Below are 139,860 nucleotides of genomic sequence, written 5' to 3'. Positions count from 1 at the left end.
TACTTAATTTTATTAGTCGGTTGAAGTGTGCTTCCTATAGTTTGTTATAAAATCAAACCGGAAATTTATTTATTTTATCTTCAATGCCAGACATTGAGTTTTAAATACGTTTTTGTGGCTGAGATTATTGCAAATCTAGTCTGTTTTAGAACTTATATTGAGAAAGCTAAATGCTTAGTTGGGGTCTTCTGGTGAATTATGCATTGTCATTTCAAATGGTAAGATTTTTCAAAATAAAATATATTGTTGTGCTGGCCCATCACATTGTTATTCCTTTCTATCTATATTCAAGATCAAGATAATTGAATAGTGAACAGAGAAGTTACAACGAAGTTTTTTCTCCCTTTAATCAGGTCTTTATTTTCATTTTGTTTTTTGATTTTTCCTAGATGTACTTCCTACAGCCCTACTGACCTTCATTTTTCTCCTCTCGTGGACTTATAATGACAGATTCATGATTCATTTTGACTCTCCATGTGTTAGTTCATAGTATCAGAATGCATTCTCGGAGTTGGATGATGTAATCAATAATTTTTTTTTTTTTTTTTAACGTTTGTAGGTGTGAACCCTTTTCTACATACCTCGAACATATGACTTGATACACGCTTCTGGTATATTCAGTATGTACGTGGACAAGTAAGTTTTGTATTACAACGAATTGTTTGAGCCTGTTTACAATTTCTATTGCTCACGATTGCGTCATGTTAATGCATGATTAAAACAATCGGTTAATCTGTTATAAAAAAAAAAACAATCGGTTAATCAATGTAGATCTTATTCTCTTGGTAAATTAATGAAGATATCCATGTAACTTTTTTCTTTAATCCTAAGTTGCTGGAAAGCCTGGATTTTGAAGATTGAGGTTGGTCTCTCACCGGTCTCTGCAATGGCCAGCATATTTCAAAGTAAATCGACCTTGAATGAAAAACGGGCTAGCATGTGAATTGATTTATACTGTTCAGGTCTTCAGAACCTACCCGTTGTTATAATTGTTGTTTGCTGGAGACAAGAATTCCGTGTGGACAAAAATATTACTCATCTTCATAATTTGGCCCCAAGGGGATGGAAGATCTGCTTCTGATACGTTCATTAATGTTTATGTCATTTCACAGGTGCGACATTACTTATATACTTCTTGAGATGCATCGCATTCTTCGTCCTGGAGGAACTGTTATCATCAGAGATCATGCGGACATAATTGCCAAAGTAAGAGAATAACAGATCACATGAAATGGAAAGGAAATGTATTGCAGAGTGAGAATGGGGCTTCTGATCCTGCAAGGGTGCTGCTTATTGACAATGCTGAGTAATTGGTTGTATTATCAGTCTTGTTGCAGGCACAAAATGCGACTCACAAGTGATAAATCATCCTCGTATAATGTCCAGAACAGAGGAAAGCTTCGTCAACGAGCAATTTCATTTGACCGTAACGATCAGTAGTATATACAGTTTTATATCATACAGATGTTAATTGTCTCAGCTGTTGCTGAGGTTCTTGGAGGATCTTTGGTCAATTCAAGTGGCTTAGATGCAAGAAAAGCTGAAACCTCAAGTTCTGGGTTGCAATGGCGCTCCCAAATCGAGTGGATGATCTCTCTCTCTCATTCCCAAACATGTGTAAATGACATTTCTAGCGTCAAGTAGTTATTAGTTGAATAATGATTATTACAGATTCATATTGTTTTATTCTTCTGACTTGGATGGAGGTTGATGCTTAGCAGGTTGTAAGCCTCTCTTTCAAGCCTTTAACAATATTTGATTTTTCACATCAATTAGTATCTTTCCTGTGTTTTTTTTTTCCTTGCACTTAAATTGGGTTAATAAGAGAGTAACATCTTGTTTTATCTGTTTATGATTCTGAGAAATACTTTGGAAACATTTTCTTGACTCTTAGAATACTTGGTGGTTTTGGATTGCAAAAGCCAAGAAACAGCCCAAAACCGAGTTTATGCTTCATCTGAATAAGAAGGAAAACAAGGGGGAAATATGGAGAAGAAAATATTAGGAAAAAAAAATCCCAAAAATATTAAAAAAATTGAGTTTTCTCTCCTAGCATTTTCTTATTCATATTTTGTTTTTGTCCAGATTAAGGGGTTAGATTTGTAAAATGATCAAGAGTAGTTTCTTTTTTTTGGGCATCAGGAAATGGACTTGTCATCATGTCCAAATCCCCCAAGCGTGACCGCGAGATATATTCCGTTTGTGCGGATTGACGTCACTTGTCAATATCAATTGAGAGAAGCACAATTGAACACCCTCTCCTTTCTCTAACACCCCCTTTTTCAAATATCTTTTTTTCCCCAAAAATAACACACAGAATAATTGCTTCTAAAATTGTTAAGAGTTTGGTTATCAGCAACAAGCGAGCGCAAATTGCATAAACATGCAATGAGGGAGTTTGAGAACACTTATTTTAATTACTTTTATGTTTTGATGTGATGCCTAATTGACTTCAGGGCAGTTTCGATGGCAGTATAAATTATAAACAAAAATGGGGTCATCAAGTGCAAGTGCCTGTAACTGAACTAATGTATTGTGCAAAGCTTGAAGCGAATTATATTATTTATGTACGAGAAGGTTTTCTACGTGCCTGGTATTATGTACTATGCTGATGATGGAGTATTGATACCAAACACGCAATCTAAAGTACTCTATTTTTTTTAATGTTAAAGTTATGTATTTAATCCAGTGCTAATCTCTGAAGGTAGAAACGCCAAACATATGAAATAAATTAACATACCGTACGACCAATGGCCCGAACATTACAGGTCAACATTGGATGGCTTAAATTTCCCAAACCCTTGAAACGGTCTTAACCTTTTCCCCTTCGTCGGCTTACAAAACATGTCAACCCAGAGAGAAATATAATTTATACGGTGTTTAGAATTTGGAAGACAAAATTAACACATACCGTAAAATTATTTTAAAATTAAAATTTACAATGAGATTTTTTATCAAAATGCTACATATAGTAAAATAAATTATCACGATGCTATACTATGAAAAGTATTTCTCCAAATGTTATACTTAGACTTGTTCACCACAAAAACGAATTTGAATTTTTAAAGAAGTTGTTCAGAAGGAAAACAATTTTCATGTTTGACATTTTCCTTTTTAATAAAATCGAAAACTTGTTCAAAACATGAACAAGTTTAGCCTATCAGAACAAATACCCATTCCGTCAACAACCGCAAAACATGAACAAAACGTATTGCCATTGTCCGCCTCCTCTTTTCCTCTTTCATTTCAGCGAAATTTACAAATAAATACCCATTCCGTCAACAACTTCTTCCTTTTCTTTAATCTTCGGAGAGAATTACAATTAATGACCCAACTCTTCATTCTATGCTTCCAACAAAACGAAACAATACTATTAGATTTTATATTTTACAAGATATAAAAAAAATATAAATGAATTTTGCTTTATGTCCTAATAATTAAATTTTAAAAAATATACAAACTTTGAATTCTTAACCATTATCAATTGAGCTAGCTTGCTTTAGGTGGCTTTGATAATTAGTGTTAGGGGTATTCAATTTGTTCCGTTCCAGTCGTTCCGTCCCGGTCTCGATGAGTTCGGGACGGGACAGGATAAAAAAATTTTTGGAACGGGACAAAAACGGGACGGGATGATCCCGTCCCGTCCCGGGATTTTTTTTTCTTTTAAAAATTATTTATTAATAATTATTTTTAAATTATTCAATTTACTTATTAATAATAACTCTTGTTTTTATGGTGATTTGTAGCTCTTAAGTTGTAGTATTATCTCAACAAAATCCCCTTCTTCAATAAAATAATTCATAAATTCATTATATAGTGTTTTTTTTACGGTATTTTTTTTACAGTATTTTTTTTACACCTTTTTTATGCTATATAATTAAGCTTTCTACATAATATTTTTTATAATGTTTTTATCTTTAAAAGCCCAATAAAAAATAAGTATTATAACATAAAAAAATTCATATAAAAAATTATAGTATCTTTTTTTTTTTAAAAAAAAGGGGAAGCGGGACGTCCCGGTTCCGTCCCGGTCCCGACGGGACCGGGACAGGACCGGGACGGGACGGGACACGGGACAAAATCCCTGTCCCGTCCCTGTTCACCGGGACGGGCCTGTCTCGGTCTCGTCCCGTCCCATGAACACCCCTAATTAGTGTGTACTGTGCAATAAGATAAGTTATTTTAATTTTAAAATATTTTTCAATAAAACTGAATGGAATATTTTATTTTGGATTGTATAAAAATGCTACTAGTAAATCATTTGTTACTTTTATTATTAATCACACTAAAGGATTAAGTAATTATGACGTCATTTTATTGTAATTAATCTTCAGCAGTGTTGTTAATATAAGTTGATGACATTATTGAGTATATTTTCAAGATTTGCAGGTTTTGGCTGGCTAACCTATAAAAATTTTAGAGAAAACTTAGAAATTGATACCAGCTAAAATTATATCTTGTAAACAAATATTTACAATATATACTTAGATGCCACATGTATCGGGACAGTCTTGTCATCATTTAATTATATTAATTCAAACACATTTAATTTTTAGCCAATGGACAGATCTAAAATTAGACTATGAATATTGTTAAAATTTACACCCCTACTTAATAATTACACATCTAAAAGTGATCTATTTTGATTTATTATATATCTAAACAAGTTGTAATATGCTAAATTAAACTAAATTTTTTCTTTAAAAAATCAAATATAAATTATATTTCAATAAAGAGGTTGTTAGGAACAAGTGGGTCCATTAATTGCAATTCTCTTAAAGGCTAAAGAAAAAGGTAAAAAGTGTTGACAGAACGAGTATTTGTTGGTAAATTTTGCTAAATGAAAGGGAAAAAGAGGAGGCGATAGTGCCAATACATGCTCTGATAAGCTAAACTCGTTCATGCTTTGAACGAGTTTTCGATTTTGTTAAAAAAAAAATGTTAGACATGAAACTCGTAAACAAATTATTTGAAAATTCAAACTCGTTTTTGTGGTGAACGAGTTTAAGCATGGCATTTAGAGAAATACATTTCGTAGCATAGTATCATGGTAATTTATTTTACTGTGTGTATAGTATTTTGATAAAACTGTCATTTTAAATTCTGATTTTAAAAATAATTTTACAGTATGTGTCGATTTTAAATACAAGACCTATTTAACTAATTTGGTTAGATTAAAAAAGTCCGATAAGTTAGTTAATTATAAGAAATATGATATATTTTTCTTAAAACATTATAATCATTTTCGTTAATATCGTTCCGTCCTCTTTTACTTAATTATGGTGGAGGAAGAATTTATAAGGGTAATTTAGAAAAAAACTGATAAATATAAAAAATAAGTCATATTTAGGACTAAAATAACTTAATAATTAGATTCTACATTAAGGATCGGAGGAGTATGATTTATAATTAGGATGTAATTCATATACTACCTCTTCAAATCTTAATTATAAGACCTTATTTATAGAATACAAACGAGATTTTATAATTTGTACGGGTAGTGGTAGTATTACTTCTTCTAATTTTAAATAAAAGATCTATTTTATAATGTAAATTATAATAAAAAATTAGTATTATATTTAAAATTGGAGGACTATTTTACAAGAATCTGAGTTTTAGAATTTTGAGTTTTGGACGCGAGACCAGGAAGAATCTGGATGAATAATTCCCCGTTTGATTCAGAAAGCCTCCAATTTTGCCAAGCGAGTAGCGGCGCACTTTTAACCGCTCTGGGAAAAAAACCGCCGGCCCTCGCTCAGCGTTGTCGTCTCCGAACGCTCTACTGAAAGATAACATTCTGGACTGAAACAGTGGGACACTTAACCCCAGTTGTGACTTGCCCATTCTTCTTCTAGGGTATTGATCTCTCTCCCTCGCCGGTTCGTCAATGGCGACTGTTTTCCGTGGACACGTTCCATCGTCGCCCATAGTCTCCTCCATTTCCTCTCTCAACTCCAACAATCACTCTTCCCACACTCTCCTTTACTTCCCTCAAATCTCAAACCCCACATTTCCTTCATCATCCGCCATTATAACCAACTCAAAGGTTTCTTTTCCTAAATCCACTATCATTGCCTGTTCTCAATCTCAGAACAACACCCCCTCTCGCCGTCGCCCTGAATACATTCCTAGTCATATCCCCGACCCCAACTATGTCCGGATCTTCGACACCACACTCCGCGACGGTGAGCAATCCCCCGGAGCTTCCATGACCTCTAAGGAGAAAATAGACATAGCGCGCCAGCTTGCCAAGCTTGGTGTGGATATTATTGAGGCGGGTTTCCCTGCTGCATCCAAGGATGACTTCGAGGCTGTCAAAATGATAGCCAAAGAGGTTGGAAATGCTGTTGACGATGATGGGTACGTGCCTGTCATTTGCGGTTTATCCAGGTGTAACGAGAAGGATATTAGTACTGCGTGGGAGGCTGTGAAGCATGCTAAAAGGCCAAGAATCCATACCTTTATTGCTACCAGCGCAATTCACATGGAGTATAAGTTGAAAAAGACCAAGGAGCAAGTGATTGAGATTGCCCGGAACATGGTTAAGTTTGCTCGGAGTTTAGGCTGCGACGACGTGGAGTTCAGTCCCGAAGATGCTGGGAGGTTTCTCCCGTCCTTTCTTCTCGTGATTCTTCCCCTCTTTTTTTTTTTTTTGGGTTAATTTGCGCGATTTTGTTCATGAGAATAAGCATAGAAAGTTCATTTACAGAAAAGCAACGCATGCAATGGGTTTTGAATTCATTTAGGATGAAGGAGTAATCTTATTACAACTCCTTCCATCTAATTTTTATTTTTTGAGATATATTCAATTTTGGTTAGCTAATGAGGTGTGTTGGAGACCACTACTACTTTTGTTGTCGACTTCCATCTGACTCTTATCTGGTATATTCCTCAGATCGGACAGGGAGTTTCTGTATCAAATATTAGGGGAAGTAATCAAGGCTGGTGCAACGACGTTGAACATACCTGACACGGTCGGTATAAATATGCCTAGCGAGTTTGGAAAATTGATTGCTGACATAAAAGCCAATACTCCAGGAATTGAAAATGTTATCATTTCAACCCACTGTCAAAATGATTTAGGACTTTCTACTGCCAACACCTTAGAGGTATACCCGGATCTCTACAGTTTTTGCAGACAAAAAATAGATTGCATCTCCCCACTAAACTCAGCTGCTTTCAGGGTGCACGTGCTGGTGCAAGGCAATTGGAAGTAACAATTAATGGGATAGGTGAGAGGGCTGGCAATGCATCATTAGAAGAGGTGAATTTCAATCTTGAATGGCCCAAACGGATGTAATTACTATTACTGAAGCATAGACACAACGCAACACAAAGTTTTAAGTTTTCATTATGTAATTTATCTGAAGGATTTATTGCTCTTCAGTCTTCGCTATGAGTAGAATTAATACTGCCAGGCAACATCACATAGTCCGCCACTAAATGAGACGATATTGTGTCCTAGGGCATCGTTAACATCAGAAGTAGCGTCCTTAGTAGTTAGGCACAAAGAGTTAGTGATCCAAAATAAAATATTTAGATATAATGAGATTTGAGTTTCAAGCAAGCAAGGTGATTTTGAAGTTCTGGAAATTTTGAAATTTCCCTTCTCTAAGAAAATGACTTTATTTTATTAAGAAACCTGAGTTTCCTTAAGGTGGAAACTATGAAAATGTGGATCCATACTCTTTCACGGCAAGAGCTTCATGCTAGGTTTTTTTGTCTATCCTTTGCAGTATTGTATCATATATTCATATGTGGAAATGGTTACTGCGCTGCACAGGCTATTTCTGTTCTCCTTGACTCTTGTTCATTGTTACTCTGCATCTTAGTTATGCCTTTGTGTACAAAAGAGATTGTGTTCATGCATCTCGCATGACTAAATTTCTTATCTTGAATTTCTCAATCATTCTGTAACTGCATAGATTTCGCAATGTCCACAAAGCCTCTTCACTTTTGTGAACATTTCACTCAATATGCTCATGTGGAACCCACTACTTGCAGCTATCATTGCAAAATTTTGTGTGTTCATTGCCCTTGTTTTAATATTTTTCTTAACAAATACATTTTTCAAAGATAGTAACAGCCTTGTCTTACTTTTTCTTTTAAGGTTGTGATGGCTCTAAAATGTGGGAAAGATCATGTCTATGGAGGTCTTTATACAGGAATTAATACACGTCACATCTATTTGACAAGCAAGATGGTTTTGTATCAAACTATTATTTTCCTTTACTTTTCTTTAATCTTTTGTTTTCAATTAATGACTTTTAATGTTGGTTTTTACCGTCTTTCTTAATAGGTTGAAGAGTACACTGGTTTGCAATTGCAGCCACACAAGGCTATTGTAGGCGCTAACGCTTTTGCTCATGAAAGTGGCATTCATCAGGTTAGCGTCAAATTGACTGATGCATATATGCCTATATAAGGTGGTTAAGACTCTGGCGCAATTACTGTATGCTTTCCTGTGCTTATATTTTGTACTTAAAACTATTTACAATTGAATATGAGGTTTCACCAGTAATTTTTTGAGGAGAAAGCTTTACTATATCATCCTAACAGCCCCTGTAAGACCTTAGAGATGCGTCAGGTTTTTCTCTGGGTGCATGTTAATGTTTAAGCAGGCTCATCCCTGAGAGAACCTTAAAATAGTATCTGTTTTGTAGGATGGAATGCTAAAACACAAAGGTACATATGAAATAATGGCTCCAGAGGATATTGGGTTTGAAAGATCCGATGAAGCTGGTATTGTTTTGGGGAAGCTTAGGTATGCTATTTACTCATTTCTGGTTTTTCGAACTTTTGTTTTTATCTTTGTGTCTTCTGGTCCGTGCTCATACCTGTGTAATGTTTAAATTGTTTGGAATTATTATCTCATAAACAGACCGTTGTATATCTTTTCAATATTTGCTATCTGGATGGTTTGGAATTACCTCTAGCTGCGAGACCCTGACTTTTTATGGGTCTTATATGTTCAACATGTCTTTACCATGGTATCAGTATTTTACCAATTCTAATGCAGTGCGGCAAGTTAATTGTGTGAAGTTTAAATTGTGTTTTATATGAGTTAAGATGTGAGATCCTTATCTCATGTTTTTAATTTACATTTTCCATTTTCAAAACATGGCACTGAATTCTTCCATATGTTAACAAACTGGCTTACTCATGTCTCATGGGTTTTATGCTTTGATTGAAACACGTGGGCATGGGTACAAGCCGTTAGGACCTGTGAAATTGTGATTTTCCCAAGAAATCAATTCTTCCATATGTTAACAGGGTGGAGCAGGAACTCTCTTTGTAGTTCCTTGTTGGCTAACTTGATGAAAATGGACCGTTATATTAGCTATAGCTAAATGAGAAATCCTGTTATCACTTAGTGTGACCAGGAAGATGTAGTGTTGCAGATAATGTGCATCTGATATTCTTTTTGCTTTGGATGTGAGAGTACCCTTGCCAATTTAGCTTTCCCAGCCTAATTAAGTCTCATAACCAAACTGTTAATATGGGATGCTTTATGTCAAGTTAGCTCGGCTTGATCATTTGAGAGGTGTATGAAGCTTTGAATTATTTTCAGTGGTGTCCGTATTGTTTGAAAACATTGGAAGGCCCTTTTCTGTATACTACAGAATTTATGGGAATTCTGTAGTTTTCTTTAAGATTTACTATTGTTAAATATCCATCACTGACTAATTGGCAATCTATGGCATCTAATATTTACTCTCAGAAACACATTTATTTCACTTTGAGGTTACAGACGTTTTGTGCTGTATCTATCAATATTTGAATCAAGATCTTTTTTTCTTCTGTTGTTTTTTTAATTTTGTTTATTGTAAACTCTTTTCTTGATGTCCTTGTATTCCCTGAGGTCTTATGCCATCAATATGTTAGCTTTTGTGTCTTCTCAACAAACATGACTGCTTCTTTTGATGCAGTGGGCGCCATGCCTTAAAAAGACGGCTTGAAGAGGTATTAAAATATTTGTGAGTTAAAGATTAATTCTATATCCTTCTTGCTTTTATGAATTGTTCTATTTTGTTTCAGCTTGGTTATGAACTTAAAGAAGACCAAGTTGAAAATATGTTTTGGCGTTTCAAAGCAGTCGCTGAACAAAAAAAGGTATATATGATAAGTCATAAAGTTTCCTTACCTTGCTTTCCAGGCTTACTGATTCTAAAGCCATTAGTTTAAACTAGTGTCTAGGTGTTTTGCTATTTGATGTTATATGTTGAGCATTTAATATTGATTGGCCTCTTCATTCTCTCTAGAACCAAGGCTAATGGCTGAGATTTTAAATTCTAGATCTTGGGGATGCATGCTGGTGTGAATAATTATTTTTTTTAACTGATTCTTACCATTAAGGTCTCATCTTAGTAATATTTCTAGTACATGCCGTGTAAACTTCTAAACATTAAAAGTGAGTTTCTGGTGCCTAAGCGGTCAGCTGTTTCTTAACATTTCTTAACAGTCTATGCTACATTTTCTTTTTTCTTGTGTTCGTTGCTGAAAATGAATTTGATTAGGGTTTAACTTGGATGTGATTTTTGTTGTCTTCAGAGAATCACTGATGCTGACCTACGAGCATTGGTATCAGATGAAATTTTTCAGGCCGAACCTATCTGGAAGTTTGAGGCTTTGCAGGTAAAGTGTAATTTGCATTGAAATTTGATGTTTAATGTTATAGCTAGGCATTGCTGGAACAAACCAAATTGATCATTGTCTATCCAGTGCAGGTGACATGCGGGACTCTTGGCCTGTCGACAGCAACTGTCAAACTTATTGATGCTGATGGTCAAGCTCATGTTGCTTGTTCTGTTGGTACTGGACCAGTGGATTCAGCTTACAAGGCTGTTGATCTCATTATAAAGGTTTGAAGTTTTATACTTTTATTCTGTTATTTACTCCCGCCGGTACTATATATAAGGCAGTTAAAAGGAGGGCTTTTGTGATTCTTTTTATAAGGTATCACATTAATTATTTATTACAATTTGTTCCTTTTACCCCTATTTAATGTTGACGTAGGAAAGTAGGAAATTTTTCTAAGGATGCATTTAATATGGGCAAAGTAGAAAAATCCTTTAATTTTTGGACAGAGTTAATGAGTTTTAAGGTTTTTTTTGGCTCTAACAAAAATTTATATGGTATTGGAGGGAGTAGTTAATTTGAAAACTTATCAGCGTCCTTCATGTGCAAGTCTCATTTTACGGGGAAGACTGTCAAAGTTGCTATGGACTTTTATTTTGTCCCCAACTTACTGTATATGAAGAATCAGAAGGATGAAAATATATATATATATATATATATATATAAAAGAGTTTTTATTGAGTCTACATCATCATGGGTGTTGTTTTGCTTCCACCATATTTCTGGCACGTGGAAATCATTGTGTGTTGCAAACTTTGATTTCCACATTTTTCTTGTATTTATATTTACTGGGATTATGCATAAATTGTTTAACTCAATGTGACGGAGGAATCTTCTACTTTCATTTGTGTGCAGGAACCAGTGGCACTTTTGGAGTACTCGCTGAATGCAGTTACAGAAGGCATAGACGCAATTGCCACAACCCGTGTTGTAATTCGAGGGAAAGCAAGACATCCATCGACCCACGCGTTAACAGGAGAAACAGTTTACAGAACATTTAGGTAATGTTGATTTCCGAGTGCATTGCTTTGTTGTATTTTGTTGTTGCCACAAATTGACAGATGCATTTTCTGCTCTTTGGTCAGTGGCACGGGGGCTAGCATGGACGTTGTTGTGTCAAGTGTCAAGGCTTATGTTTCTGCAGTAAACAAGATGTTGGATTTCAGCGAAAAGTCCATCTCAGCTGAAAGAACCAAAGTTGCTGTATGAAGCAGTTATGGTAAGAACAATTTTAAGTCGAACCTTTTCAGGTATCTGCAGTTAGGTTATTTAATATAATAACATGGGAAAAGAACTTTCTCAAAAGGCCTTGTTATATGATGGTGAGACGAAAAATATTTATCACATTTAAAAAAGAATCAATCCCAAATGCCTACAAAATGTATCCAATATTTACTCAACTTTATTCCTGATGCTGCTTGGATCACAGCGCTTAGTGATTTCCTGGTATCTGTGGAAAGAGGATCAAGTGCTCACTGGATAGTTTGAGCTAATTGGAGCTTCCGGATCTTTGTCTAGCATCTCCATGCTTGTGGATTGGGACTGTATTCTAGAACTTGCTAGTTATACAGCAGCAATGTTCGCTGTAAATGTTGGGATCTAAGATTGGGGGTGATATTTTTGCACGGATATAATTTTCTTTTTTGAGGATTTGGAAAGATATTTGCAGACATATTTGAGTGTTTTATGAAAAATTAGAAAGCAAGTGACATGAACAATTTGATTTCATGTTTCATATTCGCCTTCCTCTATCGTTGAAACTGCTTGGGTTAGATATGAAACCTCACAAATTTGATCACCGCAGCGCAAATCTTCAATTCCTCACCTGTGTTTCTTCAGTTTGCGAAATTGGGGTATGCAAAGGAAAAGCAAATCGCAGAAATTAGAAGCAAAGTGAGGATAAGTGGATCAAGATGGGGGGTGATAAAGCAGAGGGGCTAATGTGACCGTTTGACTGTTTTGACCTTCCGTTTTTTGTCTAAATAAGAAAAAAGAACAAATTACTTTGCGACACCTCAACGGATCCTGGGTCTTCCACGTATATGCATGAGCCTGCATCATGAGGTCAACACGCGTTTCGTACCCGATGTGTTTTATAGTTATTGGACTTTGATATGACTAAGGTCCTTTCCTCAATTTTTGTTTGCCAACAGGCCTTTTCCTCAATCTGAATGTGGGGGCTACATAATTTATAGAGATTATTCTAAAATATTTTGATTAATTATTTCTATTAAAAATATTTTTTAATGAAATTAATATATGCAATTTACATGAATGATTTGAAAAAAAAAAAGTAAATTTAGATGATAAAGTAAATTAAACCTTATATTAACAACTAAAAAAATTACTCTTCCGTTTTTAAATATAAAACTCATTTTATAATATAAAGGATCACAATAGTATGTTTTATACCTTTTACCTTCTTAAGTTTACTCAAGATATTATTTGATATTAAATATTCTCATTTTATTAGATTCAAGCCCGTTGGGATACGGGTCTAGGTTTTCTTCAAAAAAAAGGTTTTGCGCATGTCCGGCTTCATTGCACTTAGTAAACTTTTCTGTTATTTGAAATGGGCTCAAATTCTTCATTTTGTTAATAATAATAGGAAAAACTGTAATAAAGTCCCAAGAGTTGATTTAGTTAGTAAAGAGTCAATTCATAATCTATAAGGTCGTGAGTTAGAATCCCGTTATTGATGTGAGGACTTTGTTGATAGGCGATCTGTAAGTATTTCTATAAACACTCTCTGAGTCTGGAGATATACCCTGGCTCTGGTGAGTCCTCGGGGATCCAATTCACCTAAACTTTATTGTACAAAAAAAATTAAATACAAAAAAACTCTTAAAACCATCACATTAATCTGAAGTCTCAAAAGGTATCATTGTAAAAAAATTTATCTGTTTAATTACCAAATTGCTCTTTTTTAACGTATGAATTGATAGTTAAAAGTATAGTTATTAACAATTTAAAGTGTAATGATTAACACTTATTGTGGAAGATATTAATAATTCATGCATTTGCATTTTTGTAATGCGCTAAAAAATGTGTTACTAATACTTATCGCGATAGTTGTTAATCGTTACGCCTTAAGTTATTAATGACTGTTTTTTTAGTTATCAATGCATACTTAAAAAAAAGCAGTTTAATAATTGAACAAATAAAATCTTTTGTAATAAGATCTATTAGGACTTCAAAATAATTTGATAATTTGAAGGGATATTTTTATATTTAATTCTTTTAAATGGCACCTTAGTACAGTTTTCCCATAATAAAATGCCCTTTTGTTTTGTCTCTCATTAAACTATATTCGTGCCCAGGAATCTGCAGCTTACTTGTCGCCCTAAATTCTTTATTCTTTTGGTTATTCAGGTGAGAGAGAAATATTTAACCAAATGATCAAACTTCGAATATTTCTGAAGTGGGACACACGGCCTCCGCAACCCAACGAAGCCGTAAAACCAATCTGCAACAATCTGATGAGTCTTTTGTTTGGACGATAACACAGTTAATCCGCATACATTATTATGAAGAGAGAGAGAGAGAGACAGACAGACCCAGACAATTGATAAATTATTATTTGCCTATTTTTATTTTTTTGCCAGCTATTTATATTACATGTTAAGCCCATAGTTTTTTCGCCAACCAGCGATTGAAAACAAATTATTAATTGTTCAAAGGGCAATTATATTTTCAATTTTTTTTTTTGCACGAGAACGAGTCATGGTTCGATGTCTTAAAGCGAGTCATTTTTTTTTTTGGGGAAAATACATAAATTGACCATTAATTTTAAGCTTTTTTCACCGCGTTGTTTCTCAACTCTCACTGTAGAAAAATTACCACATAAATTTCTTCACTTTCACAAAATTTCATATTTATGATCATTTTACGTCCTTTCTCTTAGACATAATTCGCTAAATTTTATTAAACTACACGAAGGTTTTTAAAATTAAGTCTACCGAATTTTAAGTTCCTTATTGTCTTTTTTAAAAATAAACCTCATGATTGAAAAATTACAGCTAACGTCTTTTTTTAAGTTGTAAGAATATCAAAACTATGGCTGTTAAATCTTAAAAATTTTAATATAAACATATTTTTATTTGAAAAAAATTAAATCTGTTTAGGTCATATGATGCTAGCTTAGATAGAATGTGACGTCCGTGGACATGATATTAAGGATTCAGATTTTTCCGATGCATGGAAATTATTTTTTCTTTAAAAAAATAATAACTTGATATAATCGTTCATTCTAAATAAAATACTGTTAAGTTGGGTTCCTTGTGTGTGATTTTTCCCAGTTATCATTTCAAAGCAAAATAGTATAAAGCCGAGCTTCGCTTATGGGCTACAGGATCTTCTTCTTCCTTTCTTGAAACGCAACGAAAGAGGAGAGAGAGTGAGTGAGAGTGGTTATCTATTTGAACCTTTACACCGCGTTGCTTCTCTGTCTTTCGCTCGCACCCCAAAAGCTAAATACCAAATCAAACCCGTCAATCCATCTGTCTCTATCTCATTGTGGCTTCCGCTTCCCCCACCAACGCATACTCAAAGCGTCAATCCCATAAAAAGAGAAGCGTGAAACCGAAAGGTATCTCTTCTTTTCTCTCACCTTAACACCTGTAATTTCAAGTTCTGATCTGCGTCTAATTTTGGTTCGCCAATCTGTCATATCCTTATTTCTACTTGTTCGGTTTATTCCATTTCCCACTATTTTTGTTTAATCTTGTTTACCCGTTTGTATTTTCAGGACTTTGCTAGATTTTCCTATATTTGGCTGAATTGTTAGCTCATATTTGCGCACTTGGTTGTTAAATTGTTGTTTGCTTTTGTGGGTTTTGATTCTCTTAATCTTTTGGGTCCTTGGCTGTCGTGCGTTTGTCAAAATGGAATCGGATTGCTGATTTCATTTCTGGGTTGTGCTTCCCATTGATAATTGCATTTTAAAATTTCCGTGTTCCTTTTTGATGGACGAAAGAGACTTCCGTCGTCGTAATCCGATGGTAAGATATGTACATGGTATTATCTCCATTTATTTGGTTCTTTCAGGCGCAAATATCTGTTGAATTGTTCAAAGTCTTACCCGATGATTTTTTTTCCTCCCCCAACCTCTGGTTTATTTTTCAAGCTTTTCTGAACTGCTACTTATTCCCCTCAGCCGGTTCCTATGTGTTACATCTCAATCTGAAATTCGTTATATGTTGAATGTATCTGCTCAAATGTAGGATTTTGACTCAGCTCTGTTCAGAACAGAACACAATAATTTTCTGGACCCATTGGACAGTGAATTCTATTCTGTTGATGTATTTTCGTAATGATCCTTTAGAGGCACTAGAGCTTCTCTGCAATATTTCAAATATCTTATTCTAAAATTTCTTCGTTTATTTATGTTTGACATACACGTATTTAGGGATGGCATTGAGCGAAGATTTTATTTTTAATTTATGGTTGGTAAATTTTTTACTTCATGTTGATGGAAAATGTGTTGGGGGAGTTGGACGACGTTCCTGCATTAGGAACCAAAAATGTCAAGCATAATGTCTGGTCGTCCATTACAACCATTCTCACTTTAATTGGAAAACGCTTGCGCCAGATAGAGAACTTCTTGTCAACTTCTCCTTGACCATTACCAATTTATTATTATTTTTTTAATGACATCTTTTATCAGTGATTTTTTCTGTTGCTTCTATTAAGTAAATTGCTAAATAACTGCTGACAAACTCATAACATTTCAATATAATTGACAGTAGTAGATTATGTATTTGTTCAGGAAGTTCAGTTTTCAAGTGTTTCTGCATTGAACCTCTGTTCATCTATGTTGGGGTTATTAATGCTTTCTGTGGCATGGTGCAGGCACATGCTTCTCCTCCTAATTACTTTGTTCGCCTGGAGAATACAGCTTCCAAAGACGATTTATATTTGAGAAAGAGGACCGGGATGCGTCGGTGGCTTTGTTGTTCTTGTCATGTTGAAGAGCCTTACCCTTCTGAAAACGAGCACCTTAAAAGCCCAAGGAATTATGGAGATGGTAGGTCTTGATATGTCTCAGTCTGTAGTTGCAGTAAACTTCTTGATTGGAAAACTGTAAAGGGAGAGTTCTGCTTGTCAAACTGAAAAAAAGGATAGTTCTGCTTGTCAAACTGAAAAAAAGGATAGTTCTGCTAGTTTATGTCATTGAACAGACTTTATCCATTGGTTCAACTTCACATTTCTGCTGTCCTTAAATTGCATGGTTTCTTTCAGGTTAAAAGTCTATATGAATATGACAACAGGGGTCTAATGACTTGTGTGTTATGTATGACTCAGAATGATATTGGCATGTGTTTGTAATATAATATGTTTTCAATCATTGCTTAATTTCAGTTTGCTGCTTTATGTCCCTGTAAATGCTTCTCATATGCCATATTTTATGTATTTTCTAGGTAACCCAAAAGGTTCAAAGGCTTCAGCTCCTGTTAAAGCTGAAACACAAAAGGCTGCACCACCTATTGAAGTGCCAGCATTAGCTTTAGATGAACTGAAAGAAATGACTGACAACTTTGGATCGAAGGCATTGATTGGTGAAGGATCTTATGGGAGAGTATATTATGCAACTTTAAATAATGGAAAGGCTGTTGCTGTGAAGAAGCTTGATGTTTCTTCGGAACCTGAATCCAATGTTGAGTTTTTGACCCAGGCATGTCTTGAACTTTAAAACTTTTGTAAATTATTGCTTATTGTCTTGACGTTAATTTCTAATTTGATGTTCCTTGTTTTAGGTTTCTACCGTCTCAAGAATGAAGCACGAAAATTTTGTTGAGCTGCATGGTTATTGTGTTGAAGGAAATCTTCGTATACTCGCATATGAGTTTGCAACCATGGGCTCTCTTCATGACATATTGCATGGTATGTTGTGCCATTTCATTTGTGGACCTTTTCTTCCAAGAATTTCCCTGAAAAAATTTGGTCCTTTCTTGCTCTATAGGTAGGAAGGGAGTTCAAGGGGCACAGCCAGGACCAACCCTTGACTGGATGCAACGAGTTCGAATTGCAGTTGATGCAGCAAGGGGGTTGGAATATCTACATGAGAAAGTTCAGCCGCCTATCATACACAGAGATATCCGATCAAGCAATGTACTAATTTTTGATGATTACAAAGCAAAGATAGCTGATTTTAATCTTTCAAATCAGGCCCCTGACATGGCTGCGCGTCTTCATTCCACTCGAGTTTTGGGAACTTTTGGCTATCATGCTCCAGAGTAAATTTCCAAGACCTCCTTATTTTCCATTTTATATATTTATGTCGTTAATGTTTTGTTTTGGTGAGATGTTTTTAATTCTTTTTTAATCTGGCTTATCATTTTTGGACACCACTGCAAACTTATAACCTCTTAAGTGCTCTCAACTGTTTAATTTGGTGATTATTTTGTTAGATGTGTTTTAAGACATGGACATCTCTTGCAAGTTATAACCATGTTTCCCCCCGATTTTTTGATTTGATGCATGAATTTGTGCTTTAAAGTTTTGCCCCACTTTCTTTCCTTCAAGTATGGGTGTTGTTATTAATTTTTAAAAACATCATGTATTATATTGTACATCTGTTTGATTTATATGCTTTTGGAGATTGTTGCAATTTTGGGGGATGTGTGACATCTATGTCCTTTTTGTTATGATCGATGACGTTTTATTCCTTTACCCCCCTATAACCACATCAGCTCTTCGGTCTCTGTTTTTGTGACTTGAGTGTTGTATTGGTAATGAGCTCATTTTGTTGAACTTTACAGGTATGCAATGACTGGTCAGTTGACTCAAAAAAGTGATGTCTACAGTTTTGGTGTTGTTCTTCTTGAGCTCCTTACAGGGAGAAAACCTGTTGACCATACCATGCCTCGAGGACAGCAGAGTCTGGTTACATGGGTTAGTGCACCTGCTTAAACTTACCCCCCCTATATGTTATGATTCTTCTGCATTATATTTATAGTACCTACGTCTTCTCTCTCTCTTTATATATTCTTGTTGTAAACAAATTTGGATAGGCTACTCCGAGATTGAGTGAAGATAAAGTCAAACAATGCGTGGATCCAAAACTGAAGGGAGAATATCCTCCCAAAGGAGTCGCAAAGGTATCTAACTTCCCTCCCTCTTTTCCCCTTTCTCTTGGACAGTACTTTAGAACTTCTATTTCGGTTCTCGATTAAAAGCATATGGAGGGAAGTTTTTGGAAGTTTCTACTTCCAAGTTCCAATCATGCGTGTTGGGTTGTAATTGCAAGTATCATCCATTTGTCATGATGTTATTGAGATCCCCCATAGCAAATATTTAAAGAGCTGCATTCTGGTTTTGTACCTTTTTCTCTATAAAAATGGTGCTTGGTCCAATGGAAAAGCTTGATGCTGACTATGATTACCATTGTGACTTTGCAGCTGGCGGCTGTTGCAGCACTTTGTGTGCAGTACGAAGCCGAGTTTAGGCCAAACATGAGCATCGTGGTCAAGGCGCTGCAACCACTTCTGAAGGCTCCTCCTGCTCAAGCACCGGAAACTTGAAAACAAACTAAACCCACTCTTCTTCCAACTTCTTGGAATCTGAGTTGTCTGCACAGTTTGGTTCTACCATCTCCGGATTTCATCAAATACTTCATGCACACATTCGTATATAGACATATGTTTTTAAATTTTTTCGAAGATTGGATTGGGTGTGTAGGATTTGATTGGTCCTTATCATTTCATTTGTTTAGATTTTGCATTTCTGGAATTGTACTTTGGAGTGCCGAGTTTTAAAGAGACAGAGGAAACCATGGGGTTTGGGTTGTGACGCACTAATTGCTGACTTCTCTCCTATTTATGATTCCACGCTGATCTTCCCTTTTGTTCTTCAGATTATCATTGGGCTTTTCATATATTTGTATGTGTTCTCTTAATTTGCTGCCCCTGTTCAGTGCCTTGTTGCAATTTCACGGGTCTGAGCTATGCATGTGTGCACCAATGGGGCAAATACATGTTTTATTTTATGTGCAAGTTCTTTTAATGGGAAACGATACTTTCATTACAAACACAAAACTAACACAGTACCAACAGAAGGCATTAGTCTTGAGTTTACTCTTCCATGTCAAGCTGCTCACCAGAATACGTAATTTATTGTGCATATGCATGTATAAGTGAATCTGTGAGGATGTTGGGCGTTAAAGTAATTTGGAAGTTACGGGCGGGATCTTTTTTACACAAACAACGTACTATTATCGTTTTCTCGAAAAGCAAGCTCTCTTGGCTCTGCGAATCTTGGATGAGGACCGATGCCTTTTCTTTTTTTTTGCCTATTTATATTTTTATATAATTCTAAATTAATTATCATAATTTGAAATTTTATAGTCGATGTTTATTTAAGATTAATAATAAATAAAAAAATCCACATCATATAAAAATCATCTCATGATTTTCCAAAAAAGATTAATTGTTTGCCAATGAAGGTCCAGTTGCATGGAGATTTCAAATCAACCTCAGCCCTTACACGTGCTTCCTTTTTTTTTTTTTTTTTTTGAAAGACCGGTGATTGAAAGAAAATACTTGGCTTGTCTTTTCCGCGCCTGGGGGCGGCACGAGTGAAAATTGCTTGATTCCCAATCCAATGACGAAACTGAAATTGGCGATAAACAAGAAGCAGCAATTTGGGTTAGAGTCACAGAAGCAAGCAAATTTACATCTACATGTCCTCCTCTCCCTCTCCTTCTTCCCAACATGTCTTTCCTTCCTCTATTCCTCTCTGTAGTCTTCAATCCCCCGTTGTCTCTCGTTGGTTCCGTCCTCGCCCTCGTTCTCGCAGACGGCTCAAGAACCTCACCAACCTACCCACTCTCATCTCCACCAAAACCTCTTCCGATCCTAAGCTTCAAACTGTCATCGACATTAATTACCTGACTGCCCAAGCTTCCTCCTCTTTCCGTACTCTTTTCCCTTCTCTGGAGTCCTATCTCAGCGATTTCGTTTCTTCCGGTGTAGAGGCTTATAGGGATTTACAAACCTTAATCACCATTGATGAAAACCGTAGAGTTGTGCTTTCTTGTCGCCCTTCAACGCTGCATTTTATTGGCACTGCAGCGGTTTTGAGCTTCGTCTCGATTTCTATCTTGAGGGCTTTGATCAAGTTGGTTTCTCGGTTTCGGCTTTGGGGTCGAAATGCGTCTGCGGACGCTCCCTTGGTGCGGAGGGACCGGAGTCTTGGGGGGAAAGAGGTCATTGTTGGCTGGAACAATAACACCAACCCTCACTCGAGGGTCTCAGCGAATCCATTATCACCGTCTCAGATGTCTGTGCCGGGCATTCCGAAGAGAGCCGCTGAGAGTAGAGTACGGGTTGAAGTGAAGTTGCCCCAGTGGTGGCCGACTCGAGTAACGCGTGCCGTTTCGACAGAATACGAGCAGGAATATAGAAGGGATGCTTACAGAGTAGTTCGAGGTACGGCTTTTCTTTCTGAGATTTTCTTTTGTCCACTATGTGGTTTTTCGTTTTGCTCAGTCTCTTGGGATCTCCTGAAACTCTTATAAATGAAAGAAACGGGAGATAAGAAGTGGATGAAATTTCTGATTGTTTCGGTCTGACAAACTCATTTCTCGCTTTGTAGGATTGGTAATTTTCATAGTCCACATCATCTTACGCTAGCAATCTCTGGCATATATAACAATCTCGAAAATATCTAAATTTGGTCGAGGGCTGTGACGAGTCTGCATGAAGTCGTTTCATTTGACAGCTTGATTCATGGTTCCATGTATATGATTAGAACGTCATAAAAACACAAGCACTCCTCCTGATTTACATTCTGGATCTTATGTTTTGTATGTCCCATGGTCCGTTTCTCTCAATCTTTTTAGTTCAAGTCTGATGTGGTCACATAAGGAGCATATTGATGTAAATGTAATGCTTTGCTTTGTTTGGTGCAATCCTGTTTCCGTATGCACCATTTCTGTTCTTCAGTGTCCCTTTTATGACTATCTATCTGATGCGATCTTCTTGGGAAGCCTTTTCAAGCTATGCTTTATTTTGTGCAAAGCTCCTGAGCATTAGGTTGAGATGTGTTAGTTGATCCAAAGAGTCCAAACGCCCCCCCCCCCCCCCCCCAAAAAAAAAAAAGAAAAAGCCCCCCACACAAAAGAAGGCCGTGGGGCAGCACTTTTTTTGTCTACCATAACACACACACACACACGCCTTGTATCCCTGAGCAATTTGCTTTGCCCTTGTACTATGATTCTGATTCTTATTATTTTTAAAGGAATTTGTACGATGGCCAAATTAGAGTGAGCTTGTTATTTGATAAAATTTTTTTTGAAGATGATGTAAATAAAAGTTTTTGGAAGATGATGTAAATAATCCCTGATGTGGCTTCTGTCATCTCGATTGGAATAATAGCTCTGTCAAGTATTTTGTCTGTTGTATAACTTTCATTTTGCCATCTCTTGTTAAATATGATTTTATATATATACTTATCCTTTTTGTAGGTAAAAAACCATTCCTGATTTCCATACTTTACTATCCTTTAAATCAAAATTTCAACTTATTCACTTAATTTCCAGCAATCAAGGATAGTAGAATGGGCGGAAAGGACATCAAGGAGGACGAGATACTTCAAGTCAGTTTTTTGGTGATTTACTTGATTTTCAAATGATGTATGTAGCTGGGCATAGTATTTTTGTTTTTCTAGGTTAGGAATTATTTTATCTATATAAATGTTATGCTTCCATCAGGAAGCTTTTTGTTCCTTGATAAACTTTTCAACCTCTGCTTCATAAAGGTTACCATTGGCTCTCTTTCCTAACATTCTTTTGGAAATAGTTTGTTGCTTCTGGAAACTACTTTTGTTTTCCCTTTTTATTTAACAAAAATGCTGTGTATACAGCACATATTTGTAGTATTTGCACTATCTTAAATATTTGATTACTAAAACAATTCATATATTCGGGGGTTAGCTTAGATTGTAAGGGGGATTGTATTTTTGAGCTGTATATGATTGAAATGCGTTCATGCCTTATCCAACCATTTTATAACACATTGAAATCTTCTTTGCCACTACACATGAGCAGTTACGTCAAATTTGCAGAACTTCCGGAGTGCAAGTATCTGTTGACCCGCCAAACCTACGGGATTCCTTGTATCGAGCGTCTGTTGAATTTGTTTTGAATATTTGTGGCAGGTATGTTGTTATACCATTGCTCCTGCATTTATGACATCCTCTTTCCTTTTACTGTTAGTCATCTCCTTTTGTCTATGCTGATTAGTGCCGGTTCTGTAAATTATGTAATTACTGGTTATTTCATCTTTTCAGGGCACCAAGGTACTCTACTTCAATTGAGATTAATGGTGAGGATTCTCGAGAATTTCTTGCTGGGTTTGCTGAAAACATTGGGCTTGAAAATATTCGTGCTGCAACAATTGTGTCTGCCGCTGTTGCTGCACGTACACGCTCTTGTCTTCTTCAGGCCTGGGTACTTTACTGCCATAATTCTTGCGATATAATATTCTCGTTTCTATTTGAATCTTAATCAAATCTCATTTCCAAAATTAATTATAGGCAAAAGCAGTTAAAGTATTGGTTTTCTGTATTAACTTTTTGCGAATGTGCTAACCGTTTATTAACTGTTTGGAGCTGACCATAATATCTCATGTTTGCAATATTTTGAAAATTACAAAACCTTGTGATGAGGAAAATTTACCTGTAAAAAATCTATGATTTTTTTTTTCCTTGGTTACTAACCTTTTCCTTTACAAGTTAACACAAAGTGAACTATGTATCACTCCACTTTATTAACTTCTTCATTTATTGAAGTACTGTTAATGTATATGCTAGTGATTTTTTCTTTGTTGACTGAATAAGAAAGTCTTTCGTTGAATCTAATAATATTTAATTCTTAGTCTATATAAAGACAAATGTGATTTTGTGCCTTTTTTTCCCTGCCAAAAGTAGTGTAACTTTCATGTTTGAATCCTTGAACTTTCAAACCGTCCGTGTTTCTAGAAATTTTGTATGGATCATATTGATTTTTTTTCCCCCTTCATAGTCATGCTTATACTTGGTGTGCTTTCAATCACAGGCTCTGGAAATGCAAGGTAAACATGAAGAAACTAAGTTGGAACTGTCAAAAATATGCCGCCTTCTGCGTATATTTCCTCCTGAGGATTCCTCAGTAAGTGTCTTTAACACTGTTTTTTCCCCCCCGGAGGCAAAGTTTTCTGTTTTAGCACGGTTAGTCTTGTGGGTTTCCTCCAACGATTATTAAAATTTGAGGGGGTTGCTTATGAGATGGTTTTCTTCAATTTTATTTTTTAAAAGGCATTTATGTTTTGTGTACATCCTATCTAGTCATTTGTGTTACTGGGCCGGTGCCTCTTGATTTCGGAATTAAGGTTTGTTACTTTAATTTGTGTGATTTTAATTTAATTATCATTAACTATTTAACTTGTTTCTTGCTTCTCCTACGCTGCTGATGCAGCCAGGACTGGTTTTTGTATTTGGAATTTGTTTACTATCACGCTGGTGATGCTTGCGAATAAGTGGACATGGTTCACCCTTTCAGAATCTGCTATTAACATTTGTTGTGGGTGGTCTCTGCAGCCAGAAATGGAGATGGTGGCTCGGGGCTTGGAGAAGCACTTGAAACTAGAACAAAGGAAACACCTCATGGATATTTTTGCAGGAGTTTGTGGTGAGGCAAGTCACCAAATTGCAAGAGAAGCTCTTGGTTTGGTACGGATCTTTTTCCCTTCTTTTGAACTTGTCTCAATATGACAGATTTATAGTTGTGATCACAATAACTGAATAGTACAGTAAAAAGTTCTAGGAAGGAACTTCCCCTTGCTTCCGATGTTCTCGGCAGGCACTTTGATTGCTCATTTAAAATTTTCTTTCCTTATGGCGAGCATAGATTTTCGGGTTACTTTTATGGTGAACTTCACGCATACACTTTGAATTATATTCTGCCTCTATGAGTTGGTGATGGCTTGAGACATTATAGAACTTGCGGGTGCTAAGCTTGTTATTCAACCCTACTGTCATTTCATTTGTCATTGTCGTTCGCCTTTTACTTAGCGACATGTCAGAGAACTCTCCTTTCTTTGAAATGTAGAATAATGTTTATAATGCAAGCCATTTTTCTAGTTTATGTTTGATTTCTTTATTAATTTCAATCTGTGCTCTTCTTCTGTGCAGATACATCTGCCAAATTGCAGCGATCAATTTGAAGACAGAATTCTTTGAGTTTAAGTAAATCCCCATTTTTCAACTTGTATTCTTTTAAAAATTTGTAGTTCATTTGATCGCTTAGGTAGGTTATTTGTTATTTATATTATTTGATAGTAGTATCAATAAAGCCCGAGGGGTTCCCCTGGGAAGAAACGGCTATTAGAGAGGCAAATATTTAATTAAGGATGTTTTTAGAAAGATTAGACATTTTAAAGATATAAACTAATCTTCACGACAAAATATAGAAGTTTTGTTTAATCACATCATTCATTAGTTGTACGTTTAACTTCAAAACATAATTACTGCAAGATAAAGTAGTGTAACTATCAAGTTTTTCCGTTTCTTAAAGATCATTTTTTGGCCAATTCAAAATGAGATCGAGTTTGAGCATTACTTTACAAATTAGGTGGACATCTCTTATTGAAGAAATTGATATATTACTTTCATATAAGAACTTGAGACTTTTATTTTGATATTAAATATAAGATTCTAATAAGATTTTAATATATTTTATTTCTTATTTATCTTTTTTAAAAAAGAGAATTCTTGTAATGATGGTAGTTTTAAAATTTTTTTTAAAAAAATCTATTTATCACAAATAATTTAACTTACCAAACTTGGTTAGTATAATTAAATTAGTTAACTAATTTTTCTATTAAAATCCAGAAGTAGTATCATCCGTGATTTAGAGTAATATAACTTCATAATTTTACTTCTTTTTTCAAAGATTACACCCCATCAAGAATTACTCCGGCGACAATGGTTCCATTACTATCGCCGTCTTAAGAACTATAATTTTAAATACATGATTAGTACAAAACATGGATACATGAATATGAAAACTTAAGCTTTAAAAAAGTAACAGACAGTATGGCAAGCATATTGGCATGATTTTTCCCCCATGCAACAAAAAGCAGTAGCCACGTTCTACTTTTCAGCCGTTGTTTTCATATAACAAAGAAAGACCAAAATCATTATTCATTCGTAAATGGTTTAAAAGAATAACGCATTAAAGGGGTTGAGGTGAGCATTAAAAGAAATAAAAATATGTAAAATAGACAAAAATAAAATGAAAGGTCAGACAAAAAGAATAGAGCACATGCGCCAAAAGTACGAAGCTGTTTCCTATTTCTCTATCAAAAGTCCTGAACTGCTCATCAGCTTCTGTAGATTTTTGCAGTTCTCTATTAAGCAGGTAGAGAAACTCTTCTATTTTTGCTTTATTTTGACGTAAAAATGTGTGCACCAATGCTACCCTTCGATAAATATTACCAAAAAATTTCCTCGAGGAAGATTCCTGCAACAATATATAAAAGAACTCATTCATTCCCAGAGCGCACAACAGCTATGCTACGCAATGACACAACTGCATATACCCCTTACTAAGCACAAAACTGATTTATATGAAAACCAAACCATGCATCCATAAAATTAAACTTAAAAAAAAAAAACTAGGATTTGAGAAAAGCAAATAATATAAAAACAGGAAAAACATACTGTGGGTCAATCTATGTGGGAAGAAGCGGCTGTCTCTCATCATGCCCGACACGATGACTAGCCTGTACATTAGCAGCAATGAAACCTAAATCAATGAACACGATGTATTAAAAACCACAAACGAAAAGCAAAGTGAACAAAGATTTTCACCTCTTCATTTGCTCCAGCAGCCATATTGACAAAAGAGTCCTTAGTCCTGGAACAAAAATTAAATATTTGTAACCTCAAAGGAAGAGGGAGAGAGACATCTTCCAAAAATTTAATTGCATTAAAGCCCCTCTATAAAATCCAATGCACTAAAATTTTTCAGAAACTGAAAAAAGAAAACTCTTGCTGGAAAAACTACTCATGTCATTGCCTCATACAAAGCAACATGGCAATCACAGAGTAAGTAAAGAAATTCACAAGTACCTGTGTGAGTCATGAACATCACGCAGCTCCATCAAGCCATTTTGTTGATCATCTCGGACTTTTGAAAGGGGCGAAAAGAACTACAGACAAAATGTGAAAATGCGATACAAAAAATGTTGTTAGAACTGTTCGCTCTAAAAATGCTTATAGCTTGCAAACTTGCAAAATTCACCAAATTCAATTTACCTGGTGCATTGAGATGAAGACAATAGAAATCCCTAAAATAAAGTTCATTGTTAAAGTATGTCCGAATAATGCAGCAGAAGCTATGCCAGTGAAGATTGTAGCAACTGTTGAAGAGTACTTCTTCAAAATCGTATCTGAAGACATAAAGTGGGTTGTTCAGAAAAAAGAAGCAAATAAAGTGTTCATTCATACAGCACAAGGTAGATTTCAGATAAACAAGCAATTTGTTTTTAGGTTTTGGTGGAAAGCAATCTAATATAATAAAAAACATAACTATTGACCTGCATATTTAAAGAAAAAGGATGATAGAATCCCCTGGGCAGCATTGTTAGCTATCAAAAGCATGGTGGCTTTTGAATGACCTTGCAGAATATCAAAGCTACTTGGACCTGAAAAATGTAAAGCAACATCCAAAGAACCAGTTAACAGTTTTTTCACCATCAGATAAAAGCAATAAACCTGGCTCCATTTGAACTGTCCAAAATTTAAAGTGATATCAATATTTCATCTGTTAGCGTAAATTTTAAGTAACGTGTAATTAAAAAAAGGATTTTGAGACTAAAAAAAAGAGACATGCTTCCAGTTTTTTCTCTTAATTGAAGCCATTTGCTTGAAGCTCTCACAAGATCCAGAAGATAGAGATCCATGTCTCACCCTTCACAATGGCAGTGCCAACTATTCCAAGAAAGTTGAATATAGCTCCATACCCATATAAGAATAAGTTCTGCAAATCAAGAAACTCTAAATTAGTATAGGGAGAGTGTAATTGTAGAGTGCTATACTTGAAACTCTCCTCTTTTCAACTTGTTGATAATTTTGCAGTTAGGAAATTAAGCATTTTGTTAGTCTCTTTCTCAGTTTTGCTTTGGATTGTTCCCTTCTCTAGTGCATTAGAAAGTGCCAAAACTTCCAACCAAAACTCCTATATATCCCCAAACCCTCAGGCAACGTAACCATCGAAGTCAAACCCCAATGGCTTGGGATTTTTGACAATTACAATATATACTGTAGTGCACTTCACGTCTAATCAAGACATTCAATAATATTGAAAATATTCAAACAATCAAAACAGGAAAGTTGGTAAACTGTTGATCATGAAAAAAGAACAAAAAGCTAGTACAGTTTATTTCTAGACCATTCAGCTAGAGAATAGGATGAAAGTTTACACTCATGCGGTAAGACATTTTTCAACTCTCTGCAACACTGTCCAGTCTGAATCAGTATATAATATAATGATGGAAACGTTAGAGACTTCACCTGAAGATAAATGCTAGTATCATATTGGCTCTTCAAAGCATACTCGTTGTAAACAGAGGCCAAAGACGGAACAGTCACCTGCAAAATAATTCCTTGGTTCAAAAATCAACAAAATGAAGGTAATCTGAATATCTAAAACTGCAAACTGATCATATATACTTTGAAAAATATCCCGCACAACAATAAGATAAAGAACAGCCAAAGAACAAATAACCAACATACTTACAAATATACATGTATAAACATATGCACCCATTGTGATGGGAAGACCCAGAGCTGTAGTTCCTTCAGGAAAAGATTTCAGCTGATTGACACTTATGCCAATAAGCAACAGCGCAAGAGCCTCCCACTGCAGTCAGATAATGAATCATTTTTGTGGGTAAACGTGGTACTCAAGGATTAAGCTCAACTCGGATTCAAGCAAGAATTAAAAGTTAAAACTTGCCAGTAAAGATCGAGATAATAGCTACACAGACATTTCTTATTCATATTAACAAGACAATGGGCTCAAACACAAACCTGAATAATCGAAAAGCGGCGTCTCATAATCATCTTTAACAAAATTGCTATCACTAAAACCTGCACATGCAAAGTCAAACATGAGAAATTCAGTTAAAACGAACCATCAAGAACAAGAATTTTCCCACTTATTTTGAATAATTGTCACACAGACGAGTAATGCCCCATCTTGAATAAGGCATGCACTAGTAGTTCATTTAATATACCACAGCCCACAAAAATGAGATTACATAAAGGTATCAGTTCCTCAGCTTCTATGACAGTACATGCAAGAAGCATCTCCCTAAAGTCCCTCCACCACATAGTTGCTCAACTGCCTTAACACATCATGGAATCTTATATCCTCATAAACAAGAGGGGGCACATAAGAGATACAACAAAATACAATAGTTAGAAAATACCATTCTATAAACTTAAGCTTATGCAGCCATTGGTTATATCATGGTGCCCCTAAACATTGACGCTAACATAAGGCCAGGCTAAGAAACAAAAGAAAGAATAAAGGAGTAAAACGAGAGGATATAATAGAAGAGAAGTGGAAAAAATAACTTTTTAACTGGTAGTTTACAATTGGAATTATTGTACAGCGAAAATATGTTGAACAGATAGTAACTGTGCGCAGGCTGTAATCAGGCAGACCATAGTCATAATAAAGCTTTGACACCCTGTACCTTGAACTATAAATAGAGGATTTCATGTAGTTAGACTCAAAGACCTATTTCATTTAAAGGGTTTCCTCTTCCTCTCTACATGCAACACTTTAAATGAAATGTGGTCAATGAGTCAAACCTGCATGAAATCCCCCACTACGAGGCCAAGATTCAAGGCATTAAAGCTTCATTGTGACTATCTAGTCAGCATATTTACACAGTGCAATAATTTCAACACTGCAGTGGGAAGAATCAGAACCCCATCACTAAAGAAGCACAATGAGCAAACTCAGTAAACTATTACCAATAATGCAAATGTGCTGCCCGAAAGCACAGCAAATAACAAATTACCTTCAAATTGCTTAGCATCTTCACGGTGGCAGGATTAAAATAAAGCTGCATGAAATGTGATATCAACCTGTCAGACACTAAGAAATATGAAGTCCAACATACAAGAGCTGTTTTCAATGCATAAATTGTGACAATAGCAAGATAGACTGTAACATGGTTCAACACTTAGCTTTTCTTTTCTTTTCTAAGAAATAAAGGTAGTTGTAGGATTCCAAAAAAGTCAAATGACACAGGCACAGGCAAGAAACCAAGAAAGTCTCCCCAACCATTTGCATAAGACAGGTAGTTATGACGTCGTCAGTCAGATCACAATTCCATCAAGCTAAGGTTCTTTAATGTGGCATTAATTTCTAAACAATTTCATCTAATTAGGCTTAGAGGTCTTCAACACAAAAAGAATGTCAAGGCTTAATGATGGCGAGCAGTCTTCCAATATATCATATTTCGTTGGAACACAATGATGATGAAATATTTTCTAGGGGTCCCTATGCCCTTCAATTTAGCATGGGGTAGGGTTTGATTTGTCGCCTCCCTCTGGTGCCCTGCTCATGGCTTTTTGTAACAAGTTTTTGTCTGATACACATAGGGATTGGAGGACTTTAAAAGAGATTCAAGTGTTCATAATAACAGCAACTGAATTCATTGACGCATAACAGAGTAATAGTCAGTATTATACCAAGGACTAAGAGTACCTGCATAATAAACTTCAGATAGTTGTTTATAGCATACAGAAGCGCTGGAACAGCAAGAAGAACATTGTTGCGAGCTGCCTGAAAATAATAAGATCACAACATACAGGATAACTATTAAGAAAAATCTTCCTGTTTGTTAATTAAAAAAAGGTAATAAAAGATTAATGCCAATAAAGCAAAGATAAGAACGTCCTCTCTTTTCTAAAAGAGACTGAATGCATGCAGCACTGCTCACATTTTTAAGATGTCCTTTATTCGCATCAATGCTTCTACTTCATTAAACATCCGTTATCCAAAAAAATTGTCTAATATCATGAGTAGCAAAATATGACACAAATGTACTACAAGAATTATTTTATTACTTTATTTCAAAAAAGGCATGCCTAAGCAATCTGTTTTGCGCACCAAAAAGTAATCACGTGACAAAACATTGAAGAAAGTCGGACCAGCTGAATTAAGAGAAGGACTTCACAAACTCTTCTCACACAAAATTAGTAAATGCAAAATCTTCTATACCAATAGTACCTGCACAAACGTAGAAATTGAGAGAAGAGGCTTCTCCCCAACTTTTTTCTGCCTAGCCTGCAGAATTAAACACAATCATGCTGTCCAGTTTATTAAGAGACTCAGAGAAAGTAAATGTACAAAGATCAAAGAATCAAATTGTGCTAGTTCTGCTTTGATATTGGCATATATTATGATATTCTATGAACTTTGTTAAATCAGGAACATCTTGAATTTACATTTGGTAAGCTGCCAAGAAATGCTGCTTTGCTCAATTTAGCTGTCCCAGGATACATTAATAAACCTGCAACAGTTTATTGATAATTGCTATGTGTGTTTGGCTTCAGTTTGTTCTTTAAGATTTACTGCGTCAAGTGTTTTTCATTAGTATTAGCTACCACTTCGTGTTGCTATGATTTAGAGTATCATTCAGCCGAGTGGGCATTTCAGTATATAAGCAGTGCCAAATTTGATCCTGCAGTCCCTGATCATGGTCTTCATTTTCGTTTGAATTTCGAGTTTTCAAGTGTTACTTGATAAATGGTCCATCTAATTTACCTATAATACAAAGATTAAAGTATTAAGCACGTAGGATTACAACTCTATTCCTAACCCCTTCGCACAGGCCTCCAGCACACTGATCACTCATATGGTTTTTATCACCAGGATCAATTTTTCAAGGGATGTATTAATTGCTTGTGTTTAGCTTCCAAGATGTAAAGCCTAGACCAATTTTTCGATTCCATGACTTCTAAATTTGTTTCCATTCAAATCTTCAGCCTCCCACACTTGTTTCTTTCAACAAACATTACTACAAATAGGGAGAATAATAAATACTTAAATAAGGTACAGCTGCATTGCTACTCTGAAGGACTAAATAACTATGTATTCTCGTCATCCGGTTCAAATTTCAAACTAAAAAAACCACACTTCGTGGTTATTTGGTCCTTACTTCCTGAGATTAAGAATATTGAATGTTTGGTCCTTCCTTTTAATCCACCACTAAAATTCTTGCATAGATCCGCCCTAGAATCACCAAACTTAATATTCTAACTAGATATTGGGCCCCGTATGTTTCACTAAATCTAAGAATAATTTGCACTAACCACGGTTTATGCCCTCACACACCGAACACTCACTGTATGCCGTGCTCTGAAAATAAGCCACTACTCCCGGAAAAAAACCTCAAATAACTACTGATTTCTCCAAACAAATGTTGATCTTATTTCACACATGCTTCAAATAGGCAAATGCAAGTAACGCATAATACAAGATTAAGACGACAGGATACACCTGGATAAAAAAATAGGGAAATGTAAGATGTACCTGGATTAAAAGCATGACAATAGCAAAGACAACCTTTGTGACCTCTGTCAAAAAATTAACACTGATTGGGCTAAAATTGAATTTCCCATCCACCTTGGACATATAGACAAGAATAGGCTGCCGCACAAAGAAAATAAAACAAGTTAGTGGCTAGCAATAAGCAGGTTCTTTTTCTGCCCTACTATGATGAGATACTATAAACTGGGCACCATCCAATAAAATACACATTCAAACACTAAAACTAAAAGAGATGCCAACCAAGTATTAAAGTGCTTACTTTCCAGAAAAGAGAGAGAGAGTAAGATGTTGAATTACCCATCAGGCTAACTGCTAAGCATCCATAATGTTACTTATTAAGTAATATTCGATTCACTGACTATGTCTTGGCCCCCAAAAAAAAAAAGTCAATGACTATGCCATGGCCCCTAAAAAAAAAAAAAAAAGCAAATTCGATGTTTATACAAGAGCAGGCCCTGAAAAGTGTTAGTTATCCCTGCCATATGCATAGACAAAGAGCTTGACTAATTATACATAAACCTCAAGAATATCAGATTCAATTAGCCCTCAGCAACAAGACACGGGGGAATGGAAATTTTGTTTACACATCGAGATAAATTAATCACTAAACATATTATGCTTCACCTAACACTGTAAGGCGCCTTGAATATTGTTATGCTACAACTTATAACAATCCACAAGCAATTCAAGCGTGTTTGGTTACACGCCACCATGATTGGTGTGAAAACACGCAGTTAAAGGTTCAGTATACTCGCATGCAAATTTTCAGGATAGGATGGATTTTTTTCCTCCTGCGCCTCTCCAGCTTTTGGAAAAAAAAAAAAAATCAATTAAAAGGTAACAATCACCTGTAAGCCAACTAAGATGCAGTCACCGACAACCAAGAGGACATTAAGGGCACGCTGCTTGGATGATATCCTGCTTTTGTGTTTGTCATAAGCCCTTGATATAGTTCTGGGACTAGGAGAAACCAATTTTGAATGGCATACACTGCATTCTATCATCCCGTTCTTCATGTAATTGCGACTACTATCTGATATGAACAATAGGATCTGCAAGGAAAAAACTAAAAGTCAAGATAACAAGTTTACAACAACAACAATAATCATAATTCATATGTCGACGACTGAATAAATTATGTTTGACAATCGACGGCTATACTTGTTTTTCAAAACTATAAAATGTATAGCCATAAGATCAGCTAACCACGAATAATACACCAGGGAAAAAACGTATCCATTTTTCCTTCTCCACTTCGCAAGAAATTAATTCAGGGATTTAAGAAAATCCCTATGTGAAATCCATAAACGAATGAAAGCTAAAGTAAGAAATTCCACCAGATCTTGTTTCGGGAACTTCGAAAAAATCATTCAAACACAAAAGTAAAAACAAATCCATTAACACACTAAAGATCCCCTTTCAAAACGAAAAAAAAATTATGAATATGCAAAGCTCAGATCTTGCTCCAAGATGATGATGACACAAAAACCAAAAGAAAATTATGTATGATCAGGATCAACCTTCTAAGTTGACGAACCAGAAATCAACAATGACCCACCTAAATCGAGTCCAAACCGAGCGTTTAACCGAAAACTCGGTTTGATCTGCTGCGGCCGGCGCCGAAGTTCAACTAGCTGAATTTCCTTCGAGAGATGATAGTATGATTTCGGAGCCAAACAATGCCCGGACAAATCAGATTCGAATTCGAATGCGCTCTGTTTCAAACGAATCGGAGTTTAAATTCCGAGAGATATGCGAGGAATATGCATTGACACACGAGAGACAGGGGAATGTGCAATATAATTACGAGCTGCCGAGAGGGCTTGCTTTGAATTTACACAAACACGAATTTCGGGCGTTGTTTTCTGAAGGTGGTGAGGGGAAAAAAACTCAAAAAGTCACCAAAGGGGGACAATTAAAAAAAAAGGAGTCACCGATGCAACGTGACAGACCAACGAGGTGAGAGAAAATGCGAGGAAAGTAGTGGCGTGGAAGATGGCTCAAGAGTTGGGTGAGTCACTGGCCGCTTGGACTCATCACTACTCCATTAACCCACAAATGAAAATTGTAAAATTAGGGCATAAATTAGGAATTTCTGGTCGGCTGTTTCTTTCGCTTCAATTTTGTGATAAAAGCAAGTTTTGGGCATTCAGTAATTGCCAAGGATTGAAAGGGAACTTAAATACTCACTGTTACCGCATTCAATACCAACAATTGGCAGATTGTCCCTTTTTTTAAACAAAAATCTCTCCTTTTTAACGCTGAAATATGTTTTATGAATTTAGTATATTAAATAATATCCATTTTGAGGTAAAAAAAATGCTTAGTAGTACACATTTTGAATAATTGTATACTCTTAAATGCAATTATCTATGTCCATAAAAAATAAAATACATTGGTTTAATGCAATTATTCATGTTTATAACTTAGATGCACTTATTGAATAATTGTACATGCTTGATGCAACTATTCCCGTCCATAAACTCTTAAGTGCAATTATTCATTTCAAAATTATTCTGAATTTCTCACTGGTTTTAATGCAATTATTCATGTTTATAACTTATCCTTAAATATAATATAAAGGACATTAAAAACGTATCATTTTGAACTAACATGATTATTTATGTCCATAAAAAAGATAAAATAACTAAGAAATAAAATTAATGATTTGTTGAATACTAGTAATAGTAATATATTCACCCATATATCCGGGGGAAAAGAAAAAAAAGAACAGGTTACAGCACTTGCGAAGATATTAAGACTAAAAATCCCAGTACAGTGGAAGGAATAAGAATTTTGTACCGTCAAATATAGACCCCTTTCCTGTCTGGCTGTCTCCTCAGCCGAACCGCGAACTCCCTCCTTGCCTCTAGGTGGCGTTCATGGCTGCCTCTGCCTCCAAGCATCTCAACCTCTCTTCTTCTTCGAAGCCTCCCAAAATTCCCATCGACGAATCAAAACCCGCCATTTCCATTTCCATTTCCAATTCCGTTGTTTCTTCTGCTTTCACAATCTCTTACGATAACCTTTCCCTCTCCCGCGCCTCCCACCTCACTCGCCACGAGCTTATCAAGCGTCGTTTCCACTACCTCAGTCAGCTTTCCAAATGCTACAGAGACTTATACTGGGCCCTCATGGAGGAGCTCAAGGCCCAGTACAGAAAATACTGCTGGGAGTATGGGGTAAGCCCATTCAGGGAGGGAAACATGCAGGAAAGAGAGGGTGGCAATTTTGAAGGCAATGGTGAGAATAATGACTGTAATGGTTCAAATAGTCGAGCTGATTTGGATGTTGTGAACAATCACAGATGCGCTTTCGTGGGTTGTAAGTTGAAGGCCATGCCATTGACCAGCTTTTGCCATTTACACATTCTTTCGGATTCCAAGCAGAAGCTTTATAAGGCCTGCAATTATGTTATCAAGAGGTTTCTTTTTCTTAATGCTGCTTTCAATTTCCATTCATTCATTTGTCAAAAATATATTTATTGTTTGCCGGGATGCTTGTGAATTGGTGAATTGTGGTGTGCTGAAATGAATAACTCCATCGATGTGAGTGTTTGAATTATTGCTTAAATAGGTGGATTAATGTGTTTCTTCCTTTCAAATTCTGACAAATAGTCGTTGATGAGGGAATGACTTGGCAGCAAGCTTGCAGGTTTGAACCCTGAAGCTGGAGAAAATACATTAATAATACAGATAATGCCTTAGTTTCCATTGTTATTTTCTTTTCCTCAGGCTTTAGAACAGATCCCGTTCAAGTAAGGTCCTGATAAATGGGAGGATTCAACAGTGAAAGCTTGGGGAAATTAAGAGTTTTACTTAATTTACTTTTGGAAACCATGTAAATACTATACCTTGGTTTAATGAACATTTTCTGAACACTTAAGAGTCCATGTGTTATCTGGTACCATTTAAAAGTTTGTTGTTTGATATTGTTATAGAAGTTTTACCATATAGCTCAGTATTTGGAAACCCCTCCAACCGTGGGGGACAGAAATGCGACTGGTTCATGCAAAATGTTGTATTCAAGAACTTCGATGTTAACCATTGCTGATCTAGAGGTACGCTCAGTCTGTAAGTGATTCGGTTCTACCAATATTTTGATAAAAAGCGGTTGAATGGACTGTCGTCCATAAGTTTTTTATGGAAGCACAGCTGCTGGTGTGAATGCTTATCACTGAAGATGCAGTTATGTTATTTTGAACTTACTGAGTACTCTCTTGGTATAGAATGGTCAAGTTATGGATAGAACATAGGTTCTGATTTCTCTTAGATATTGCCATCGGATACTTCTGGGATTGTAAAAAACATTCTCCTATTCTCATTTATGAATCAAAAAGAAAGTGTACTAGATAAGGACACTGAAGTACAGAAAGACACAGTTTAGTACGCAGAGCAGATTTTTTTTCCTTCCTTCTTGAGTTACAATGGAAAATTGCACTTTTTTGTGCTTGTATTTGATTATGGACAAATATTCCAGTGATTTTTTTTATTTTTTTTTTTGGATCATATTGATGTTTCCGTTGGCAGCCCTTGGCCTTTTTATTCTTGTGGTGGGTGATGCCTAAACATGGTTGCTTACCGTCTTATAGAACTTACAACTTTCTTCTTTTGTGCCTGATTGCCTTTCGTCTCTTGTATTACCAACAGCAATGAGAAGACATGATCTTAGATTGAATTTTTTTTTTTTCCGGTTCTTGCGTTACAATGTTGTTTCTGAAATTATCATTATAAAATAGATTTTACTTAATTATTATTCGTTATTTCCATATGGATGGATTTCTAACAAATGTGATCAATTTTTTGCTAAAAGAATATTAATAATGGCTGCTTCTTGTGATGAATGAATTGGAGAGATTGAATTGTTGATGGGATATGCTTGTAATGGATTTTCTGTTTGTATTTCAGTGCCCAGGCTGGACCTATAACGTGCGGAAAACCTATATTGAGATCCACAACCCCTTCTCTCTGCAGCGTCCATTTCCAGAAGGCTCAGAAACATCTCACGAGGACCTTGAAGAGGGCAGGCCTAAACTACTCATCATGTAAACTGGCTCCTAAGTTTCATGTCATGGTCGCAGAATATGTTCGTCAAATTCAAATGAGAAGAAAACAACTAAAATCAAATAGAAGAATTATAGTGAAGGAAGAAAAGGATAACTGAGGCTGCAGATAGTGGTTGCAAACTCATCTCTAATACACAAGCGGCGGAAACCGGGAGGTGAGATGTAATTCTAACAATATAGAGTTCACCAACTTCTGTTGTAACTTCAATTTTTTCGTTTTTCTCTTTCCCTCTGCTCGTTCAAATATTTACCATGGTTCCCTTCATTTGATTTGGCAGCAAGCCACTTTCGGGACTTTGTAGAGTTGGTTCACAACAACCCCACTGATCCAATGTTTGACTTATACTTTTCTTTCTTCTTTTATTGATTGGGAACATTACAGACCACGCTTGGCACCTTTTGTACCGTACCGATAGTTTTAAGAATTTGCATCCTGTTTAGTGCTTGTTTGGTATGATTTACATAAACACTTATAAGTACATTTTATGTAAAATCGAGACAAAATTCTCTCTTATATTTCGTAAATAATGATTAAAAAACTATTTATGACATATGGAGTAAAATAAAGCATGAACATTAAAAAAGAAAGAGAACAAACTTCCCTTTCTGCCGCATTTGCAATGTGTGGGCAAATACGTCGCCTTAAAATTTAGCTATGGAGCGCTTGAAGGAACCTAAATTTTGAGTATTCAAATCATACTTTCCGGAACACAATTATATCAGGTCCAAAAAATTATTACAATAATGGATTAGGGATTAGGGATATATTTTATTTTTTATTGAGGGTTTTGATCTTGGAAACAAATCTCAATTTACAGCTCAAATCGAAATGGATTGACAGCCACAGTTCTCTCCGACAAGGTTAAAGCACCCCAACATGGGAGAGTATGGTCCACATTAGTTGCATGCAACTGTCAAATCTTCTCTCTAATTATTAATAACTCAATTGTTTTAGAATACTCCTTCGGTCCTTAATATAAGACTCATTTAACTAATTTGGTTAGATTAAGGAAGTTAGGTAAGCTAGTTAATTATAAGAAATATGACATATTTTTCTTAAAATACCATAATCATCTTTCTTAATACCTTCTCTCCCTCTTCTAATTGACTATGGTTGAGGAAGTATATATAAGGGTAATTTAGAAAAAATTGATAAATATGAGAAATGGTTCTTATATTTAGGACCAAAACCAACTCAACAATTGGGTCCTATATTAAAGACCGGAGAAGTATCTTGATATTAACCACTCAACTGTCAAATATTGACAATTCCTCTGTCGAATCCACGCCTAATCTCCTACACCCATTGCTTTGTGAATCTTTTATGAGAAGATTGGATGATGTGAACTGGTATATTTGTAAACTAGCGACTTGTATAGGCCTACCTAATGAATAAGTGCATTGTAAGAACATGCATTGGACCTACCAGAAGAGATTTTAACCGCCTAGGCACGACGTCGCAAATTATTAAATTCATATTAATAAAAAGGTGGTTTTAAAAAAAAAATTATTCTCAGTTAGATAACAATTCTTGAATTTGACTTGATTGAGTGAACAAGTGTATCCGATAATTTTATGTTTAGAATGATGAATTCAATTAATAAGCTTCATTGTTTGAATTCAATTTCCACGAGGGGTGTCTGCTGAAATTTGGTGAACTGATTATTTTGACAAAAAGCATTGACAAATTTGCTTGGATTGTGGCTCTGTGCGGTGACTCATTATTGCACTTACCTAAACATGTGCTTGGGACCAATGTCATGTTTAAAAATACTGAAGGGATAAATATATGTTGACAATTTCAATGATTCCATTTGATTTTACAGTGACACTTAGGGTGTGTTTGGATGAAACCAAACCGTGGTTTGAAAAAGTGATTCTGGAGAATAGATTTTGGAAAAAATAGATTTTGTGAAGAATAGATTTTGTGAAAAAGTGATTTTAAGAAGTGAGAGTGTTTGGATAGTTATTGCCAGAAGCACTTTTTATATATAGAAATTACCAAAAAGGGTATAAGTTAATATAATGATTATATAAGAGATATTTTTATAATATATTTTGATTTAAAGAAATAAAATTGTTAATAAAATAATTTTTTGATATATTCAATATCCTATAATATTTTTTATAGATACATCTAACATTTATAAATATTTTTAATAGATTAAAAAATATTTTAAAATATTAAATATATCACATTCGTTTCTCAAGCGCAACACTAGTTGCAAAAATTAATCAACCAATTGAATATCAATTAGGGCCCCAGCAGCTCAAATACATGATGGTTCTGAGGGACTCTTCGGCCTGCTTGAGTTTGTCAGAGTTGGAAGCCTTGAAGGCGAGAGAATCGAAGGCGTTAGAGAAGCGCCTGACTTGCTTGGAGGAAGAAGAAAAAGCAGAATCACGAAGAGATTTGATGGCGGAGTCGCCGCACTTGGAGCCCTGATCTTTCATTCCCTGCCAGGTGCGCATCCCTGTTTGGTACACTATCCTCCACACGTACCTCAAGCTCATGCCTAGCGATCTCTCTCTCTCTCTCTCTCTCTCTCTCTCAATCACACAGAATATGAACGAAGAAGCAACGAAGAGCTGTATGCTAATTGAAGATTGAACTGAATTAATGGCGCTTAAGGGAAACTTGCTATGTTCAAGAGCGAGAGGTTTTATTTCAGCGATCGAAATTCAGAGAGAACCACTCCAGAAGAGCGAAGCGGCGAGCAGAGAAAGAGGCGAGGTTCCTGAGTGAGTGAATCCGCGAGCAGAGTGAAGAGCGAAGAGTGAATGTGCGAGCAGAGCAAAGCGAACGTGTCGGCCAGCACGGCAGATGAAGGGTATTTTTGGGTCAATGCCGTTGCCTTCAATTATTTCAGCCAGAAGCAACAAATTCTTGCTTCTGATGAAACCATGGTTTCACCAGTGAAAACCATGCTTTCAACCTGGACCACGGTTTCACCAAAATACCTGTCTGTTTGGATGATTTTATGTGCAAACCATGGTTTGGCCTCCAAACCATGGTTTGCAATGTCATCCAAACAGGGCCTTAATATAAGGAACAATTTTTTTCCTATTATGTCGGCAATTTACAAAGACTATAAGTAAGAAGAATCAACGAAAATTCTGAACAACCTTAATTTTTTAAGAAGTCGATAAATGATTGCTTATTTTGTTCTTTAATAGCTTTTAAGAAGTCTATTTTCTTTTTTTAATAGATATACTCTATCTTTTATACTAAAGACAAAATTATTTTTGTTAAATTTTATTTTACAAATTTCAATGTTAAGTTTGGGGGGTGTTTGGGTTTTTTGCCAAACCATGGTTTGGCAAAAAATTTGCCAAACACCCTTAAAATTTTAAAAACCATGGTTTCCAGCAAAACCATGGTTTTGAGCTGGAAACCTTGGTTTCGGTTGAAGCTGCACGCCACCCGCTTCTGAGGAGTCTTCTGAGGAGTCAAAATAGTCGTTGGTAATTATTGGTCCCTCAGTAGCTTCCAACGGTGATATATATATATACATATTTTATTAATATATATTATTTATTAATATATATACATATTTAATTATTTTATTAAATTATTTTGGGAAAAAACATATTTATTTATTTTATTAATATATGTACGTATTAATTTTTTTTATTAATATTTTTTATTTATTTTAAATAAAGATATATTATGAAATATATCTTATATGTAATTATCATTTATACTTATGTCCTTTTTAGTAATTTCTACATATAAAAAAGTACTTCTGACAACAACTATCCAAACACTCTCACTTTATCAGAATCACTTTTTCAGAAAAGCTATTCTTTCAAAATCTATTCTCTCCAGAATCTATTCTCCAGAAGTTATTCTCCAAACCATGGTTTGAGGTTATCCAAACACCCCCTTGTAAGCATAAAATAAATATCAGGAAAGTAGAATTCATTAGTTAACCTTTTTTCCCATTTGTTTGTAATCAAACGGCCCTTAATCAGGATTAGTTACATGTTTCTGGGTCTGATATGAGACCATCCTTGAAGGGGGACGCACGCGTCAAATGCGACATGCAAAACGCACTTGAACACGATTTTTCGTAAACGGAATCCGTCGCTCGTTATATATAATCTGTTATACCGTAAGCGTGGTAATCCAATGTCATATCCCGTACCATTAGAACCCTGACAAAGTGTTTGGGTGGAAAGTGGAAACCATGGTTTTAAAATGCTTTTACGGTTACACTCATCCAAACACCAAGATTTCAACTGAGGCTTGATTTGCCATTTTCATTTTATCGGTCATAGTCCAAGATACGGTTTGGCGCTTCGAGCTATCCGCGGGGATGCAGCGTTGGGCATTCACGAATTGGGCGTCGCTTCTATGTCTGGGATTTGCCTTCTTTTTCTACTTCCACCCCTATTCATCTCCTCATTCTCCGATGGCTCAACAATCTATTTACGATTTCACTGTCAAGGTCTCTTTCCTCCGCTTTGTGTTTTCAATTTTTGTTGCGCCGTGCATATTCGTTGAAACTTGATGTGGTGAAAATTATTTGAACAACTTCCATTATTCTGCTTCATGAGTTTGGTTTCCTGATGGTAGGGGATTCTTAGAACATGAAATTAGAAATTAATAACTGACAAAATGGCAGAGTAAGATGGAAACTCAATATTCGATGTCCTCAGGTTTCATAACTATTTTAATTCGAAGATACAATCGATGAAGCCAGTTTTTGTGAATTTTATATGTTGTTAAGGTGCTATGTAAAGCGCCTTAACCTCCCTCCTATATTGGCTGGGAAAATAAGACTAGCTCCTTGGAGGTTCATCGCTTTCCTCCTTTGATTCCTATTTTTGACTAGATAAATATATTGTTTTATTTGACAAATGATAATATCTAAACATAAGTCGAGACTTACCACCTCACCGGAGGCTGAGTTTGCCATAGCAACGTCACTTTATGTTGTGTTAGCCAATTAGTGACTTTATATAATCACATCAACTTCTGCTGAGTCTGGTTTTCAGGATTCAGTTTTAATTTCCTTCTTATAGGATTGAGTTTGAAGTTCATTTGTTTTGTTGATTTTGTCTTCCCTGTTTTTATCATAATTTATATGTGCATTCTGATTTCTTCAGACCCGTGACATCTTTCCTTCCGTGTATTATTTGGTATGAACTATAATTGCAGGACATTCGAAAAAATGATGTTAGTCTCAGTACATACAGAGGGAAGGTTCTCCTGATAGTGAACGTTGCGTCACTTTGGTAATAATATTAGTTGTTTCATATCCTATTTTTCTTCTGCCACTTATGTGTATGTGCATCTCAACCCTCTCTAAGGTGTTCAACATAGTGATCTGTGTTGCTCTGCTTTCCATCGTCAATCACCTATCACGGCCAATGAGGCACTTTCTGAGACAGAAATTGAGGAAGTCCAGTTGTGTTAAGATGATGAAATTAGAAGTTTTCAAATTTTGCGTGTTATTTTCTCGTTCTGCCTTGTAACTGACTCATCAATTGCTTAAATACGGTTATTGTTTGAATAATCACTGTAATCAAAGGGTCACAATCAAGAGTTGCTTAAAACTGTATCTACTTGATTCTCAGTGTTCCGAGGCATAAAGAAGTACCATGTCCTTGACTTCATGTCTTTATTTCTTACATTTGTTGATGCCTATACAAATACTTGTATCGATCTTGATGCTATGAAAGAAGCTATTCCAGTGGAAAAGGTTAAAACAGAACATAAGAGAGAATCAGATAGATCTTTTAATTTAATGTCCAAAATTCGCTTTCATCTAGTGAAATAATTTAACTCAAAAAAATTTGTCTTCAATTCGGACCACAGATAAATGTTTATGATTAGAAAAGATGAAAGATGACTCGTGTCCCTGGTAGGATTGACTGATACACAGGTATCACATTGTTTGATTTAATACTTCCCTTGTTGCAATTTTGATGTTCAATCATGTCTCAGATATGCCAAGGGGAAGTGTTCTTGTGATACAATTAGAAACAAGAATTCTTGAAAGCTTTCTATGACAAGATTGATTTTACTCGGGGGCCTTTGTCTGATTGGTGAATATTCTCCATTTCAATCTATCAACATGGATCTTGATTCTAAAGCTTTAATGCGAGGAAAAATGGAAATTTTTTTTGTATGCCACAAGGCTTTTGCGGGTGTTTTTAAGGGGATTCAATCCCCAAGGACATTGAACTAAAAACATGGGGGATCTCTGTGTTGGCTGGTGCCAAATTCTGACAGTCATCAACTACAGCTTTAGTTCTTAGGAATCTTTGGACACTTGAACTCCTAACTACAAAATCTCTTTTGGTGACAAGGATGTTGTATATAATTTACAATGAGCTAATCATAGGAATATGATTCTTTTCTTTATTTTGTCTCATACTAATTATAATTGTTGCTGCAGTGGGTTGACAGAAACAAATTACAAAGAATTGAATGCATTGTACGAGAAGTACAAAGACCAAGGTCTGCCTTTTAAGTGAAGAGACTTCAGTTTCAATCATATTACTTGAGGTTATTAATTTGGTAATATTTGAGCTTACGTGTTATTCGTAGGATTCGAAATCTTGGCATTTCCATGCAACCAGTTTGGTAAACAAGAACCAGGAACCAATGAACAAATTGAAGAAGTTGCGTGCACAAAGTTCAAAGCAGAATTTCCCATCTTTGATAAGGTGATTTCTGATAATCTTATTGTGATTAATGAGATTAATTTAGTTTCTCTATTGAGAAATCCTGTTTTTGCCAATCATTTTCACTCATGCTGTTCGTTTCTGGCGTGTAACGTGAGTTCTTTGCAACGTTCTACCCTCGTCTATCTAATCAATTCATATTTGTTGTAGCCAGATCTTGTGTTTCAAAATTTTTCTGCAATGAAACCTTTGAAGGATATCGTTTGATGTTTATCTCAGAGAATACAAATGGAAATCATCCAAAATTGAATTTAATTATTCCAGATTGCAGTTAATGGGAAGGAAGCATCCCCACTTTACAAGTTCTTGAAACACCAGAAGAAAGGAATATTTGGAGACGGCATCAAATGGAACTTCACAAAGTTCTTAATAAACAAAGAAGGAAAAGTTGTGGATAGATATGCTCCTACCACAGCACCTATGAAAATTGAGGTTAGATATGATTTGTTAGTTTTATTTCAAGTAAGGGTATCTCTATACAAGGTTAGGCAATAAGCTTTTTATATGTTCCTTCTTGCAGAAAACCATCCAGAGTCTCTTGAACTCTTCTTAAGCTTCAAGGCTTGATCTCTACCGTGTATCCAATGCTTATTAGTTATCAGGTTAGTATTGTAATTATGCAGTTTTGGTTTCTCTTCTTGACAGAACACTGGAGCCCACAGTATATGTTGCAATTGCCAAAACTACGTTAGCTGGGGCTGGCCTTCTGTTATTCTGTACAGGGCGTAGACAAGGTTTCCTAAAGGCATGTTGCTGTATTCCTGGCACCTTGCCTTCAGAAGTTCTGGATATTGTTGTTTCAGAAGTAAATCCCCTACTCTCTTTTCATGGAGCAAGAGGGTGTCATTGTCTATATATCATGGTTTTGTACTGAACATTCACATCCGTTAAAACAATGAATACAGAAAATATAAAATTGCTTCGACGGGGAAATCTTGCAAGATAGAAGTTATTTATACAAATTATATATACCAAAATTAGTTAATTATTTGTCAAAAAAAATAAGTATTGATTTTTTATGAAATCTGATCTTTAATCATTTGAAATCAGAAATAATTATAAATTTAAGATACTAAATAAATTGAGGTTTTACATTTTTTTGTCAGTAAACTAAGGTTTTATATTTAAGCTCCAATTAGTTGTCATATTTAAAATGAGAGGTAGTATATGATTTTTTTTTTTTTTAAATATTGTATTGAATCCTGTTGAAGCATAAGTTCACAAGTGTTCCCACTATTTCCTGGGTTTATTCATTATTAAAGGAACAGGCACGTTCAGTGGTTTGTAATCGAGTACTAGAGCTTTTCCCTCAGGGCGTTCCTGATTAAAATGAGTTTTCAGATTTAGAATTTCTTATTGCTAATAGTTCTAGAAACTTCTACCAAGCTTGGTTTTCTTTCTTTTGAGAAGGGATGAATTCAGTTCGCAAATGATCGAAGATTGAGGGTGGATGGATGGGTGCGTTTCCCCATCAGGGACAGGTTGAGTAAAGTTAATTATTTGGCAGCCTATTACACCTCCGCATAAGCAGTATCGTATTCCGGTCATGCGCAGAATCAACAATTTTTGTGGGGCGCATCGAGAGGACTCCATCCGACGGTTAAAGACTAATGATTAATGATCAAGATTTTGATCCTATAACTTCAGTAAGATAAGCAGACTCAGCCCAATTTTATTTGAGCTCAGAGCTCATCAATTTCATTTTTAAAGTCAAAGGCATCACTTGGACGCAAAGATGTTGCTGTTGTTATGCTTCTTTTCTTTTCTTTTTTTTGGCCAGATTCTTTTGATTTGTATTTCCACCGTTAAGGCATAGTATAATTGGATTGGAAGGGACCATTGGCCTGACCATTTCACAACACATCACAGTTTTAAACCTCTTGTAGATAAACCGTTTTCACAGAGGCCTTCTTTGTCCTGGCCATAAACCTTGATCTCTCACGCGTCATGATTGGCTGGGACTGGAAATTTTTCTTTTTTCTTTTTTCCTTTTTTTCCTTCCCAGAAGTTTAGCATGTTTTGTTGCTGGCACATTTCAGTACCCACCACAATCACATTTGAAATGCAATTTAACCTGGTAATCACTGATCACCATGAATATAGTCGTAATTAGTTTGTTTCTCCCTCTTCTTTATGCTTTCAGCAGAAACTCAAATATCTGCTTCTCTTCCATAATAGATGAAACTGTGGCGGACCCGATATACTCGCAGTCTGCCATCATGCCAAGCTATACCAGTAGAAAAGAAAGGTCCTAGTTTTCCCAATGCTTAAACCCCCCACCAAATCAAAACCCAGATGAGAAATTAAGGAAACCATGTTGAAAATGAATTCATCCAAAATTTTTGTCATCCTTGCATCATCTCATGTATCCTGTTATGTCACAGACTTGATAACTTATGGCAGCGCCAACAAACAAAATCGAATCAACCAACTATTAATTAAAGCCTAAACTATCCAAGATAAGCCTTCCATACAGAACTAAGAAATAATTGGAGGGGAAATCTCTAACCAGAGGTAAAGTATCTTGACATTCTTTCCTTTTCTCCCTCCTCTAGGTGCCTCTGGAATACCAGTAGAATGAATTTACATCTACCCAGAAGTATGCATAAGCACAAGTTAGCACGCTTCTTACTGTTAGCATGATGGACGATAATTTGCAAATGCAAGTTAACGTTACAAAAAAAGAAAGGGGAAAATTCTGTAGTTAGGTTAGTTACCTCAGCATATGCAGAGGTGATGAAGTAGTTGGTGAAGCTCTTATTGGAGGCTCACCACTGCATAAAAACCAACAGCTGTGGTTGGAATGCATAGTGGATAAACATTGACAAGAAAATAATAGCAATGGAAAACTTTATTCTAATAATTCATTTTATTAGCAACGACCCGAATACAATGATCACAATATATATTTAGATATATCAGCCTCAGAAGGTCAGATCAGGCTCATTTGAGGGTATTAAGTTATTCCAAACCTGAAACCCTCGCCGATTCTTCTGCTCCCCAGCTAAGCTGACCCATCATTGATAGAATTCATGAGATCCATCTCCAGGTAAAAGAATAGCTAGAACGCTCATTCCTCCGCGAAATTTGATCTGCGGCAGATCAGATTGTTGCTTTTGTAACTCCGCAGATTTCAGGTAGCCCATTTTTCTCGTCAGCGAATCGAAAGATTTTGATGTTTTTTTAGTTGCAGAGTTTAACAGTGCAAGCTACAGCCTGTGCCCAAAACTTGAGCCGTGCTTTAACATCTTCAGGATGGTCACCTGCAGGAGAACATCAAATTTAAGCCACATGAGAATTTCATTTAAGCCCACACAGGGAAAGGCGGGTGTCAATATGCAGTTCAAAACATCAGTGATAAGCATTTGGTAACTCTACTAAGGAAAAATTAATCGATCCACGTTGTTCATCTGCATCTTAAAAAGTAAAAACACCCTGGGATATAAGATCTATTAAGCACAGGAAGTTTTCGTTTATAGGCCAAATCATCATGAATAAAACAACTAAATTAAATTCCACACACAAGACCATATCATTGCAAGATTTGGTGACCTCCACATGTCAATTTGACGGCAAAAGTAGAAATAGAAATTGATCTCAATAATTCCATTAAGCAAAAAGGGAAATCAGGGAATCAACGACTTCCCACTCACCAGGACTAGAGATTTTCCAGTTGGCCACGGAGTTGGACGAGGAAGAACAGGAATCCGCAGGTGACGGCGGTACCTCGGGCGAACTCTCGGGCGACTTCTGATGTTCATCCATGAACTTCTGGCTCATGGAATAGCACAACTCGAGAGCCGGCAAGGTGTTACAGAGCTCAGGAATCTCGTCGTAGCTGAAGCCAAAGCCAAGATCCAAGCATCCTTTGAGCTCATCCAGATCTTCATCGGTCAAGCTCTTGGTCCTGCTCAGATCCTCATCCGGCGTCTCCACATAACCTTCAAGCAAAACCTGATTCTTCTTCTTCTTCGTCTTCTTGCTGCTGGTGGACGTGCCGCCAAAACTGTGGCTCTTGATCCTGAATCGCTCCTGCTGGCTATCTCCCAGATCAAAGCCACACAAATCACTGGTCCGAATCTCAGGTTCTTCGTGGAAGGAGTTGGCACGACGAAGAACTGATTCGCAATAGACGCTTCCCATTTTTTTTTCCCTCGGAACTGTGCGGAGAGGTGTATTTCTCTCGGGTGTGAGAGAAGGGGGAGGGGAGGAAGGTGCTTATAAAGCCGTGTTTGTGTTGGTCTCTAAAAGCAGCCAAGAATGCGCCTTTGTGGTGGTGGCGATGATGCCTTCGCATCATACATGGAGTATGTATGGATGGATGGATGGAGATGGTGCGTACGGACAAGATGACAGCTGTGATGTGATGATTTGGTTGGAGAAACGGGACACGTGGAGAGGGTGAAGGTGGGAGTGGGTCCCGTCGGTTTTGTTTTGTAGTCTACATTTTGGTGACCCGCATGTGACTTCTGAGGTCTGAGAAACCGATGCATGCGGCCAAAAGCCTTAAAAGAGTTTTCCCTTTTCTTTCAAAAATTAATTTTATTATTATTATTTCTCTCCGAGTTTTTGCCTTTCTGGACAATAGTAGTGCGCTGCGCATTTCCTTTTTATCTTGTCTTTTTTTAATCTCAGGAGATAAGTCAGAGGCATTATCGAGCTGAAGTATGAATGATTTGTGTGTCTATCTATCTACTACTATAACGTAAAGAAATTAATTTAAAATATAAATTCATTTTCTAAATGATCAATGGGAATGCAATGGCCTCACACTATTTGTTCTGTATTCGTAGCCAATGAAATATTTTTTTTAATAATAAAATTTAACAGACGTTATGAAAACGACATTAATGGATTTTTTCCCCCAAAAAAATTGAACATTTACTTTATTCTGATCGCATTTTGCTATTAAGAAAAAACATTGATCCATATCCACAATTTATCTGAAGTTTATCCAATGGACGTTGTTTTCAATGAAATTAGATATTCTCGCATCCGATAATCAACATTATTTTCGGGGAGAAAATATTATATTGGAGGAACCAAAACAGAAAAAGAAAACGGATGGGAGAGGGTGACCCTTTAGAATGAGGTTCACAGAGGTGGCAATCATAATTTAAAGCAGACAAATGGCCGCAGTTAGAAAATATCTGCTTGATTAGTTGTACCAAATTAATACAATGTTCAGCTAAAATTTCCCCCCTAAATCATCAACCCACCAGTAGTTGTAAACCATATTATATTTAGCCTAATTGAGGTTGAGTTAGATCTTTTAAAACCAAACAATCCCCTCAACTAATTCTCACATATAGAATTACAAAAAGTAATAATATACTAATAATTAAATTGGTATAACTCCTATCATAAGCTGAGCACCATAATAGACTCCTGGATCTCATATGAGATGGAGCATTGAGAATGAGATGAAAGGATTGAAATTGGAATTAAGAAATCTAATAAAAAGCACTTAGTATGAAGAATTATTTGTTACTTGGACAGACCCAATTACGTAGAATTGAATAATAGCACTTTTAATCTCACGCACATGGATGTGCTCAATCCTAAGTAACAAGTAATCATTTATACTAAACACTTTTTTAAACGAGTTTTCTTAATCTCAATCCCGGTCTTTACATCTTATTTTCAGTATTTCATGTGAATACGAAACCAGGCCTTTGTGTAATAATTTGAGGGAGAGGAGGGACCACAGAGGAAGAAGAAGGTGTCGTTGTGGTGGTCATCCGCAGGCAAGGCAAAGCATTAAAGAAGAAGAAAACGGTGAAAGCAACAAGGCGGAAGCAATGTGTGTCATTAGGGACATGGAAGAAATGTAAGGGTTTTTAGGCCATAATGTTTGATTTGCCACAAGCAGGTGGGTCTCTCTAATAACTCAACAATGTCTCATTGTGTTCATGCACCCTTCTTAATTGATTTTGTTCTTTTGGCTTCGCAAGAAGACCATAACACACACACACATACACTCACGTATTATAATTGGACGGTGCACAACACTTTTACCCCAACAAAAATACCTAAAAAGCAATGAGGTCCCCTTTTTGTAACGTAATTCCTTGTCTTTGATTCGTAGCTTTTCAATTACTTTGCGTCATTTGTTGTATTCATGGTAATTAATGAACTTGTATTGTACTCTAATGGTACGATTGTTGTTTTATGAGTAGAAAATCATGAGTTTAAATTGATCAGATTTATAACTTCAAGCTATTAGTGTCTATCCCTTTAATAGGAAAATAATAATAAAATTGGCTAAGGTAATTATTAGTAAAATTCTTGCATTGCTATCTGTTCATCCATTTATATCGAATAGTAATTTGTTGGAAAAAGATCACTTTTAATAAGCCAGATTCAGTGTTTGAGAAGAAACATCAACTTAAGATGTTGGATCAACATATGCAAGAGCTTTCTTTTTTAAAAGGAAAAAAAAATTGGTTTACTTTCACATTACAATGATAGACATTCACGTCGCTTTGTTCCAAAGTCGTTGTTTCCATTGCTGGGGTTTGCTCTCTTTCGGTTCGGTCTGTCTTATTGCGGCTCAAACGACGCTATCTCAACTATTGTGATCTGTTCTTTGACTAACTTTAATTTATATATTATTAATTAACTAATTAATTTTATGGGGAAATACCACTATTGTACAGCACAGCAACGTCACTATTACTTAGGGCAGAAGTTAATTATTGTTTATTAGGTTTTGATTGGGTCGCATTTTCTTGATCGGATGGTCTTCAATGCGCTGACTCGTTCCATTTCTTCTCAGGTCTTTCCAATCAAGCAAATTAAATTATTTCTTTTAAAATTTTTAATTTCAAGTAGTTTTCAGTCCAAATTAAATTACAAATTATTTGTAGAGAATAAGAAAGTTAACTCGTGTTGACAGTGTCAAGTTCCAATAAATGTGTAACAGTTGGCTTGGACGGTTCAGTATTTAAATTTGTCTTGAATTTAAATTTCGTGTTTGAAGAAAAGTGTCATTATAAAAATCTGATATAATTTTAACTTACTTCTAGAAAAAGGAAAAATCTTCAATGAATTAAGCACAGCTGAACAACAATTTTTTTTATATAATCATCTAATTAAATCATATTCGATTACTGTTGAGCCTCATTGAGATAAGTCTCTCAAATATATTTTATACACTCACATGAAATCATATTCGAAATATTATATTTAAACCATCAAAGTCATTTTATTTTTACTAGAACCGCCGTGTGTCAGTAAAAGAATAGAAGTTTTTTTTTCTTCAAGCAATCAGAAATACATAAATATACATGGCGGGAGGAGATGATAAATAATAGGGGTTAATAATAATATGGATGATGTGAATATGTAAAATTTATTATTTATTAGTGGAATCATGTGCTGTTCTTAGAAGATGAGAGAGAATCCGAATAACAAAAAGAGAAACCAAAACAATTTTGTCGTATAATTAATCATGCCATGACAGATTGGATATCCAGAATCTGAGGGCATATAATATGCCAAGCAATTTACTTTATACTCATCCGATCTTTAATATAAGACCTAATTATTGAGTTAGTTTTGATCCTAAATATAAGACTTATTTATCATATTTATCAATTTTCTCTAAATTACCCCTATGGATATTCCTTTAACCATAATCAAGAGGATGAGGAAGATGGGTATTAAGAAAGATAATTATGGTATTTTAGGAAAAATGTGTCATATTTTTTGTAATTAACTAACTTACTTAACTTTCTTAATTTAATCAAATTAATTAAATGAGTTTTATATTAAGGACCAGAAGAATAACATAAGTATGTGAAGAGCAGTATGTTGAAGATGGAAAAGGAAATGCATAGTGGTGGTGGTGATGATGATGATTTGATGTTATGGAGTAAATAATACTATAATAATAAAAAAAAGGAGGGGAATGGGGAAGAATTCGGGGAGCTAGAAAATATGAAGGCGAGGGCGCCAATCACAGCTCAGCTTTGCGAGGCGTGAAGCACCCTTTTCATCGCAGGCAAAGATCTCTTTTTTATTATTTTATTTCAAAATAAATAAATAAGTCTTACCTGTCTTATTGTGCAAATAAAAGAGTAAGAAGCACTCCAATCCCAATTAGCTAGCCTGGTCCAGCTTTCTATTCCTATATTTCCCTTTCAGCTGCCTGCTCCCCCCATCATGTCGCATATTACGCTCCTCCTCTGCTTCTAATGTTGAATATTGGAGTTAATTAGGACATTTATTTTTATTTTAATTGTTAAAGTACGATTTGCTTTGTTTTTAAATATTATAATTTTTTTTCAAACTATCTCTATTTATTACTAAGAGGTTTCTATCAAGTTGATTATTTCTATTACAAATTATTAGCAAGAATATTTCAAGAAAGCTAAGAAATATTTGCCACTAATATTTATAAATTTGTTATTTAGTAATTATATTTAGAATTAGGCAAGTAACTTTTATTGAGAATAATTTTAGATTTTTTAAGAAATGACTTGTTACGTGCTTCGTGTTACTACCTCATGTCCTTAATATAAAGAACTCATTTTATTTTTATTTTGATCCTAAATATAAGATCTCAATCTATTTTGTCTCTCATATTTATTCTTTTTTTATTCAAAATAATCCTTGTAATAATAGTAGTTATAACCAATACATCTGATTAGCGATGATATTTGAATAAAGACAACAACTATTTATTACAAATGACTAACCTAATTAATTTTATTAATCTACTTAAATTAGTCAACTAACTCTTATATTAAAAATCGGAAAAAGTATTATATCTTCTCACCCTCATAAGTCGCAACTAATGGTGAAGAAATATTATGTGGAGACAAAGCATCCAGCACACCATCTCCCACTCCAGTATTCCTTGAATTTTATGGATGGCCAACTAACTTTGATGCATACACACACAAGTATTATATTTATCCACTCGATGTTTGGATAACCCTAACGTAACTGAGCCCGTCATCTTCTGCTGATCCCGACCCGCTCCTCCTTCATGTTTGGCATCGGGTGCTATATTCTTCCGTATCAAACTCCCACGCATATTTAGAAATTAATTTGAAATATTTATCCACAATTTTTAACAGGCAGGATTACTTTTATTTACTTTTTTTCTTTTTTGAAATGCGACCATCCACTGATAATGAAAGGAAAATTTCGTTTAAAGACTGCAATATAGAATTATTTTTAAAGAGCTTTCAAAACTTTTTAAAATTTCACTGCATGACCAAAAAGGTATTTTTATATTAATTCCACAAGAAAATGATGCTATTACCCATTATAATAAAAGTGGGAGAGCCCACTAGTAAGCAAAACTAGACAATTTGTAACATATATACATATATTTACAACGGGAATTAGTTCTTTTATCACCTGAAGAAGGTGTCTGTGAGTGAACAAGTGTGAAAAAATCCATTTGTAAGTAAGACTAGATAATTTGCAACGTACATAAATTTATTTACAATTTGAATTAGTCTATTTATATGTCACCTCCTTCACTTGAAGAAGGTGTACGTGAGTGAACAAGTGTGGAATAGCTTATTTGTAAGTGAGACTAGACAATTTGCAACATATATATCTTTATTTACAACTGGAATTAATCTGCTTATATGTCACCCCGCAATAAGTATTATGAGGGGTAATAAGGTCATTTTTTTGTGGAACTAATATCAGTTTGCCCTCTTGATCCTGCAGTGAAGTTTCAAAAAATTTTGAAAACTCTTTGAAATTAATTCTGTACTGCGGTCTTTAAACAAAATTTTTTCGATAATAAAAGGTAGTCTCTTTTAGGACAGGGAGGATTGGAAAAACATTTTTTTTTTGTAAGTCAATCCTATCGGTGATATTATTAGACATCAAATATAAGCACATCTCTCAGTAAAAACTAACCCATAAGAGCTGGGATTTAAAATCCAAAGCCCCATATAATACATAAAAAATGATTGTGAATGGTGATTGATATAAATACAAAATCAACTGGCCTCTAATTCAACGAACTGAATTAATGTTGCATGTCACTTCCAATTTTGGGCGGATTTATAATTTTTACAGTACGATTTGCTTTGTTTTTAAGTATTATAATTTTTTTTCAAACTATCTCTATTTATTACTAAGAGGTTTCTATCAAGTTGATTATTTATATTATAAATTATTAGAAAGAATATTTTAAGAAAGTGAAGAAATATTTGCCACTAATATTTATAAATTTGTTATTTAGTTATTATATTTAGAATTAGGCAAGTAACTTTTATTGAGAATAATTTTAGATTTGTTAAGAAATGACTTGTTACGTGCTTCGGTTAAGAGCTCATTTGATTTTTATTTTAATAATAAATATAAGATCTCAATCTATTTTGTCTCTCGTATTTATTCATTTTTTATCAAAATAATCATTATAATAATAGTAGTTAGGGTTAATTAATCCGCAAGTCCTTATATTTTCAATGAATTTTGAATTAGGTCCCTATAGTTTTTTTTCTTTTTATCAGGTCCTTATACTTTTACCTTTTTTTAATTAGGTCCTTGTATTTATTTTTCTTTTAATTAAGTCCTTATAATTTCACTAAATTTTTAACCAGGTCCATGTAGTTTTAATTTTATTTATTAATTAAATATAAGCTTAATTAAATAGAGTAATAATGAAATATAAAATATTAATAATTAAAATTAAATTAATAATTATGTAATAAAAAAGTAATAGAATTAATTATTCAGGAATTTTTTTAGAACAATTAATTTTTTGCTGAAAAAATTAAAATCATTATAATAATTCAATATCTTTAGAATATTATTGTTTATAAACTAATATTAAATAATATATACTATTTTATGTTTATATAATAGTACTATTAGAATTTATAAAATAAAGAATAAAAAATTTAGGGACTTAATTAAAAATAAGGTGAACTTATAAGGACTTGATAAAAAGAAAAATAAATACAAGGACCTAATTAAAAACAAGTGAAAGTATAAGGACCTGATAAAAAGAAAAAAAACTATAAGGACCTAATTCAAAATTAGTTGAAACTATAAGGAGCTGTGGATTAATTATCCCTAGTAGTTATAACCAATACATCTGATTAGTGATGATATTTGAAGAAAGACAACAACTATTTATTACAAATAACTAATCTAATTAATTTTATTAATCTACTCAAATTAGTCAACTAACTCTTATACTCCTCCGGTCCTAATTATAAGACCCAATTGACTTATTTGAGGAGATTAAGGAAGTAAGTTAAGTTGGTTATTTATAATAAATAAGTGTTGTCATTCCTAAAATATCCTTGCTAATTAAGTATATTGGCTAAAACTATCATTATTAGAAGGATTATCTTGGAAAAAAATGTATAAATATAAGAGACAAAATGGATTGGGTCTTATAATTAGGACCAAATAAAAATTCAAATTAGGTCTTATAATAAAGACCGGATGAGTATTAAAGATCGGGAAAAGTATTATATCTCCTCATCCTCATAAGTCGTAACTAATGGTGAAGAAATATTATGTGGAGACAAAGCATCCAGCACACCATCTCCCACTCCAGTATTCCTTGAATTTTATGGGTGGCCAACTAACTTTGATGCATACACGCACAAGAATTATATATATCCACTCGATGTTTGGATAACCCTAACGTAACTGAGCCTGTCATCTTCTGCTGATCCCGACCCGCTCTTCCTTCATGTTTGGCATCGGGTGCTATATTCTTCCGTATCAAACTCCCGCATATATTGAGACATTAATTTGAAATATTTATCCACAATTTTTAACAGGCAGGATTACTTTTATTTTTATTTTTGAAATGCGAGCATCCACTGATAATGAAAGGAAAATTTCGTTTAAGGATCGCAGTATAAAATTATTTTTAAAGAGTCCTCAAAACTTTTTAAAATTTCACTGCATGACCAAAAGGGCATTTTTATATTAATTCCACACAAAAAATGACGCTATTGCTCCTTATAATAAAAGTAGGAGAGTCCATTTGCAAGCGGGGCTAAACAATTTGTAACATACACATATATATATTTACAACTGGAATTAGTTCTTTTACCACCTGAAGAAGGTGTCTGTGAGTGAACAAGTATGGAAAAATCCATTTGTAAGTAGGACTAGACAATTTGCAACGTACATAAATTTATTTACAACTGGAATTAGTCCATTTATATATCACTTCCTTCACTTGAAGAGGGTGTACGCGAGTAAATAAGCGTGGAATAGCCTATTTGCAAGTGGGACTAGACAATTTGCAACATACATATCTTTATTTACAACTGGAATTAATCTATTTACATGTCACCCCGCAATAAGTATTATGATGGGTAATAAGGTCTTTTTTTGTGGAATTAATATCAGTTTGCCCTCTTGATCTTACAGTAAAATTTCAGAAAGTTTTGAGAGCTCTTTAAAATTAATTATATACTACGGTCCTTAAACAAAATTTTCCTGGTAATAAAAGCTGGTCTCAGGACAGGGAGGATTGGGAAAAACATACTTTTTTTTTAAGTCAATCCTATCGGTGATATTATTAGACATCAAATATAAGCACATCTCTCAATAAAAACTAACCCATAAGAGTTGGGATTTAAAATCTAAAGCCCCATATAATACATAAAAAGTTATTGTGAATGGTGATTGATATAAATACAAAATCAACTGGCCTCTAATTCAACGAACTGAATTAATGTTGCATGTCACTTCCAATTTTGGGCGGATTTATATCTGTCGATTTCGTTTATTATTCGACTTCATAATGCAATCTTCATGTTAGAATATTTTTAAAATAAAAGGATGTGTTTTTTGAAAAGTCATATGCAAATTTGTTAATTTAATAAATTTATGCAATGGGTTGTATTATGATATAAATTAATATATTTATACAAGGGATTGTGTTTTTATATAAATTAATTAATATACTCCTCCTATCCTTAATCTATAACTTAATTATTGAGTTGAGATTGATCATAATATAATACATATTTTCATATTTATTAATTTTTTCTAAATTTACTTCTATTGATACTTCCTAAACCATGATCAAGTAGGAGATGAAATAAGAATATTAAGGAAGATACTTATGGTGTTTTAGGAAGAACATGTCATATTTGTTATAATTAATTAACTTATCTAATGTTCTTAATCTAATCAAATTAGTTAATTAGATCTTATATTAATAACCTAACAGATATATTTATATAAAGGATTATGTACGAAATTACAACACAAAAAAATACCAAGATTGATGTGTGGTAACCACCGCATGGTGAAAGGATTGTGTTGTTTTCACAAGGCAATCTTACACATGGAAAGGTGTAACTCTTCATGAAAATGATATTGGATATCTTCTAGTTATTTAAATTATATTGATTTATGAAGCAACATATAATTGTGACTCTTAATCAAAGAGATATTACTTCTAAAGACATCTTTTCAAGGCATCACTCCATGATTTATATAAACTCCTCATACCATCACTCCATTTGAACAAGACAGGAGCATACAACATAGTGCAAATACAAATATACTAAGATCAAACTTATTACTTTTGTCCTTGAGTACTCATAGAAAAAGAGTTAAATTATCACTTTGTAAATATCGTTGTTATCTTAGCTTAAATCTTAGAAGTACAATTTATATTTAAAGATCTTGACTGTACCTTCAAAATTTTTTCTAATTAACCCAATTTATATCCTATAAGATAAAAGCAAGTGGGAACAAACTAAGCCTTAAAAAATTGCTGTCTATGTTTTGAATACACTGTGCACCGTTTTGAAAGAAGCATCCCCACCAACACGCCACAGAACTCCAACATGACAGTATGAAAGAAGCAATTGACGTGGCGTGTGAAACAGAAGAAATTTCTCACTGCCGTGCCAGGCCCGATAATTAATAATTAAAGATTAATTGATTTTGATGAATGCCTTGTAATTAATTACTACCTGATCTGACCACGTGCATGCTCGTGCTGAATATTCGCCGCCGTATTTCTCATCAGTTTTAATGTTTAGTGACAGCTTAGCGTGAAAGGTTTGGAAATTTTCACACGAAGCAGCCCAGGATTGGTGGGAGGGGCTTCCATTACAATACGTTCAAAAGCTGGCAGTACATGTATTCAAAAGCTGCGATTTGTTTGAACATTGAAGATTGCGATCGATTCAATTAAATGATTACTATTGGAACGAATGACACAAAGCAACCGGGAGGCGCATCAGAAATTGACCACTTTCCCAACCAATCTGGATACTTCTCGATCGTTATTTCGTTGGCGCTGTAATATGAAATTTTTTTCATAAATAGGATTACATTATTAATACTCCAATGGCCAAAAAAAAAAGTAACTAGTTAATACTCACTTCTACAATTAAAACAAATACACCCATTCTAGCTAATCAATCTAGCTATACAGACATGCCCAGAGTTTCATGAATAATTATGGTATCATTTATAGTTCTAAATATAGAAGTCAAATAAAATATTCATTTTTATTTTTAAATATAACATTTTAATAAATTCTGTTTTTTGAAACTCACGACTCCCTTCAAATTCTAAATATAACACGGGGTTTTTCACAGGTGAATTCACTGAATTGGAAATAATTAATTTACTTATCTTTTTTATATTTGAAAATTAATTAATGTATGCAGGGGAATGTGGAACAAAATAGTGTTTAAACTTTAAACTCAGACTGTGAATTAAGGAGGAAAATGGCAAGGGTTGAGACAAAGGGAGGAAAGTGCGAATAAATGATTGGGGTGAAGGTAAACAAAGGGAGGAAAAGGCGAAGGATGGGTCATGCACGTGGACGGATGGTGACGGACCGATGGTGACAGATGCGCGTGGTGGACCCCCACAACTACGACACCCACGTGGCCCCCGGAGCCCACACGGCACTCGCTGCCCCCCACCTTCATTTTCCCTTTTTTTTGTTTGCTTTTTTTTTTTTTTGGTTTTTAACTGGTAACCGCCTTGAGACCTCCTTATTACAAACGTGAACTTAAATTGGTCCAAGATTACCATTACTCCTACTATATCCTTTGTTTACTTTTTTGTGTGGTTTCCACATAAAATTAAAAAGATTATTAAATAAGGTGGATTATAATGGAAATAGTCTGGTTTTTAATACAAGTAAAATTAGTGATATTTTACTAAAATAACTTTGAACTGAATACTTTGTTAAATATTCTGTTTCGCATTGGAGGATATTAAAACAGCTGAAAGTATGGTTAATACTGTATTAAAATTATAAAGCGACATAGGAGTAAGATGATAACAGTATATTTTAAAAATTACCGTATTTAAGGAAAAAAACGCAAGGGGCAATTTTAGTGAAATTGGAGAGATGGCATCATGATCCTGGTACAGGAAGCCCTTATCAGAACCATTAATATTAGGCCCCCGAGACACGCGTTTTGCGTTTTGGAACTCCCTGCGTTGCGATTCATTCAATCCTCCACACTCATGGGGTTTGCGCTTTGGTCCCCCACGCTTTAATGCCACTGCACTACTTTGCAGCTACATTATTATGTTGAGAGGACAATTACCATTTGACTCGCTTTTCAGCCAACCACCCAAGCAGCAGACGCAATTCCATCTCCATTTGTTGTTGATGGAAACCAGCCACCTACCTATCCGATTTCCACAATTATTACTGCCTAATAAATAAATAACTGGTTAAGCTGAAAATGCCAATAACCCCACGTGAGAGTCATTCTGGTATGTTCTCGGGGACTCCTTGCACTATTTTTACACTTAAATCTCTTCTTCCCTTCTTCCGCTTCTCATAATGGAACGTTTCTTGGCAGTCACTTAGTTTCGGCACTTCATGTCCCTATGCTTTTGACGCATGAAGTATCCAATCAACATTACATTAAACATATTGCATATAAATTGAATTTAGAGAATGACCATACAACGTGTCACACTGCTAGGGTTGATTTCCATGCTGAAGAAGACTTTGTGTGATTTGATCCTTGCCCCAAGCTCTTTCCCTCCACATCTGCTCCACCTCATCAAATGTTAATCCTTTGGTTTCTGGGACGTACACAGCCACAAAGAGAAAGGCAAGCACGGCTATACCAGCAATAATCAAGAAGGTTGAGCCAGTCCCTAGGGCTGCAGCAATTGAAAGAAACGACTGAGCCACAATCAAGTTTGAAACCCAATTTACTGTAGCCGCCATTCCTCCACATATTCCACGATACTCTTCAGGATATATTTCGGAGTTTACTGTCCATGGTACAGGCCCCATCCCGGGCGAAAAGAAGGCAATATATAGGGCTAAACCCAAAATTGCAAGCCACCCATATAATCCATTTGTAGAGTCAGATGATTGGCTTGAAAATGACACAGACAAAAGGATCAGGGATGTGATAACTCCAGCTAAGCTATAAAGAGCCAATTTTCTCCTGCCTGCATGATCAATAAGGTAGATGCCAAGAACAGTGCCAGCAGCATTCATGGCAGCTACTATGAGGGATAGGAGGAGAGCAAGCTCATTGGAGCGGAAGCCAGCCATTTGGACAATCGTCGGGCTGTAGTACATAACCGTATTTATACCTGTAAACTGCTGAAAAGCCTGCATACAACTGGGATGTTATCAGAATATTTCTAATTTTCATGGAATGATATCATAGATGTTCAAGTGCAGAGCTAATCCCAATAAACTTCCAGAATAGGGGCACTTGAACCTAAAATGGCTTAATCAGAGATGCGTGCATTTGACAACAAAAAGGTCATGAAGCAGCAAAGCTGACATATCATTCACTCACCCACTTGAATCAGAGGTCAAAAGATGCACATATAGAACAGTATATTTTACCAAAACACCATATCCTCGTTGACTTGTTCATAGTTTATTACCTGCAGTCCTGCTCCAGCAAGGAATGCAAGTCTTATCTGTTTAAATTTAAAAACATCCCAGTATTTGATCTCCTTTGTTTTCTGATGGTCCTGCTCTGACTGAACTCTAAGAAATTCAACTTCATCCTCCAAGCGAGCAAAGTCATAGATCTTAGACAGCACATTAACAGCTTCATTTTGCCTATCCTGCTCATAGAGATAAAATTATAAGATGGCATTATGATTAATGTCGTTGGAAGGCAGCATCCTGAACTCCTTTTTCTTTTCTTTTTTAATAACGCGTGTCCGTACCTTCATGAAGAGCCATCTAGGGGATTCAGGCAGGAAAAGCATGAAGACAAATTGAATAACTGCCGGCAAACCTGAAACTCCCAGCATCCATCGCCATGTCCCTGGGACCTGACGGATGAAGAACGGGATAGGTTTTCAATGAAATAATAACAAGTTGGAAACAGAATATACGCTTAGACACTAGATCACTCTTTCTATCTCTTCTCATGCAATTTGTTTGAGGTTTGGAACAGTAAATCCTGAAACTCGTGAAAAACTAAAAAGCTCAAGAAATGTCAGCAAAATTTCAATTAATGGCCCGTGGCAAGTTTGTTAATAACGGCATGGTAATCCAACACAGGCACAGGCACGTCGCTACTCAGTCGCTTCATGACTGAACTGACAGCTAGAACCAAGTACTTCGACTTTCCAGCTTAGGCAGTTTGACATTTCACAGCAAAATTACAAATCATCAGTCACTGCTTAAGAAAATAATCTTGGATCCTTCAAACTGTCATGTTTCAGGAAAAGCATTTATAGAAGATTTTATGTTGCATTTATCATAAACTAGTATTTCTCCATAGAAATGAAGAGCACATAAACCGCAATGATGCTTGATCTTTGTATGGTACTTCTACAATGAGCTCAGCATCATATAAAATTTTAGAATTTCTACTACTTATAACCATCAATTGTATGCTAAGCTTGAATAACCTCTAATATTGTTGCAAGTTACACAAACCAAACCCAAAAGATGAAGCACGAAAACTAACCTGTGTAAAAGCAAGATTTATGAGGTAGGAAAGAAACTGCCCCCCGGTTATCATAAGCGTATTTGTGCTAACTAATCCTCCTCTTATTTCTGATGGCGATGCTTCTGCAATATACACAGGTGCAGTAACAGAAGCTATGCCTACACCCAGCCCAACCAAAAGGCGTCCCAGTATGAGAACATAAGGATCTGGTGCAGCAGCCATGACAACTGATCCCATAGTAAAAATAACATCAGCGATAAGTGTGGCTTTCTTTCTTCCATAAGCATCGTTAATCCAGCCACCTACTGCTGCTCCAATAATTGCACCAACAACAGCCATGCTGACAATTACTTCCTGGCAACACAGGTAAACATATCAATCCAATGAGAAAGCATATTAAGAATTTTTCTCGAGAAATTCTCAGAATTTTGGTGCGTCCTTTCACCTTTGAGCAGCTTGTCATGAAATGCTCAAAAGGTCTCAGCAAGAAGAACAATGATATATTGCTGTGGTTCCATCACAACTAGATTTCGGATCCTATGCATTGCATGCAGCTTGAGATCGGAAGCTAAATTGTTCACGACTCTATGTACAATGTGGCTTCCAATAGGCTGCATATGTTAATGTTGATGATTTGTGGTTTGAGTTCTTATGTATTTGATTGGAGAAAAAGGAACATATTTTCAACAACGTCTCTTGGTCCTCACGTTTGTTATGAGATACAATTGTGGATATGGCTCCTCTTAAGTGATGTGCTTGACCAAGTTTCCAGGGAATTTCAAACACTGATTTGAAAGAGGAAGGGCAAGTTCTTGTGTTTGCGAAACTTCTGTTTGCTGGTTTCTTTTCTTTTCTTTTTGTGTTTTTTCCCCCTTTTGTAACAAGATTTCTCCCCCCCGTAAACGCATCGTCTCACTTTTTTCCCAGTAATACATTTTTTTTTAAAAAAAAAGATTGATCTGTGCACAATGAAGTCTATTTCTGAGCTCCCAACATTGAAAGAGGGCATAGGATATTGTACCTGTAGAAAATTACTGTCTTTCACTTCCTGAAAATCATCTTTAATATACAGAAGGGCTCCTGATATAACGCCTATAATAAACAGCATTCCGACATGAGATTTTTTCCTTCTTTCTTTGTTTTTTGTTTAATCAGAGAAGTTATTCAGAATGAGCAACACTTTCAATAATACATTTAGTTTATATGGGATATTAGCTATAAGAGCGGTTCTCATGATGAAAGTATAGTGACAATAAGACATTGTGAAGAAAGTTAATTTTCACATTGCCTTTGTTACCTTTTGAGAAAACTTATATGAAGCCACATATTCATGCATACAAGTCAACCTGGTTTTAAAGAAAGAAATTTCTTTCAGCACAAGCCTCCCTTCTAAATGCTCCAATACTAGAAGCTAAAAGAAAATATGTATACAGAGCATATGTTAGTGATCAATAAATCATGTCTTTTCAATGGTCTGGAAATATTTATGCAAGGAATAGGTCAACAAACCCTTGATGCTATGCAATAGGGAGGTTAGTTACTTACTGAAGCAAGAATAAATTAAACTTTACCTAATGCACCAATCACAAGGATTTAAGTTGAATCAAATATGGTCAGATAAGCTTAATCAGTGGTTATCCTATTTCCACTCATCGACACTATAGTCGTCACCAATAATTGTGTACCTGTGTCGTAACCGAAGAGCAGTCCACCGATGCCGGCAACGGCAGTGAGTCCCAGAATATAAGGGTTCTTGAAAAGAGACATTTTCCTCTCAGGGTATAAATCTAAATACCCTGAGCTTCCTGGCGCGGACTGCATAATGATCGTCATCGTCGGGTACGAAACAAGAACACTCTATCTAAATGAGCGTACAATAAGCAAATCAACAGAGAAAAGACCCTAATTGCGCCACTTCACGTTGGAAATATTAACCCCCGAAATGGCCAGTGAACATAGGAAGATTCATAGGCTTGGAAATGAGAAATATAGTTAAGAGTGGGAAGCCATGAATAATTTCACAGAATCGAAAATGGGTTCACACTAGGGAGGAGTTACAATCAGAATTTGCAAAAACATGTTACACTGAGCTATGGGATTGGAAGAAAAGCTGGACGATTTCAGAGAAGAATTTGAGGCTTTAAATTCTGTTTGAGTAGTTTCCAGAAATAGAAATCAGCAGAGCAGCCACGCGCTACTGTGAGGACGAGGGAACTGAAACGTCAGCGCCAGCTGGAAGCTATCGCCGTTGTGCTAATCCGGTTAAAGGATGATGTGGCGCCTGAATTTTAAAATTATTTCTTACGGCAATATGTTTGGCGCTTTCATATAAAGTAATAAATTGGTTCTAGTAAATATTACTACTACTTCTAGTGTTTAGTATAAGATCTTATTTAATTTTTATTTTGGTTTTAAATATAAGACTGTAATTCATTTTATCTCTCATATTTATGTATTTTTTTAAAGATAGTCCTTCTAATAATGGTAGTTTTAATCAATACACTTTATTAGTAAAAATATTTTAGGAAAGACAACACATATTTATTACAAATAACTAATTTAATTTCTTTCTTTAATCTCTTCAAATTAATCAACTAGCTTTTATAATTAAGACTAGAGGTAGTACAATACTGGTACCAATATTTTTTTTGTGGCAACAAAATATTTCTATCCTATATACGTTTATAAAATATTTTTTTCGTATAAACTAAAAGTATAATTGTACTCTGAAGGTTATTACAAAGACGGTTCAAAGATAGAATGCGGTTAGAGCAAATGCTTCGGGCAAAAAAGAGTGGCTAGCTAGAGTAAATGCTTAGATTGAATTAAAAAAACTTTATGATCATTAAAGATTCTAGAAACAAAAATAATTGAAATGACAAAGAGCCTCTCCCCTCTCGGTGAGGCGGGTGGCATACGCACGCGGGAATGCCAAAGTGAGAGCTGCAGCACAGCGTTGCATGGCCGGGTCCCGGGTCCTGGTCCCACGGCGAGGCATGCACATTTTGTCCCATTCAACACAATTATTGCGTTTCTTTTCTTTCGCCAAAAAATAATAACAACATTCTGGTATTAAATATAAGATTTATTTTATATTATAAAATAAGTTATATTTTTAGAATTGGAAGAGTATAATTTTTTGTCCCTGAATTTTAATCCTATTTGAGTTTTGATCTCTTAAATTTTAAATCTGTGGTTTTAATTATTAAAATTTAATTTGTCTTAACACATTAGTCTCTAGAAATGTCGCAACATTAAAATTTACTTTAGTGTTATAAACCGTATTAAAATGATGATATCTAATGAATCCTGTGTATATATAAATAATAAAAATAAAAGATAAGCCCTTAAAATGCAATGCAAAAAATGATTATAGAGAAGAGAATGAGTTTTCAAAACATAAATTAACAATTCTTCAAACACAGTGATAGAACGGTAGGAAAAAAAAACGCTAAACAATTACTTTGAAAACCCCCCCCCCCTTTTTTTTTTGCTTTATTACCCATACAAGATCCATCTAAATGATATCCCGTAGGTCCGCATTACTACTTCATTACTGTTTGCAATATTTTTAACGCCGTTATATTTGAAAGAATTAACGTTTTAGAATGAATTAAATTTTAAAAACTAAAATAACAAATTCAAAATTTGAGATTTCGAAACTAAAACAGATCCAAATTTTAGGAATAAAAAATTATATTAACCTAACAAAAATTATTGCGTTTCATCATTGCTTGTTGTCACTCTCCAAACATGATCATTTTCTGGTTGTCAGGAAAATAATTATAAACAATAATTTGACTCTTCTTTTTGAAAAAAAAAACAACATAATTAAAAAAACACAAAATATGCCCTACTCAAATACAATTTACCCAATTTAAAGATATGATTCCTTCCTTATTGTAATCACAATAATACAGTAGGATCGTCACCCAAGTCTTGAAGGAAGAGGGGCAAATGAATTATTACTATACATAATTAACATCACCTCATTCTCAGAGCCAAAAATACCAAGTTTCATCCATCACTCCACCTGCCAAGAAGTAACAAGCAGATCCATCTCTGCTTGGAAGCAAAAAAAGAATGTGGGTGATTCTAAATCTCAGGCGAGTCTCAACGGTTCCAATCCTCTCTCTCAGCAGATGGAATATAACATCTTTGCAGGACAAACGTTATCTAAAATGCAAGTTAAGGTTATGGGATATCTTTCCCAAGTGGAACCAAAATTCGAAACTTATTGAAGCAGCAGCTGACAACCAACTTAACTACCTCCCGAATTCCTATTTCCATTCCCTTCTTACAAATGAAACTGATGTGGAATATAATAAATAGTTTCTCCATGAGGACGTGAGTTTGTAAAGAACCGTGACAAATTCAACTTTCCTGAGCAACCGTTCTCCATAACTTAAGCCCAACATGGAAGGCCCCGCTTCTAGTTTATCCTTCAGAATATATTTATTTAACGAGATTGGAGTTGCGAACTGGTTACATAATTGTAGTGAGGTTGGAATTGCTTGCTCGCCCGACCCGATTTATTCTTATGCAAAACAAATAGGAGTGCGACTTGGAGGAGCGATAAGCTTCCAAAAACATCTTCGAAAGCAGAAACATATGAGCAGACAACCCATAAAAGTACAAAATTAACCAGATTTCATTTCCCAGAACACGATTAAGTGCACAAATAATCGCTGATTATATTAATATTTATTTAAATCTAAAATATAATAATAATTTCTCCTGAGTTAAATAGTAATTCAAATGCTACTATTGTCACTCATAATCCATGAATAAGACGAAGAAGGAGAGATCAAGAGTACCTGTATCGTAGCCAAAGAGGAGAGGATCAGAAAACTTCAAATCCTGTGTTTATTCTAAAATGACATTGCTGTCGCCCATAAGCTAGTCACAAACGAATCAAACGCCGACGCTGCAGAAAGACGACAAATAGCAATTTCATAATTTTTCTTTCAACAATTTGGTCCGATCCGACAATTTTGTGCTTATCTGGAACGTGGCTTGGACACAAGCGAGATGACGTGGAAATGTGGAATAATGAAATAGTAGAAGAAGATGGATTAATTTCTTACATCAGCGTCGCCACATATAGAACATGATAATATTGGGCGAAGTTGATGATATCCACGAATTGAGGAGGCAATGGCGCGCGTCGGGCTGCGATACGGGCCTTGAAATTTGAGTCGCTTTCCCTCTATTTGGTACACGTGGCGCGCCTTGTGAGATCGCGATGGAAAATGTTGGTGGAAAGGTTCAGGAACCCAAAAAAGGGTGGGTATTAGAGCAGCGTGAAATTCAATGACTTTGAATTACTTTATTTTAAATGATTTCGTCATTTGCAAAATAAATATGCAAGAAATTTTATCTCCAACAAAATAAAATTTTATTCAGTGCTTACATGGATATTTTAAAGGAAAAATCACCCAAACAAAATAGTCAAAATTATGAAATCGCGAATCAAATATTTTGTCAAAGATTTGTTGTCAAAACTTATGCAAGTCTTGTAATGGATCTTAATTTGTAATTTATAATTTTTATAATATTTTTAAAGAAAACAATCCCAATAAGCGCGTCTATAAATTTTGTAATACTCTTTTGGTTTTATTTATAGGACAAAGAGAAAAGATATTTTTTAGTCCTATTTATAACGTATTGAGAGAAATTTTAGGTATTGATATACAACTTTACTCTTCATTTATTATTGTGTTAATTTTATTTATATGAAATATAATGTATATTAACTAAAGATAAAATTAGAAAATTATTGGATTTTAAATGAGAATTAATAAAATTTAAAATTTTTCTTAGTGTGTATAAAATACACTAAAAATAATTTATAAATAAGACTAAAGAAGTACTTTATATTCAAACCATTTTCTTTGCGGAGGTAAAAACATTTTGGAAGAATTATAATCAAATTTCACAAAAGAGAAATAATTATCAAAAAGTCTCAATAACAACCTGAACAGCCTATGACAACAAGTCTTATAATGAGAATGACAGTTTTTTAGACTTGTTTTTAATTATTTTTCTTACTTGGAACCCTAATTCTCCCAGACATTTTTCTCCGATTTGGTGAAATATTAGTTGGCGCATGATCCAACGTAAAGAGGACAGCACATGAAAGGGGAGCCCGTGAGTTGGGTCGGACGAGGCCTAACAGAAACAATTTTCACGGTATTTTCTTTTTCTTTTTTCCGATGCTAATTATAAAATTTTATTTGTAAATTGCAAATAATGTTTTTTAACCAGAGGTAGTATAAATTAACTGTGCCATTTTTATTTTCTGTGTTATATCTACATCGAATGAATATAAATTTTAAATCTTTACTCATATTTCATCCATTTATTTAAAATATTTTTCTCATTTATAATTTTTTTAAATGGAGAACTGCATAAGGAAAATAAGAGAAGGTGTGTAAAGGACGAATGGAGGATCCACTCTGGGTTTGTGGTTGATATTAGTTTATGTCGGTTAATTTTTTTTTTCCTACAATAACTATCTTAAATATGTTTCGCTGCCGAAATTGAGATTCTAAATATCATCTTAATGGTTTGGTTTTTTTTTCCAAAAGTAATCTGAAGAAAATAACCATTTAAAGACTCCTCCGTGATTATAGAAATATATCATTATCTTGAAATCTAAAATTCATGTTCCCTTAAAATATTATTATTATTTTAAAAAAAGCACACTATGATGTTTTAAGATTGTAAGTCATGCTTACTGAGTGATTCTATCACCAAATGTATTTTACGCTTGGTATTATTGGATCATATTTAAAAATTGTTAGATTTAAATGAGATTGTTCTCTCAATATAATTTGTTCTTTGTTTTTTTCACCGACTTGCAATATAATTTATTCGTCCGAGGATTATGAGCTTATAAATATTTTTTTTGGGTGATATGAGCTTATAAATTTTTGCACCAACTATTGTAGGTCATATTTGATTCCAGAAAACAGGCAGAGTTGGTTTAGGCTCCAAAATTATGAGGCCTGAGTTTAGAATTTTTCTTTTCAAATAAAAAACACACTTAAAAAGGTTGGCTTTATAGTTTAGATCTTTTTATATATTTTTTAAAATTCTTTATATAATAATATTAATAATATTTTAAATATTTAGTTATTATTATTTTAAAATTAAATTTTATGAAATGGTTTGATTTATTTGATTTTAAACAATAATTTGTTCATTTAAATTACAAAAAACAAGTCAAACCGGCCAGCTTGAATCGATCAACTTAAGAGTCAATCCCAATAAAATAAAACATTCCTGAAATTTTTGCCTCCACAAGGCCGGCCTATCCACTCCCGCGGTTGTATTCCCAGTAACGGTCATGTTTAATACTTGATCACATGAAATTGTGACGTCACTAATGCAGAAAAAATTGAATTGAAGAGCAAAATTCTCCGTCCAGTTCTGAGAGATTAGTTATCCAGTAATCTAATGATACAGTAATAGTAACAATTAACTACACGTTGTGGGTCTGGTCCATGCATATGGACATGCTACCCGTCCTAATTATAAGACTTTGTTTGTAGAATACAAACAAGATCTTATAATTAGAACTGTAGGTAGTAATTATAAAGTATTTATTGAAAAATGTTGCTTTTCCAATTCTAATTATTGAATATAAAATTTTACTATTAACTAATTAACTAGTAAATATAATAAAAAATAGATAATTTTGTTATTCATGATCAATATACATGAAACCTGACAAACAGGGTTTGGTTTAGAAAGAGTTAATCGCTCACAACGTGGTGAATCAATATTTGAATTTTTACTAAAAGAAATGTCCATGTTTAGTACTAAGTAATACATCAAATAGGAGTGTCTTCAATCGGAGGATACCTATTCTTAGCAAAATTTTGCATGAAATTTGCTATGCTTTTAAAAAAAACATCATATTTAATAATTAAAATTTAATATGCAGGGATAATAATGTCTCAATAAATTTGGATATTATGAGGAAAAATTAATATGAGAAATGAGAAAATGTGATTTTATACTTAAAAAGGCAGCATATGTTTAGTTGATTGACTAAGTTCGCCGAAAGGGTCATGGTGTGCGACCATGCGAGTTTAGTAATTGAGAGGGTTGGGCCCAATGGAGAAGCGAACACCATCAGAGGGACGCGTGAGCGCCTCGTATTCGTTCAAATAAAACTCTTGAATAATACTCCTCCGGTCCTAATTATAAGACCCAATTGACTTATTTGAGGAGATTAAGGAAGTAAGTTAAGTTGGTTATTTATAATAAATAAGTGTTGTCATTCCTAAAATATCCTTGCTAATTAAGTATATTGGCTAAAACTATCATTATTAGAAGGATTATCTTGGAAAAAAATGCATAAATATAAGAGACAAAATGGATTGGGTCTTATAATTAGAACCAAATAAAAAGTCAAACTGGGTCTTATAATAAGGACCGGAGGAGTATTATCAAAACAGTATGCTGCGTCATTCAGCTCATTTAATTAATTTAATTTTCAAATGAATTTATGAGGCCCCCCCCCTCTAGATTATTCTGGCATGTGGTAGTTCACTCGGGGCGTCTTGCTTGAGAGGTGACAATGACTCCATCTTCTACTCATCAAATGTAGCTTTCTATTTTTTTTTCTCTCCACGTATAAACTTTCCCTTAGGCAGAAGGCCTGTGGGATATATAAAAAATATAACATTTAACATTTTGATATTATTTTTCTAATATTCTGTATCTTAATATTATTTTCTGAGTGTATTTAGCATCTTGAATCTCTAATTTTATTTTTTTGATGAGTCCAACACTACAATATTCATCTTTTTATCAGCGTTCAGCACTCTAATATTATTGTAAGTTTAGAGTGTTTGATGCCACATAAAATTATTAGTGCTGGATGTACAGAAAATAAAATCAAAGTGACATATACTCGTAATAAGATTAGGATGGTTAATGCTAAGTAGAAAAAAGGAGACAGCGAGGGAATGTCATGCCTAAGTCGACCATGGAGACAAATGAAGCCTGACAACGTAGAAACAAGGAAGCAAAAAGAATACGAATTGAATACGGATTTGCTGGTTTTTTTCCTTTTTTTAAACCTGGCCACTGATATGATGCACCTTTTTAAGCATGTGCACTTCCAATCCTATTTTCAGGAGAATACCCCCGGGGGGAGGGGAGAGGTAGAGTCCAGCGACTCAGTACAGAGTTTATCCCCACCGGCTTGCTGGCTCCAATCCATGATTCAATAACCAATACTACCTCCGGTCTTAATCATAAGAACCAGTTAACTAATTTGAGGAGATTAAAAAAATAAGTTAGTTAGTTATCTGTAATAAATATGTGTTGTTTTTTCTAAAATATCTTTATTAATCAAGTGTGTTGGTTAGAACTACAATTATTAAAAGAACTGCCTTGGAAAAAAAATTTATAAATATAAGAGACAAAGTGAATTGAAGTCTTATATTTAGCAGCAAAGTAAAAGTCAAACAAGGTCTTATATTAAGTACCAAAGGTATTACTTTTTCTGAGGTCATTTGAATATCACGCAAGTTTAAAACTGTAGCCATTCTCTCACACTGTAAACAGAGACAGAGTACCAAGCAATCAATTATCTGAGGTCATTTTCCCCTGATTTTGCGGCCAAGAATGATTTTAGATGTTGCTTAGTCTAATTTCTTCTTTTAAAAAAAAAAGGAAAAAAAAAAAAAGAAATCTCCTTTGCCCTGAGCAAACCTTTAGGAAGCAAGGGGCATCCCAGGATAATTCCTGTATGTTCTATTCTCCACACGGCATGCCCCTGTTTCAGCAGACAAGTAGCATGTTCTTTTGCTTAGATGCTGTCCTCTGTTTCTCTTGTGACAAGTTAAAAAATAAAAAATACAACATCTTAATTCTTCTTCCATTTATTTTTACTTTCTTACTTTTCCATCCTCCTCCAAAATGCAAGGTAACATATTGCTTGGATAACTTGTTAGTTCCAAACTTGTACTTCACCGAATGCTAAGCTAGCATGTAATTTGTGTCCCTGGAGGATTTTAGCCTTTAAGCTAAAACCCAATTTGTTTAGGTACAATAATTGACCATATAAGAAAGAAAGTATATGAATGGCCCATTGAATTCAGATAACAACCTGCAGATGCTATTTATTTCCTTTCTCAAAGAAGGCTTTCTCTTTTGTAATCCCTTCCCCAGGCCCTTTCCTTCCATAGCTGCTCTACTTCATCCAGTGTGAGTTGTTTTGTCTCTGGGACAAACAAGGCGACAAACAGAATAGCAACTAGAGCTATACCAGCAAGGATCAAGAAGCTCCCACCAAGTCCTAAAGCATCAGAAACTGAAAGGAAGCTTTGGGACATTATCACGCTTGAAATCCAATTCACTGTGGCTGACATGCCTCCACATAAGCCACGGTATTCTTGAGGATATACCTCAGAGTTTACTGTCCATGGCACCGGTCCCATCCCTGGCGCAAAGAAAGCAATGTACAACGCTAGGCCTAAAACTGCAAGCCATCCATAGTTTCCATCATGAGAACCTGATGAATCTAGGAAGGATCCAGCAGAAAGGATCCCCAGAGAAACAACCACGCCAGATAAACTTGCAAGAGCCAGCTTCTTTCGCCCTGCGTGGTCGATAAGATAAATGCCAAGGATTGTTCCAGCAGCATTCAAGCTGGAGATAATGAGGGATAGGAGAAGAGCTAATTGTTTGGAATGAAAGCCAGCCCTCTCTATGATTGTTGGGCTGTAGTACATCACAATGCTGATGCCAGTGAACTGCTGAAAAGCCTGCAAAAAGTCATAGGACAGTCGTAAGAGAACCTTCTCTGGTTACATTTAATGGTTTTTCATTACCGTCAATTTAGAAGAATATCATACCAGATGACACTTATACCCAACTTCGTCAGCATATGCTACCGCGTTTTCTAAGACAAAACATTACTTGTTGAATCCTACGTATAAAATCCTCAACATGCCATAAAGAATTGAGAACTGGTAGCAAACTCTCAGAGATCGCATTGAAGTTTAATAATAGGTTGAAAACAACATATTGAGAAAAGGGGCAATGACTCAAAATTCATGGAAGAAGATGGCTGTATTTTTGCCTTTGGTTTGTTTTAAATGAGTTGGTGGATCGGTGGAAAATGAGGAACAAGGAGTCAGCACATAGTGGTCGGATATGGAGGTTTCCATTTAAGAAGCATTAGAAGAATATAATACAAGTAGTTAACAACAACTTACGTGAAAATGTTGAAAGATTAATCCATGTTCAATTGTGACCCCCATATGACCAAATGTATGCATATTTCTTTTTTCTACCGCAAGACATGTTGATCTTACCCTTCTCTCATGGAGGTAGGGCATTCTGAAGGATCATTCTAAACACCAGGATAATCCAAGTTCAAAAACAAGAAGAGTTTCAAGAAAAATCTTAAACCTGAAGTCCGGCCCCTGCAAGAAATGCGAGTCTAATTTCTTTAGTTTTGAACACATCCAAGTATCTAACTTTGCTTTGCTTCTCAAGTTCTTCCTCCAACTGGGCACAACAATATTCCACTTCATCCTCCAAGCGATTCGTATCATAGATCTTGGAAAGGACTGAAACTGCTTCATCTTTCCTATTCTGCAAACATTTGAAGACAAATAATAAAGCTTTTAGCAGAGGAAACATCTCAGAATAACACTCTCTAGTTTAATATTCATTTAATGAGAGGATCAATTTTACCTGCATAAGAAGCCACCGTGGTGACTCAGGTAGGCAGAGCATGAGACAAAACTGAATGACTGCCGGCATACCAGCAACACCTAGCATCCATCGCCATGTTCCAGGGACCTGCTTTGTCAAATATTGTGCAAGAAGGTTATCCAGGAAGAAACCTCTAGTTGACTGAAAAACCTGACAGAGAAGCTTCAAAAACATATAGCAAAAGAAATAACTGGTCAACTCTGTATAACAGTATTTCTATTTGCACTTCTCTTATGATAAAGCACATATAAAATCCATAGTAAACCTCTTTTCCAACTCTAGTTGTTGTCCTCTAGTTGAAGCCGATGTTTTGTTGACATCTATACATCTTAGCAACTTATAAAAATTTTCTGTTGCCAGAGAAATCAACAGCCATCAAAACGGAAAATGAGAAGTCAAATCCAAAGGAAAGGATTTCCAGTATAATCGATTGGAACTACATTGCCAGAAAATACCAAATACTAATTCTAGGATACTGTCCCCCTGACATATAATGTTTACAAATGTAATTTGTAAAGAAGGCAGAATAAAGCTAACCTGTGTGAAAGCAAGATTTATGAGGTAGGAGAGAAATTGTCCTCCAGTAATCATAAGCACATTTATGCTCACAAGTCCTCCTCTGATCTCTGAGGGCGCTGCTTCTGCAATATACACAGGTGCAGTTACAGAAGCTTTGCCCACGCCAATACCAACAAGAAGACGTCCAAATATGAGGACATATGGATCAGGAGCCAGTGCCATAACTATTGATCCCAAGGCAAAGACTACATCAGCAATAAGGGTGGCCTTTTTACGCCCAAATTCATCATTAATCCAACCACCTAATGCTGATCCAATAATTGCACCAACCAAAGCCATGCTTACTATTGTTTCCTGGCATTTTAAAACTGTTAGAATCTTTGAATGAGGGAGAAATCGTGCAGTAATTTTACTTTACTTCCAATTGGCTGAACTCGTGGCGCTTGGTAAGAGTACAACGAAAACTACTCATAGACCTTCATCTAACTAATTATTCTAAGTTGGAGTGATACTTGACATATTCCACCGCTTTTACAGATTAAACCATCTACATTCGTGTATGATGTATTTATTTTTGTGAACACAAAAGATCCAACGTGGAGTTCCAGTGTCTAAGTGGTAGGGTGTGCTGATGCTTTGTTTAGACACAAAAGGCTTGATATGTTGTCTGATGCGTGAAATATGAAACAAGGCATGATATGGGTATATTAAATTTTGGATTCTTTAGATTTAGAATCAAGAGGGAACAACACAAACTTGTATACCTGCAGGAAACTACTCTGATTCACCTCTTCAAAATCATCTTTAATATACAGGAGTGCTCCTGATATAACACCTGTAACATATAAAGGGCTTAAAAAGAAGCACGATCATATTCTTTCTTAAGTTGTCTTGAGTCCAATACAAATTTAACCAAGTTTGAAGAAAAACTTGATTTCTAATATCTAAATTGATTGAGTCGAAATTTAGATTGTAAATAATAGAAGTAAAGATAATATATGCTTAAGTGATTGTTAATCCACTCTTTTAAAACTTGAACTAATGCCCCTTTCGGTTATAAATGTAAAATTTGGCAGATGTGTTTGTTTTGTTTTTTAAGTACTATCTCTTGTCCTTAATATAAGATCCCATTTTACTTTTATTTTGGTCCTAAATATAAGACCTTAATCCAATTTATCTATCATATTTATACATTTTTTTTAAAATAGCCCTTCTAATAATAATAGTTCTAGTCAATACACTTGATTAGCAAGGATATTCTAGGAAAGATAACACCTATTTAGGACAAATAACTAACTCAACTTACTTTCTTAATCTTTTCAAATTAGTCAACTGGCTCTTATAATTAGGACTGGAAGTAGTATAAAATTTCAATATATTTTGTCCTTCAAAATTTATAATTTTTTTAAAATTCTCCTTTATTGAATATAAATAGTAACTAATTTTTCTGTTAGTTTTCAGATTAAAATAAAAAATTTATGAAAACTAAGGAACAAGTTTTACAGATAACTAACTATAATTTTTACCTAACTCACAGAAGTGATTTTCTTAATTTTTACAAATTACTTTTATTTCCGGACTGAAAGGAATATAATCAAATTAATTGAATAATTGTAACAGCAAGATTATTATGATCCTTTCATTAAAAAAAAAAAAAAAAAGACATATTGCATTTTCACCCTGAAAAATTCAAGTGAGTACTGTAACAGGGATGCCAGGTAAACATAAGAAATACTCCATCCACTTAAATCTAGGATCTAATTTGCCGAACGGAGTACCGTATTTGAACAAGAACCTCCATTACCTGTGTCGTAGCCGAAGAGGAGACCGCCTATCCCTGCGACGGCCGTGAGAGCCAGAATGTAAGGGTTCTTGAACAACGACATTTTCCTCTCTGGATACAATTCTATGTACCCCGAGCTTCCCGGCGTGAACTCCATCGAGATCGTCGTCTTATCACTCCCAAAATTGATTCAGAAAAATGATAATTCTTTCTGCGCTCTGTTCATATATGCAACGCAAGATTTTCTTGAGAAAATAATGCACATTCCGGGAAAACCGAGAGATGGCCCGGAATCATCCGAGTTCTGAAAGCGATCCACTGGGGACATCATTTAAAGAGAAGAAAGGGACCCTTGCGGAAAAAATATCAACAAATTATTGCTTCTCCAACATGCATCTTTCACTACTCGATCTATGGAATTAATCAGCTTCATCACTATTAAACTGATTTTTAACTGCCAAGAGAGTGCCAGTACCATCCATCACTGTGAGTGGAGAAAATATTGCAAGCTTTAAACGATTGCAACTGACATTTAGCATCACGCTGACACACCAGAAAGTTTCATGTTTAAGGTAATACTTTCGGTGTAACTTTTGAAAGCTGAATTGAAAAATATATATATGTTTCTGCATAGTCTATTCAATAGTCCATATGTGGAGCCCTTAGTTTAACCGGTCTCAATAAACGCTGAAAAACATGGTTGTTTTACTTTTAAGAAAACGAATAAAATAGCGTTGGCTTCAAGTGTAGGCCGAAGGATAAAGAAGATGATGACTGAAGAAGAACACTATTGAAGAAGAGGAAGAAAAGATGAAGGAAAAATAGAAGATGAAAGAAGCAAGAGAGAAAAAAGCTATGAAATCGAAAACCTACCCAGAAACAGAAACATAGCGTGTTATTGCAGATTGAAGAGAGATACAGGGATGAACGAGTGAACGATGCAGGGATACAAAGATGAGTGTGAACAAATGGTGCAGGGAGACATGGGAGCGGGAAGAGAAAGAAGATCTTAATTTTCTCTTCTAGAGAATCGAAAAACATTTTTTTTTCTTGAAAATTTTGAAAATAGATTTTAATTTAATTCTCATTATTTGAGATTACTTTTGAGAAAAGCTTGAGCGAATGTGACTCTTGGTTTCCGTACTGGCAAAAAACGTGGGAAGCAGAGGGAAATCAAAATGGTAAGAAAACAGAGAGGCAGAAGTGGCGAAGCAGACTCCATACCCATATAATGTCTCAGAGCAGCTCACATGATATTTGTCATCTGAATAGAATTAGGAGAAGAGATTGGGAGGGAGACGATACTTACTGAATATTAATGCCAAGGAAAGCACCTACTGAATATTGATACAGAATCAGAGTGAGCTCTAAGAGCATTCCAGATAAAATCTCATCCTTCTCTCAGCACTATGTATGGTTGGTACAAGGGAACTAGGGGAAGGAACGGAAAATTTTAATGAGTTTAATTTAAAATTTTAAAAAAGTTGGGTCATAAAATTTTAATAAAGAGAATATATAAGATAAAAGAATAAAATTAGTTAAAAATTTAATCTTTACTTTCCCAGAACGATATCCATCTTGAGGTAAAGATCCACTTTCTTGAGCCCACGGTAAACACGAAAGAGCATTGATTCCCTGCAAAAAAAAGAAAAAGTATCGATAATAAAGAAATAAAAAAGTATCAGAGTATAACAGAAAGGGACTAATCCCTCTTAATATTACCTCGACTAGGATTGCATCCAATCGGAGGATATTTATATTTTAGAAGGAAAAAAAAAAGTTAAAAAAGTGGCGGGGCTGAAGAAAGCGCACCAGAATCCATTCCCATATAGTGTCTATGGCTGCCTCACATGGGAAAAGAGGGGGTAACTTCTGAATCCGCACCTCAGCAAAACAATTCTTCAAACACAGTGATAGAACGGTAGGAAAAAAAAAAGCTAAACAATTACGTTTTGAAAACCTTTTTTTTTTTTTTTTTGCTTTATTACCCATACAAGATCCATCTAAATGATATCCCGTAGGTCCGCATCACTACTTCATTACTGTTTGCAATATTTTTAACACCGTTATATTTGAAAGAATTAACGTTTTAGAATGAATTAAATTTTAAAAACTAAAATAACAAATTCTAAATTTGAGATTTCGAAACTAAAATAGATCCAAATTTTAGGAATAAAAAATTATATTAACCTAACAAAAATTATTGCGTTTCATCATTGCTTGTTGTCACTCTCCAAACATGATCATTTTCTGGTTGTCAGGAAAATAATTATAAACAATAATTTGACTCTTCTTTTTGGAAAAAAAACAACATAATTAAAAAAACACAAAATATGCCCTACTCATACAATTTACCCAATTTAAAGATATGATTCCTTCCTTATTGTAATCACAATAATACAGTAGGATCGTCACCCAAGTCTTGAGATGCATCTCAAGGAAGAGGGGCAAATGAATTATTACTATACATAATTAACATCACCTCATTCTCAGAGCCAAAAATACCAAGTTTCATCCATCACTCCAGCTGCCAAGAAGTAACAAGCAGATCCATCTCTGCTTGGAAGGAAAAAAAGAATGTGGGTGATTCTAAATCTCAGGCGAGTCTCAACGGTTCCAATCCTCTCTCTCACTTAATCCACATACTGTGACAGTATTACAATGCTATCACTGGCGTCAAACCATGCAGACGCAGACACCTAAGTCCTGTTTTCTTGCCCAAGAAGGTTTTGTGTGTTCTGGTTCTTTCCATAAGCTCTTTCCTTCCATATCAACGACACCTCTTCGAATGTCAAGCCTTTTGTCTCGGGCACAAATATAGTCACAAAGAGTAGTGCAATCACAGCTATAATGCCGAGGATCACAAAACTCGAACCAAGCCCCACGGCATCGACGACTGACAGAAAGCTCTCGGACATTACCACGCTGAAAATCCAGTTCGTGGTGGCTGCCATGCCCCCACATACTCCTCTGAATTCTTCAGGATAGATTTCAGAGTTCACGGTCCAGGGCACAGGCCCCATCCCTGGCGAGAAGAAAAGAATATATAGGGCTAACCCTATAACTGCGATATACCCATAGATTCTATTTGAAGGGTCAGACGCCTCAAGGTAACACCCTGTTGAGAGAACAGCCAGAGATCCAATAACACCACATAAGCATGAGATGGCCAACTTTCTTCGTCCTGCATGGTCAATAAGATAAATGCCGAGAATTGTTCCGGCAGCATTCATCCCAGCAACAATGAGAGAGAGAAGAAGAGCTTGCTTATTGGAACCGAACCCAGCCATCTCAATGATTGTGGGGCTGTAGTACATAATTATGCTAATACCAGTGAGCTGCTGAAACATCTGCAGAGCAAGGAATCGAGTTTTTCAAACTAATTAATGAATTTAATCTCCAAAGATATACACAAGAACAGATCACTACCAAATCCCATAACAATACACATTTAGATGCAAGCAATTATGAAAGCACACATTTGATACATGCCAAGACTAATGACTCGCATAGATTCATCGTAGCTTATAATAACTTGGATGCTCATCGCATATGAAGGACAGTGAGAATGAAATTGATAGAAGCTTTCATTGGGATACTTTATATGCAATTTAACGTCAATTTGTTGTACAAGGAACCTCTTCAATTCAATAGAGTACAATATTAAAGTTAAAACAAGAGATTCTTTTCCATTTTAATATGGCTACTGGCTTGTCAACCTCAGGGATGGACGTCCATTTTGATTTCTTTGCACATATATGGTCCTTCATTAGAGGCGAAATGGCTTTACTTTTTTCATCGAATCCAAACCAAGAACTACAGCACTGACATTTGGACAAAAGGATATTTAGGTTAAACAGTATCAAACATGAGGACTTCAATCTAGACACAATGAAAAAGTTCGAGTAAAGTCTCTGAAACCTGAAGTCCAGCCCCAACAAAAAATGCAGCTCTGATTTCCTTCGATTTGAAAACATCCATGTATTTAACTTGGCTCCGTTTCTGACGTTCTTGCTCAGCCAGATCAGTAAGGTAATCAACTTCATCCTCTAAGCGTTCATAGGTATAGATCTTAGTGAGCACGACCACAGCTTCATCTCTCCTGTTCTGCACCCAAAGAGGAAAAAATAAGATCGAAAAGGAGGACAGACACCAAGAAGCCATTTCGTTGGCAGAGTGGAAAAAGTATGTAAATGGAAGCCCAAAATTAAATAAGTTTTGTATTTGGAAATATCCTTTGTGTCCCTCAATTTAAACAAATAATAATAATAGAAAGGACTACTATTATTAAATAATAAGAACAGGTGCACATTAGATATTAATCTCAACCGTAACTCATCAAGTCATATGAAATATGAATGCTTCTCACCTTGAGAAAAAGCCACCGTGGAGACTCTGGCAAGAAAATCATGAGGATAGCCTGGACAAAAGCTGGCACACCTGCAACTCCCAGCATCCATCGCCATGTCCCAGGTACCTGCTCGATTTAGATTTCAGGAAGAGATTAGTCAGAGGATTATCAGAACCTTAAGTACAAGTAATATAATACCATTGCATCAAAAAATGACGGGGAAAACAACCTGATCCTGCTCTCATTTCAGAAACTCTCCATTGAATACCATTAAATCCCCTTTTAGTTTTAGAAATTCAAATTTAATAAGGTCAGGACTGCACATGCTTGCAACTATTTGAGATGAGCTACTTGATTGACGCTGCAGCGTAACATCTGCAACTCCAAGTATCCGATTTTCCAACATATCATATATGTCACCAGTAATTTACTAGTTACTGTAAAATGCGGGGAACTGACTCACAAGTGAACCCTCTCGATAGTAATGTTTTCCATCTTCAGGCTATTGATGATGACTCAGGCAGCCAAATAAGAATATTTACTAGTGTCATTGACATAGGATTTATTGAAAAGATTTGGCATTTGAGAAACTCTTGAAAACTAATGATGAAAACGATGAAAAGATTTTCTAAGAAGATACTTGGTTATATCTTTCTTTCTCTTTAGGTTGGTAGATCATGCATAAAGAAAACTTCCAATAAAGCTTTAGAATGAATAACAAGGTAAGGTGAACTGGCTGAGGTGAACTGGCTGCACAATGCTATAAGAATTAAAGTGAAAGCCAGAAGCATGCAATGAAAGATTAAAAGAACTATGCATTATTAGAGTTAGGCAGGAAAGAACAGACGAAGTTCCTTCACTGATGCTACCCCAACTTCTATCTTGTTTCTTCCCTTCAGCTATTAATGAAGCAGTAACTGGTGATTTGAGTTTTGTCTCCACAACCCCAGTTACTTGATCAAATATATAGAGGGCACTGCTACGATTACTAAAGGCATGAGTTAAGAAGGAAGGAAACAGCAAATAATTTTCTTACAATAAAATGAAGTGACATGATGGAATCAAAAAAGATAATCAGTAAACAACAGCAACATATAGCCCCCATAATACACATCCACTCAAATTCCTGCAGTCTATTGCATAGGTTACTTCCGTACAACATTTATATGCTAAAGATGGGTGTCAGTGGCAACACAATTAGGAAGGTAGAGTGAATACCTCACCTCTGTAAAAGCAAGATTTACGCAGTAGGAAAGAAACTGTCCACCAGTTATCATAAACACATTTACGCTCACTAATGAGCCCCTTATTTCTGATGGTGAAGCCTCTGCAATATACACTGGAGCGGTGACAGAAGCTACACCCACACCAAGGCCAACCAGAAAGCGCCCCAGTATGAGAACCCCTGAATTTGGGGCAAGAGCCATGACAATTGCTCCAGTAACAAAGACAATATCAGCACTAAGAGTAGCCTTCTTACGTCCAAAGACATCATTAATCCAACCACCTCCTGCTGCTCCAACAATTGCACCAATTAATGCCATGGCAACAATTGTTTCCTGGAAACTTATAGTATTATTGATCCATCACAAATACAAATAAAATTGGAGAACAAAATAGGAAAGTATAAACAGACAAAAGAATGATATGCTGCAACTAGCATTAGATGTAAACCTAATTTTGCCAACAAAAATGCTGTAATTGCAATGAGGAACTGTAAATGAAATATACTCATATATCCACGGGTTCTTTTCCCCCCCTTTTCCAATAGCCAATATTGGCTCTGCATGAATACAATCATAGCTCTCGCAACATGTATAACCATCTGAGTAACCAAACAAACGAGATACTTCTGAAACCTACAAAATTCAATAGAGAGAAAGTTTGCACCTGAAGGAAACTACTATTTCTAACATCCTCAAAATCATCTTTAATATACAGAAGGGCTCCCCCGATAACACCTGCAATGAACAACATTTCCAAATGAGGCAAACTATCCGTCAGAAACAAGCAACCTATGAAATGGCAAAAAAAGACACACTCATGCACACACATACAGAGGCTGGATAAAGTTGAAAGCCAGAAAAATCCAGTATTAAACAAATCACTTTTTCAAAAAAGGTTTAACCCACAATCACAGATTATTAACTTGAAAATTCTCTGTATCCAACCTTCCAGTAGCATTTTACTGTTTCTTATTTCACTCTGCATTAATCATATACTATGATACAAGGTCACTTAAAACTGTGTCATTGTCTAACACATGTCGGACTTTTATTTAGACATGACGTAACACTATAAAGTTTTATCTTGACTCAGTCTCCGTGCTTGTGTTGGCTTCCAAGCTCATATGATGATAAAAAATTCCCAGCCTTTACTCGAAATACGCCAAGCATAGCATTAAAGGAGGACATCAATCTCAACGCCGCCCAATGTTGAAATAGACAGCAACATATACATTATTATGCTCTAGATGAGCAGTTCGGCAAATGGAATATAACATCCTTCCAGGACAAATGTTATCTAAAGTGCAAGCTAAGGTTACGGGATATCTTTCTCAAGTGGAACCAAAATTCGAAACTTATTGAAGCAGCAGCTGACAACCACCATAACTACCTCCCGAATTCCTATTTCCATTCCCTTCTTACAGATGAAACTGATGTCGCATATAATAAATAGTTTCTCCATGAGGACGTCAGTTTGTAAAGAACCGTGACAAATTCAACTTTCCTGAGCAACCGTTCTGGATAACTTAAGCCCAACATGTAAGGCCCCGCTTCTAGTTTGTCCTTCAGAATATATTTATTTAACGAAATTGGAGTTGCGAACTGGTTACATATTGTACTGAGGTTGGAATTGCTTGCTCACCCGACCCGATTTATTCTTATGCAAAACAAATAGGAGTGCGACTTGGAGGAGCGATAAGCTTCCAAAACATCTTCGAAAGCAGAAACATATGAGGAGACAATCCATAAAAGTACAAAATTAACCAAATTTCATTTCCCAAAACACGATTAAGTGCAAAAATAATCGCTGATTATATTAATATTTATTTAAGTCTAAAATGTAATAATACTTTCTCCTGAGTTAAATAGTCATTCAAATGATACTATCGGATATTCAGATTTGAAAATATTCTCAGCAGGAACAGTGAGGGTTACGGGTCTCACTGTCATCACTCATAATCCATGAATAAGATGAATGAGAGATCAAGAGGACCTGTATCGTAGCCAAAGAGGAATCCACCTATGCCAGCTGCTGCAGTGAGTAGGAGTATGTAAGGGTTCTTGAAAAACGACATTTTTCTCTCAGGATACAGTTCCAAGTACCCTGAGCTCCCAGGTGTGGCCTCCATCGTCATCACGTTGTTCGTCATCTTCTCAGACTCTCACACTTTCAGAAACAAAGACAGCAAGAAGAGCAAGGCGAAACCTCAGTCTAAACTTGAAGTAGGTGAAGAGGCTCAAAATGCATAACTAACTTCTTACAAACTTAATTATATCTGGTTTTCCCACCTTCTCCCCCGAAGAACAGTGTGATAATTCCTAATTGTCACGGAAACCGGAGGGGAGGGGATCAAAAAACTTAACTCGTGAAGACCAAATTAGAATTGTGATGTTTATTCTAAAATGACATCCCTGTCACCCATAATCTAGTCACAAACGAATCAAACGCCGACGCTGCAGAAAGACGACAAATAGCAATTTCATAATTTTTCTTTCAACAATTTGGTCCGATCCGACAATTTTGTGCTTATCTGGTACGTGGCTTGTCCACAAGCGAGAAGACGTGGAAGTGTGGAATAATGAAATGGCAGAAGAACATGGATTAATTTCTTACATCAGTGTCGCCACATATAGAATATGATAATACTCGCGGGCAAGGTTGATGATATCCCCGGATTGAGGGGGCGATAGCGCGCGTCAGGCTGCGGTAAGGGGATTGAAATGTGAGTCGCTTTCCCTCGATTTGGTACACGTGGCGCGCCATGTGAGATCGCAATGGAAAAATGTTGGTGGAAAAGTTCAGGAACCTAAAAACGGAAAGGGGGAAAAAAAAGGGGGAGGAACTATTAGACCAATACGAAATTCAGTGACGATGAATTACTTTACTTTACATGATTTCGTGATTTGCAAAATAAATACGCAAGAAATTTTATCTCCAACTACAATTGCTTACATGGATATTTTTAAACAATCACAAAAAAAAAAGATACTCAAAATTACAAATTACAAATCAAATATTTTATCAAAAATTTGTTATTATTTGTCATTCAATTATCATCAAAACTTATACAAATCTTATAACGGATCTTAATTTGTGATTTATAATTTTTATGATTTTCTTTTTTTTAAGTAAACAATCCCAATAAGTGTGCCCAAGGTTGTCACTTGTGAGTTTAAATAAATTTGTGCTAATGATATAAATTCATAAGAGTTTATTTTTATTAATAAATTACTATTAAAAATATATAGTCAAATAATTAATATATAAAAAGTGAGAATAATTTTATTTAAATATATTTTAAATTTAAATAATTGAAATTATATCCATCAATACTTATAATTTATTACATTTAACAAAAAATTTTTTATAAAATTTATATATAAAATCATTAAACATAATTAAATTCAAAAATTTAGTATGAGTTTGAAGTCAAGTTAATATAATTTCGTAAGTTAAAAATATAAAAATAGTAAATTTGGTAAATAAACTCATAAATTTCAACACGATTTTATTAGTTAAAAATCTAAAAATATTAAATTTAGAAAGTCAATTTACGAGTTTAATAACAGTAAATGTGCTCATAAATTTGTCGAGGGCGCTATTATGTGTTTATAAATTTTTTGAGCCAAATATCATGTCTTTATAGTACTCCTCCGGTCCTTATTATAAGATCCAATTTGACTTTTTATTTGGTCCTAATTATAAGACCCAATCCATTTTGTCTCTTATATTTATGCATTTTTTTCCAAGATAATCCTTCTAATAATGATAGTTTTAGCCAATATACTTAATTAGCAAGGATATTTTAGGAATGACAACACTTATTTATTATAAATAACTAACTTAACTTACTTCCTTAATTTTTTCAAATAAGTCAATTAGGTCTTATAATTAGGACCGGAGGAGTAGTACTTTATAGTCAAACCATTTTCTTTGCTGGGGGTAAACATTTTTCTCAGATTTGGTGAAATATTAGTTGGCGCATGATCCAACGCAAAGGGGACAGCGCATGGAAGTGGAGCCCCTGAGTTGGGTCGGACGACACAGGCGAACCACTAGAGCACCAAAAATCAATGGATCATATAAATTAATTGTGCCATTTTTTATTTTCTATGCCATTTTTCATCCATTTATTTAAAACTTTTTTCTCATTTATAATTTTTTTTTTAAATGGAGAACTGCATAAGGAAGATAAGAGAAGGTGTGTAAAGGAGGAACGGAGGATCCACTTTGGGTTTGTGGTTGATATTAATTTATGTCGGTTAATTTTTTTCTACAATAATTATCTTAAATATGTTTCGCTGCCGAAATTGAGATTCTAATATCAACTTACGCGTTTGATTTTTTTTTTTAAAGGCAATCTGAAGAAAATAAACATTTAAAGCCTCCTCGATGATTATAGAAATATATCATTATTTTGAAATCTAAAATTCATGTTCCCTTGAAATATTATTATTATTTAAAAAAAGCACGCTATGATGTTTTAAGATTATAAGTCATACTTACCAAGTGATTCTATCACCAAATGTATTTTACGCTTGGTATTATTGGATCATATTTAAAAATTGTTAGATTCAAATGAGATTGTTCTCTCGATATAATTTGTTCTTTGTTTTTTTTTTTTTACCGACTTTCAATATAATTTATTAATCTGAGTAGTATGAGCTTGTAAATTTTTGCACCAACTATTATAGGTAATATTTGATTCCAGAAATTAGGCAAAATTGGTTTAGGCTCCAAAATTATGAGATCTGAGTTTAGAATTTTTCTCTTTAAATAGAGAACACACTTAAAAAGATTAGTCTTATACTGCTATAGGCCAGCACGTTTAGATTTTTTTATAATTTTTGTTTTTTAAAATTTTTTATATAACAATATTGTTAATTATTTTATATTATTAGTAATATTTTAAATTTTTAGTTATTATTATTATTTTAAAATTATATTTCATAAAACAATTTGATTTATTTTATTTTAAACAATAATTTGTTCATCTAAGTTTCAAAGAACAAGTCAAAAACCTACGGGTCAGCTTGCACCTATCAGTTTAAGAGTCAGTTTTAATAAAATAAACTATTTCTGAAATTTTGACAAAGCTGCGGCAACAGTCGTATTTAATATGTGATCACATGAAATTGTGACGTCATTTGCAGAAAAAATTGAATTGAAAAGCAAAATTCGCCATCCAGTTTTGAGATATTAGTTATCTGCTAATCTTTTCCTTGGGATTAGCTTTCCAGTAGTTTAATGATAGAGTAATAGTAACAATTAACTACGCATCCTGGGTCCGGTCTGTGAGTACGGATATATTATTTCGGTTTTGATTATAAGATCTTATTTATAGATTATAAATAAGATTTTATAATTAGGACCGGAGTTAATAATTATGAAATATTTATTAAAAAATGTTACTTTTCCAATTCTAATTCTTGAATATAAAATATTACTATTAATTAACTAACTAATAAATATAATAAAAAATAGATAATTTTGTTATTCATGATCAATATATATGATAGAAAAAATTAATTTCTCATAACATGATGAATCAAAATTTAAATTTCTACTAAAAAATATGGTTCTATTTTGTATCCGATATCAAATAGGAATGTTTCTTATTAGAGCATACCTATCCTTAGCAAAAATATGAATGAAACTGGCCATGATGTGTGGCCACGTGAGTTTAATAATCGAGGGCGTTGGGCCACAATGGAGAAGTGAACATCATCAAAGGGACGCGTGAGCGGCTCAGATTCGCTCAAATAAAACTTTTGAATAATATTATCAAATTTTAGACACGCTCAAATATGCAGTATGCTGCGTCATTCCGCTCATTTAATTAATTTAATTTTCAATTTTATGAATTTTTTTTTTGGGGGGCGGGGGCGGGGGGTTGAACCGATCTAGACTACTCTGGCATGTGGTGGTTCACGCAGGGCGTCTTGCTTGAGAGTTGAGAATGACTCCATTCATGAATCATCAAACGTAGCTTTCTATTGTTTTTTCATCTTCACGTGTTTATCTAATTCAAGGCCCACATGTATAATCTTTCCCTTCGGACGAAAGCCTGTAGGAGATAAAAAATAGCATCTAACACTTTGTTATTATTTTTCTAATATTCTGTATCTTAATATTATTTTCTGAGTGTATTTATTTAACGAGATTGGAGTTGCGAACTGGTTACATAATTGTAGTGAGGTTGGAATTGCTTGCTCGCCCGACCCGATTTATTCTTATGCAAAACAAATAGGAGTGCGACTTGGAGGAGCGATAAGCTTCCAAAAACATATGAGCAGACAACCCATAAAAGTACAAAATTAACCAGATTTCATTTCCCAGAACACGATTAAGTGCACAAATAATCGCTGATTATATTAATATTTATTTAAATCTAAAATATAATAATAATTTCTCCTGAGTCAAATAGCCATTCAAATGATACTATCAGATATTCAGATTTGAAAATATTCTCAGCAGGAATAGTGAGGGTTACGGGTCTCACTGTTGTCACTCATAATCCATGAATAAGACGAAGAAGGAGAGATCAAGAGTACCCGTATCGTAGCCAAAGAGGAGTCCACCTATGCCAGCTGCCGCAGTGAGTAGGAGGATGTAAGGATTCTTGAAAAACGACATTTTTCTCTCAGGATACAGCTCCAAGTACCCTGAGCTCCCAGGTGTGGCCTCCATCGTCATCACGTTGTTCGTCATCTTCTCAGACTCTCACTTTCAGAAACAAAGACAGAAAGAAGAGCAGGGCGAAACCTCAGTCTAAACTTGAAGCAGGTGAAGAGGCTCAAAATGCATAACTAACTCCTTAGAAACTGAATTATATCTAGTTTTCCCACCTTCTCCCCCGAAGAACATGTGATAATTCATAATTGTTACGGAAGCCGGAGCGGAGAGGATCAGAAAACTTCAAATCCTGTGTTTATTCTAAAATGACATTGCTGTCACCCATAAGCTAGTCACAAACGAATCAAACGCCGACGCTGCAGAAAGACGACAAGTAGCAATTTCATCATTTTTCTTTGGATTAATGTGCATTCAACACCCTAATGTATTTTCTCGGATACACCTAATATCTTAAAGTATTTTTTGATACATCTAACATCTCAAAATATTTCTTCGGGAACATTCAAGATCCTAAAGTATTTTATTATATATCCAAAATCCTAAAATATTTTTTTTGGGTATGTCTAGTATCTAAAAAAATTTGTTGATGCATCTAGTACCAAGACAAAAAAATATTTCAGAATGTTAGGCGTTTCTAAAAAATATTTTGTGCTGCTGAATACATTACAAAATGTTTTAAAGTGTTAGATATATTTAAAAAAATATTTCGAGGGTATTGAATACACTTTAACCTTCTTTCTTTCAACAATTTGGTCCGATCCGACAATTTTGTGCTTATCTGGAACGTGGCTTGGACACAAGCGAAAAGACGTGGAAATGTGGAATAATGCAATAGTAGAAGAGGATGGACTAATTTCTTACATCAGCGTCGCCACATGCAGAATATGATAATACTAGATACTCGCGGGCAAAGTTGATGATATCCGCGAATTGCGGGGGCAATGGCTCGCGTCGGGCTGCGATAAGGGCCTTGAAATTTGAGTCGCTTTCCCCTCTAATTGGTACACGCGGCGCGCCTTGTGAGATCGCGATGGAAAATGCTGGCGGAGAGGTTCAGGAACCTTTGTTTTTTGGGGGGGCGGGGGGATTAGACCAACACGAAATTCGTCATTTGCAAAATAAATATGCAAGAAATTTTATCTCCAACAAAATAAAAACTTTAAGTGCTTACATGGATATTTTAAAGGAAAAATCACCCACAAAAAAAGTCAAAATTATGAAACCGCAAATCAAATATTTTTAGAAATTACCCATATTTATTGTCTCCAACTCACACTCTCTCTCCTTCCCACTTCTCTTTCTTTTAATAAATTACCATTGTTCTCTCTCATATTCTCTCTCCTTATTAATAAGGGCATTTTTAGAAAAAGAATTATACTTTTTTCATATTGATTGTTTTTAACTAATTTTAACTGTTTTTTTTATCAACATAATTCGGTTATTCGTCTTTTATAATAAGGAACGGAAGGGAGTACTTTATATTCAAACCATTTTGTTTGTGGGGGTAAAAACATTTTGGGAGAATTATAATCAAGTGTCACAGAAAAGAAATAATTACTCAAAAGTCTCAATAAAAATCTTAACAGTCTATAATAACAAGTTTTATAGTGAGAATGACAACCTGCAACTGCAAGACTTGATTTTTAATTATTTTTCTTGTTTGGGATTTCATTGTAATTCTCCCAAATATTTTTCTCAGATTTGGTGAAATATTACTTGGCGCATGATCCAACGTAAAGAGGACAGCACATGAAAGGGAAGCCCGTGAGGCTGAGCTGGCTCGGACGAGGCCTAACAGAAACAATTTTCACGGTATTTTCTTTATCTTTTGTCTGATGCTAATTATAAAATTTTATTTGTAAATTGCAAATAATATTTTTTAACCAAAGGTAGTATAAATTAACTGTGCCATTTTTTATTGTCTATGTTATACCTACATCGAATGAATATAAATTTTAAATCTTTACTCATATTTCGGCCCCTTTATTGCTGGTCAAAAAAAATATTTCATCCCTTTATTTAAAATATTTTTCTCATTTATAATTTTTTTAAATGGAGAACTGCGTAAGGAAGACAAGAGAAGGTGCGTAAAGGACGAATGGAGTATCCGCTTTAGGCTTGTGGTTGATATTAATTTATGTCGGTTAATCTTTTTCTACAATAACTATCTTAAATGTGTTTCGCTGCCGAAATTGAGATTCTAAATATCATCTTAAGGGTTTGATTTTTTTTTTCAAAAGTAATCTGAAGAAAATAACCATTTAAAGACTCCTCCATGATTATAGAAATATATCATTATCTTGAAATCTAAAATTCATGTTCCCTTAAAATATTATTATTATTTTAAAAAAAGCACACTATGATGTTTTAAGATTGTAAGTCATGCCCATTGAGTGATTCTATCACCAAATGTATTCTACGCTTGGTATTATTGGATCATATTTAGAAATTGTTAGATTTAAATGAGATTGTTCTCTCAATATAATTTGTTCTTCTTGTTTTTTTTTTCACTGACCTGCAGTATAATTTATTCGTCCGAGGATTATGTGCTTATAAATTTTTGCACCAGCTATTGTAGGTCATATTTGATTCCAGAAAACAGGCAGAGTTGGTTTGGGCACCAAAATTATAAGGTCTGAGGTTAGAATTTTTCTTTTTAAATAGAAAACACCCTTAAAAGGTTGGCCTTATAGTTTAGATCTTTTTAAAAAAATTTTGTTTTTTTAAAATTCTTTATATAATAATAATATTAATGATATTTTAGATATTTAGTTATGATTATTTTAAAATTAAATTTTATAAAATGGCTTGATTTATTTGATTTTAAACAATAATTTGGTCATTTAAATTTCAAAAAACAAGTCAAAAGCGTGCCGGCCAGCTTGAATCCATCAACTTAAGAGTCAATCCCAATAAAATAAAACAATCCTGAAATTTTGCCTCCACAAGGCCGCCCTATTCACACCCGCGGCTGTATTCCCAGTAACGGTCTCACATGAAATTGTGACGTCACTAATGCAGAAAAAAATTGAATTGAAGAGCAAAATTCTCCATCCAGTTCTGAGAGATTAGTTATCCAGTAATCTTTTGCTTGAGATTAGTAATCCAGTAATCTAATGATACAGTAATAGTAACAATTAACTACACGTTGTGGGTCCAGTCCATGCATATGGACATGCTACCTGTTTTAATTATAAAATTTTGTTTGTAGAATACAAACGAGATCTTATAATTAGAACTGTAGGTAGTAATTATAAAGTATTTATTGAAAAATGTTGCTTTTCCAATTCTAATTATTGAATATAAAATTTTACTATTAACTAATTAAGTAGTAAATATAATAAAAAATAGATAATGTTGTCATTCATGATCAATATACATGAAACTTGACAAAAGGAGTTTGGTTTAGCAGAAAGAATTAATCTCTCACAACATGACGAATCAATGTTTGAATCTCTACTAAAAGAGGTGTTTATATTTAGTACTAAATAATACATCAAAGAGGAGTGTCTTCAATTAGAAGATACCTATTCTTAGCAAAAATATGCATGAAATTTGCCATGCTTTTTTTAAAAAACCCCATATTTAATAATTAAAATTTAATATGTAGGGGTAATAATGTCTCGATAAATTTGAATATTATGAGGAAAAATTAATATGAGAAATGAGAAAATGTGATTTTATACTTAAAAAGGCAGCAAATGTTTAGTTGATTGACTAAGTTCGCCGAAAGGGTCATGATGCGCGGCCATGTGAGTTTAATAATTGAGAGGGTTGGGTGGGCCCAATGGAGAAGTGAACACCATCAGAGGGACGCGTGAGCGGCTCGGATTCGTTCAAATAAAACTCACATATTGATATTAACATTTAACATTTTGATATTATTTTTCTAATATTCTGTATCTTAATATTATTTTCTGAGTGTATTTAGCATCCTGAATCTCTAATTTTATTATTTTGATGAATCCAACACTACAATATTCATCTCTTTATCAGCGCTCAACACTCTAATATTATTGTAAGTTTAGAGTGTCTGATGCCAAATAAAATTATTAGTGCTGGATGTACAGAAAATAAAATCAAAGTGACATATGCTCGTAATAAGATTAGGATGGTTAATGCTAAGTAGAAAAAAGGAGACAGCGAGGGAATGTCATGCCTAAGTCGACCATGGAGACAAATGAAGCCTGAAAACGTAGAAACAAGGCAGCAAAAAAGAATACGAATTGAATACGGATTTGCTGGTTTTTTTTCTTTTTTTAAACCTGGCCACTGATATGATGCGCTTTTTAAGCATGTGCACTTCCAATCCTATTTTCAGGAGAATGCCCCCGGGGGTAGGGGAGAGATAGGGTCCAGCGACTTAGTACAGAGTTTTATCCCCACCGGCTTGCTGGCTCCAATCCATGATTCAACAACCAATACTTTTTCTGGTTGCCTGCATTTGAATATCACGAAAGTTTAAAACTGTCCCAATTGTCTCACAATGTAAACAGAGACAGAGCACCAAGCAATCAATTATCTTAGGTCATTTTCCCCTGATTTGTGGCCCAGAATGATTTTAGATGTTGCTTAGTCTAATTTCTTCTTTTTTAAAACAAGAAAAAGAAAAAGAAATCTCCTCTGCCCCGAGCGAACCTTTAGGAAGCAAGGGGTATCCCAGGATAATTCCTGTATGTTCTATTCTCTACAGGGCATGCTCCTGTTTCAGCAGACAAGTAGCATGTTCTTTTGCTTAGATGCTGTCCTCTGTTTCTCTTATGACAAGAAGAAAAATAAAAAATACAACCACTTAATTCTTCTTCCATTTATTCTTACTTTCTTACCTTTCCATCTTCCTCCAAAATGCAAGGTAACATATTGCTTGGATAACTTGTTAGTTCCAAACTTGTACTTCACGGAATGCTAAGCTAGCATGTAATTTATGTCCCTGGAGGATCTTAGCTTTTATGCTAAAACCCAATTTGTTTAGGTACAATAATTGACCATATAAGAAAGAAAGTATGTGAATGCCCCATCGAATTCATATAACAACCTGTAGACGCTATTTATTTCCTTTCTCAAAGAAGGCTCTCTCTTTTGTAATCCCTTCCCCAGGCCCTTTCCTTCCATAGCTGCTCTACTTCATCCAGTGTGAGTTGTTTTGTCTCTGGGACAAACAAGGCGACAAACAGAATAGCAACTAGAGCTATACCAGCAAGGATCAAGAAGCTCCCACCAAGTCCTAAAGCATCAGAAACTGAAAGGAAGCTTTGGGACATTATCACGCTTGAAATCCAATTCACTGTGGCTGACATGCCTCCACATAAGCCACGGTATTCTTGAGGATATACCTCAGAGTTTACTGTCCATGGCACCGGTCCCATCCCTGGCGCAAAGAAAGCAATGTACAACGCTAGGCCCAAAACTGCAAGCCATCCATAGTTTCCATCATGAGAACCAGATGAATCTAGGAACGATCCAGCAGAAAGGATCCCCAGAGACACAACCACACCAGATAAACTTGCAAGAGCCAGCTTCTTTCGCCCTGCGTGGTCGATAAGATAAATGCCAAGGATTGTTCCAGCGGCATTCAAGCTGGAGATAATGAGGGATAGGAGAAGAGCTAATTGTTTGGAATGAAAGCCAGCCCTCTCTATGGTTGTTGGGCTGTAGTACATCACAATGCTGATGCCAGTGAACTGCTGAAAGGCCTGCAGAAAGTCATAGGACAGTTGTAAGAAAACCTTCTTTGGTTACATTTAATGGCTTTTCATTGCTGTCAATTTAGAAGAATATCATACCAGATGACACACTTATACTTAACTTCGCCAGCATATGCTGCCAGGTTTTTGAAGACAAAACATTACATGTTGAATCCTATGTATAAAATCCACAACATGCCATAAAGAATTGCGAACTGGTAGCAAACTGCCAGAGATCGCATTGAAGTTTAATAATAGGTTGAAAACAACATATTCAGAAAAGGGGCAATGACTCAAAATTCATGGAAGAAGATGGCTGTATTTTTGCCTTTGTTTGTTTTAAATGAGTTGGTGGATCGGTGGGCAAAGAGGAACAAGGAGTCAGCACATAGTGGTCGGATATGGAGGTTTCCATTTAAGAAGCATTAGAAGAATATAATACAAGTAGTCAACAACAACCTACGTGAAAATGTTGAAAGATTAATCCATGTTCAATTGTGACCCCCATATGACCAAATGTATGCATATTTCTTTTTTCTGCCGCAAGACATGTTGATCTTACCCTTCTCTCATGGAGGTAGGGCATTCTGAAGGATCATTCTAAACACCAGGATAATCCAAGTTCAAAAACAAGAGGAGTTTCAAGAAAAATCTTAAACCTGAAGTCCGGCCCCTGCAAGAAATGCGAGTCTAATCTCTTTAGTTTCGAACACATCCAAGTATCTAACTTTGCTTTGCCTCTCAAGTTCTTCCTCCAACTGGGCACAACAATATTCCACTTCATCCTCTAAGCGATTCGTATCATAGATCTTGGAAAGTACATAAACTGCCTCATCTTTACTATTTTGCAAACAGTTGAAGATAAATAATAAAGCTTTGAACAGAGGAAACATCTCAGAATAACACTATCTGGTTTAATATTCATTTAATGGGAGGATCAATTTTACCTGCATAAGAAGCCACCGCGGTGACTCAGGTAGGCAGAGCATGAGACAAAACTGAATGACTGCCGGCATACCTGCAACGCCTAGCATCCATCGCCATGTTCCAGGGACCTAGTTTGTTAAATATTGTGTAAGAAGGGTATCCAGGAAGAAACCTCTAGTTGACTGAAAAACCTGATAGAGAAGCTTTGAAAACATGTAGCAAAAGAAATAACTGGTGAACTCTGTATATCAGTATTTCTATTTGCACTTCTCTTATGATAAAGCAAATATAAAATCCATAGTAAACCTCTTTCCAACTTTGTACCAGAATTGAGCTATTTGCAAGAACATTAATAAAATCCATAGTAAAACTCTTTCCAACTCTAGTTGTTGTCCTCTAGCTGAAGCTGATATTTTGTTAACATATATACATCTTAGCAACTTATAAACATTTTCTGTTGCCAGAGAAATCAAAAGCCATAGCATCAAAATGGAAAATGAGAAGTCAAATCCAAAGGAAAGGATTTCCAGTATAATCGATTGGAACTACATAGCCAGAAGATACCACATATTAATTCTAGGAGACTGTCCTCCTGACATATAATGTTTACAAATGTAATTTGTAAATAAGGCCGAATAAAGCTAACCTATGTGAAAGCAAGATTTATGAGGTAGGAGAGAAACTGTCCTCCAGTAATCATAAGCACATTTATGCTCACAAGTCCTCCTCTGATCTCTGAGGGCGCTGCTTCTGCAATATACACAGGTGCAGTTACAGAAGCTTTGCCCACGCCAATGCCAACAAGAAGACGACAAATATGAGGACATATGGATCAGGAGCCAGTGCCATAACTATTGATCCCAAGGCAAAGACTACATCAGCAATAAGGGTGGCCTTTTTACGCCCAAATTCATCATTAATCCAACCACCTAATGCTGATCCAATAATTGCACCCACCAAAGCCATGCTTACTATTGTTTCCTGGCATTTTAAAACTGTTAGAATCTTTGAATGAGGGAGAAATCGTGCAGTAATTTTCCTTTACTTCCAACTGGCTGAACTCGTGGCACTTGGGTAAGAGTACAACAAAAACTACTTATAGACCTTCATTTACTAATTATTCTAAGTTGGAGTGATACTTGACATGTTCCACCGCTTTTACACATTAAACCATCTACATTCTTGCATAATGTATTTATATTTGTGAACACAAAAGATCCAACGTGGAGTTCCGGTGTCTAAGTGATAGGGTGGGCTGATGCTCTGTTTAGACATAAAAGGCTTGATGTTGTGTGACTCGTGAAATATGAAATAAGGCATGATATGGGTATATTAAATTTTGGATTCTTTAGATTTAGATTCAAGAGGAAACAACACAAACTTGTATACCCGTAGGAAACTACTCTCATTCACCCTTCAAAATCATCTTTAATACACAGGAGTGCTCTTGATATAACACCTGTAATATATAAAGGGCTTAAAATGGAGCACGATCATATTCTTTTTTAAGTTGTCTTGAGTCCAATACAAATTTAACCAAGTTTGAAGAAAAATTTGATTTCTAATATCTAAATTGACTGAGTCGAAATTTAGACTTGTAAATAATGGAAGAAAGATAAGACTACTCAAGTCCTTAATATAAGACCTATTTAACTAAGTTGATTAGATTAAGGAAGTTAAGTAAGTTAGTTAATTATAAGAAATATAACATGTTTTTCTTAAAATACCATAATAATTTTCCTTAGTATTTTCTCTCTGTTTTCTACTTGATTATAGTTGAGAGAGTATCCATAAGAGTAATTTAGGAAAAATTGATAAATATGATAAATGGATCTTATATTTAGGACCAAAATCAACTTAACAATTAGATCTTATATTAAGGACTGGAGGAATATATGCTTAAGTGATTGTTAATCTAATCTTTTAAATTTTAAACTAATACCCCTTTCGGTTATAAACATAAAAGTTGGCAGATGTGTTTGTTTTGTTTTTAAATATAAAATTTCAATATATTTTGTTTTTTCAATTTATAATTTGTTTAAATTCTCCTTTATGGAATATAAATACAAACTAATTTTTCTGTTAGTTTTCAGATTAAAATAAAAAATTTATGAAAACTAAGGAACAGGTTTTACAAATAACTAACTATAATTTTTACCAGTAACTAAGAGAACTAATTTTCTTAATTTTTACAAATCACTTTTATTTCCAGACTGAAAGGAATATAATCGAATTAATTGAAGAATTATAACAGCAAGATTATTATGATCTTTTCATGAGAAAATGACATATATTGTGTTTTCACTCTGAACAATTCAAGTGAGTGCTATAACAGAGATGCCAAGTAAACATATGAAATACTCCATCCACTTAAATCTGGGATCTAATTGGCTGAACGGAGTATCGTATTTAACAAGAACCTCCATTACCTGTGTCGTAGCCGAAGAGGAGACCGCCTATCCCTGCGACGGCCGTGAGAGCCAGAATGTAAGGGTTCTTGAACAACGACATTTTCCTCTCTGGACACAATTCTATGTACCCCGAGCTTCCCGGCGTGAACTCCATTGAGATCGTCGTCTTATCACCCCCAAAATTGATTCAGAAAAATGATAATTCTTTCTGCGCTCTGTTCATATATGCAACGCAAGATTTTCTTGAGAAAATAATGCACATTCCGGGAAAACCGAGAGATGGCCCGGAATCATCCGAGTTCTGAAAGCAATCCACTGGGGACATCATTTAAAGAGAAGAAAGGGACCCTTGCGGAAAAAATATCAACAAATTATTGCTTCTCCAACATGCATCTTTCATTACACTCCGCGAAACTGTCACCTTTTCCAATAAAAACAAAATCAATTTTCCCAATTTCATTTCATCATTTGTGGAGTCAATTTTTAGAAATATTAAAATTGAGAAAAAGGGAGATTATACTGTTATATCGCATTTAATTAAAGAGATTGGTCTCACTTGTTTAACAATATGCATGTCAATTTTGTGACAGGCATGTTAATTTATCACCTTTTTATAATTACAATAACTTTCGCTTCCGTTAAAACTGGTGACTTGTTTACATATTTACCAAGCAAACAGCAATTCTGGGCACGATGGATCAGGACAATGAGGGGACAGTAAAAACACCATAATTTAACTAGCGAAAGATATACATACGTACATATATACATATAAATATGTGTGCGTGTATTATCAGAAGGAGATTCCAAAACTTAAAACTCCTCCGAATCTCTTAACCGCGCAAGTCATATTATTCCTTTCCTTCAATATTAGCATACTGAAGGACTACCAACAACATATGCACTATATCTTCTTAAAACAAACAAAGAGTAAACTGACACCTCGACTCCTTAATAAAAAAAAACTTGTTTAACTTTTATTTTGATTCTAAATATAATATCTCAATCTACTTTTTCTCTTACATTTATCCTTTTTTTTCAAAATAGTTCTTGTAATAATGGTAATTCCAGCCTATACACTTGATTACCAAAGATAGTTTAGAAAAGATAACACATATTTATTACAAATAACTAATTTAACTAATTTTCTCAATATACTCAAATGAGTCGACTAGTTCTTATACTAAGGACTAGAAATAGTATTATCATATGATAAACTGTCAATCCTCCAAAGTGAGTGAATGATAGTGACCAAGAGTTTCACTATTTGGGATCTGGCATGGTGGAGCAGGCACTTCAGAAACTCCTTCAAGCATCTGAGAAACTTTCCTCATGGTGGGTCTGAGAGTTGGGTCCTCTTGAATACACCAAATGGCAATCATTACTAACTTTACTAGGTTCTTCTTGTCTTGCAGTGCCTCTTGATCTTCTTCAACCAAATCTTCTAGAGAACCTGCCGTGTAACAGTCACAAGCCCAATCTGCTAAGATTGCTCTCTCCTCATTCTCTGGTTCCATGTCCACGCTTCTTCTGCAACAGATAATTTCCAGCAACAGGACTCCAAAGCTATAGACATCTACCTTGGCCGTGACAGGCATGCTCTTGAACCATTCAAGTGCAACATACCCTTTTGTTCCCCTTATACCTGTATTGGTTCGGCTCTGATTCATATTTAAGAGCTTGACCAATCCAAAGTCAGAGATACGAGCATTAAAGTAGTCATCAAGGAGTATGTTTTGAGGCTTTATATCACAGTGGATGATCTGGGTGCTGCAATCTTCATGTAAATAAACAAGTCCTCTTGCAATCCCAAAAGCCATTTTTAGGCGTAGGTTCCAGTTGGGTTTTGGGTCGCCGTAAAGAAGGTTTGCTAATGTGCCATTGCTCATATACTCATACACCAGCAGCCTTTCTGTCCCCTCCTCACAGAACCCAAGCAAACGAACCAAATTCTTGTGATGGGTCTGGCCAATGACATTAACTTCATTCTTGAATTCCTTCTCAGTTTCTTGCACAAGAAAGGTGTTCAACCTTTTGACTGCCACAGTTACTGCAGTGCCCATTTCTATGATTCCTTTATAAACAACACCAAAAGCTCCTCTTCCTAACTCTTCCTTAAATCCATTTGTAGCCTCTTCAAGTTCCTTATAAGTAAAACAACGCAAATTGGTTTCAACAGCACTGTCACTTCGGCAAACACTTGTACGCTTCTTCTGCAATTTATAAATGAAGGAAAAACCTAGACAGCATGCTCCAATTAATACGAGATTAAGAAAGGCAGAGCTACCTAAGAGGACAGAGCTCACCAAAACCAAAGTGTCCTGATTCTTTCCTTTGATGATTGGAGGACCAGGAGGACCAATTAAGGAGGAATTGTCTTTCCTGACCTTGATCAAGGCCTTAGCACCATTAAGACCCGTGTCGTATTGGCCATTTGAAAGTGGCCACCTCTTCTTCCAGCAACTGTCACCTGATCTGAAAATGGCAACGGCACAGAAGCAATCTTCCATGCAGGCACTTCTGCACTGATCTTCTGTAAAAGGCCTTTGAAGCACATAGTCAGAGAGAGGCCAATCTACATCTGTCAACACTTCAAACTCATACAGATCTTTCCTCTGACTAAGCTCATCTTCTTTACAGCCCTGGACGAAATCTGGTTTACAACCACCATATGGATCAAGAGGATCCAGTAGGGAATAACGTGGTGGGCATTGACACTGTGGCCTACTATTTTCACCCAATGTGCAATAGCCATTATACCCGCAAATGCTTGTTCCTTCACTGACCCGCTGACGCTTACAAATGTTATCTGGCTGAGACCAGACAGGTGTCCAAGTTTCATTACCAGTGGACCTCTTGGGATGTTGATAGAAAGTGAGAACTCCATCAAAGTTAAGAGTAGCTCGAAGATAAAATTGAGTTGGAGAGCCTATGCTCTGGTCTGAGAAGGGGTACGTACCATTGTTCTTCATTCTAACATAAAAGTCTCCCGTTTTGTTGAAGACCAGTTGAATTCCAGCACTTGAGGCATTGGACTCAACAGTACCAGTGTCGTAATAGTCTTCATTAGCGTACCCAGATGGTAAGTTTACAGAATGCATGACAAGATTACCATCATCCTGAAGAACAAGTCGAAACTTTCCCCGTGCGAAATCCGCATCTGACTTCCGAGAAGAAAGCTTTTCTCCCTTCTCCAAAATTTGTGAGGGCAACATGGTGTCTCTGGGATTCCCAAAGGTCTCCCAGACAGACTTAAAGCTGCCATCCTGAAGAACAAAGTTGCCCAAGTCATTCAAGGCACCATGAGCAACGGCACCTGAAGGGCTCACTTCTGGTGTCCATAGAGTTTGACCATCAGGAGAAGTAATCTTAAGCCCTTCTGCTGCAGTAAGCTGAACTCTTGACCCCTTTGGAGCAGGATTGTCTCCATTTGCATACCAAACAACGGTTATGTTTGGAATGTTGGCATACCAGATGGAGAGCAAGAAGAAACTATTATTTTTATGGGGTTGAAAGCCAAAGGCGAAATCCCCAGAAGGTGAAACCACCCATGAGGAATTGCCATCTGCGTTGAAAGAATCACCCACAGTGATGTTACTTCTTCGGGTTTGGGCAAAAACACAAAGGGAAGGCAGAAAACAGAGGAGAAGGAAATTCAGAGAAGAAGCCATACGCAGAATCAATTTTCCTTGCAAAGTTTGGAAACTGGAAGATAGGGAACGCGTTTGAAGTTTGAATAGGAGGCGGCCGAGGAAGTGAGGGTTCCATAAAGAGTGGATGCTCCAAGTCAAGCTCAAGTCTTCTTGGCCGTGGGAAACACGATTCGTTGAATTTTACAAAGGAAAGGACGTTTGTATGGTTGGTGTTGACGAGTGGGACATTAATGGATGAAGAAATTTCAATCACAGACTTTTCTTTTGCCAGCAATATCAGTCATGCAATTAATACATCTTTTCTCATGTTCTAAAATTCAATAAAATTCAAGTCGTAAACACTACGCAGCTTGTACATTTATTTACAGATGAAAATGTTTACGTTTATTTAATGCTTGATAATTATGGTATGAGGCATCAAGACCTTTTTTGTATCGTCAAAAACTCAAGCTAAGAATTGGTAATAAGAGAGAATAACAAATGAAAGCCAAATAATAATAAATAAAAATACATATGAGAAAAACTTTAAATAGTTTTGAGTTTTATTTTACTGTAGGAACGAAAAGCATGAGCTTACAGAGTTCAGTGCCATATTCTGCAAATCAAGTCATAAGATTCAGATAAAAAAAGAAACAGGAAAAGAAAATAAGTCATGAGATAAAATCGGAGGTTGCAAGAAAATAGAAGAATGAACTTACACGGGAATATGTAAAACTCATATTAGCACAGCTTGATTTAGATGCGGCTCCTTTTTTTTGGGGGGGTTTTTTTTTGGGGGGGGGGGGTTTTGTCACAAGATATATTAAACTAATGATGTTTCAAAACATGATTAGATGTTCGTCAAGGATGCATAATTGCTTCAGAAGGATGATTTCTTTGAGATCAGTGAAAATTTTGTGATTCCGTTTTTGATATTTTCAGGAAAGAAACTTGAGAGGGAAAAAATATTACCCGTCATTGGGGTCTGTTCTATTCTTGCCCCCTAATATAATATTCAATGCAAATCTTTATTACGTCGATTTTTTTGGATAATACTTTTCACTCTTTTGAGCCAACATAATTCTCACATTGGTTCGATAGATTTAAATATTTTAAAATTCTGAAGTCTATATTAAGACCCCGCTTTATTTACTATAGAAGTGATGAAAGTTTTAATAGACGTGTGAGATGAAATATGTTATAAAAAAACATTTTAGACGAAATTAAACTTTTTTTTAATGAGATTATCAAACGTAACTAGGAAATTTCTATGAAAAAATTAAGTGAGAACGATGATTGTAGAGAGAGAGAGAGAGAAAATTTGAGCCACGCTTATAAATTAATTTCACTCAAAAAATTAGTTTAAATGAAGATCAGTTTACCAAATCTTCCGACTCCGAGTCAGCATTTCCGACCAAAGATACGAAAAGCTTTGGCGAATGGCTACATATAACCAATACAAGGAAAGAACAACGGCTTTGACCTGCAAGGCATCTATATTACTCACTCCTTCAAATCTTAAACAAGCAAATGGCGTGTAACCAATACATTTTATATCACGTTAAACACAACAGAATTTAACAACTATATACAACATAAATACTCACGATTCCCTCCTATCATACTATCCTTGCCTGTTTTCCCCACTCTGTTTTGTTTTTCTTCTTCTCTGTGGGTTCTAATTAGTCCGATTTGTAGTGTTTAAAATATTCGACTGAGAGGGCAACTCATGAAGAACAGGAGAGCATACATACACCTGGTCGATACGCCCAAGCTGGAGGCAAGCGAGCATATTTTTCCATTCCTGGCTGCTCGTCAAAAGGACGCTCAATCAGTTTAAGCAACCTACGGACTTCTCCAAAATCACCCATTTCTGCAGCATCAATTGCAGTCTGGCAGAGATAGTTCCTGAGGACATATTTGGGATTCACAGAATCCATCGAGCTCTTCCTCTGCTCATCTGAAATGCCGCTGGTAGAAAGCTGTAAACCCCCCCGCCCCAAAAAAAAAAAAAATTGAGTAGATGTACCTTCCTAATCATTCAACAATTCGTAAAACTCACGAAATAAAAACTAATGTATGTGTTCCCGCATAGGAAGTTCAAAGCTAAGTAGCCACTGAAGAAGTGTTCTGAGATACCTTGTTACTGAGGCTCAAACTACAAGAAATTCCATATTTTAAACAACATTTGACGCAGCACTTCTTCTAACAAGTCATCATTTTAATAAAATTTCACCTGAACCACGTATCAACTTAGCAAATCTAAAAACCAACCGTACCTCATGTATATAAGCTTTCACCCAATCAGTCCAGGCCTCCTTACGCTCCTGACCAATATCTAGCAGAGCTGACTTAAGTGGGACCAGTAACTGGTTATCCGGAATGCTTGTATCGGCTTTCAGATTGGAAAGCAGCCTGAAGAAGTTTGTGTAATCAACTTTATCAACAGCCATATGACTAAGAAGTTTACTTATGAGCTGCTTATTATACTTGGGCAAGCCGAGTTTCTTGGTCATTATAGCTTGGTAGTCATCCATAAATTTGGTTCCATACCTGAAAAAAGAATAAATATAAACAAAAAGGCTGAAAAACTCATGAGAAAAGGATAATAAGTTTAACAGCAATTTAGACCAGTCTCAACTAAAAGAAAATAAGGTTTCGGAAATTGCAACCACCTTTCCATGACATAGTTAGCCTCTTTCTCACTTATTAACTTAGCGGCAGATAAAGTTGTTGCGAACTGCGCAATATTCCACAAACCAATATCTGGCTGGTTTGCAAAACAGTATCTTCTACCAGGAAGATCGGTAGTATTTGGGGTAAATCTAGGATCAAAAGCATCCAAAAAGCCAAATGGACCGTAATCAATGGTGAGACCCAAAATGCTCATATTGTCAGTGTTCAGCACCCCATGAGTGAAACCAACCCCTTGCCAGCTTGCAATCAAGGAAGCAGCACGCTCAGCAACCTCCACAGCCCATGCTGATACAAGGTTCCGTACAAACAAAGTTATAATGACATTTATTTGAAAGATAAAAAGAAACTACGTAGAAAAATCACAGGACACAGCGATGTGGTCTAGTATCCCAAGAGTGCATATGCCGCTTCTTTAGCTCACATATTACATAATAATATGATTATTATCTTGGAGGGGACATGCAACTGAAGTTGAAGAAAATGAATTGACCTCTGAAACAGACAATGCAAAACCATCACAGAGTCTGGCTATGACCAGGTATTGAATACCATGCCCCTTTGGGCCTTTTTTTTTGCCTGTGTTTTTTTTGTTGTTGTGGGGTGTGTCAACCATAAAATCTCAACATAGTTACTGATGATTGGCACATGATCAGATGAGCTGATCTCTCAAACGCACTTTGAAAACCTCATAAAAAGTAAACAGAACAGTAGGCCCAATCCACTTTTAAGATGGTCCCTATGAAAAGAAAACCAGCAAGTTCGGTTGAATACCAGCATACTTGTTTGAAGTAAGATCCACAACAGAATGTTCTTCATCACCGGTGCTGAAAGACAAACTTTCACTCTTACTCATGTTCTCAATATGAGGAAAGTGATGTCTAATGGCATAGTCTGCCAAAGCACGAACAAGACCCATGTCCTCTTCACCTCTGGAGGCATGTATTTGGTATGAACCAAAACGCAAAAAAGATTGTGCAACTCTACAAACAATTGCACCAGGTTCTTCCTTAGGATTGCCACTGCAAGTGAGAGATTAATAAAACATTTATTTAATAAAATTTAGCACGAGCAGGGTAAAAATTTTAAAACCAAGAGAGCAGTGACAAGCCAAATCCATTTTTCCGTCATTAACACAACTTTATATCAAAACATGAAATTCTCCTATTACATAGGAATACGACTGATGTAGAATGACGGGAAACAAAGGGGGAGGGGAAGGAGAAAGGCAGGAGAGAGAAAGATAGGGGGAGAGGGCCGACACCAAATGTTTAGTCTCGACAACAATTTAAGGTACTTCTTCATTCATATCACTAATATTTACAACTTCAACTTTTTGCATGATAATAGTGGGATCATCAACTAATTCTATCTTCCTCAGATGCAGGAATTTTTTCTTTCAAAAATTGCAATAGGTTTTACAAATATAACATCAAACAGATATGCAGATAAAAAACAGTCTACATTATTTTAATTTAGATTAACATACTCATAGAACATGTCTCTCGTAACAAACTTTCCCGTGGTCACAAGACAGAGAGCACGAGTTGTTGGAATTCCCAAATGGTGCATTGCTTCACTGCAAAGGAATTCCCTGATGCTGCTACGTAATACTGCAAGACCATCAGCAAACCTACTGTAAGGAGTCTTCCCAGCTCCTTTGAGTTGCAGTTCCCATCTTTCAGACTTTGAATTTAGGACCTCTCCTAGTGTAATTGCCCTACCATCACCCAGTTGCCCAGCCCACATACCGAATTGATGTCCTCCATAACATTGAGCATAAGGCAACCTGTATAGCAGAACACCAGTAATGACTAAATGAGGCATCACTAAATAGCAAGATGTCTGAAAACATGAAGAAACTTACGCTCCCGCCAAAGATGATGCACCAGAGAACAGAAGGGGGAAATCTGGTCTTTCAAACCTGAAACTCAGGCACAAAGATGGTTAATACCTGAAAAGGAACCCCAAGGACCTGGGCCCATAATCTTGTCAGAGAGAGAGAGACAGAGAGAGATAAGAGAGCTGGACAGAAAATACATATAAGTACAGCCAGAATATTCAAAAGCATTACAGCAACTACCAAAAACAACCAATAACTAGCTGTTTTAAAAATTCATATAAGGAAAGAATAAGTGATAGAATTAGAACATAACTTTAAAATTTATTGTTAAATTTTATAGATGAAAACTTCAACTATTTTATACCCACATGACATATTGCTGCAACAAGGAATCTAAATTTGCCAAATATGAATCACTCTTCTAGATACTTTGATATAGAAACTTAGCATTGCTTCAGTATACCAATATTAAAGTACTTAGTAAATGCAAAAGCAGGGCAGTAAATCTAACACACTCACTCTCTCCGGTCCAAATCAAAAATGTCAGCAACTGATTCCGACCAAGACACGAGTTGGGGGTTATCTACATCAGCTGACGGTGATACTTTGGTATAACAAGCATGCAGCACCTGAAATGCAAAAGGCAGGAGAATAGATGAAAGAGAGGACAACGTGGTGTAGTTTCCCCTGCTCAATGCCACCCTTGAATCTGTCTTTGGCACTGCATAAGCAACTTAGTGAGTGTAAGAAAGAACAATGTCTTTGTTCCTAATTTGTACGCCTTCACTGATTCCATTGTTGCCCGACACAAGCCTAATTCCAACCTATCTTCAGTTCAATTTGTCCTCCTCTGCACTTGTTTGTTTCTCCCCCATTTTATAAACGTATAATTACTGCTTAAGCATTGAAGATGCCGTCTCATATGACCTTACGGCTCATACAATAGTCTACATGATAAAGTCCATCATCACATCAATCTAAACGTCGCGAAGCCATGAGCTCGACTCTTTTATTCCTGCCTTCCTATCTATCCAGTAATCATAGCCATAAAATATAGACTACGTTCGAACACTTTCTTAACACCACCTACCAACAAATTCAATCAATATAACAAAAAAGGGAGAAAAGGAAAAAAGAAAAGCGGCCAACCTCTCTCGGAAACAAATCGGTTCTAGGATCACCAGGCAATTCTCTAACGAAGGAATGATCCCAATTCAGATCTTCGAGCTTCAACCGAGGCTTCACACTATGATTAGAATCAGCATCTGCACTAGAATGGCCATCGAGGCTCTGATTCTTCAAATCCTGGGTCAGAGAATGGACGGAAGCTGTGAGGTCCTGCGCGGGTAAATCCATGGGACCGCGGCTAGGGGTAGCGTAGCGGCAAGAGCGAGAGATGCGAAGAGGAGGTGATTGGGAATGGAAGAAAGCAGAAGGGCGGAAATGGAAATTAGGGGAGCGACGGAGGGAGCAGAAGGAGAAGGAAGAAAGTGATACGGTGCTGATGAGAGAGAAATGAGAAAGCATGTTGTGATTTGTTGACTATGGCCGTTGTGGTCGGGCTATGCAATCTGCAACTGCAAAAATTCGCAATGTTCTTTTTTTTTTTTTTTGTTAATCAATATTCTTTATTCGAGGTGCATCGTAAAAATTTTTACTATGTGCACCTCTTAATATAAAAATTTATTTAATTTTTATTTTAATTCTAAATATAAAATTTTAATTTATTATCTCTTATATTTATTTATTTTTTAAAAATAATTTTTAAAATAATAATAATTCTAACTGATATATTTGATTAATAAAAATATTTTAAGAAAAATAATTTGAAAAGTTTCTGGAACTACAAAAATTCGCAATGTTCTCTTTTTTTAATCAATATTCTTTATTCGATTCAACAGAGTTTCATCATACAAATAAGAAAAAATTAATTTGGGAGTTCTTGTAGTTTTCCTTAACATTGAACTGGGTCCCTGAACATTTTTTTATTTTTATTGGATCCTTTAACTTTCTACAGCTAGAACCGTTGGTCCCTACCGTTAAATAAGTATTAACGTCATTAAATACTTTCCATCACAAGCACTGAACGTCTTAAGCATCTTCTCTACCTCGACTTTGTTTGGAACCTCTATTGCGTGACCCGCTTCTTGCCCAAGCGATACTCACACAGCGAGTCATCCACAAAAGTTTTCGAACAACACCACACTGATTGCACCTCAAACCGGTGGAACTTAATTAAAGTACATACACAAGAAAAAAAAGAATGTTATCGATTTTCTTGGCAAATCACAAAAAGTTAAGAAGCCCATATGAGATTTTAATATAATTGCTCTTGGGTAACCAAAAGCAAATGGAGAACTCTCGTTATATGCATATAATGATTCGATGAAAATTGCAGAGACTCTGCGATCATATATTATAAAACCATATCTATATTGAAGATTCTGCGAAATCTATAATTGATTCTCGAAGGCATGGGGGATTGCTATAGTACTCTAGACCATTAGTGGTAGCCTTTGTTTTGCTAATGAGCACTTTTAGTCTACTCTGTTTTTCTATTACTAAAACAGGGGAAGCTTGAAAAGAATGGGTTGGTGAAATAGTATGCAAATGACATAATATTCTATGTTACTCTCATATTTCCATTGTTCAGATTCTCACTGCTTCCTTAAATAAATAAATAATGAATGGATGAATTAAAATAAATAGGAGCAAATGTTGCTCTCAAGCATTACACATAGAAGGGGAAGAAATAGGAAAGACAATGTCAAGATAAGCATTGGTGGCTTTTGAAGGAAAGGGATTAGGTAAGACGAGATTGAGTATAAATTATCCGTTCAAAACTTTAAATAAAAGGAATCACGGTAGAAATGAGAATCTTATAATTTTTTTTTTTTGAAAAAGAACAAAACATGTGGAAAGAATGATATACAAAATCTATAAGTGTTGGTGATGGTGTCCAGAATCCAAATTGAATTGGTTGTGCATTTAAAAAGCATTCATTTTGGTTTCAAAGCCCATTGTTCATGTTCTCATCCTCTTGCATCCAGCGTTCACTTCCCTTTTGCTTTTCATTTCCCTCTTTTTGAAATTCTTGTTGTTTGGCACGCAAAATACCAAAGAATCTTATAAATCAAGTACTTGCAAAGGATATATTCTGAAACCTGTTGACGGAAGTCGGTAGGAGAGGAGTTGCCGTCAGAAGACTCAATCATCATATCAGCCAAATAAATTGTCGTCCTGGCTGCAAATATTCCTTCGATTTCATAACCAGATTCCAAAAAAGAGAGGGAATGATAGGAGGTTTTGGGAAAAAATCAAAAGGGCGAAAAGGAAGAAGAAGTCGAAGAAGTCTGGGATGTCTTCCTTTAGAGCATCATCGGATTGAGGGAGAACGGAGAGTTATTGTCAAGAAACTCAAGGCAAAGAAGAATCGGTGAAGCTGATGTCCTATTGGATGACAATGGTAACAGTTTTTGGTGGCTATGTTTACAGAGTGCGATAGCAACAGAGGTTTTAAAGAAGATCAAGCTTGTCATTGGAGGAGATATTTCAGGCGTTCAGTGCTTCTCAATAAAAGTATTTAACAGTGTTAATGTTTATTTAACGGCAGGGATCAACAGATCTAAGGTAAAAAGTTAAAGACCTAATAAAAAAAAAACTCATAAATCTGATTCAAAATTAAAGAAAATTATAAGGACTTCCAAATTAATTTTTCCTAAACATAATTACTACCTCCACTTTTTAATATAAAAACTTATTTAATTTTTATTTTAGTTTTAAATATAAATATTAATTTATTATCTCTCATATTTACTTATTTTTTAAAAATAATCTTTAAAATAATGATAATTCTAATTTAGTAAAAATATTTCAAGAAAGACAATACCTATTTATTATAAATAACTAATTTGATAAGTTTTCTTAATATACTTAAATTAGTTAACTAGCATTTATATTAAGGACCGGAAGTAGTATTATTTAAAGCGTTAATTTAGTACTAGTCTTATATTTAATATAAGATCTATTTAACTAATTTAATTAAATTAAAGAAGTTAACTAAATTGGTTAATTATAAAAAACATAATATATTTTTTTAAAGACCAGAATTATTTTTTTTAATATCTTCCCTCCCTTTTTTCTTGGATTATAGTTGAAAAGGTATTAATATGAGTAACTTAAAAAAATCAATAAATATGAAAAATAATTCAAATAAATCTTACATTTAACATCAAGATCTACTTAATAATTAAGTCTTACGTTAAGAAATAATTTCAAAATAATAGATATTATTTACATAAGATTGGGGGGAGTATTCGCGTCGGGGTCGAGCTATCCGTGGAGAGGCTTCATTTCCTTGGGTGTGATCAGGACACTTGAAAATGGTATTGTCAGGTTTGCGACTTTAAACAAATCCATGACAGGAATGTAAACTCAAGTAGTAGTTTTTTTTTAATCAATAAATTAGTTTTAAAATTATACAATTAAATAATTAAAATATAAAAAATGATAAAAAAAATTATTTTAATATATTTTAAATCTAAATAATTGAAATTAAATTCATCAACATTCACTGTTTATAATATTCAATTAAAAAGTCATTAAACATAATTACATTAAAAAAATTAACATTAGTTTAAAACCGAATTGATATAATTGTGACTTAAAAAAAACGTAAAAACAGTAAATTTGATAAATAAACTCATAACTTTAACTGAGTTTACATCTAGCATGAGTTCAAAAACGAGTCGCCATGTTTTTACAAGCTGAAAACATAAAACATTAAATTCAGAGAGTTTACTCAAGAGTTTAACAATAATTGTCTTGTCTCATGTCAAATTATGGGGATTACCCAGATAAATTACTACCTCTGATTTTAATTATAAGATTTAGTTGATTAATTGAAGAAGATTAAGAAAATAAATTAAGTTAGTTATTTGTAATAAATAGGTGTTGTCTTTCCTAAAATATCATTGTTAATTAAGTGTGTTGATTATAACTATTATTATTAGAAAGACTACTTGAGCGAAAAAATACATAAATATGAGAGACAAAGTGGATTAGGGCCTTATAATTAGAACTAAATTAAAAGTCAAATGAGATCTTATATTAAGGATCGGAAGTAATAATTAGTTTTTTTTTTTACTTTTGTCCCAACCAATCCTGACCATCCATTTTTTTTCCTTGAATTTTGATCAGTAGAATCAATCGTTGAAGGTCGAATACACTCAACATTTGTGGATGATTTGTATTGTGAGGCGGAGGGAGTATATTTTAAAAATTAAGGATAATAATTTTTAAAAATACTTAAAAAATCGAATCTGATAACTCTTAACTAAAGATTAAGCAATTAAATTATCTTTAACGGACTTTCTAACCAAAAAGTGATATTACTAAAAATGGCAACGGTGACAAAGCCTTCATAAGTTGCAAAACTGCAATATGAAATCATTAATTAAACTAGCACAGTGTTTTATTAATCCATTTTCATTATCGAATGTGTGCGAACAAAAGTTGATAAGAGGCGGCTTATAACTTATAAGATTATGAGTTTAAATCCCGTTACAAATATAAGAATTTGTTGTTGAGCAATTTTTAAGTGTATGAATTGTGATTTTATATTTAAAACTAAATTAAATGTCAAACTAATTTTTATATTAAGAACATGAAATATTATATCGATTTAAAATTACATTGAATTAAATAAAATCAAATATCCTTAAAAAATAAAAATAAAATTTAAAATGAGGTAAAATAAAAATTCTAGCAACATTTTATTGTTTTAAAACATTAATTATTATCCGCACGGAAAAACAGAGTTGTGTATTTTATAAAACAAGATATCATGGTATAAGAACAGAGTACAAGGATGTATTTTCATTCTTCACCTACCACTCACAAGAACTAGCGTTCCACAAGCGTGATGCCTAGGAGTGCGACATGACATTCGTTAAATTAATGTTATTGATTTTTTTTTCCGTTGAATTTATGGTGAGTAATTAAAAACTTGTTTAAAGTAAAAATTATTTTCTATTCTTAATATAAGAACTAATTAACTAATTTTAAGAGATTAAAAAAATTAGTTAAACTTATTATTTATAATAAATAAATATTATCTTTCTTAAGATACTTTTATGTATATTAGTTAAAATTATCATTTAATTAAATATTTAACATGTATAGCTACTATAAAGACTATTTTAAAAAAATAATAAACGTAAAAGACAAATTAATTAAGAACTTACATACAAGATTAAATTAAAAATTAAACTAATTAAAAACATTTACCTGACGACGAAAATGAAACTCGTCGACTTTTTTTTTTTAAATATCGTGTTGTGCCTTTTTCTTTTTCCCGGCCAGATTGTGCGGGAGCATGTTATGTCTAACGTTGGGAAGATTTTTCCCGGCACGTTGGCCGGTGGTAACATGTGCTGTAAATTGTCAATTTGCCGCTAAATTATAGTAAAATTTTAACTCTGACCCAAATCTTTGGAAAAATTACACAACTTGCCCTCAGCAGCCTGAAACACATCGATCGCGTTCTCTCCGCCTCTATCCCCTGATTTGAATGTTCCTTCTGTTTTTGGTCCGGATTACGATGTGAATTGTTCTCAATTTCCAGTTCTTGAATCGATAGCATCGGTGAGCAGCTCATTTTGTTGGAGCACTTGATTGGATTTTTGAGTTCCCACTGTTTGTTGTGACGTGGGGTTGGAAATTCAGTGGCCGATTTCAATGGAATACGAGCTCTCTGATAGCAGTGGTGGGTTGTTTTAAAGAGCTGATTTTCTTAACATTATTTTTATGGGTAATATGTTGTGCAACCCCTTAATTTTCAAAACCTTAATGGTTTTTGGTGATCAGATGAATTTATGCTTGATGATTATGATCTCACCTTATTGCATTATGGTGAGAAGTCTCAACTGAAATTGCATCGGTTTTTAATGACACTGGAGTGCAATTGGAGCTTCACAATTCTTATCCTTGAATTAATTGTTTGGCTTCTGCTCTCCGTCCCTCACCCCCGCCACCCCCCCCCCCGGGGGGGTTTGTTCTCATGCTAAACTTTTTCTATTGGTTGTATGTTCTTTTAATTTTTTAAGCTATTGCTGCTGCTTCTGTTTTATTGAAAGTGAAATTTGATTCTCAGAAACGATTACTTTTTGGTCCTTTTCCAATTAAATGTTCACTCAGTGTAAGGTGGTTGTTTCTTGGATGAATTTAATTCTTCTGGGGGATGAAAATCCTTTTGTCCCAGCAGCTGAATAGTTGACATTCCTATAAGGCTTTTGAATATTTGAATAATATAGTCTTTGATATGGTTTATGACTCACGCTGTTTGCGTTTCATAAAAAAAAGTCACTGTTCAGTAATCTGTTTGGTTCCCAACATCATGGGGTATGAAGTTACTCGAGAAAACATATTAATCACTCATTTTCACCATGCCTGATTTTTTTAGCTCACTCATTGATTGTGATCATGTCTTCAGGCCTGGTAGCAAGATCATCACTGGACGCTGTTTAAATTGCTAACGAAGTTGTGGATAATGTGAGGATTTGAAGTAATTAGGCCTTGGTATCTAAGTTGAATTTTGAAAAAGACTTATGATTAGTCCACTGGCGTGTCTTAGATTAGGTCCCTGATAGAAAGAGCTTTGTCTATCTACTGGCTACTCCTCAGTGATGGTGAATGGCGAACTTTTTGTCCTTGATATTGCTTTTGCAGTCAAGAGCGGTAATAGAAGAGCGCCCTTGGTTCCTTTTCATATATTTTTTAGCGGTGTATGTGCTTGGGGGGGAGGAGGTTGATGCCTCTAGCGGCTCCAAGAGTGGTCTTATAGCATATTTGTGGCAAGTGCAAAGGAGTTTTTAATTTTTAACCTGCAATTAGCAATTCTTACTTCAAGTCTAGCAAAAAAAAATTTTCTTCAGGTTACAAGGTTAATTTTTCTGTTCGTGCATGTCTTGCCTTTTGGGAAATTGGAAATCCTGAAATTATCCGCTGAGTTTACTTATTATGGGTCCTCGTCCTCTACAGTTTTAATTGTCTTGTTAAACACCAGTCTGCTCTGCTGCCACAACTTTTTCCATGGTAATACCAAAACTCATGTAATGCGATGATTGAACATATCAGATATGCTTGTGAACCAGAGAAATTGATTTTAATTGTGTTCCAAGTCTACTTTATGGCTCTTGCATTCAAAATGATTCTTAAATAATAGTTGCTATGATCTGAAATAATTGCAGGGACAGACAATGATCTTCCTCCTTCACATCAAAGTAGATCTCTACGGCCAGGCTATGTGGGTGGCAATGGAAGATCAGCCTTTGTTGGGTCTGGTCCATTTTCCAGGGTACAGAATGACATGGAAACTCAGATACACAATATTGAGCAAGAAGCATACACATCTGTCCTGCGGGCCTTTAAAGCTCAATCTGATGCAATCTCTTGGGTATTTACTTTGTGATTTGTCAATTAAGCTATATACAAAATTATGATGGATAGATGCAATAATCCATTTTATTCTTTTTTGGGTTCCTGTGCACTTTAGGAAAAAGAAAGTTTAATTACAGAGCTTAGGAAGGAGCTAAGAGTGTCTGATGAAGAGCATAGAGAACTTCTATCTAGAGTCAATGCTGATGACATTATCCGCAGGATAAGGTCATATTACATTTTGCTAATTTCTGCTGAGTATTTTCTTATACCACTCTACAAAACACGGTTTGTTATGTATCTGGAATGTAACCAATCTGTGCTCTTAGGGAGTGGAGAAAGGCCAGGGGACTCCAACCTGGCACAGGAAATAGTGCTCAACGAACTCATGACCGTATACCCAGCCCTACAGCTTCAGCATCTCGTAAGAAACAAAAAACGTCGCAATCCTTGGCTCCCTTATCCTTGGGCGCACCATCTCCAGCGGGCCATCCATCTATGCAACCGTCATCATCAGCATTGAGGCATGGACCTCCACCAGGAGCAAAAACCAAAAAGCCAAAATCAGTAAGTGAGATGGTTTAGGAATAATGATAGAAAAAGATACTAGATTACTGACATTCACTTGCTCTGTGATCACTGATCCCTGTTTTAAAATAACAAAATACATTGACTACCCTATCTTTAATGAAGTCTGTGCAGTTCCCTTCTACAGGTCATACTGGAAGGACCCAGGCTAATAATCAGGGTTCTTCAGGTGCCTTCGCTACAAATGAACCTCCTGAGGCAGCCTCTTATGATCCTTTGATTGGAAAGAAAGTTTGGACAAGGTGGCCAGAAGACAATCACTTCTATGAGGCTGTTATAACTGATTATAATTCGGCCGAGGTGTGTGTTTTTCACTCTTTAAAAATTTAGTCAAATGAACATCTAGTAACATTAACTTGCGAATATTTTGTAGGGCCGGCATGCTTTGGTTTATGATATGAACACTGCTAACGAAACATGGGAGTGGGTCAACCTTAAAGAGGTAAAATTCTTGCAACAATTTTTGTTTGTGTAATATCATAACACTGGTTCTCCCTTTGAAATGGATATGAAGTATCTGAAAAAATTGAACAGGTAAACATTATTTGCATGCGTTACATCTAGTTTGAATCTGTAATTCTTGCAATTGGCAGAGTCAATGTCTTTCCCTTGCGTGTGCATTAACGGGAAACACCTATCATGGGCCACTGCATGATGAGCTCCTTTTGTAGGAATCATTACTGGATGCAAACAAATGAAACTCGAGCATGTATGGGATAATCCTTTTTAAAATTAAGCATGGACTACATCTTTATTCTAAATTAGGAATAATACACTCAAGTTTCTGTTCAGATGGCTTTATGCTGCCATTCCATAACTACAATGTTGCATTCTTTCAACCTTACCTGCCCTCTTGATTCCGTCGTTCTCAAATGTTCTTTTAAATGTTTCTCTTTATATTTCTTTTTGGAGTTATGGAACTATGATGTAAAAGGCCACTAGCTTGACGATCTTGTAACGCATCTAAATTCAAATTCGGTTCAAATGTGAAGTGTTGGGAATATGACAAAACGATATCACTTCTCTCTTCCCATACATCTATCTGACATTGTGGATTTAGCGTTCCTTTATTACAACAAAAGCATTACAAACTAGATTGTTCGTGTCATTTACTGTCATAGTTGGTAAATGGTTGTTTAAAATGTTTCAATTGTGCACCGATCACAAGAAAATGTGCTACCATTTGAAAATGTCACTACTTGCAAATTTAAAATACCTGTATTCTGGTTTTCTTATCAGTTAATTGCTGGAGTTCTTTGTTCCATTTGAGCGCCAATGAAGTGATAATTTCCTCTTTTAATTATATTTTATCTTATCTTTCTCCATGATTTCTTTTCACTTTGCTCTTCATTATTTTCTTCTGAATCAACGGCGAATCTAAAAGTAAATTGAGTCTGTTTTGTTAATTATCACTGACTTCATTGATCCAATCCAAGTGACTAACTGTTAATTTCATATGGCAGATATCACCGGATGATATTCGATGGGAGGGTGAAGAACCGGGAATGCCTCGCAGGGGCGGACGACCTGGCTCCGGTCGGGGAACAAAGAAGTCTATGTCTCGTGGTGGTGCAGTTACTGGTGCAGGAAGAGGTAGAGGAACGACCAAGGTACAGCCTAAGAAAGATTTCACTTTATCACAAAATGGGGGCAAGAAGAAGCCCACAGGTGATATTGAGATTCTACAAACGGATACCCTCGTCAAGGAGGTATGAGCATAACCATTAGAAATTTCTCCTTCATTTTTTGGCCGGACATTAGAAATTTCTTCTATTCCTTCAACAATGTTAACATGTTACATGCCCTGATAAAATTGAACTGAAGCAGGTTGAGAAGGTTTTTGGTGCCAATCAACCCGACCCCACAGAAATGGAGAGAGCAAAGAAAATGCTAAAAGTAAGCATCAACCATCTTCCTCGAATTCCCTGCATACTATATTTTAATTTCTTCAATTATAATTTCCTAATTGGTTCATTGGAAATGTAGGAACATGAACAGGCCCTGGTTGAGGCAATAGCCAGGCTTGAAGATGCTTCTGACGGTGAAAGTGGTAATAGCTAACATAGAACTGTGTTTCGTTTAGAAGTATACAGAATTTCACCACATTCTGTTTTATCCTAAATTTTTGGACATTCAAGCCAATGACCCCCTCCCCAGCTTGTCATGTAATACGAAGTTGTTAATAAAATATGTGTTTTTGTTTTCTTCGTTATTTATCATTGCCTCGCAATTACTAATAATAATAATGGCCTCCCTATACTATTTCTGGAATTGAATTTTCCACCCCTCTTGGTTGAGAATCAATTTATTTATTTATTTATTTTTGTGCAAGTCTTGTCAATATTGATTCCCAGAATTACCCACTTTATGTTGCATTCCGTTGCTATAAACCAGATGGGGTATTTATATTTTCACAGGGGCGATAAACGGATCAGCAAAGAGGCAGGAAGAAACAACAGTATGACGAGTTGGGTGTTGAAGTGGCAAATTAACAAGATATCCGACTTCGTTCCCTGAGGAAGGGGGCAATGACACATGACCCAAACTTGTACTTTGTTAATATGCTATGTTTTATATTGTATCATTAGCAGGTTTTATCTATCTCTTAGGCTAGCACCTAGCATGTTGGACCGGTTCCCATCTGGTTGAATATAAGCTGTGTAACTTTCTCAGAGAACAAAGCATAATGGACGGTACTTAATCTCTCTCTCTCTATCCCTCTCTCTCTCTCTCTCTCTCTCACACACACACACACACATTTTCCAATCTGAGCCTAGTTTCTTCAGTAGATGACGTAAACATTCGAATCTCCGGTAGAACGAACAAGAACGTTGCATTATGTACACAAACTTTTATACCCACAGAAAGAAGAGGTAATCCAATAGCAGCTGAGATTTTAGTAGTTTGTCTTACAATGATGCAAGAAAATGAACAATGAGATCCACCATCTGGGCATCATAAGCAGGCCCTTCCATCTGGAAATGTCCAACCCCATCAATAAGATGTGTTTCTGCGCGTCCTACTGCAGAACTAAGCTTGTTTTTGAGCTGCTTCACACTGGTAAATCCATCTTGAGTTCCCATAATGAAGAGCTTCGGTTTTGGGGATTGTAGTATGGCTTTGTGGTGTCTTCCAAAAAGGATTGAAGCAGTCATGCCAAATGGATAACCTATACTCACATAGCCAATGACTTGTTCAATCTGATCTACCGCAGACCCTGCTATTGGTGCCCCTGCATCCAAAGAATCGTTCAATTTTTTTCAGTTTCCTCCACATGGAACTCCTGAATGATTTGGGGACAAGTCCAGGATAAACTTCACATCTGGGAAAGATCAATTGAATGTAACAGGGATACAAAAACATTTCATCTGGGCATCAGCATATTGATGCTGATTTCCTTTGATACCAACATAGGGACAAGTTGTGAGTGACAAGAACCAAAGCAAATGACCCAACTTCTACCCATGTAATGGTAACACTAAAACAAACCAAGCTCCTAATTTCAGTATAAGGTCCCAGCTCAAATCCGATTCTACTGCCCGTATCATATTCACAAGGTCGAGAGACAAGTCTAGGATAATGCTTTCGCAAAAACTTTCTCCATTGATCAGATAATCTCGCAGAATAACAATAGGGGACGCTGTTAATTTAATTTGCAATAGTCAAACTGATTAAGAACAATCAATCAAGAACAAACAAAAAATACTGAAAATAAAGCATCCAAGTTCTTAGTAGTTAATGTTCATAGAACTATTCCCGGTCTAATGATAACATTGCAAGCCTCTCATGATTTGAAACAAGGCTTCACCGCCTGTGAACAATACTCTACCCATGCAACTGATTTATGCCCCTGTCTGAAAGGTACAACGGCCTACAAATATTATCCGCCCAGCAATTCAGGCATTGCAAAGAACAGAAGCAACATAACCCAAGCTGTAAAACTTATTGGCCGAAGCAGACAGAAATTACAGTGTGATGGTGTGATGGTAACCCATCTTCCTTTGAAACTCCGAGATCAGATCACAAACAAATCATTGAGGAAGATAGCGCCCAAACCCCACCACCCCCCCCCCCCAAAAGAAAAAAAAAAATCTCTCCTTCAAAGGCTATAATTTAGGATGACGTTAAATAGGGCTGATATAAGCAAACGAAAAGGGAAAGCACCATTATGGGCCATAATCCAAACTAATTTTACGGATCTGAAATATAACGATCATAGTATAGCACACAGCATCCTGGTCTACGGCCGAAGGCATTATACAGACAACCATAAAATCCCTTGATCCATGCCATCAAGCAACGAATGAAGGAAAATTAGGGGGAGATTGTACCTGCGGAAGAACCGACCAATAGAATCTTATCAACAGATAGATTCTCGCAGACCCATTTGCAGACTCCAATGACATCCTTAATTTCTGCAAACCCAGTGAGGGAAGGCCTTCCTGTAGAACTTCCAACGCCTCTCATGTCAAAAGTCACTGCCCTAAAACCCTTTTCTGCTAATCCAGAAGCTATACCTTTCAAGAGGCCCTGACAGCCACCCAAAACGGAGTAGGGATGGACAAGAACGATGACCAGATCGTGTTTAATCTCTCCGGTGGGTTTGAAAAGCCTTGTTTTAAGCTTGACTCCATCACTGATTTCGACCATAGAAGACTCCACAGTGCAGTTTGACATGATGAAGTGAAGGAGGACGAGGATGAGGACAAACCGAGAAAGAGATGCAAGGAAGAATAACGAGTGAAGTGAATTTCGTAAAAATATAAATTCTGGAATGCTTGCTGAGCATCACAAGCGAGCGTCGATGGTCAGGTGGACAGCTCCTCATAGTGAAAGAAACTTTAAAAAAAGGGCATTGGATCTGATTAATTGGGCTGGTTTGCTTTGTGAAACAGATAGAGCCTCTTCTCCAATGCATTGAAATCCATGGGAACGCAACCAGCTTCATTCACAAACCAGGGGCAACTGGCAAGCCCGTTAAACTGAGAAACCAACTCGGTTGTGAAAATTATTTTGAACCCGATCGAAATCAACATTAATATGTCAATAAAAAATATTCTAATCATAAATATAAGATTTATTTTATAATATAAATTATATTATAAAATAAATAAATTATGGGCATGATTCGCTGACACTTGAAAAGCCTATATGAGGCCTGCAAGGGTTGGGTCCGACTGGTCGCAAACGGGGGCGCAAGGCGCGTTCTCCTACCGGGTCATGGGCTCGATTCCTGGCGAGGCACCCTGGGATTAGTCTGGCCGATACGCTGGGATACCCTGAGTTAGCGATAACATCCTACTCAAAAAAAAAAGCCTATATGAGACTAAGGCACCGTTTGGGTGACACTCCAAATCATGGTTTGGGTGATAAGTCACCCAAACACCCACCCAATTTGCATAAATCATGGTTTTGGGTTTTGGAAAAAGTAAAATTTTTTACTTTTGGAGAAAAAAGAGAGAGTATAAGAGCTTATAGAATATGTATCTTGTTATATTTTTTATAAACATATTTAATCTCATATTTTATAAATATATATACATATTAATTAATTATTAATTATATTATCTTATGTATTATTAATTATGTTAATAAAAATATATTATTAACAATTTTATTCCTTCAAATTAAAATATATCATAAAATCTATTTTTTCTGTAATTATCATATTAACTTTTGTCTTTTTTTTAGTAATTTGTATATATAAAAAGTGCTTCTGATAACAACTATCCAAACACTCTCACTTCTCAAAATCACTTTTTCATAAAATCTATTCTTTCCATAATCTATTCTTCCCAGAATCTATTTTCCAGAATCACTTTTCCAAACCATGGTTTGGTTTTATCCAAACACACCCTAAATGCGTTAGGTGTTTGTTGAGATATGCAAATCTAAAATATATAAATAAATTTATAAAATCATTTACTATATTCTAAGAAAAATACTTTTCAGCTCAAAAATTCAAGTAACTAGACATAACAATATTAATAATAATACTTTTTAAATAATATCTTTCAAATACAAGAGGTATTTTACTATTTCTTATAGTAATTTTATTTATAAATCTCTTTGTTTAAAAAAATAAATTTTAAAACAAACAGAAACCTTCTTACAAAAAAACACACACATTTGAATTGTACTTTTTTTCATCAGTTATAGGTTATGTGTGATTGGTATTTTATGTTTTGAAAGAAAGAGGCCAAAACCAGCTCATCTATGAGTGATTATTCGTTTCATGATGTGATCTTCTGAAGCGTTTTTACTGACCTAAATAAAAATTAAACTATAAGCCATTGTAAACTTTCTTTTATTTATATGAAAAAAATATTATAAATAGAAGAAAAATACAGCTGGAGACAAGACATGAAGATTGCCTGTACAAGTCATGGATGTGTCAATAATTGAAGAAATTAAAATAAATGAGTGAAAAGTACACCCATTTATAATTTGGACATAACCCCTTTGAAAGCAATTTGCGTTTTGGAGTGTGATTTTGATTTTCGCCCACAAGTTATTATTTGACAGCAATTTGCTTTGAAAATGAATGCCAAAATGTGGAGGGAAGCTAAGGGTCCCACGTTCTTAATTGCTCGTATTAATTGAGACAAATAATGGTGTCCCCAGAAGGCTTCGTGCTTATCCTAAACCAGTTACAGTAATTATAAGTTCGATCAAATCCATTAACAATATTTTTTAAATTAAGAGGCTAATTAATCTCGGGGTGAAAGCTTTGATTTGACTGTTGCATGGTTTAAGACAATAAATTACGTATTATAATTTGATTTAATCTGTGAAGGACTGTCCTTTTATTTTACTTACTTTCTCATAAAGTCATCTTTTTGATACGGTCTCCTATAAGTTTATATTTTTCAATTTAATGGTTTGAAAGTTAAACATCGATGTCCAAAATCACGTAGCAATGTTTTTGCACTGAATGAAATGTTAAAGCCTTAGGTCACGTAGACACGAGCCTAATTATCATTATAGTGATGCAGGACAGGGAGAAGAGAGGAGAAAGAGAAGGGGAAGAGATATGGAGAGATTAGAGAGGAGAGGGAGAAAAAATAAGAAGAAGGGGAGAGGGGTACAAAATGAGATGTATTGAGATACTATTTATAATTATAATTATAATTTTAGTAATTAAACGTGAAATATTATAGAAATCTGAAAATTAAATGCAAATGACAATCAATAATAAAAGATATGATAATGAAATTAAAATTAAAATCAATGATAATATACTCCTCCGGTCCTTAATATAGGACCCAATTCTTAAGTTGATTTTGGTCCTAAATATAAAATACATTTCTCAAATTTATCAATTTTCTCTAAATTATCCCTATAAATACTCCTTCAACCATAATCAAGTAGAAGAGGGAGATAAGGTATTAAGAAAGATGATTATGGTATTTTAGGAAAAATGTGTCATTTTTTTTATAATTAACTAACTTACCTAACTTTCTTAATCTAATCAAACTAGTTAAATGGGTCTTACATTAAGGACCAGAGGAGTACAACCCAAATATCTGAAAATCATTATTTCACATCTCATCATACACGCTCTTTAGATCTGCATCATCTCTCATTCTCTTGATTATAGGAAATAATGTGCATTTTTCTCCTAATTAAATTCTTTCTTTTTTTTTTGGGGATCCAAATCAGACAAGGGAGACGAGGAATCAAAGGCACACGTGCATGTCAACATGCTCGCTTGGCTAATAAAGTCCTAAGTACATCAATAGTCAATGAGCCTGCTGCAAAAAGCGGAGGAGTAATTGTTAATCAAAGAGATGACACACGTGGCTTAAGTTACAACTCCAATCTCAGGACACGAGTGGCTTAGTTTTGAAGTTTTAAAAACTCCAACCCACCGTTTTGAAAATATTAATCGCTACTTTAATGGAGCACACTTTGTTACAAATCCAAAGTGTTTGGGTCAACGTATATAGGCATTATATGTCTAAAAATATCCCAATAACTAGGAGTCAGGACATACGGAAAGGAAACATTTAATGTACGGAAAGACAAAGAAAATGAAACTTTTTTACTAAATCAAAACTATTAGGCAGACTCCATATTTAAAAACAAAGGAATATAATTATAAAGTAGAGTACTATGAACTGATGAGAACCACGCAGGTACAGTGTTACACACATGCACACGTGCAAGGTATGCGAAGAAAGGGAATCGAGTGGCTGTAGTTAGAGAGAGATAACAATATTTATATTATTGAAGATTGTGGACGAAAATTGATGAGAAGCAATTAAGACCTCAGATGCCAAGTCAAAAAATAGTGATTTGACTGAGACAAATCATTGTGTGTGAGATATGAGATATATATATATATATATATATAATAGCATAAGTAATTTTCAATTCATTAATTGGGTGGCAAATTCTGCGTCAGCAAAAGGAAAATCACGTTTATCCACATGATGCTTTCTTTTGGCTGAGATTATTTACAGTTGCAGCGCTATACGTTAGAGGTGTGTGTGTGTGTGTGTGTGAAACTTCTTCTGATTCGAATCTAATTATTAGGATCTATATATGATACGTAAAGCAGCTTATGGAAATCTCCATCTCTCACATATTAGTAGCATTAATTATAGTGTCTGTTTAATTTCCAGCTTTTTAATTATACCCCCAAAAAAAAAAACAGAATGGTTATCTATGGTTAGAAAGTAGAAATTATCCAAGGATTCGCTGCAATATCCTGATGTAACAACTAATTAAAACGCCAAAAGCCCGAAAACTTGAAATTAGAAAAGAAAGATAACATTGCGATGATTTAGCCATAAATAACTAACTTCGTTAACAAGAAGTATTTCAAAATTTTCATATATATTTTTTTGAACACACAAACTTAAAGTTTTCATATATTGCAATCATTTATAATTATTTTAGCAGCCATTATTTCAATTGCAAAAATTCTTTATTCGCCGATGAAATAAATACGTGAGCGGGTATCGTCTCTAAACCGTGTAGAATGTGACATTACCATTATTGCTTGGAAAATTTAATTAATCAGGAATATATATATTATATCCATTTGTTATGATCCAAGGTGTGTGTGGGTGTGTGGATACACACGTGGTCATTGAATGGAAGGAATCATAAGAAGAGATTCATGATTGTGACACGGAAAATAATATTCGTCTGTTCTAAATAAAATTTATTTTGTAGTATAACACTATAACTTATATTTAGAATAGGAAGAGTAATACAATCACAGCAATATATATATAAATTAATTAAGTAAATTATATGTGTGTGTGTGCTGTTACTTGCACTGCCCTTTGCAACAAAAAGAGAGAGAGGCGACACATACACGCATATATATATATATATATATATATTTGGTTTATGTTGTTGATGATTGATGACGTGTATGCATGCATGCGCTATACTTATTTGATCCATTAAATAATTTGCGATGCCGGTGGGGACTTTAAGTTTAGATACATGCACCAATTAATTAATTTAGAGCACATATACATAGTGCGTTTGGCTTTTTTTTTTTTTTAGTTTTCTTAAATGTCCAGTAATATCTATTATTGGGGATCCTGTTCATGCGTATTGGCGGAGGTTAGAGTATGCTTTTTCTAGTTTTCTTGTCAATGTTTGGCTTAAAAAAGTATTCTCGTTTAATTATTGAATGTTTGATGGGAAGATGAAGAAAAGAACAAATATAATTGCTCGATTATTATGTATAAAGCAAGCATATTGAATAATTTTATAGAACTAATATGTTATGGATAGATCATATAAAACTTGTTACAATCATCGATGTTAGATTAAAGGGGGGCTTATTTTTTTCATATTAAATATTGGATAAATTACATGAGTAATTTAACTTATATTATTTGAATATCGGATATATCTGATTTGATTTAAATATGTTTAAAGTATAGCTGTATCTGTAGATTAAATTAATATTTAACCCATATTACAAAATATATGATAAAATTTTTAATGAGATTTAAATATAAATCATGTATAATGTGCATGATAATTATCTCATTAATTGAGATAATAAAGACATAACCATAAATCAACTTATGGATAACACAGTATATCTTAAATAAACAAGATATGTATGGACCTGTTGGAATAGAGTGAAAATCACTTATAAGCACGTTTCACATAAGTCGAGATAAAATTTCTCTCATATATTTATTTCATATTTGTAAATCACGATTAAAAGCTACTATAAGCTATTCTAAATAGACCCATAATATTTAGCCTTCTCAGAATATTTCTACGCCAATCACTATGAAGAGGCTCTCTTTGTCAACTTATATACGAACAAAAACATTGATGAAGTTAACAATGTCCTGGTATATATAATTACACTCACAGAACATCATTTTTTTCCTTTTAAATCCGATTCGCAAGATGAAAAAGTTACGTGGCGTGTTTTTCATATCATCAAATCCTACATATTGCACAACTAATTATTAATTTCGTCAAAGAGTAGAGAGAGAATACACATGGGAGAAAAAAATTCACTAATTAAAAAAATATCAATAATCTCAGTTAATTAATTCTTACACCAAAAAGCTTCAAACCCTTTTGTGCAACATCTGTTGGAGAATGCAATATTTCCATTCTATCCTCTTCCTTTGTCTCATCTTCTTCATCGTATCTCTTCTTCTGTTCTATTGTTCGAAACTCAACATTTTCTGTGTCTGGCTCTCTCATTTATATTATCTTCATTATAGATCACATCAATCAAATAGAAACTTCACCCCCATAATTATAGGCTCACACTTATAAAATACAATAACATCCTTAGCCTTCAATCTCTTGTCTTTCACAAACCTGTTCCAACCCCTCGTGAACACAAAGCTTTGGCTGCTTCTCCAATAGCAGTACCTAAATTTCCACGACCTCATTAGCTTGTCGTAAAACACAAGCCCAATATCACTATTAATATCCATCATCGTCGTCCCATAATTATTATTACCATTATCATTATTGTCAGCTTCTTCTGTCGTGCCGGAAACGTAAGGGAAATATCTATTCGCATGTTTCTTGGGGATGACGAGCCTATTGAGTTTGCCCACATCACTTGGTGTAAGTTCCTTCTGGAAAAGTTGGGTGCAGGAGAATTTTTCCTCACCGTCATTTCTGGCCCTTGTTATTTGTTCGTCCCCATTTAGGGTTAGGGTTAGAGTTCGGGTGCTTAAGAGAAAAGAAGCAAACTTGGAAGGATAGGTGCCATCTCTGATCATGCTTAGGACTGCTTCGGTGCTGTAATGGCTTTGGAAAAAAGGTTCTTGAACAGTTTGATCATTCCAAGGGAAGTTCCGGTGGTTCGCCGCTCCGGAGCTTAATGGTGGCGCTGTCGTAAGCATGGCTGCTTCTCGTTCGGATTTGAAGGTTCCAAGCCATATTCTTTGGTGGTTTGCGTATATTTGAGCGCCCCAATGACCATTTTGCTGAGGCACTACGCCTTTGAACTTTTGCATATTGTCATTACTTCTAACATTATTCATCCTCTCCTTTCTCTTTGATTTTTGATCACCTTCTAAATTACAAGAAGAAGAAAGAGGGGGGAAAAACTTTTGTTCTCTTTGGTTTGTTTTTTTATAGTTTGATATTTGATCCTGGGGAATGTAACAGACAGCTCCAACATATCAGTGCTGGTTATGATATATTTCGGTTTTGTGTAAATGGTAATTGATAAACTAAACTATATTTGGAAGTCCCGATTAACCAACTCAAATAGGAAACCGAACTCTAGTTCAAACAAAATTTGAAGTTATTACGTTGAGTCTAGTCTGAATTAAGTGCTATTACTTCCTAATTTAGGATATATAACAGGTATATATCTATTTCATTAATTAGTTTTGTCATCATCAAACGTTGTTAATTGCCCTGAATATATCACGCACACTCATGTATCATACATATTCCTGGATGACTGTAACAGTACAACAATTAAAAAACCAAATAAAAAAAAAACAGTGCTTGTTCTAGAGTTTTCAATGATACGTTACAGCATTATGGTTTTGTTGTAAATACCGGCATTACGTGCTACATCAGAATGATATTTGCATATCATTGTTATCAGAATAATATCTGTAATTTAAAAATTTTGAGATCAATCAGATAAGATTTTAAAAAGTATTTTAAATATATGCAATGAGCAATAAATTTAAAACTCAAGTCGTGAAGAGATCCTTCTAATTTGTATTGATAATATTTTTATGGGGCCTTCACTTATCATTCTCTTTACTTGAATAATATATATAAGGCACACCAAAGGCCCTTAGTTCATGTAGATCCCTATATTTTATATGATGGATGGTTTGTAATCTATCATTATACATACGATCGTATTTTGACTGGACAATTTAAGTAAAGAAAATTAAAAGGAAAATGGCAATCATTCAAATACGAGAGATTACTTTAATTTATAAAATTTCATGTGTCATAGAAAATGGCATCCTTACAACAGTAAACTATATTTCAAATATAAGAGACATCCAAGGAGCTATACTAGGAGTGTTTGTTAGGAATTTTAAACTTAAATTGCATGCAATGGAGGACATAGGAATTTGTCCATTTAGTTTAATTTTTAAAATTTAATTTGAATGATTTGGATTTTATCTTTTTTACGTTTTTATCTTAAAAAAATGAGATAGAAAATAGATATAATTTTTTAATCTCAACTTTAAAAAAATAAAAATACTAAAGATGCCGTTGACAAGTTGAATAGTTCAAAAAATATGCACATCTCGCATGGTTTTCTCCCGAAATGTAGAAGACATGCCCGTCATATCACAAGCTTCTCTGCGAACCCTTATACTTAGGAGTGTTTGTTATAAAAGCCCCATCGGCTTCAACATCTGACCACACATATACTTTTCTAGCTTCAGTATATACAGGGCCTCAGGTTTCTGTTGCGAATATTGAAGCAGAAGGAGGAAGAAGAAAGAAGAAGAAGAAAGGGGTTTCATCAAAAACACATTGCGCTTTGCTAGCTAGCTAGTGGGAGTCTCTCTTGTTCCTTCTCACCATAAATGTCAAAAGGTCTGAACCCATCATCGAACGGGACGTCGTTTATATTGGCTTTTGTAATCTATCTCTCTCCGTTCCGTTGCCGGATTTTGATACCATTCCGGAGGAGTTCACTCTTTCTGTCACCAAGTTTCGCAAAAGGTTTGTTCACTACAGCTTTACTAACATTCTTTATACTTGTTATCACATTATATTGTTAATACATTTGGGTAACACAGATAGTTTCGTTAATGTTTGATAATAAATAATCGATATATCTGAGAATTGTGTTCGAGTTCTTACCTACTTTATTCTGTCATGATCCAATATCTGTCAAATACCTTATAGGGAATACCGTGTGGCGTGTGCTGAACAAAATTTGTATAAAACTGAGTTGATGTCATCATCAATTCTTGAAAGATGAAATTGTTTTATGTTTGGATAAGGACTGTGTATTTAATATTTATGATGTTGTGTGATCATTTTAGCTATAAATCCATCATCTTTCTGCCAAAGTCATTGGTCATTTTTGCATGCACGGATGTTTACCTTTAATTTTCTCAGTTTTGTGGACTTTCTTGCATTTTCCTGTAGACTTGGAGATAGATTAAAGGTTGCATTTTTTTGTTTTGGGTTAAGTGGACTTGACTTTTCTGTGTATTTAATATTTATGATGTTGTGTGCTCGTTTTAGCCATAAATCCATCATCTTTCTGCCAAAGTCATTGGTCATTTTTGCATGCACGGATGTTTACCTTTAATTTTTCTCAGGTTCTGTGGACTTTCTTGCATTTTCTGTAGACTTGGAGATAGATTTAAAGGTTGCATTTTTTTTGTTTTGGGGATTAAGTGGATTTATATATTTAGGGACCTGACTTTTGTTTTGTCTATTCAGATTTTTTATGTAGTTTCTCCCTTTTTTCCCATTGATATTTTTCCCAGGCAGGATTCAGAAGCGAAGCTTTTACATCTTTGTAGGCCCAACCAGTAGTCAGGTCTTTGCTGCATGTATCGCATTGTTTAGACAAACAACTCGGTGGACAATTATTAGAAGTAAAACGGAGCTTCTATCATTGATAAGACCATGTTAAATTTTATTTCACAAGTAAATTTTCAAAATCAAAAGAAGTTTTTTTCCTTGTTGGTTAAATTATATATTGAAGCTTTAGGTGAAAATTCTTTCAAGAGTAATCATATATATTTATGTATGTGTATATATGATTAGTCCTTAAATTATTAGATTATATAAATTTAATCTCTGTATACAGAATGTTAGTTTAGTCGTCTTTCGTTGAAGTTTCACCACACAATTCCAAAATGTGATAGATATGTCAGATGACGAAATATATGGAGAAAACAGAAGGCTTGAAAGGGACAAGAGGAGGAAAACCCCCTCTCACTGATGCCAATGTTTGTTAGGCAGAAGCCAACCTTCAGCGTTTTGTGGCACAGACTCTTTCATTCTATTTATCAAGAGTTTTAACACTTCTCTTCCTTACTCGCCATTATTCTTTCCCAATTTGCCATTCCCTCCTTTTCTTTCCCATTATAATCCTAATGCTTTCCTTCTCTCTCTACCTCTTATCAATCGTAAAGCCAATTTGAAAATGATGTCTCGCCGTGTCTTTTGCCTTCATCTTTCCTATATATTGCATGCTAGTATGGCTCACTTCTTATCAACCTTCTTCTTTTCTTCTTCCTCTATTTTTCGTCTTCTCTTATATCTCTATACTCATCATTCCCTGTTTCTTGTAAGTGTTTGTATTTCTCAGTATGCTATTATTTCCTTATTAGCATCATATCTTAGACTTATTTTTACCACATGTTGATCTTCTCTATTCCTATGTTCTTCCTTGCTTTTCTTGATTTTGTAGCATCATGTCATTTTTCGAGGCTTCTGTAGGCTTAGTACTGAGAAATGGCCTGCTCCAAAATCAGTTTCTTTTCCTTGTTGTTTTTGGGTCAGTTATTAGTTTAAAGCAGAGTTTGTTCAACTATTGCAGATGGAACCAGAAATGGCCCCTCCATGCCCCGCCAGCTCCATTGAAGTTGCTGAACTCCAGGTTAGTAATCCTTGCTGTTTGAAGAAGGTCAATTCAACACATCAATAGGAGATTCCACTATTTACTCTATATGACAAAACTCACACGTCAGAATAGTTGGAATTGTAGTTTCAATTTGCTTCTTAGTGATGGTGATGGAAGAGGTTCTGGTACGTAGTGGGTACTGGATATCCTATAATACAACAAAAAGCATTTATTCAATCACCTACAGCCATTACTTTTCCTATTTCATTTTCTCTAAAAATCCAATTTTTATGTGGAATCATATCATACACTAAATTGTTAGTTCAAATCACTCTAAATGATTTGTTTTCCTTTTGAGGGAAGCCACTTTTGTCAATACAAAATATCTAATCTCCGCACCAGTATGCAAGAAATATATACACAAGTTATTCAGTAGGAGGTAGCTACAAAATTTTGAATGAATTTCATAATCTCATAATGACTCGGGTGTTAAATTTTGTAGCAATCATTTCACAGAAAATGTGTGTGGTGTGTGTGTTTTTGAATTTATTGTAATTATATTTTCATTGTTGTTCGGTCAGTTGAATGATTAACCACAGGCTACAAACTACTTAATTATACTTGATTCCTGGGACCTCAAGGAAGACTTATTTTACATATATCATAATTGAAGTCTATTGCGTCAAATATATACTGCCAAAAAAATTTACATGGCAAAAAGTAACTGGTTTGTGTCTATAATGATCCTAATTTTATCCTCTAAAATACCACATTTTCATTTTTTATGCAAGACATTTTCACAATTTGATTCTTCTACTTTAAAAATTTGTTGCAGGAAAATCGACAGGCAAAGGAAGAAAATGATGGCTGCAGGGACCAGTCTTCTGGGGGAGAAAGTTGCAAAATTGTTGAGAAGAATGCAGGAGGGTGGAAAATTGCAAGCATCTTGCTAGGTACCAATAAAAACCATTGATCATTACATCTTTTAAATTTCAAGAACTACAATCCAGAAAATGACGATTATTGAGCTGTTTATGCATTTGTTTGATTGCCTCTTTTTTTCTTCCCACCCTTTTTTGCTTAGCTCTTACCCATTAATTTTATCATTAAACATCATTTATTTCAAGTTTTTTCCCTCATCATTTTGTTCTATGCAGTGAATCAGGCACTAGCAACACTAGCTTTCTTCGGAGTTGGAGTGAACTTGGTCTTGTTTTGACCAGGGTTCTTGGTCAAAATAATGCTGAAGCTGCCAATAATGTCAGCAAGTGGACTGGAACAGTTTACATGTTCTCACTGATTGGGGCCTTCCTTAGTGATTCTTACTGGGGTCGATTCTTAACCTGCTCAATCTTTCAGCTCATTTTGTTCTGGTAATATATCTCACAATTTTTTGTAACCTTAATTTAACAAATTCTGGAACTATCTAATTGCTAACAAGCTTCATGTGTGTCTGAACTCTGTTGTTTAATAGGGACTGGGCTGTTGTCTTTATCATCATGGCTTTTCTTGATCAAACCAGTTGGCTGTGGTGCTGAAGAAAAAACCTTGTAGTCCTCCATCCTCGATGGGAGTTAGTACCTTCTACTTGTCCATATATCTAGTGGCATTTGGCTATGGAGGGCACCAACCTACTTTAGCTACATTTGGCGCAGACCAATATGATGAGAAAATTCCTAACAGATGAGATCAAAGGAAGCTTTCTTCTGCTACTTTTACTTTGCTCTCAATGTTGGGTCCTTGTTCTCCAACACCATACTAGTGTGTGTACTTGAGGATTCAGGACACTGGACTCTGGGTTTTGGGGCGTCACTGGCATCTGCTATATAGCTTTTGTGTTATACTTGGCTGGAACTCCATGGTATAGGTATGTGAAAGCAAGTGGCAACCCCGTGATGAGAGTTGCTCAGGTGTTTATGGCTGCTGGTAGGAAGTGTGGTATTGATTCATCAAAGGCTGAAGCACTTTATGAGGTTGAAGGTCCAGGATCTGCTATAAAAGGGAGCAGGAAGATTCAGCACACCGATGAATTCAAGTAAGTCTTTGAGATTTGGTAGCAAATTATGCAATAATCATTGTTCCCTTTTATAGGCATTGTTCCCTTTTATAGGCATTCTGATGAAACCAAAACCATACGGCTGCTGACCAATTTTATGGCAAAAAAATAAGTTGCCTGATTGCAAGATTATGACCTAAAACCAAAAAAGCACAGTTACATGATCATGGAAATGCTGGAAGTTTCCTTTATTTATGGCCATCTGATTTTTATGTGTGAAGGGGCACCACATCGCTCTGAGTTCGAAAATCCCGGTTTTCTTAGTTTTAATTTGACTATCGCATGTTTCAAGTTTGTGAACTGTGCATAAATTTAGTTATGATACATGTATCAACATTGCAAACAAGCAACTAGCTCCTCCATTAATGTGAGTCTTAATCTTTAAGATTGGTCCGACCTCAAGCCTTTATCTGTAACCAAAAGAGAACCTTATATTACTAATTTATGTTCGTTAGGTTCTTGGACAATGCTGCGACAGTCACAGAGGAAGACGTGAATAAGCCAAAGAATCCATGGAGGCTTTGTACTGTAACTCAAGTTGAGGAAGCCAAATGCGTCCTGAGAATGTTACCAGTTTGGCTCTGCACCATAATTTACTCCGTTGTGTTTACCAGATGGCTTCTCTTTTCGTTGAGCAGGCGCGATGTCATGAACTCCTACATCGGAGATTTTCACTTACCAGCAGCCAGATGTCTGTTTTTGATATCTGTAGTGTTCTTGTATGCACAGGAATCTACCGCCAGATCCTAGTTCCATTAGCTGGAAGACTAATTGGTAACCCCAAGGGACTAACTGAGCTTCAAAGAATGGGAATTGGCATAATTATTGGAATGCTTGCCATGATTGCAGCTGGTACTACTGAGATCATGAGGCTAAGACACGTCACTCCTGGGAAGAAAATCAGTTCCATGAGCATATTTTGGCAGGTGCCACAATATGTTCTGGTAGGTGCTTCAGAGGTTTCATGTACGTTGGTCAGTTGGAATTCTTTAATGGGCAAGCCCCAGATGGAATAAAGAGCTTGGGAGTTCACTGTTGGCTTCAATATCTCTTGGAAACTTTGTGAGTAGCATGCTGGTGAATATAGTGATGGCAATTACAGCAAAAGGTAACGACCCTGGGTGGATTCCAAATAACTTGAACGAAGGACACATGGACAGGTTTTTCTTCCTCATTGCAATTCTATCTGCTGTTGATTTTGCCTTTTACTTGTTCTGTGCTAAGTGGTACAAGAGCATCGGTGTTTATGAAAGTGAGGGAGAAGGAAGAACATTGAGCTTGGGGTTCAAGTGGATGGTGATGACCATGATAAAGTGATCAGCAGAGTTTGATGAGATTCAAATGTTTTGAAAATTATTCTTGTTTTATATTCTTGTTTTCATTTTTTTTTTCCTTCCTCAATAGCAGAAAGCATGACCACCTCAACTTTTCAATATAGTTGGTGGGGTGATTGCTTTCATGATGATGTTATTTGGAGAAATCCGGTAGAACACCGCCGAACTGTTTTGGCCATTTGGTTTTTTATTCCCTGTAAATGCTCTAAAACTGTCATAAATGAGAATAAATCACAATACAGTATCTCATTTCTCTCTTCTGAAGGACACATCCCCCCGGGGGGGGGGGGACTGTGAAAAAGCTAAAAGACTAACTCATGAGATAGACACAGAACCTGTATGGATCTGTAGACATTTATTTCTGGTTAATTTGACTAGAACGGTGTTAGATGGAACTTAGATATGAAAGAAACTTCATGTGTCGTCGACAGCTACATTACCACAAATATTAAGGTGGATTTCTAAAATACATCTTTCTAACAGTATATAATGAACGAATCATCCTCGATATTTCCGCATCAGTCTTTCTCACTACCAGAAACCCCATTGACAAGACTCTTCAACGCTATTCTTTCTAAAGAAGTGAAACATCACATATAATTCAGTTACATATAGAGATAGAGACAAGGGAAGGAGGCTGTATTGATTCAGGAGGAAAAAAAGAAAAAAGGAAATGAATAGGAGAATGAATATCTAAGGCATCTCATTAGGCCAAGAATCCCTGTTACAAGTATCATGCTGATCGATGGCAGTGTACGAAGAATGCCAGTTACAATGCGAACTTGCTCAGAAAGTTGGGCTTCAAATTTTATAGAATTTAAAAGACTAGAAAAGCTTTTCTAGTCTTGGTCTTATCTAAAAGCTTACCTTCCATGAAAATAACAGAAACTTTTAAATTAATAGAAGTGCATGAAGGCGGGACCCAGTGAGCTGATCCTTTCACGGCGAGATTCAAGGCCACTGAAAGTCACAGATTCGTGTGAATTAATAGTAGTAAATAATAATTGAGAAATTACGAAATTAATTATTAAAAAAATCTTACAAAAAGTGCAATATACTGAAATAACCACTAGTGTATGTTGACTTTTAGTTATTACTACCCGATCTTAATTATAAGACCTTGTTGATAGACTATAAATGATGTTTTATAATTAGGATCTATAAACGATGTCTTATAATTAAGAACGAAGGTAGTAGATTGCTTATGTAAAATTGCACGCAAGTTTTCTTTAATAATTTGGTGGAATACGCTGTCCACTGACTGCCACGTAGCTTTCCCAGACGATATGAAACATCCCAAATAAATGCAAGCAATGTGAGGCAGAGACAAGGTTGGGGTGCCAGATTGCCACATGAAGGGGTGAATGAATCCAACCTCACGTCAACGTTGGACTGAGAGAAGGAGCCATGTCCAAATCAAGGGACCCAAAGCAACCCACTTTTTTGTTTTCTGGTTTTTGAACTACAATTGGATCTCATGCTTTGTCATCGAGCCGACCCTTTTGCAACTTATTATTATAAAGAAAATAAAATTAAAATAAGTTTGTGATCTTGTTTGTGTGACACTATGACAGGCCATTAATTGAAGGGTCATGTCAATTCAACCATAAAAACAACTATTTAATTAAAGTCCATGTTCGGGTCTTTTAGGAGTGTACGGATTTTGATGAGGGGTAAAATAGAATATAAAGAAAATACGCCACTTTATTACTTGAGAATAATATGTAATAATATTAGATCATTATAAATCAGTCAGCCGCAACAATTGATATGGGGATTAATTTAAAATTTTGAAGCCTTAGTCATAAAATAGGAGTCACACTGAGTTCACATCATGGTGAAATATATATATATATTATATTTTTGCTAAGCATGGGTATATTCCTATTGGGGACAATCTTATTCAAGGCATTGTTAGGCACTAAACGTGGACCCTCTCTTAGCGAGGATTCAAAAATTGGTTTTTCACGTTGTGAGAGACTACTCTTTCTGCTAAACCCTAACCCTGATATGGTGAATATTTTGACAAAAGTGATGGCCAGATAAGAAAAGTAAAGAGAAAAATACAAAAAGCTCCACATTTAATCCTAGAATAATCGTGGCCCGGGGGAAAAAAACAAAAGGCAAAACGTGATGGTCATAAGGTATTGGGCCAGAATAGGGCCCAATGGGAAGCCCGACATGAACATGTGTCGCAACTTTAACTGCCCGATTCATCAGCAAAATCAAGCAGATTTCGCTTGCAGAACTTGTCTGTCGAAATTTTTCTCAAACACAAGAGAATTTGTGAATAAATCAAATCAGATTAGACTTTATTTTTATACGGTGAGGAAGTGAATACGAAAAACCTTTTGCATGGCTTTCATTACATTAAAAAAATAGAAAATAATTTTATTTGAAAATGACACGTCTAAACGTGAGATTAACAATATTTTCCTGATACATAACAAAAAGTAGCATGTACAAATTAAAAATGATCATAATTTTTTGAAAATGACAAGTCTAAAACTTGAGATTAACAAGTGTTTCTCCTGATACATAATCTAAATGTGAGATTATGTAATCTAAACTTGAGATTAACAATATATCTTACTGGAAAATGACACATCTAAACGTGAAAAGACTTGTTAATTGTATATAAAATATAAAACTAGAGCCTTATTTTAATATAAAATAAGCTTATCCTTGTAATTGTAATTAAGTAATTAAGGCAAGAATGAGCCTTTTGAGTGTAATACAAAGACAACAATGCGGTGCTGCGAATATTGATCTTTTAAAAAAATGGAATTATTTGGTATTTTTCTGTCATTAAATACTATCTAGTATGCTGTTATTGTACTTTTTATCGGACAACTAACCCATTTTTTTTAATTAAAAAAAGAGGGGATTCCAACAAAAAGACGTGTTATTTTCCAGTGAAGACATATTGTTAATCTCAATTTAGATTATGTATTTCATGTTTAGATCATGTATCAGGAGAAGACACATTATTAATCTCAAGTTTAGACTTGTCATTTCCAGTAAAGATGTGTCATTTTCAAATAATATTGTCATTTTAATTAATGTACATGTTACTTCTTGTTATGTATCAGGAAAAGGCATATTGTTAATCTCACGTTTAGACGTGTCATTTGCCAGTAAAAACGTGTCATTTTCAAATAAATTATTGTCATTTTTAATTAATATATGCTACTTCTTATTATGTATCAGGAAAAGTTACTTTTTAATATCAAATCTAGACTTGTTATTTCTCAGTTAAGACTGGTCATCCTCAGGTAAATTATTGTCACGGGGCTGAAGTCACAGTAAAAGAGTCAACTTATATTTTTGTTTGCATTATAAAGTTAACAAGTCTTTGATGGCCCAATGGTTATCTATCATTTGTTAGTCTAATGAAGGGGTTGTGGGATCAAATCCCATCCCCACCATTTCTTACAATATTCTCCCATACAAAAAAAAAACACTGTTACAAAAAAAAAAAACTCCACCGACAGCTACTAGCTGAGTTTTTTTAAAAATAAAAAAAAAAAACAAAAGGCATTTTGTCATTACTGAATTTTAAAATTCTAGTTTGGGAAGGACTTCCCTCTCTGTCATTACATTTCCTTAGCTTCCCAAATTGAAATTTCATAAATTCCACCTTCTTTATCTGTCATTTTCCATAAATCAAATCAGATTAGACTTTATTTTTATACGCGTTGAGGAAGTGAATATGAAAAACCTTTGCATGGCTTTCATTTGCTTCCCGAGCCATTTTTAAGGGACTCCATTTCTGATGCAGAGACTACTTAAGTCCACTCAGATAAAATTACACTGTCGAATATCCATTTCTTCTCACTATTAAAGCAATGCTAACTCATCTATTTTGAATCACGGGAGTATCATATTTAGATACTGATCAGGAAAACAGGAGAATAGAATCTCTGGCTAAAAAAAAAAAAAAAGAAAGAAAACAGAGAGAAGGGCACGTAATAAGTTCGATTTAAACAAGAAAAAGGGAAAGGGACGCTATAAAATTGTAAAAAAAATATGCAATGGAAAAACAAACAAAACATTAATAAAAACTTTCAACACTATTTCTCATTTTTAAAATCAGACTAATTAAATTCGTTTCACTCCTTTTCCTACAAACCAAACAAATAATAGTAATTAATAAAAATTAAGTATTGACTAGGTGTTAATTTAATAATTTTATAAAAATAATGATTGTTTTTGAAAATGGTAGTGTTTAAAATGCATGAAATAAAATTGTATAAGTAATCACAGATGAATAAAAATTCATAGATAACAACATTTTCTATGGTATTTGTTATAACGCTTATCAGTTATAGAAAGCGATTATTTTAGTCTATAAATTCATGCTCATGTAAATTGAAAAAACCGAAACATACGTTTGGGTGTTTGTTTGCCACTGCTTTGCTTCAGAATTTGTTGTTTCATACCATTGTATTAGCATTTATTTTTCTTTAAAATTTATTGACCCATCATATTGACAATATATATCAACAATTCATTTTATTCCCACATAAATTATTTTAAAATATATCATTTCATGGCATATTAATAATATAAACAACTTATTTTTCTTGAGCTTAACATATATTATACTGTTAATACCACAAGGATAGTATTTTCACCTAAAATTGACATTCTTGTGTATGTCTTACACCCAACAATGTCATATAAGCTCTTCATTTTGAACAAAATTTGAGATAGATTGAATTATTTACAAATTGCGGTTAACTTAATCATTCTTTTTTATGTATTTCACACCACTGGAGTATTGGTATCGTGTGCCAGGTTTATTTGATAAAGAGAGGTCGACTGGTTGGCAAAATAAAGAAAGAAGAAATAAAAGGAAAAGAACGAAGGGGGGGAAAAAAAAAGATAAAGCGCGAGCGCCCCTTAGAAGTCTTTGAATAATATGAAATTGAAAAAAAAGAAAAAACAAAAAGACAGCTCATCAAAAGGATGTCCGTTGATCAATAATTTCTACAGTTCAATTTACCTGAATTTTTTATTATAGAAAACAGAAAGATTAAAAACGTTTTTCAAAAACCTCTTTGGATAGTATATAAAACAGAAAGAAGAAAAAAAAACAAAAAAGGAGCTAATGAGAAAAAAGCCCATTCATCGATAATCACCGTAATCCATTTCCTTACGTGCACCAAATCGGATTCGGAAGGGCACAATCCATCCAAATAAATGAAAAATACTTGTTACATATACCTTCTCGAAAAAATTGTGCGCGTAAGTTCTTATACACAAGAATTTAGAGCTTATAATTTGGAATTTCTTATTCCACTATATATATTCCCTCAAAAAAATGATACAAAATAATAAAATTTATTTTTATATGAGATATGAAGATAATATAATCACTGGAACACATTATTGAATATTTTTTAGAATTAAAAAAATCATATATACTCCTCTAGTTCTATTTATATGGCAGAGAGAGAAGATTTTTCTTAGTTCTACTTATAAGTCACTTCATTAAAGTTTTAGCATGAATGTACCATTTATTTTTCATTTATTATAGTAATATAAATTTTTTAAAAAAATGTATATATTAAATAGAAGTTAAATTGGAGTAAATTAGAAAGTTATTATATTCTAACAAAGAGTTTATACAGTTTAAGATTTTTTTTATTTGTATGAAATATGTTGGAAATACAGTGGAGTACTACTTCTTGAAGCGCATTTATTAGCTAATTTTTAAAACTCAGTGTACTTAATGATGGTTAAGGAAAATGCAAGCATTTTTCCGCGTAAATAAAACAGTGCATTCAATGACTATTAATTATTGAGATTTGAGAGACAGCGAGGATTTTGACGACATCCAAAACATTCATAGTTGAAATATTACTATTGGTCCCTTTGCTGTGGCAATCAATTTCTTTCCATAAATCCCACCAATGGGAGGATTCCTTCTCATGATGACACATAACCCTGGTCTGAATCTGCAGAAACCGCATTGGCCTATAATGAATTTCTTCTTTTCCAGCCAATGTACCAATTTAATATAAAATGCACTACCTTCTTCCAAGTAATTCAAACATATCATTTGCTTTTTCTTCTCCATTTCTGAGGTACAATGGCCATGCCTCTCCTTGTCTCTTCCAGTTCTAACAACCAGAAGCAACTTGGCTTCACTCTTTCCTCCAGCAACTACAGAAACAGAAGCTCTCTCTTTTTCCCAGCTTCATCAATGGAGGAGCTGAGCCTGTAATGAACAATGGGGTCTCTTTCAATTACTCCAACCAGACCAACAGAAGTCTCTCTGCTGGGCCTAGCATCGATGGAGGTGATCGACAAGTCATCAATGGGGTCTCTTTGAATTTCTCCAACAGTATACACAGAGGTCTCACTCTGGTTCCAAGCTTCAATGATTATGAACGAGTCATGAACAATGGAATCTCTTCCAATTATTCTTCTAACCTGCAAGAGACGGCTTTTCTGTTTCAAGCAGCAATCATAGAAACAGATGCCTCTCTATTGTTCCAAGCTTCAATGATTACGAGCCAGTTATGAATACTGGGGTCTCTTCCAGCTATTCCAACCAGCAGAAGCTTGGCTTTTTTGTTTCAAGAAGCAACCTTATAAACAGAAGCCTCTCTCTCGTTCCAAGCTTCAATGACCATGAACCAGTCATGAACAATGGGATCTCTCACAATTATTCTGACCGCTAGAGCTTGGATTCCTGTTTCAAGCAGAAACCATCAAAACAGAAGCCTCTGTCTTGTGCCAAGCTTCAAATTAGAGGTGGGCCAGTGAATATGATAGAGAGGAGAAGCAGCTTTGTGAGAAATTACCGTTTTTTCTTATTCAGCAAGGCTTCTGGCCACTCGAGAGATTCTAAGAGCTCGTCTCATATCTGCTTTCTCCACCAGACGTCGTCTGGTCCCTAGTTTCAGTTCTCAAACCAATCTTAATTACTCACAGCAACGTAGAGCGAGAATCACCATAACAGAGCTTAATGAAGAAGCATGCTCAGATGATAATCAATCCAGAAGCAATTATAATGGAGCTCTTGTTATTGCTCCTACTCCTGTGAGTGTTTGTTATC

At 35.0% G+C, this 139,860-nt stretch overlaps 16 protein-coding genes and 2 pseudogenes across 33 annotated transcripts in view; 8 read left to right on the top strand and 10 right to left on the bottom strand.

Moving 5' to 3' along the window:
- The window catches only part of LOC114718614 (probable methyltransferase PMT19), a 5,066-nt gene extending 3,291 nt beyond the window's left edge, over positions 1-1,775 (top strand). The window contains 4 exon segments of the mRNA XM_028903989.1: positions 560-576; positions 579-636; positions 1,113-1,213; positions 1,216-1,775. Of these exon segments, the coding sequence (XP_028759822.1) occupies positions 560-576; positions 579-636; positions 1,113-1,213; positions 1,216-1,310 (271 nt within the window). The 3' untranslated portion in view covers positions 1,311-1,775.
- Positions 1,776-5,736: 3,961 nt separating this feature from the next.
- LOC114718613 (2-isopropylmalate synthase 1, chloroplastic) lies at positions 5,737-12,373 on the top strand. 2 transcript variants are annotated; one of them, XM_028903987.1, is made up of 13 exons: positions 5,737-6,603; positions 6,896-7,109; positions 7,184-7,264; positions 8,111-8,203; positions 8,300-8,386; positions 8,664-8,764; positions 9,930-9,963; positions 10,039-10,113; positions 10,552-10,635; positions 10,728-10,862; positions 11,494-11,639; positions 11,724-11,857; positions 12,068-12,373. In XM_028903987.1, the coding sequence occupies exons 1-12, from the start codon at positions 5,888-5,890 to the stop codon at positions 11,845-11,847; spliced, it is 1,890 nt and encodes a 629-aa protein (XP_028759820.1). In that variant the 5' UTR covers positions 5,737-5,887; the 3' UTR covers positions 11,848-11,857; positions 12,068-12,373. The 2 variants fall into 2 exon arrangements, with proteins under 2 accessions (XP_028759820.1, XP_028759821.1); XM_028903988.1 differs by having other exon boundaries at positions 12,039-12,373.
- A 2,619-nt stretch (positions 12,374-14,992) lies between these two features.
- Positions 14,993-19,496, top strand: LOC114718615 (PTI1-like tyrosine-protein kinase 3). 3 transcript variants are annotated; one of them, XM_028903991.1, is made up of 8 exons: positions 14,993-15,226; positions 16,489-16,663; positions 17,058-17,311; positions 17,394-17,520; positions 17,600-17,873; positions 18,399-18,531; positions 18,651-18,737; positions 19,038-19,496. In XM_028903991.1, exons 2-8 carry the CDS (start codon positions 16,573-16,575, stop codon positions 19,158-19,160), a joined length of 1,089 nt encoding a protein of 362 aa, XP_028759824.1. In that variant the 5' UTR covers positions 14,993-15,226; positions 16,489-16,572; the 3' UTR covers positions 19,161-19,496. The 3 variants fall into 3 exon arrangements, with proteins under 3 accessions (XP_028759824.1, XP_028759823.1, XP_028759825.1); XM_028903990.1 differs by lacking the exon at positions 14,993-15,226 and adding an exon at positions 15,378-15,638; XM_028903992.1 differs by lacking the exons at positions 14,993-15,226; positions 16,489-16,663 and adding an exon at positions 16,875-16,878 and having other exon boundaries at positions 17,148-17,311.
- Positions 19,497-20,237: 741 nt separating this feature from the next.
- On the top strand, positions 20,238-25,101 carry LOC114718598 (uncharacterized). 2 transcript variants are annotated; one of them, XM_028903961.1, is made up of 7 exons: positions 20,238-21,065; positions 22,178-22,233; positions 22,685-22,794; positions 22,927-23,086; positions 23,693-23,785; positions 24,214-24,345; positions 24,808-25,101. In XM_028903961.1, the coding sequence occupies exons 1-7, from the start codon at positions 20,318-20,320 to the stop codon at positions 24,853-24,855; spliced, it is 1,347 nt and encodes a 448-aa protein (XP_028759794.1). In that variant the 5' UTR covers positions 20,238-20,317; the 3' UTR covers positions 24,856-25,101. The 2 variants fall into 2 exon arrangements, with proteins under 2 accessions (XP_028759794.1, XP_028759793.1); XM_028903960.1 differs by having other exon boundaries at positions 22,178-22,245.
- Positions 25,102-25,731: 630 nt separating this feature from the next.
- On the bottom strand, positions 25,732-34,019 carry LOC114718618 (CMP-sialic acid transporter 3). Of its 2 annotated transcripts, none has more exons than XM_028904002.1 (16): positions 33,772-34,019; positions 33,100-33,303; positions 32,234-32,350; positions 30,929-30,985; positions 30,404-30,481; positions 29,712-29,756; positions 28,711-28,770; positions 28,418-28,540; positions 28,192-28,269; positions 27,589-27,658; positions 27,216-27,323; positions 26,935-27,068; positions 26,749-26,828; positions 26,488-26,533; positions 26,338-26,399; positions 25,732-26,137 (listed from the first exon to the last, which is right to left on the bottom strand). In XM_028904002.1, the coding sequence occupies exons 2-15, from the start codon at positions 33,265-33,267 to the stop codon at positions 26,349-26,351; spliced, it is 1,215 nt and encodes a 404-aa protein (XP_028759835.1). In that variant the 5' UTR covers positions 33,268-33,303; positions 33,772-34,019; the 3' UTR covers positions 25,732-26,137; positions 26,338-26,348. The 2 variants fall into 2 exon arrangements, with proteins under 2 accessions (XP_028759835.1, XP_028759834.1); XM_028904001.1 differs by having other exon boundaries at positions 33,810-34,019.
- A 1,082-nt stretch (positions 34,020-35,101) lies between these two features.
- LOC114718619 (INO80 complex subunit D-like) lies at positions 35,102-37,761 on the top strand. 3 transcript variants are annotated; one of them, XR_003737833.1, is made up of 3 exons: positions 35,102-35,675; positions 37,159-37,471; positions 37,595-37,761. XR_003737833.1 is itself a non-coding variant. In XM_028904004.1 (2 exons), exons 1-2 carry the CDS (start codon positions 35,134-35,136, stop codon positions 37,412-37,414), a joined length of 798 nt encoding a protein of 265 aa, XP_028759837.1. In that variant the 5' UTR covers positions 35,102-35,133; the 3' UTR covers positions 37,415-37,761. The 3 variants fall into 3 exon arrangements, 1 of the variants encoding a protein (XP_028759837.1); XR_003737834.1 differs by lacking the exon at positions 37,595-37,761 and adding an exon at positions 36,192-36,311 and having other exon boundaries at positions 37,159-37,236; XM_028904004.1 differs by having other exon boundaries at positions 37,159-37,761.
- Positions 37,762-41,598: 3,837 nt separating this feature from the next.
- LOC114718620 (probable phospholipid hydroperoxide glutathione peroxidase) lies at positions 41,599-44,848 on the top strand. The gene is made up of 6 exons (XM_028904005.1): positions 41,599-41,767; positions 42,481-42,557; positions 43,724-43,785; positions 43,876-43,994; positions 44,277-44,444; positions 44,533-44,848. Exons 1-6 carry the CDS (start codon positions 41,636-41,638, stop codon positions 44,563-44,565), a joined length of 591 nt encoding a protein of 196 aa, XP_028759838.1. The 5' UTR covers positions 41,599-41,635; the 3' UTR covers positions 44,566-44,848.
- Positions 44,849-45,833: 985 nt separating this feature from the next.
- LOC114718621 (uncharacterized) lies at positions 45,834-48,170 on the bottom strand. Of its 3 annotated transcripts, XR_003737836.1 has the most exons (5): positions 47,666-48,170; positions 46,985-47,275; positions 46,730-46,786; positions 46,522-46,601; positions 45,834-46,239 (listed from the first exon to the last, which is right to left on the bottom strand). XR_003737836.1 is itself a non-coding variant. In XM_028904006.1 (2 exons), the coding sequence occupies exons 1-2, from the start codon at positions 48,153-48,155 to the stop codon at positions 47,196-47,198; spliced, it is 570 nt and encodes a 189-aa protein (XP_028759839.1). In that variant the 5' UTR covers positions 48,156-48,170; the 3' UTR covers positions 46,010-47,195. The 3 variants fall into 3 exon arrangements, 1 of the variants encoding a protein (XP_028759839.1); XR_003737835.1 differs by having other exon boundaries at positions 45,880-46,601; XM_028904006.1 differs by having other exon boundaries at positions 46,010-47,275.
- Positions 48,171-59,212: 11,042 nt separating this feature from the next.
- On the bottom strand, positions 59,213-64,015 carry LOC114718635 (inositol transporter 1). Of its 3 annotated transcripts, none has more exons than XM_028904022.1 (7): positions 63,580-64,015; positions 62,916-62,986; positions 61,913-62,248; positions 61,161-61,268; positions 60,870-61,055; positions 60,087-60,585; positions 59,213-60,006 (listed from the first exon to the last, which is right to left on the bottom strand). In XM_028904022.1, the coding sequence occupies exons 1-7, from the start codon at positions 63,725-63,727 to the stop codon at positions 59,927-59,929; spliced, it is 1,428 nt and encodes a 475-aa protein (XP_028759855.1). In that variant the 5' UTR covers positions 63,728-64,015; the 3' UTR covers positions 59,213-59,926. The 3 variants fall into 3 exon arrangements, with proteins under 3 accessions (XP_028759855.1, XP_028759857.1, XP_028759854.1); XM_028904024.1 differs by adding an exon at positions 63,192-63,240 and having other exon boundaries at positions 59,213-60,585; positions 63,580-63,651; XM_028904021.1 differs by having other exon boundaries at positions 59,213-60,585.
- A 7,749-nt stretch (positions 64,016-71,764) lies between these two features.
- LOC114718600 (inositol transporter 1-like) lies at positions 71,765-77,402 on the bottom strand. Of its 3 annotated transcripts, none has more exons than XM_028903964.1 (7): positions 77,251-77,402; positions 75,963-76,245; positions 74,923-74,993; positions 74,177-74,512; positions 73,619-73,726; positions 73,331-73,516; positions 71,765-72,681 (listed from the first exon to the last, which is right to left on the bottom strand). In XM_028903964.1, the coding sequence occupies exons 2-7, from the start codon at positions 76,096-76,098 to the stop codon at positions 72,049-72,051; spliced, it is 1,470 nt and encodes a 489-aa protein (XP_028759797.1). In that variant the 5' UTR covers positions 76,099-76,245; positions 77,251-77,402; the 3' UTR covers positions 71,765-72,048. The 3 variants fall into 3 exon arrangements, with proteins under 3 accessions (XP_028759797.1, XP_028759799.1, XP_028759798.1); XM_028903966.1 differs by lacking the exon at positions 77,251-77,402 and adding an exon at positions 76,815-77,228; XM_028903965.1 differs by lacking the exon at positions 77,251-77,402 and having other exon boundaries at positions 75,963-76,265.
- Positions 77,403-78,300: 898 nt separating this feature from the next.
- On the bottom strand, positions 78,301-88,378 carry LOC114718599 (inositol transporter 1-like). 2 transcript variants are annotated; one of them, XM_028903963.1, is made up of 6 exons: positions 88,074-88,378; positions 82,183-82,253; positions 81,516-81,851; positions 80,311-80,418; positions 79,863-80,048; positions 78,301-79,291 (listed from the first exon to the last, which is right to left on the bottom strand). In XM_028903963.1, exons 1-6 carry the CDS (start codon positions 88,228-88,230, stop codon positions 78,641-78,643), a joined length of 1,509 nt encoding a protein of 502 aa, XP_028759796.1. In that variant the 5' UTR covers positions 88,231-88,378; the 3' UTR covers positions 78,301-78,640. The 2 variants fall into 2 exon arrangements, with proteins under 2 accessions (XP_028759796.1, XP_028759795.1); XM_028903962.1 differs by lacking the exon at positions 88,074-88,378 and adding an exon at positions 83,512-83,838.
- A 4,837-nt stretch (positions 88,379-93,215) lies between these two features.
- Positions 93,216-97,588, bottom strand: LOC114718601 (inositol transporter 1-like; annotated as a pseudogene).
- A 321-nt stretch (positions 97,589-97,909) lies between these two features.
- Positions 97,910-100,848, bottom strand: LOC114718624 (G-type lectin S-receptor-like serine/threonine-protein kinase LECRK3). The gene has a single exon (XM_028904010.1). The coding sequence runs from the start codon at positions 100,846-100,848 to the stop codon at positions 98,398-98,400; it is 2,451 nt and encodes an 816-aa protein (XP_028759843.1). The 3' UTR covers positions 97,910-98,397.
- A 1,300-nt stretch (positions 100,849-102,148) lies between these two features.
- LOC114718625 (protein adenylyltransferase SelO) lies at positions 102,149-106,905 on the bottom strand. The gene is made up of 8 exons (XM_028904011.1): positions 106,496-106,905; positions 105,866-105,975; positions 105,371-105,427; positions 104,993-105,292; positions 104,278-104,525; positions 103,485-103,791; positions 103,089-103,362; positions 102,149-102,791 (listed from the first exon to the last, which is right to left on the bottom strand). Exons 1-8 carry the CDS (start codon positions 106,871-106,873, stop codon positions 102,537-102,539), a joined length of 1,929 nt encoding a protein of 642 aa, XP_028759844.1. The 5' UTR covers positions 106,874-106,905; the 3' UTR covers positions 102,149-102,536.
- A 4,975-nt stretch (positions 106,906-111,880) lies between these two features.
- LOC114718628 (protein EMSY-LIKE 3) lies at positions 111,881-117,082 on the top strand. Of its 4 annotated transcripts, XM_028904015.1 has the most exons (11): positions 111,881-112,112; positions 112,839-112,897; positions 113,596-113,801; positions 113,901-114,010; positions 114,112-114,349; positions 114,476-114,670; positions 114,744-114,812; positions 115,834-116,079; positions 116,198-116,266; positions 116,357-116,420; positions 116,788-117,082. In XM_028904015.1, the coding sequence occupies exons 3-11, from the start codon at positions 113,715-113,717 to the stop codon at positions 116,832-116,834; spliced, it is 1,125 nt and encodes a 374-aa protein (XP_028759848.1). In that variant the 5' UTR covers positions 111,881-112,112; positions 112,839-112,897; positions 113,596-113,714; the 3' UTR covers positions 116,835-117,082. The 4 variants fall into 4 exon arrangements, with proteins under 4 accessions (XP_028759848.1, XP_028759846.1, XP_028759847.1 ...); XM_028904013.1 differs by lacking the exon at positions 112,839-112,897; XM_028904014.1 differs by lacking the exon at positions 112,839-112,897 and having other exon boundaries at positions 111,882-112,112; positions 114,485-114,670.
- A 102-nt stretch (positions 117,083-117,184) lies between these two features.
- Positions 117,185-119,074, bottom strand: LOC114718629 (uncharacterized). Its single transcript, XM_028904017.1, has 2 exons — positions 118,702-119,074; positions 117,185-117,602 (listed from the first exon to the last, which is right to left on the bottom strand). Exons 1-2 carry the CDS (start codon positions 119,045-119,047, stop codon positions 117,280-117,282), a joined length of 669 nt encoding a protein of 222 aa, XP_028759850.1. The 5' UTR covers positions 119,048-119,074; the 3' UTR covers positions 117,185-117,279.
- A 6,023-nt stretch (positions 119,075-125,097) lies between these two features.
- On the bottom strand, positions 125,098-125,868 carry LOC114718605 (AP2/ERF and B3 domain-containing transcription factor At1g51120-like). Its single transcript, XM_028903974.1, is given in 3 exon segments — positions 125,098-125,686; positions 125,688-125,724; positions 125,727-125,868. Coding segments are annotated over 3 exon segments (768 nt in total).
- A 3,109-nt stretch (positions 125,869-128,977) lies between these two features.
- LOC114718626 (protein NRT1/ PTR FAMILY 7.1-like) lies at positions 128,978-133,040 on the top strand (annotated as a pseudogene).
- The last annotated feature ends 6,820 nt before the right edge of the window (positions 133,041-139,860 follow it).

The sequence above is a fragment of the Neltuma alba genome, unplaced genomic scaffold (genome assembly GCF_004799145.2).
Source record: "Neltuma alba isolate B1F8T4 unplaced genomic scaffold, ASM479914v2 tig00011854_pilon, whole genome shotgun sequence".
In the NCBI taxonomy this organism is placed as follows: Eukaryota; Viridiplantae; Streptophyta; class Magnoliopsida; order Fabales; family Fabaceae; genus Neltuma; species Neltuma alba.
The sequence above is the reverse complement of the archived record's forward strand: the minus strand, read 5'-3'. Positions and strand labels throughout refer to the sequence as shown.

Excerpts from the sequence above, each read along its gene's own strand:
- LOC114718613 (XM_028903987.1), top strand. The coding sequence starts at position 5,888 with ATGGCGACTGTTTTCCGTGGACACGTTCCATCGTCGCCCATAGTCTCC. Across the intron at positions 6,604-6,895 it reads AGTCCCGAAGATGCTGGGAG|ATCGGACAGGGAGTTTCTGT; the intron begins GTTTCTCCCGTC and ends TATATTCCTCAG. Across the intron at positions 8,387-8,663 it reads ATGAAAGTGGCATTCATCAG|GATGGAATGCTAAAACACAA; the intron begins GTTAGCGTCAAA and ends TCTGTTTTGTAG.
- LOC114718615 (XM_028903990.1), top strand. The coding sequence starts at position 15,603 with ATGGACGAAAGAGACTTCCGTCGTCGTAATCCGATG. Across the intron at positions 17,874-18,398 it reads TTTGGCTATCATGCTCCAGA|GTATGCAATGACTGGTCAGT; the intron begins GTAAATTTCCAA and ends TGAACTTTACAG. Across the intron at positions 18,738-19,037 it reads CTCCCAAAGGAGTCGCAAAG|CTGGCGGCTGTTGCAGCACT; the intron begins GTATCTAACTTC and ends GTGACTTTGCAG.
- LOC114718598 (XM_028903960.1), top strand. The coding sequence starts at position 20,318 with ATGTCCTCCTCTCCCTCTCCTTCTTCCCAACATGTCTTTCCTTCCTCT. Across the intron at positions 22,795-22,926 it reads GTTTTGAATATTTGTGGCAG|GGCACCAAGGTACTCTACTT; the intron begins GTATGTTGTTAT and ends TCATCTTTTCAG. Across the intron at positions 23,087-23,692 it reads CTTGTCTTCTTCAGGCCTGG|GCTCTGGAAATGCAAGGTAA; the intron begins GTACTTTACTGC and ends TTTCAATCACAG.
- LOC114718618 (XM_028904002.1), bottom strand. The coding sequence starts at position 33,267 with ATGAAGAACGGGATGATAGAATGCAGTGTATGCCATTCAAAATTGGTT. Across the intron at positions 30,986-32,233 it reads TTGTCATGCTTTTAATCCAG|GCTAGGCAGAAAAAAGTTGG; the intron begins GTACATCTTACA and ends TTAATTCTGCAG. Across the intron at positions 29,757-30,403 it reads ATCTGAAGTTTATTATGCAG|CTTTATTTTAATCCTGCCAC; the intron begins GTACTCTTAGTC and ends CATTTCATGCAG.
- LOC114718619 (XM_028904004.1), top strand. The coding sequence starts at position 35,134 with ATGGCTGCCTCTGCCTCCAAGCATCTCAACCTCTCTTCTTCTTCGAAG. Across the intron at positions 35,676-37,158 it reads TGCAATTATGTTATCAAGAG|TGCCCAGGCTGGACCTATAA; the intron begins GTTTCTTTTTCT and ends TTTGTATTTCAG.
- LOC114718620 (XM_028904005.1), top strand. The coding sequence starts at position 41,636 with ATGCAGCGTTGGGCATTCACGAATTGGGCGTCGCTTCTATGTCTGGGA. Across the intron at positions 42,558-43,723 it reads GTGAACGTTGCGTCACTTTG|TGGGTTGACAGAAACAAATT; the intron begins GTAATAATATTA and ends TTGTTGCTGCAG. Across the intron at positions 44,445-44,532 it reads CAGCACCTATGAAAATTGAG|AAAACCATCCAGAGTCTCTT; the intron begins GTTAGATATGAT and ends TCCTTCTTGCAG.
- LOC114718621 (XM_028904006.1), bottom strand. The coding sequence starts at position 48,155 with ATGGGAAGCGTCTATTGCGAATCAGTTCTTCGTCGTGCCAACTCCTTC. Across the intron at positions 47,276-47,665 it reads CTGGAAAATCTCTAGTCCTG|GTGACCATCCTGAAGATGTT; the intron begins GTGAGTGGGAAG and ends GTTCTCCTGCAG.
- LOC114718635 (XM_028904021.1), bottom strand. The coding sequence starts at position 63,727 with ATGACGATCATTATGCAGTCCGCGCCAGGAAGCTCAGGGTATTTAGAT. Across the intron at positions 61,269-61,912 it reads TAAATCTTGCTTTTACACAG|GTCCCAGGGACATGGCGATG; the intron begins GTTAGTTTTCGT and ends TTCATCCGTCAG. Across the intron at positions 60,586-60,869 it reads TTGCTGGAGCAGGACTGCAG|GCTTTTCAGCAGTTTACAGG; the intron begins GTAATAAACTAT and ends AGTTGTATGCAG.
- LOC114718600 (XM_028903964.1), bottom strand. The coding sequence starts at position 76,098 with ATGGAGTTCACGCCGGGAAGCTCGGGGTACATAGAATTGTATCCAGAG. Across the intron at positions 74,994-75,962 it reads CCTCTTCGGCTACGACACAG|GTGTTATATCAGGAGCACTC; the intron begins GTAATGGAGGTT and ends TATATGTTACAG. Across the intron at positions 72,682-73,330 it reads TTGCAGGGGCCGGACTTCAG|GCTTTTCAGCAGTTCACTGG; the intron begins GTTTAAGATTTT and ends GACTTTTTGCAG.
- LOC114718599 (XM_028903963.1), bottom strand. The coding sequence starts at position 88,230 with ATGACGAACAACGTGATGACGATGGAGGCCACACCTGGGAGCTCAGGG. Across the intron at positions 81,852-82,182 it reads GAAATAGTAGTTTCCTTCAG|GAAACAATTGTTGCCATGGC; the intron begins GTGCAAACTTTC and ends ATAAGTTTCCAG. Across the intron at positions 80,419-81,515 it reads TAAATCTTGCTTTTACAGAG|GTACCTGGGACATGGCGATG; the intron begins GTGAGGTATTCA and ends TAAATCGAGCAG.
- LOC114718624 (XM_028904010.1), bottom strand. The coding sequence starts at position 100,848 with ATGGCTTCTTCTCTGAATTTCCTTCTCCTCTGTTTTCTGCCTTCCCTT.
- LOC114718625 (XM_028904011.1), bottom strand. The coding sequence starts at position 106,873 with ATGCTTTCTCATTTCTCTCTCATCAGCACCGTATCACTTTCTTCCTTC. Across the intron at positions 105,293-105,370 it reads GCATCATCTTTGGCGGGAGC|GTTGCCTTATGCTCAATGTT; the intron begins GTAAGTTTCTTC and ends TCTGCTATACAG. Across the intron at positions 103,363-103,484 it reads GCTAACTATGTCATGGAAAG|GTATGGAACCAAATTTATGG; the intron begins GTGGTTGCAATT and ends TTCTTTTTTCAG.
- LOC114718628 (XM_028904013.1), top strand. The coding sequence starts at position 112,085 with ATGGAATACGAGCTCTCTGATAGCAGTG. Across the intron at positions 114,011-114,111 it reads GACATTATCCGCAGGATAAG|GGAGTGGAGAAAGGCCAGGG; the intron begins GTCATATTACAT and ends CTGTGCTCTTAG. Across the intron at positions 114,813-115,833 it reads AGTGGGTCAACCTTAAAGAG|ATATCACCGGATGATATTCG; the intron begins GTAAAATTCTTG and ends TTCATATGGCAG.
- LOC114718629 (XM_028904017.1), bottom strand. The coding sequence starts at position 119,047 with ATGTCAAACTGCACTGTGGAGTCTTCTATGGTCGAAATCAGTGATGGA. Across the intron at positions 117,603-118,701 it reads ATTGGTCGGTTCTTCCGCAG|GGGCACCAATAGCAGGGTCT; the intron begins GTACAATCTCCC and ends CTTTGGATGCAG.